This window comes from Pinus tabuliformis, chromosome X (assembly GCF_031772625.1).
Source record: "Pinus tabuliformis cultivar Carrire ecotype Pingquan chromosome X, CPIR1, whole genome shotgun sequence".
Classification (NCBI taxonomy): Eukaryota; Viridiplantae; Streptophyta; class Pinopsida; order Pinales; family Pinaceae; genus Pinus; species Pinus tabuliformis.
Window position 1 is genome coordinate 897,081,342 of NC_142308.1, and position 144,179 is coordinate 897,225,520.

At 38.6% G+C, this 144,179-nt stretch overlaps 1 protein-coding gene and 1 pseudogene across 1 annotated transcript; both read right to left on the reverse strand.

Moving 5' to 3' along the window:
- Positions 1 to 3,079: 3,079 nt before the first annotated feature.
- Positions 3,080 to 80,963, reverse strand: LOC149142575 (thylakoid lumenal 17.9 kDa protein, chloroplastic-like). Its single transcript, XM_089449435.1, has 4 exons — positions 80,251 to 80,963; positions 80,037 to 80,151; positions 79,888 to 79,957; positions 3,080 to 3,837 (listed from the first exon to the last, which is right to left on the reverse strand). Exons 1-4 carry the CDS (start codon positions 80,529 to 80,531, stop codon positions 3,617 to 3,619), a joined length of 687 nt encoding a protein of 228 aa, XP_089305561.1. The 5' UTR covers positions 80,532 to 80,963; the 3' UTR covers positions 3,080 to 3,616.
- Positions 80,964 to 131,752: 50,789 nt separating this feature from the next.
- LOC149142576 (coatomer subunit alpha-1 pseudogene) lies at positions 131,753 to 132,730 on the reverse strand (annotated as a pseudogene).
- Between the last annotated feature and the right edge of the window lie 11,449 nt (positions 132,731 to 144,179).

Here is a 144,179-nt window from a genome sequence, read left to right on the forward strand (position 1 = left end):
ATACTTGTTGCGGTAGATATAATAAGTGAGAGGTATAGTATATATAAAACCTCTCTAGCCTCATCTTAAGATTGTCATGTATTTTTAACCAACACGTCAAAAATGATCACTATGACAAGGCCAATCTATCTCCGATGGAATATAGACTTTCTAAAATAAAAATACTCACTATGACAAGGTCAATCCATCTCCAGTGAAATACAAACTTTCTATAATAAGTTTATTATTCTAGAAAAAATATCTATATAAAAAAACTTTATAATTTTAGAAAAAAATTAAAATTTTCATATCAACACAAATATTAATCATTATTCATTACACTAATAAGAGGGCTACTACCTATGTGCATTTCCTTATTCGCGTTATCTTTAGTTCCAAGGCATGTAATCTAAGATCAACCTTCTCCACAATGTTGTATCATCTATTTACTATATGAACGAAATTTGGGGTGGCTGTTATGGGTTAGGCCAAATTAGAGACTTATAATACTATGATAATACTATTAGAGAAGATATACCATAAGAGTTATGGTCCATAACATTTTTCTTTGAAGCTCATGTGCCACATTTTTGATTGAAACTCATGTGCCACGAATGGGTCCTTAGACCAACACATTCTAAATAGGCAATATTTTTCCCACAAGATGCTTGTTGGACATTTCAAGGATTAACTCGCAATGGCTGGTTCTTATTGATAGGCCCAAGGCGTTAGAAACTTAGACATATGTAGTCATAAGTTTATAGTATGATATTTCAAGTCATAGTGAGAGGATTAAGTCATAGTCATACCATACACCCTCCAAGATGACCTTTCCCTTTAAACACATTAGGGCTATCTACCATTTCGCATTGACACTTATATTCCTTCTAGTTCTAAGGTTCAAGCAATCGCCACTCATTCATAGGGACAATCTATTGTTGGGATGGAACAGGATGAAACAAGTAGATAAGCATCATTCAAAGGAACAATGTGACATTGGTGATTGGGTTTAAATTTTACCTTCACCCTTTGCCTTACAAACAATTGTCCTTCAAGAACAAATGCATTGAAAAATTATCACCAGAGTTCTATCTACCATATAGGATTGCCAACGAAAATGTGGAGACCACAAATGCTTTAGAGTTACCTGCATCTTCATGCATTCTCAATGTCTTCTAAGTTTCTTATCTACAAAAAATTCATTGGGTAGCGCATTCTTGTTCAGATAGTGTTACGCAAGTTAGATGAAGGTGGAAAAACACATTTTGGACCCAGAATCGATGATAAACACACCAAGTAAGAAACTATGCCACAAGACCGTCACTGAATATTTGATCAAATGGAATAATCTTCTCTCTGATGATGCCCCGTGAGATGTAGAGGATTTCATTCATTGATACCCATGATTATCAAAGTTTTGATGACAAAACGTTTTCTAAGAAGGGGCATGTTAGTAGATACATACCTAACCGTACTATTACTTTCTTATTTTTCTTGTGTACATCTATCTCCTTTTATTACCATGATATGTAACAGCCACATTATTTGTCCCACATTTAACGTTCTTCTTTCTTTCCTTTGAATCTTTAATGAGGCATCTTATGTTTGCAAGAGCATGCTGATATATGTGAACTCAGTCGGAGGTTAGCCCCTCAAAGTGGTACTGAGGTAACCATGGTAAAACTACTAAAATTTCCGTCTTCTGCTCTGAAAGTTGGTATACAAGACTATGAAAATAAATAGGGAAAAATAAGACTTCAAATCACAATGACTTTAACCACTGAAGTTGGTATACAAGACTATGAAAATAAATAGGGAGAAATAAGACTTCAAATCACAATGACTTTAACCAGTTAATAAATAGGGAAAAATAAGACTTCAAATCACAATGACTTTAACCAGTTACCCCCTGCTATTAGACTATTGTTCACTAAGATGAGATAAGAAAGGAACATAACATATTTTTGCACCCAACAAAACACCTTATCCAGAAGATCATAATTTAAAATAGGGAGAAATAAGACTTCAAATCACAATGACTTTAACCAGTTAATAAATAGGGAAAAATAAGACTTCAAATCACAATGACTTTAACCAGTTACCCCCTGCTATTAGACTGTTGTTCACTAAGATGAGATAAGAAAGGAACATAACATATTTTTGCACCCAACAAAACACCTTATCCAGGAGATCATAATTTACTGCCCGCAGTTAGATTATTTTGATTGTTCACTACGATGAGATAACAAAGGAACATTACATATTTTGCACCCAACAAAACACCTTATCCAGGAGATCATAATTTACTGCCCGCAGTAAGATTATTTTAATTGTTCACTAAGATGAGATAAGAAAAGGAACATAACATATTTTTGCACCCAACAAAACACCTTATCCAGGAGATCATAATTTACTGCCCGTAGTTAGATTATTTTGATTGTTCACTAAAACGAGATAAGAAAGGAACATAACATATTTTTGCACCCAACAAAACACCTTATCCAGGAGATCATAATTTACTGCCCGCAGTTAGATTATTTTGATCCTTCATGCTTACAAGGTGAATCAATAGCAAGGTTATAACAGAAACTACATCGAGATGGTTTCAAGGGCCCTCTTCTAAATACAACTGTTTTGTACACCAAGAAAATTGCCATAAAACTAAACACAGTGATGTAATATTCAATCTATAGAATAAACTATCCACAAAATCTGGCAGGATATATTGAAAGCTATATACTCCCATCTTTCAGAAGGAAAACAAATTTTGGCTGCATTGTTTGCCACCTGCTAGACAAGCTTCTGCAGAGAGATAAATGTTCGAAAGATGTTTTATAAACAAGTAGTCTCCAGCCCATTCAATTAAACAGCATGAAGACTAGATTACTTTGACTTAAATATTGCATGACCTACTAGTTTATTTGATGTCTGAAAGCACTATGGGTTTCCCCAAATGTTGGTCTTAATTAGACTGCTTAGCTTTTTTCCAAGAGATCATAAATAACAACTTCGATGCCAGCAAGGGATAAAAAATGTCAAGACCAAGCATGAAAGATTCTCAATATTGTCGTTAAGATCAAGCATTTATAATAGAAAAGAATAATCAAATCATGTACTCATTAAGGAACTGACATATCAAGCATGATCTCTTTGTAGTATTGTACAATTTCAAACTGTATGTCCCATAGATTAGCCAGTCCCAAGAAAGTTGGTTAGAGGCAAACAGAAAGAGACCAGTAAGGTAGATAAGTTTTCCAGTCTAGCTTGAAAGTAGCAATTCAGATTTTCTGTCTGATGGCTACCTGTCGACAAACCTTTAGTCATGTTGACAAATTTTAACAAATATTATAAAGGAACTATTGTTGCAGGGCATAACTTGATAAGCTAAGATAGATTCTCTTTTTGTGTAGCCAATATAAATGGCTTTCATACAAGGGAAGTCCCTTCTCTACGCACCTAAACTCTTGAGCACATACAGAGTATTTCAATGAAAAGCAATAACCATGACTTTACCCAAGCATGATGACCAGTTCAATTGGTTTGGTAAAGAACTTGATTTCCTCAATGGCAACATTACCAAAGGAACTAATCCCATGGTCTGTAGAGAAAAAAAAATAGTAAAGAAAGTGAAAAGGAATCAATACATTGAGTCAAAACTGGGGACATACCACCCTAATTCACTGACTATTCTGTCCAATCTCTCTTCCTGACTTTTAGGGTTTCCAAACGCAGTTGTAAATGGATATACATAAATAACTTTCCTGGCCAGAGATCTATATGTCACTGTATCTTTTTTCACCAAGAATTCCATTACATCCCGACCGAATGATCCATCCACTTCTGCTTGCAGATATTGACCTGAAAGATAACAAGCGGCATTTCAAAGTAACCAGTCAGTCTTTATGGCAATAACAGGGCAAGTTTCCATCTATATGATACAAGTGCACGCAAAATGAGGGGAAACTAAGCAACTGGTTTTATCACCTATAGTTAGTAAGTTACATGCTAATCATTCTTTTGGAGAAGGAATGGAATAAATCAAATACAACTAAAATCAATAACCTTCTTGTTTAATCCTAACTAAGAGTGCTCCTAATCTAGGAAACAGAACACGTCCTCCTAGCCCTGTGTCATGTGTCCATGTATCAAAGTTCAAACACATAATTCCAGACTGTCAGACATGCATTAGACAAATGTACTGTGCCAAGAGACATGTCCAACATTCTGTCATAGCGTACCCCAACAAGTCAAACACTCAGTCATCAAATGTTCCAACATGTTGGATACTCTGGAATCAAGGCACTGAAAAAAAAAATATAAATTCACAAAAATTTAAAAAGTGTGCAGAATGCAGATGTGTTCAGATGTGTCAATAAATGTGTTTCAATATGTGATTGATTTAGTTCTATTTTCTATATGTTCGAAAATATCACATCTTTATATCTACATTTCATCTCTGTAATTTTAATATTTTTTATCATAAATATTATGTGTGTATATATGTTCCCCCCTATCACATCTCAGGGGGCTCTATGTGTTCTCTCATGTTGTAATTTGGAAGGTCTGCCTGTCCCATGTCAGACACCCATATCCATGAATCTGAGTGTCCCAGCGTCATATGACTTAGGTTTTGAGGGGTCTACATGTCCTTGTTGGACACCCATATCTACATGTCTTAAGTGTCCCTGTGTCATGTGACTTATTTCCTCATGTTACATGAAAAGATAAACAAAATGAAGAATAAATAAAAATAAAATAAAAACGACACAAAAAAAAGACTCTAAAGACTTAAGTGAAATGAAACTTGAAAAGATGCCCCCATCCAAAATCCTATCCCTTGAAAAAAGGGCTTCGGGCAAGGGGAGGCTAAGGCCCAAGGATCAATGAAGTGGCTAGAAAGAAACATTGAATCCAATGTTTTACAACTCGGACTCCGACTCCGACTCGGCCGAGGATCGACTCCGACTCCGACTCCGACTCGGTAATGACTCGGCCGGCTCGATTTCAATGACTCGGTCGTTGTAAAAAATACATTAAATATTTATTTTTTTTATAAAAAAACATAATTTTAAATATTTTAAACATAATTTTAAAGATTTTCATTCAAGTTTCCAAACACACAACATTATAATATACATGGAAGACAACATACTGGGTCCAACACTGCATCTTGCACTTCTTCCCATCCTCCAGATCTTCCCGCTTGTCGTTCTTTTGGTCATTTTAGAAGACTGCTCCTAGGGCTACCAAAACTGCCCTAACTCTGACAAATCAACTGTTCTTGTCACTTTGCTTTGGGCTTTCAGATTTTCCCATCTTGTCAGTAATCTGGTTGCTCCAGAATGTTGTTCCTAGAGCACATCAACAACCCACTGATCTGCACTTTTTCTGCTCCAAAAGTCAATTCATGAGGTACTGCACAAAGCCCATCTATTGCAGACTTCATTGAACTACGACATCAAACCATTCCTTACGCAGTCCACTGATCTATGGCTTAATGACCAACCTATTCAACTCTGATTTGTCAAGTATTGTACTTCAGGGCGCACATAAGATAGCCCTCACAACACATCAAATCATAGTCCTTAAGGCTTATATAACTAGCCCACTAACTGTCCCTCTGCCACTCCAAATTGACGGTCCTTAGGGCACAATGAATGCAATTGCCAATTTCTTCAATGGTCAGGTCTTCAATAAGACTAGAAAGTCCTCTTGGATATGTAACACGCTTCCTTGTCATCATTTTGCTGCCAAACCCTAGGTAGGCCTTGCAATCCCACTAATATGAAAGAGACAAAGAGCATATAGACAAGAAACTAACCAAGACCATCAATCAAGGAGGAAAGACCACAAACCCTACTTAACTTTACCAAAAAACAGCAAAAAAGTGAATTTAATTCATAAAATACGCTGCCCAGCCGTGCTTTTAATGACTCGGCCGAGTCAATACAGACCCGGCCGGGTTGACCGAGTCAGCTATGACTCGGCCGAGTCATTGGATGACTCGGCCGAGTCATTGGGTGACTCGGCCGAGTCATAGCTGACTCGGTCAGCCGAGCCGGGTTGCTGGCCGGGTCAGTGTTTTGGGGTTTGACTTGGTCCGAAACGGCCGTTTCGGTTTCAACTCGGCCGAGTTGTAAAACAGAGATTGAATCCCAAAGGACCAGCAAACTAATCTCGTTGCAATACTAGAGAAAGATGATCAAAGGAATCATCCTATGAGCAGTCTCAACTCCCACAAGTTAAGGCCAAGGAAGAAGGACAACAGCTAGTGTTAGCTTTTGGGGTTACCCTAAAGTGTTTACACCATGCTTGAGGGTGCTTCATGAGATGTGGGGTTCATGGTGCATCGACTACCCTTGATTGTACCGTGATTGACATCCACAGTAGAGATAACTTACTCATGGATTGTTATACCTTGACTTGATTTTTATGTGGTGTAATTTCTTAAGAGGTTGGCGACCTATGTGGCTTGATAACATTTTTCATGGGACATGCACATGGAGGTTGGTTGCTTTCTTGGGAAGACCACCCATTTGGAGGAGGAGCATTGAGCATCTAGGAGGAGGCTGTTGAGCCCCACATAATATGAGGACACTTGGTTGCTTGCATTGAAGCTTGTGTTTGACTTGAAGACACTTGGGTTGACAAGAGTTCATGTAGGTGTGGTGGACTCGAAGATACACATGGCTTAGAAGGAAGCATTGGAACATTAAAGACCTTTGTGTTGAAAAGTGTAACTAGGTTCGGTCTTCATAATGACATGTAATTGTATTTTTATGTAAAGAGATGAAAAGAAGAAAAATAAAATTATTGTAATGATTGCATCATAGGTTTCATGAGCAAAAGATTTTATTTTTGAGTCATTGTAAAGAGTCATTCTTGAATATGTAAAAGTCATCCTCCAAGACCTTGTCACTATGTCACTAGCCCTCATAATGTCAGCCTACAACAAAGCGATGGATCTAGAAGATGAAGTCGACTTCCCTCCAAGAGATCATGTCGGCCTAGAGGTCATGAACAAGCTTGTATATATACCCATACTCGACCTCATTTGGATACAACGAATTCGGTGAAGCAAGTCGAAAAGGAAGTGCGAAATACACTCTAGAAGAAGCCTCCATATCAACGCAGCAAAGAGGAAAAATAGCGAAGGTCATCAAGTAGTGTTTTTGGGTTAGTTTGTTTTCCTACATGCAAAGATAGCAAAACCGAAGGTATCCAAAAGAAGTCGAAGGAATTGTTGGGACTAGGGCCTCACTAAGAGAAGTCGAGTCAAGAAGTCTCTCTCTTAGAGACTATAAAGGAAGCGAAGACAAGCTAGGGTTTCTGTGGTGGGTTGGCAAGCCTACAAGAAGAGACTGAGGTTCTAAGGAAGCCGAGATCAAGAAGGGAAGAAGTCGAGCACAAGAAGAGAAAGGAAGCTGAGAAGAAGAGCATCGTTGAAGAAGAGGTTAGTGACAAGGATCTTGGGAGGACACTAGAGTCAAGGGTCTTTGTCATAGTCTTGGTATTCGTCAATTGAAGATCTATAAGAAGAATTTCTGATTGGGTTTTCCTCTCAAAGAGTGAGAGGTTTTGGCCATGGCTGAAAAGCCTACACACTATGTCTCTTGTCTTCTATTGTTCATTTGGTAATTGTCTTTATGAAAGGAACACAACAATAACATAATGAAAAGAAGATCATAATTCAAGAAGTAAAAGTATATCACAAGCAATTATCAAGAAGAGAAATCTCCTAACTTATGATGCCCTAGATTTCTCAACATGGTATCAAAGCTTAGGTGCTAAAGTCAAGAAGAGGCATATAATCAAGAAGACACACAAGAATCAAGTTTCAAAGAAGGATCAAAGCGAGTCAAAGGACACCAAGCAAGAGATCAAGACCTTCATCATACTGAAACCCTAGATCGAAGAATATACTCTAGCAAGAAGTCTTGAAATCATATTCAAGAGGGAAACAGGAAGAAAGACCAAAACCCTAGAAGTATTTCTCAGATCATCGTTCTTCAAGGTCGAAGGTAGACTAGAACATTCAAGAAGGATCGTGAAGCAAGCTCTCTCTCATCTTCAAGGAGTAGTCCTCTATCAACATCAAGATTAAGGAAGAAGCAAGCAGCAAATACTCAAGTAAGTTTATGACTTCATCTGATACTATCAAAATGTCTTTTTGCAAGGAAAGCAACAAATTGGTTGGGGCTGCAAACTTCCTTGCATGGAAGAAAAGAACAAACCTAAATCTCATTGAGAATGAAGTCATGGACCACATCAAAGGGTCAATAACTCAACCTCCCAAAGAAGATACTCAAGCACATGCTAGATTCATGAAGGGAGAAGTGAGAGCCCAGAGGATTCTCATAGAATCCATCAAAGACTCTCTCATCCCATATGTATCAAAACTAGACACTGCAAAAGCTATATATGACAAATTGGTAGAGTTATTTTCCGTAAGTACTGTTGGAGAAGTAATCTCTCTAAGGCAAGAACTCTACAAATTGAAGATCTCAAGGGAAGAAGGAATAGCCTCATATTTTATGAGGATTTCTAAAATAAGAGATCAACTTCAAGATCTGGGTGAAATAATGTCTGACAAAGAAATGACCACTGTAGTACTGAATGCACTACCGGAAGAATGGAGCAACTTCACTTCAAGTATCTATGGGAAGAAAGAAGCCATTCCTTTTCAAGATCTATGGTCATTGTGTAAGATTTAAGAAACTAGACTAAAGGCAAAGTCGGATGTATGAACAAATGAGTAGAATCAAGTGTATGTTGTTATGTCAAGAAGAAAAGGAAAGTTTGGAAAATCTCGTCCTCAAAAGAAGAAGAAGAACATGGCTAAAGTACAATGCTATGGATGTCAATAATATGGGCACTATCGAAGAGATTGTCCTAAGCTTAAAAGGGACAATAACAAGAGAAATAAGGAAGAAGCCCATATTACCGAAGAAGTAGAAGAGCCTGAGACAAAGAAGCCTAAGAAGGAGGAAGTGAAAGATCTCTACTATGACTAAGAGAATCTCCTTCACTAAAAGGTACTCTTATGTTGTATTATAGATAGGAATCTTTGAAAATAAGATAGGAGGCACCATATTAGAGAATGGCATCATGGTAGAAGCATTAGAAGTAAGAGCTCGTGACATATGTAATAGGATGTCTGGAACAAAACCTATGGAAGTCAACTATGTAGGATATAGCTCTTGGTAAACCTCATTAGAAGCTCAAGTGATACTTATGAAGAAGGAAGAAGTCATCTAGAAAAAGGGTTATCATACATCTATCAAAAGGTAACATCTGCAGGATAAGATATGCAAGATCCTCAAGATTCTCTGATGGAATCTTCATTGTAAGATTCACCGATCAAGAGGAAAAGTAAGTGGTTCTTCAAGAATTCCAATCTTGTGGAATTCATAGAATGATGGTATGATAACATGACAGTGAAGCAGATCAAGGGAATGAAGTCCCTTCATTCAAAGGAAACTGCTGCAGGAAGTCTGGATGATCCAAGAGAAAGATAAGGTATGTATGCTCACTATTGTCGCACAAAGTGTCTAGGCACCGCGACAACGCTCAAAGTAAGGGCTGTCACTCTAATCCTTACTCACTCCGTTTAGACTCTCTCCTAGACAAGTCAAGGGGGGTAGTCCCTAAGGTGAATGGATGAGGATAACCTGTGGAACACAGGCTCTAGGAGATTTTAAGGATGAACAACTTGATGAATTTAAAGCGAGTCTCGGTCAATTGAGATAGATAGATTGAAATAAGATACAAACACAAGATAAAAATGACTACAAACCAGTGCCTTTATATTTGAATTAACCAAAGACTAAATAAGAACAAGTCACCCAAAGCAATTTGTAATGTAGCAATGCAACGATTATGGACAATTATTTGTAAAATACTCAAAAATTTAACATGCAGGATAATCTAGCAAAATTATCTTTCTCCAACAGTCAATATGATGTTTAAACATTTATCGCACCTTGACAATAGAGAAATCACAAAAATGCATTTAATCACCAAACAACACCAAGGAACTTTAAATTATAATTTTAATTATTCCTTAGGCAGTAACCTTAATGTGATAAACGAAGAAGTAAAACAAATCAAAGGGTTAATAAATTAAAATTTTAATGGGCCATGGGCCACATTAAAATATTTAATGTGAAAGCGCAAGTCTTTTAATTTATTTCATTCTGAATTCCAAAGTTACTAAAAATTCAAAACAAAAAAATCTTAATTTTTAAATTTTTTAAATTTTTATGTTTTAATGTTTTTCCAAATGAAAATAAAAAATAAAAAGTACAAGTAAAAAAAAAATTAAATCAAAATCAAAAATTAAATAAAAAATAAAAAAAAAGATCGAAATTTTTAAAAAAATGAATCTAACGTAAGGCAAAGAATGAAAATTAAAAAGGAAAGTCAAATGTGTTGAAATCTGTCAGGCCAGGAGTAACTCCAGACTTGGCAGAAAAACTGATTCGTTTATTTCATTAGGTAGCTATTGTTATATACATGAATGTGACTAATCAGTTCATCTTCTTGATGACTGTTCACATTCCAAATTCACCCAATCGCAGAGGATTAGGTGTCAACATTCCCCCCCTTAATCTGAAGGGATGTTGGTGAGTCCAAGCATCGTTCTGAATCTTTCAAGCTTTTCTCTTCAAAGCGCTTTGGTGAAGATGTCTGCAATTTGCTCATTTGTGGAACAATGACGGAGATGGATTGTTTTGGCCTCAACATGATGTCGGATCAGATGATATTTAGTATTGATGTGCTTTGTACGATCATGGAACTTTGGGTTCTTGGCCAACTTTATTGCAGAGGTGTTATCAATCATGAGTGGGGTTGATTGTACTTGTTTTACCTGCAAATCTTCAAGAATTTTCCTGAGCCACACAATTTCTTTCGTTGCTTCAACTGCTGCCACGTATTCTGCTTCAGTTGTGGAATCTGCTGGAACTGATTGTTTGCGTGATCTCCAGGAGACAGCTCCTGATCCAAGACTCATAGCATATCCTGAAGTAGATACCCCAGTTTCTTTGTCTCCATTGAAGTCTGAATCAGAGTATCCAATCAAGCTAAAGTCGTCCACCTGTGTATACTTGATTCCAAGGTCTTGAGTTCCCTTCAAGTACCTTAGAACTCTTTTTGCAGCAGACCAATGTCCCTCACAAGGCTTTTGCATGAACCTGGAGAGGATTCCAACAGTAAATGAAATGTCTGGTCTGGTAGTAGTGAGGTAGATGAGACTTCCTACAAGCTGTCTATACTTTGTTGCATCCTCAAATTCCTTTCCTTCAATAGATGTGAGCTTTAAGTTTTGTTCCATTGGAGTAGAAAGAGGATTGCACTCTGTCATGCCAAATCTGTTTAACAAATCTCCAATGTATTTCTTTTGAGAAAGAAATATGGATTTTGGATGTTGGGTTACTTCAATGCCAAGATAGTAATGAACATAGCCCAAATTAGTCATTTCAAAACTTTTCCCTAATTCCTTCTTTATGGATGCAATGTAGCTTTCATTGTTCCCTGTCATTAAAAGATCATCTACATATACCACAAGATACACAATTGTTTTGCCAACTTTCTTGACAAATAAAGTTGCATCATCAAGATCAAAATGATTGAAGTTGAGTTTCAGAAGATGCTCAGTTAGTTTTTCATACCAGGCTCGTGGTGCTTGTTTGAGGCCATACAAGGACTTCACAAGTTTGCATACTTTATGTTCATGTCCTTTCACAGCAAATCCTTCAGGCTGGGACATAAAAACATTTTCTTTTAGATCTCCATTCAAGAAGGCAGTTTTTACATCCATTTGATGGACTTTCCAACCGTTCTGAGCTGCTAGTGCAAAGAGTGTCCGGATGGTGGCCCATTTTGCTGTGGGGGCAAAAGTTTCCTCATAATCGACCCCTTCCTTTTGTGCAAAACCTTTTGCCACAAGCCTAGCTTTGTGCTCGTCAAGTGAGCCATCAGCTTTGTACTTGTTCTTGTAGACCCACTTGCAGCCAATTGGTTTGGTTCCAAATGGAGGATCAACCAGCTTCCAAGTGCCGTTCTTTATGAGGGCATCATACTCCTTTTGCATTGCTTCTTTCCATTCATCATGAGAAGCAGCTTCTTTAAAGGAAGTTGATTCAAAATCTGTAGACAAGTTCAATTCACAATCATAAGAAACATCCATATCAACAAGTGAATTAGAGTCATCTACATCACCTCCATTTTGTCGGTTTGAATTTTTGGTTCCTGTTTTTCCAATTTCATCAGGATGAACACTTTCAAGTGTCTTTGTCAGCCACTTTGGGGGACCTTTCTGAGATGGTCTAGGCTGCTCTGTTGATTGAGTTGGGACTAAATCAAGATTGAGTCTCCCAATTCTATCAATTACATCACTTAAAGCATCATCCGTTGTTGGAGTTTCATGCAGGGGAGATTGTTCTTCAGAAGAAGATTCCACATGTTGATCTAGTATAGGAATCCCCCCTTCAAGATGTGGAATCTGGTTATCAAATTCTTGAAATGATTTTGTTTTTGAGAATCTATCCAAGCGATCAAGTTGCCGCTCAACAACATTGTCAGATTTGGATGATTCCAGAAAAATGACATCTCTAGATACAACAAACTTTTTATTTACTTCATCATAGAGGCGGTATGCTTTAGAGGTGTTTGAATACCCCAGGAAGATACATTTACGACTTCTAGCACCAAGTTTGTTTCTATGTACCTTTGGTATCAAAGCATAATAGGTGGAACCAAAAATCCTGAGATGTTTTACCGAAGGAACATGTCCATACCACAATTCATAAGGAGTCTTGTTTCTTATAGCACTAGATGGACATCTATTCTTTATATATGCAGCACATAGAACAGCATCAGCCCAAAACATTATCTTTACATTTTTGAAGAAATGCAAGGATCGTACCATATTCAAAATTGTTCTATTCATTCTTTCTGCTACACCATTTTGTTGGGGATTATAAGGTAGAGTTGTTTGATGTTTGATCCCATGTTGGCGAAGATAGTTTTCAAATTCATTTGATGTATATTCTTTTCCATTATCAGTGCGAATAGACCCAATATGAGATTGTGCATCATTTTCAATCCATTTATGAAAATTCTTGAATGTTTGAAAAGCATCAAATTTGTTCTTCAATAAATAAACCCAACACATTCTGGTGTAATCATCAATAAATGTCATGATATATTTATTTCCATTTGCAGAAGGAACAGGCATTGGACCACATAAATCTGAATGAATGAGTTCAAGCTTCCTATGTGCTCTTGAATGTGAATCATGAAAAGACTGTTTGCTATGCTTTCCTAGAATGCAAGCATCACATTGCTCATGTTTCCTAGGAATTGTAGGCAAACCAGCAACACCATTTTTCTTCAATAAGCGGAGACTGTCATAGTTTAAATGTCCAAATCTAGCATGCCATAATAAACTTGATGGAAGTGTACCTTCTTCATGATGAGAAACATATGAGAAATGTTGTGCATGAGCAGAGGTTCCTTGCAGTTTGAGACGCCTTTCTTCTTCTATTCCCCTCATGACAAGTGAGTGGTCAGATGCTTTTCTTACCTCAAGCTTGCCATCAAACATATGAATGGAGTGACCTTGCTGGCGGATGTGGACCAAGGACAGCAAGTTTCTCTTGAGCTGTGGGAGATATAGAACATGATCCAGAAGAAAGTCTGGAAGACCAGGCAGTTTAAGCCTGATTGTGCCAAGCCCTGATGGCTTGATTTTTCACTGATCTGCAAAGTATACTGCTCCATCAACATTGTCAGTGAAATCTTCAAAAAAATCTTTCCTATGAGTCATATGACAGGTTGCTCCTGAATCAAGCAACCAATCATTTTTCGAAGAAGCAAGTGAAGCATTAAACAAATCTTCATTTACTCCAATGTTACATTGTGCCTCAATATAGTGAGCGGATTCAGGCGCTTTACCTTTGTCTGTATCATCAGTTTTACCTTTCTGCTGGTTTCTTTTATGCTCAATTTTGTCCCATGGTAGCTTGCATGTAGAAGCATCATGTGATCCATTTCGTTTGCAGCGAATGCAATGCAGATCTGCTTTTTCTCCTTGAGAATGTCTGCCCCCTGCCTCTGAAGTATCTTCCTCTTCCTCTTCGTCCACCTCTTCCTCTTGTAGAATCTTGAGCAGGATGCTTTTCTTTATGAGCAAGGCAAACAGTCTCTTCAGAAGATTCAAGGACTGTCTTCTTTCCAAAGGCTTTCTCTCTTTCAGCAAACATTTTCACAAGAGAGTCAAAGGTTATATCTTTAAGATTTCCATTTGCTTGTAAAGACTCAAGATAATTGGAGTAAGTAGGATAGAGTGCCTTGAGAAAAGCAATAAGAGGGATATCCAACTCAACCTTAGTGGATTTGATATCATGCATTATGGATTTTACTTCAGATGCAAGAGCAAGAGGATCATTATTTTTCAGTTCAAGAGTGAAGAGTTTAATCATGAGCTGAACAACTTCAAGTGCAGAATGTGAGTCATAGAGTTCTTTGAGCTTTTGTAAAGCTTCAAAGGCAGTTGAATATGATGAAATATGGTGACTTACTTCTTCATTTACAGATGCTGCGATTAATGCATATGCTTTGCTGTTCTTGTTATCCCAAATGACGAGCTCTTTGTCTGATGTAGGCTGTACTGGGTCATTGTCTCCTTCTTCGACACACACTCCCTTCCACAACTCATTGAAGATGAGGGTGTGTTTTATCATCCGGGACCATTCAGAATAGTTCTCCTTGCCAGTGAGAACTATTCCTACCATAGAGATGATTGAATGCATTCTGTAAAAAAAAACTTCTGCTGATAGAAAAATACTTCTGCTAGGAAAATGTGCTTCAAAAATAATACAACCTTATTCTTCCTTCTTGAATTAATATACAAAGATCAAACTATATTCTATGCATATAGAATATCACCAAATTTTTTTATTTTTTTTTTTCCACAATCTGGTTGCAATTCAAGAAAAATAGTATCAACTGCTTAAAGCGAATCAGAAATCTGATGCAAATCAGAATTTGCCAAACACTTGGACATAAATATAAATCCCTATGCTCGAATCCTATTCTTTATACTTTGACTGCATACTTTCTCATTGGAAAATACATCTCTTTCTTTTTCTGTCTTTCAGTCTTCAATGATGCCTAATGCTTGGTAAGGGTGGCCTAATAGCACGAGTCTTTTGAGGCACAAATCAAAAAGGCAGGTACTTCCCTTTTTTTTTATACCAGCTAAACTTATGTGAAAACAATGTTATATATACCAGGAACAGCGTATATATTACACATATGAAACAACGTATATATGGAGGGAGCAGCGTATATGAAACAGCGTATATATGATATCCAAAGCAGCGTATATATGAAGCAGCGTTTACCAAGAATTTCATACAAGGATTGAACCTAGAGCATTGTGAATGGAGAGAGGCCGACTAGCGTGGAGAGAGCAACAGCATATGGATAGAATATTCAACAGCGTTTATGGAGAGAGCAGCATGATATACCAGCGTATGGAGGGTGCGTTGTTATACCAGCGTGAAGAGAGTTCTTCAGAGCAGTGTGATATCAAGATAATCGGAGCAGTGTGATATACATTTCTGCACAGGTTAGGCTTAATGCATATACAGTAAACAGAAAAACAAAGAGATCAATGCTAAAGCATTGGGTATTCGATGGGTATGCAAAGCGTTATCACGCAGAGGGCATTAAGGCCGTTGAGGCAGAAGAAATCGGCCTCCTCATGGAGCTCGCGCAGGAGCCAGACGTCCTGCAGCCACACGGTGCCGCTGCGTAGATAATTCAAGACGTGAACGAACCTCTCACCGTCTCTGTCGATTCTGACGACGGAATTCTTGCTATCCTTATCATCTTTGGGCAAATGGCGGAGCACCAGGGCAGCGAGCATGGAATCTTTATCCGCGCAAAGAGTCTGCCGCGAGGTTTCGAACATTCACGCAGCCTCCTTCCATCATTCACGCAGCCTCATCAAACGTTCAGGCGTTAACCAACGGATGCACAATAGCAGGCCGATGCGTTATGGCAGAGTATGGGACAGAGGAGTTACAAGGCACGCCAAAAAAGGAACCTGGGACCTGTGCTCTGATACCATGTCAGGCCAGGAGTAACTCTAGACTTGGCAGAAAGACTGATTCGTTTATTTCATTAGGTAGCTATTGTTATATACATGAATGTGACTGATCAGTTCATCTTCTTAATGACTGTTCACATTCCAAATTCACCCAATCGCAGAGGATTGGGTGTCAACAAAATCGAAACTAACCGTAACCAAAACAATAAAAACCAAATCTAACCTAACTCATATGCATACATAATATACAAGTGAAAATAAAAAGGTCGAAATGTTTGCTTTGTGCGTGTTGTGTGTATGCAGGTCGACGAAGATGAGGGTAGCGACGGCAGAGGAGAGGAGATGCAACGAGAGGAGGCCGAGGAAGCTGTGGGATGGATGCAGGAGGAGAAGAGTTGCAAGTTAAGGGTGCAGGTTCGACGGAGTACGCGGACAGCAGAAGAAAAGGACGCAGAGATGGCTACGGACAGGTTTAGCAGCGGTGGCTTGAAGGAGAAAAACGCAGGTTTGCGTGGAAGGGAGAAGGCAATACGAAGACGGAGAGGAGGACGAGCTGGAGCAGCAGAACGGAGGATTTTCGAAGGGTTTGCAGTGGCGGATGGAGGAGAGGGTTGTGGCTGGTAGAGAAAAAGAGGCAGAGAGCAGCGGAAATGGCAGCAGAGAGGAGGGTTTGGGCAGAGGATAAAGAAATCCGAAATTTCCAGAAAACCCCAAGATGTAGACAATAAAAACAAATTCGAAATTTTCTAGAGGGGAAAAATGCAGCAGACAGAAAGGAAAATGGTGGCCCAATAAAACCCTTAAAAATTTCCCATAAATTTATAATTAAGTTGATATATTCTGCTTCAGATTTATCAGTGAAACCCCTGTAAAATTACTTTTAGATTTAAAAATTTTCAAACCCTTGGACCGCAAAAAGGCTGGATAATATCCCTGCAAAAATGATTTTGAGGCCAGATCTTACCCTCCAAGGCCTAGATCTGGCTTCAAATCAAACTTCACCTTCAGATCTGCAACCTGTACTTGAAAACAAAACACCCAGAACCTAGATATACAAAAAATAAATAAAACCCCAGAAACCCAAGTCAAAAAACCCAAAAAAATTTACAGATCTATGCACAGGAATGGCAAATCTATCAGATTTGAGGAGTGTGAGTCCAACTCTGCTCCCAGATCTGATAATCTAAGGCTCTCAACAGCCAGATTTATCAATTTCGTACATAAAAATTAAATTTTTAAATTTTAAAGGAGGTGCTTAGCTCAAAACCCTTCATATATCACACATAAAAATCTTATGATAAACCCGCGATTAAATTTAGCTGGGCTCTTCAGAAAACACGGATCAAGAGTTGGTTGGTCCAACTAAAAACTTCCCCTAATGCCCAAGGATCTAAAAATCAAGACTTTCCTGCAAAACTCAATTCAGCCATCAAAATAGAGCGAGAAAATAATAATAAAATTCAGATAAATAGAGATACCTGCTATTACATTCAAAATTTAAATTATCACTTAAACCCCAGCAACTGAGCAAGATACATGTACTCAAATCACTCTTCAGAAGCTATCATCAATGGCTAAAAAAAAAAATTACGCATGAAACGACACATCTTACAGTATTTCCATGAAGAGTAACACTGGCGAAAATTAACCCCAAAGTCTTTCTTTATTATTCAGAAAAAGATTACATGAGCTTTTCACTTAGCACACGACTCAAAGATCGGATGGATCAACTGACAAATGACTTCCTATTTAAAGATAAATCCTCCAACGGCTAGTTCGAGTGATCCTCGTCAAAGCAATCTCGACCGTTGATGAGGATTAAAATTTCTTTTAATCTCATCCGTCGAAATATTAAATTCTTGAGGAAATTCGAATTTTTCAATTAAATGCATTTTAATTAACTCAAAAATAAAAAAATTGAGTTAATTTCCTCAAAATTTGACTTTGACTTAACCCCCAGGGACCAAAGGCTTAAAATTTAGCAAAATAATTAATTTACCTTAGTCCTGATACCTTTTAAAATTTGAATTTTAAGGACCAACGAATTTTGCCTTTGCGGAATTTAAATTTACCTAGGACCTAGAATTAATTAAATTTCTAGGTTAGGATTTTAATTACTTTCTGGCCAGAAAATTTTATTAATTAGCCTATGAGGGGATAATTTATTTTTCCAACCCTCAAGACACTTTACATCATAATTTTCATATTTTTTTACATCATAAGGGGAAAAACCCATTTGTAATAGACCCTCACAAACTACCAATTTCTGCAACACAAATATAATCCAACAGACCAAGCAATTTGTAATAAAATAACCTAACCAAATAGTTAGGATTATTCCCAAATCACTTTTACATAGACTCGATCTAGAACACTAGGACTCACCTAAGGTCCCAGTGACAAAATACACTCCGGCTTTGGGGTGAAACTGAAGGAAAACTCTGTCGACCATCCGAGAATGGATCGGTGAGACAAAAAATCTCCCAAGATGTAGATCGTCACCAGAAAAGTAGGTTTACCTAGGCAATTACATACATGACACAGCTCTGCTGAGATTATTTACATCATATACATGCAGAATGGGTTTACATTATAACATGATGATCATAGTTGGACGGCACGGACACATTGATCAGGCGCTATCCCTTTTGCGAAAAAAGGGGGTGTACTGCTATGGGTCGTTGACACATAGTGGTCAACACTCACATTTGATATTATGGAAGTCATGTCATATGGTTCCAGACAACAGGGATCACTGAGCCATGATCAAAGAAAGGGTCTTCTCCTTCAAAGGGATGCAAGAATGCATGGTTCACATATTTGATTAGATGAAATCAACATAATATGTCCTCATATGGAGTATGAGGTAGTTGACCACAACTGAGGAACTTTGAAGCTCCTAGGAATGAAATATGTGAAGAAAGGAAGGAAGAAATCATATAGGAAGTCAACATTCGAAAGACCAAGAAGACTTGACTATGATATCTCCCAAAAAGATATGGAGACTCTAATGGAAGTCTAGAAAAAGATGGAGACCCTTGACAATACATATCTTCAGGAGATGGGTAAACTTATATGCAAGATGTTGATGCCTACAGGAAGATGTCATGATGAAAGACCATCACAAAGGTAATTATGATTTAAATGTTCATTATTGATGAACTAATATCTGGTTGGGCTTATGCAGGACTACCAAAGGAAAGAACTATGAATGTCTTCTATGAAGAACCATGTAGAAGATGCAAGAACCTTCCGAACAGAAAAACATGATGAAGGTAGCATAACATGAAGCAATGCCTGATGGAGATTGATGGATCACTTTCTGATGAAAGAAATTATGACATGGCTAACTCATGGATAAAAGTGATGGATGGCATGTGCCCTGTGAAGAAGTCCCAAAAGATAAAGACTCCGTGACAAAGAAATTCATGGCATCGAAGGAAGGAGTTCTTCAAGCTACTGGTTGTCCCATCATCTCCACCAGAGGAGTTGTTGTAGGTCCCTATTTTTAGAGGGAGCCTAGAAAGTTTATTACTTGGAAGAAAGTTGGAAATTCCCAAGCCAAGAAGGGGCTTAGGTACATTCCTTGTGTAGGAATGAGTAAATTCCTTAATTGGAATAGATATGTCCTCCCTAATTGAGAGGGAGAGATAGACACATGATTCTAGTCTTCACTTGGGAAGACAGAATGAGAGGATTGGGTAATCATTTGGCATCTGATACTCTTTGAGGATGAGATAGGGCATCCAAGATAAGAGTAATCGTGGAGGACCGATATTCTTTGAGGAATGGGAATCCAAAATAAGAATAGTCCTATTGGAACGCACCCTGAGAACCCGGGTAGGGTATGTTCCGAGAGAGACAATGATGAGACTGTCTATAAATCATTGGTCTCACCAGCATTGAGCTCAGATCTTGTGGAGAGATAGAGTTGTTAGTCAAGGCCTTGTTATGTGACAATGTTGGTTGATATGATGCTAAACAAATGGGTTACCAATCCGATTCTTCTTATGAGAAATTTTTCAAATGGAGAATGACCAAGTACTATTATGAATACCTCCCTAGTTAAGAGGGGGTGCTGAAAAGTGTAACTAGGTTCGGTCTTCATAATGACATGTAATTGTATTTTTATGTAAAGAGACGAAAAGAAGAAAAATAAAATTATTGTAATGCTTGCATCTTGAGTTTCATGAGCAAGAGATTTTATTTTCGAGTCAAGGCTCCCATTGAAAGCCTTTAGGAATTTTGTCATCTAGTCATAAAAGCATAAAAGAGTCATTGACATGTAATGAATTCATTGTAAAGAGTCATTCTTGTATATGTAAAAGTCGTCCTCCAAGACCTTGTCACTAGCCCTCATAATGTCGACCTACAACAAAGCGATGGATCTAGAAGATGAAGTCGGCTTCCCTCCAAGAGATCATGTCGGACTAGACGTCATGAACAGGCTTGTATATATACCCATACTAGGCCTCCTTTGGATACAACGAATTCGGTGAAGCAAGTCGGAAAGGAAGTGCGAAATACACTCTAGAAGAAGCCTCCATATCAACGCAGCAAAGAGGAAAGATAGCGAAGGTCATCAAGTAGTGTTTTTGGGTTAGTTTGTTCTCCTACATGCAAAGATAGCAGAACCGAAGGTATCTAGAAGAAGTCGAAGGAACTACTGGGACTAGGACCTCGCTAAGAGAAGCCAAGTCAAGAAGTCTCTCTCTTAGAGACTATAAAGGAAGCGAAGACAAGCTAGGGTTTTTGTGGTGGGTTGGAAAGCCTACAAGAAGAGACTGAGGTTCTAAGGAAGCCGAGATCAAGTAGGGAAGAAGCACAAGAAGAGAAAGGAAGCCGAGAAGAAGAGCATCATTGAAGAAGAGGTTAGTGACAAGGATCTTGGGAGGGTACTGGAGCCAAAGGTCTTTGTCATAGCCTTGGTATTCATCAATTGAAGACCTATGAGAAGAATTTCTGATTGGGTTTTCCTCCCAAAGAGTGAGAGGTTTTGGCCCTCGCTGACAAGCCTACATACTGTCTCTGGTTTTCTATTGTTCATTTGGTAATTGCCTTGATAAAAGAAGCACAACAATAACATAACGAAAAGAAAATCATAATTCAAGAAGTAGAAGTATATCACAAGCAATTATCAAGAAGAGAAATCTCCTAACTTATGATGCCCTAGATTTCTCAACACTTTGGAGGAAGGAGCATTGGACAATCCTTGTGGAGTGCCAACATTGGGAGCTGGGACCCTTGCAAGCTAGATGTACATGCCTTGGAGCTTGACATTTGTCACTTGGAGCGCTTCATTTGTGGACCTATTTAGTGTTTAGTTAGGTTGCTTGTTGTGGAAATAGTCCACTTTATTATTGATGACCTCCCTCACCTTTTATATAAATAAAGGGAGGAGAGCCTTTTCAATCTTCATTCATTCAAGTTGATTGCATACCTATATCAGAGATGTGAGAGCTAAAGCGAACTTGTCTCTTTTCATTATATTTCTTCCCCATTGTAGTTTGCTCTATTTGTCTTAAGTACTAGGGTTCTTGAGGTGATTCAAGAAGAAGACTAGGGTTAAAGTTATCCCTAAGAAAACAAGGAAGGTAGGGTTTGAGAAAAACCCTAGAGGAGAAAAGGGAGCACTAGTTCCTGTCATTCTTCTGAGAAGTCACATTTGGAAATCATAGTGCTACTTGAAGTGCTTGATGTGGCAAAAATAGTGGGAGACTACCTTGTTTTCTCTTGTATACTTATGGAATGGAAGTGTAGGTGCCAATGAGGACTTTCCATATATGCAAAAGCTTGTTGTGGATCTTTGGTTGAGCAACCAGCTTTGGTTGGAAGTGATTCCCAGCTAGAAGGAATTGGTGGCTAGGGCTTTCTTAAAGTTTCCCTAGCTAGAATTTGGAGAGCATGATATGTACAGGTTTATATTGAGCTGTTGATATGTACTTGTAACTTCACCTTTATATATATAGATATAAGAAGTATGCTTCGCTGCCAAAACCCTGAGTACTTGTAGATTTGATTTTCAGCTTATGTTCTCATGATGATTTGAGCAATTTCTAGTGCTGGTTACACATGCTGATTTGGCATAACATTGAACAGATTTTTGTTAAGTGATTTAACAAACATATAGAAGCTAAAGAGCAGATTTTTTGCTGCTATAAATCTCCTGTAATAAATTGTTTTCATATGTGGCTTATGTTGGGAAGTGAGCCCTAAGAACTGGAACTATTGCTCCCTTGAAGTACACTTGTCTGAAATTTATTTTATTGCACTTCCTTGTGCATGTAAAAAAGAAGTGAAATATATGATGCTGTAATTTATATTTCAAAATCATCCCTAAGGCTGAAAATTTATAGGAAATAGATCCAGGGAACCTCAAGTTTGAGGTGAAATTTCTAAACTTGTTTAAACAAAATTTTCTTGAAATTTCAACAGCTAGGCTCCTCAGATGACCTAATAACTATAACCAAAGTTCCTGTCAAAAAGAAGTCCATGGGATTCCCTTTACCCATCTTAGCAGGAATTGTTATTCAGCCAGCCTCTTCATCCACATAACAATCTGATCAGTCTCAAGAGAAAGGAGGAAAAATAATAGATCCAAAAAAAAATGGCTCTGGGCATCTCAAGCTGAGGCAAAGCATTCATCCAGGGACCAAGGAAAACCCTCAGCAGAGGGAAAGCTCAATCCAGACAGAGTTTGGAGATTCAATGTCTGATTTAGTGGATTCAGACAGAGGAAGGAAAAGGAAAACAGAACAAGTGTAATACTTGAGTTGAGCTCATATCATGAAGTACTTTCAAATGGAGGACTTTTATCTGGGGCTAGGTATGGGGCCATCATCCACTAGGCAATGATGGATGAAGCTAGGAATATCAGGGATGATTCCCCTGATACCAGGAGGAGCCCTGTTCCAGGCCTGAAGAGGAGTTGGTTTTAGTTTTGAGTTTTAAACTACGGAAGGGGAACTCTTTGGAAATATCTTATTTATTTCTTAAGCAGGGAGATCCTCGCATGAAACATTAAAGGCATGTACTTTGGATCAGATTTTGTTCTGATCCAGGAGACAAAATGTGACAACCACAAGATTTTGTTCTGATCCAAGTGACAATTCTGACAAGGATAACACTGACAGAAGTAGGAGATCAATTTGGAGCATGGTGGAAGGAGAATCTAAAGAGGCTCGAGGGAAAATAGGAGGCTTAGCTATTTTGTGGAATCTGGGCAAAGTGGAAGCAAAACATCATTGGTATGGCTGATTCTGGGTAAGCATTCTCCTCCAATCAAAACGCTTTGTAGGCTCTTGTTTTGACAAAATGTAAACGGCCTGGTCTTGCCAATCCTCAAGGCTCAAACCATCCTGCTGGAATGGTATTTCGATGGAAAGGAAGCTGTATTCTGATATGCCATAAATAAGTGGAGGGAACCTAAATCCTAGTATGGGTCTCCATGCAAATAGAAGAGGTTGCTGGGAAATCAATAGCCCTTGGGGAACCTTACCAAATTTTGTAGAAAGAAGCAAGCTCATAGAAGACCTACTCAATGATGTATTGTTTACATGGAATAATAGGACGAAGGGCCAGGACTTTGTTGCAGAAAGGCTTGGGCTTCAAGAAACTTTGATTCTTGTTCTTGAATTTTAAAAAGAGCAGATCATTGGCAGAGGACCTTAGATCCTCTGAAGGTTGAAAAGCCAAGGAATTGTCCTGTAAAATTCAAGGCAATGTGTCTTACCCATCCATACTTGAAAAGTAGAATAAGAGCATGGTGGAATGAAGATCCAAGCCCTTTTAGGAAGCAGATGTTCTGCCCCCATAAAAAATTACTGATAATAAAAGACAGTATAAGCTCACTTCAGCCGATAATTGATGGGGAAGGTCTTTTGTAGGACCATTTAGACCAGGAGTGGCAGCTTTTGAAAATGCTGAATGATATTTACCTGAAGAAATATTTTGAAAACAGAAGTTGAGAATTCAATGGCTCAAAGAGGGGGGTGGAATACAACCTCCTTTTACCAGTCATCCAGCCAAAGAAGGATAAATACAATTTTGAGCACTGAAAGAAAACATGGGCAATTGCCAGAAGAGAAATCAGAAATCAGAGAAGAAGCAAAGCTTTTATTTAAGGGTTTTCTTTCAAATCCCAGAAACTGCAAAAGTGAGCCAGAATCTGATACTGGATTTAATTCCTCAAGTCCCTGACGTTTTTAAACAATTGTAGATGGCTCCAGTTTTGGATGAATAACCAGAAGAACTAGTTTTCCCTTGAAGAGGAACAAGTCCCCAGCTCCATATGTGTTTCCAGCAGAGGTCTTCAAGTGCTTCTGGGAAATTGTTATAAGGAATGTGTTGGATGCAGTAGAAAGTCAAGAACCTCAAGGTGAATTCTTAAAACCCTGAAGACTTTTATAGCATTCGTTCCAAATAAGTATGAGGCAGAGGAATTATTATCCTTCAGGCTTATCTCTCTTTGCAGTATAATTCATAAAATAATATCTAGACATAGCTGGAAGGCTTCAGCAATTCTTGCAATACATGTCATAAAATAATATCTAGACAGATAGCTGGAAGGCTTAAGCAATACTTGAGTAAGCTGCATTTAGAGGAACAAGGTCACTTCTTGACAGGAAGACAAATTAAAGAGTCTTATAGTGGCCCAAGAAACTGTTCACTAAGTAAATCTCAACAAAGATAAATGTATGCCCTTGAAATTAGACCTAGCAAAAACTTATGATAAAGTTGGGAATTGTAAATAAGATTTTGTTTAAATTAGACTTTTGGTTAGAAGGTTTAATTGGGTATATGAATTCTTTTAGATAGAACCCTTTGTTGTCCTTATCAATGGATCCCCATCAAAGTTTTTCATAAGCTTGAGTGGGATAAGATATGGGTGCCCTCTTTCTCCCTTTCTTTAGAAGTTCTAGAATTACTCTTGTTGGAGACTGCCTCCTAAAATTGTAGAACTCATTAGCACAAAAAGTGTTCATTTTCTAAGTTCATGATAGCAGACTGCACTAAAAGATTCTACTCTACAGCTGAAATTTAAATGTTAAGAAACACCAATTAAAGACTCTGAAGCACAGGACTGTGGATTAAGAGATTAGATACTGCATATCTGAATCTTAGAACCATTTGGCAAGTGATGAACTGTAGATCTGAAAAATAAAAATTTTGCAATCACAAACCAAAAATTATGAATTATGTAACAAGAAGCTACTTTCTAGGGGTGGCAGGGGGCATTGTACTAGATCCCAATGGAAATCTAGAACTTACCATTAGTTGGGGAAAATGAAGTCGAAGCTCTCACCTTGGAATGAAGTGGAAGTTCCTTATTCCAAGGCCTTGTCATTGTGGAAGGCAAAGAAATTTGACAAGCATCAGTAGTGGGGCACTCAGTGTTAATAATCAAAGCTCTGATATCAAAGGCCCCCCAAGGCATTTCCCCTGAATAGGCTCGTCCAAAACAATTCTCTGAAATTCATGTCATGGAGCATATAGAGTTTTTTCATATTCTCCAAGATCAAAAGAAGTGAGCAATGCTCAAGCTAACTAAGGAACTAGGCTAGTGGAAGGCCTGTGTGAGATAAATGGGGAGTTCATCCCTGTACTACCCCTATAACCATGATTTTATAAATGGAGTGCAACCATCACCATGACACATGGTGCAACATGCAAATCAGGAATTTATGCATTGGCATCTTCATCATTTTTTCCTACCTATAGCTCAGCAGAGAGAGGTAATACACTGTACAATGGTGGTTGCAATGATAAATGTGGGAATTTAATCCCATGATTTGCATTTGGGAAGAATCACCTTCCATCCTATCAATTGGACCTAGAAACTAGTATGTAGGTGTTTCCCCAAAGCTTGGCTCCTAACCGGATAATTTTTATAGTGTCTATGAAAGCATATATGTCCATGAACATCCCTGCATGTAGTTGGATGTTGGAGTTGGGAACAAGGCCAACAGTCCTGCTCTCTCATTTGCTGGTAATTTGGTTTGCGGGTTTAATTGTGTGGTGGGTAGAGATTGGGTGAAGCTTGGGAAAGTTTCTAGGGAAATAGAATATAGTGGAATCATGATGGCCAACTATCACCATAGGTGAGATTGTTGCATACTCAATGAATTGAACACCGTACAATGTGAACTAGGAAGAATGAAAAGGACTTCGTTGAAGCCCAATGTGGTGTTCTAAACTAGACAATGTGCTAGAATTGCTAGAAAGATGAGTTCGCTGACTAGCTTGTTAATTTTGGCAGCTCAAGGACAAACTCCCTTCGTTGGACAATCTTCCTCATCAAGGAAGACCCCTACTAGCCCTTGGAAGAATTTGGTTTGGTTAAGGAAAAAATATATTTTAATATGGAAACCCACATGTATACAAAAAGGACAAGTCGGCCCAAAAGGACACTGGACACCCTTGGATGGCTATAAATACAAGTCAAGTGACCCTCATTTTCTTTCTTTGGTTTGGCTCACACAGGGCTGAAATTGGTTTGTGGGGAATTCATTCGCACAGATCTGAAATTGCAGGGTCTGAGCTTGCATGTACGGATTAGGGTTTTTGGTTCGCAGTCGCAAGGTTGACACAGGATATTTTTGGCTACAGCGGCTAGAATGTTTCAGCCGCATGCATATCTCTCTCTCCATGCAGCTAGAAACTATGGTTTCATTTCGTCAATTGACTGCAGATTTTGTCAAGTAACTGCAGATGTTGACAATTGACCGCAGGGTTTTAAATCAAGATTTTGTCTAGTATTATTGTTGGGTTCATTTTGGGATATGGTTTGGTTATTTTTTGTTGGGTAGTCTTGTGAATGAAGAAATAGATTATTGTACTCTCTTTGTTGAAGATTTTATGACAATCTAATAAGAAGAAGAATTTGAAAGGGTTTCCCCCCTTGTGTGGTTTTTCCCTGGTCTCCAACCAATTTTGGTGTCTCTATGTGTGAATGCTTTTCTTCTATTGTTCCTTTATGTTCCACTGCATTGATGATAATATTGTTCTTTCTGTATAATCGCATAGGTTGTTAATGATTTTATGATGTTGTGGAGTGAATTTAATATGTAAATGATGAAATGCAATTATCTAAAGCAATAAACAATATAACCCTAAGAAAAATTAGCATGGAATCAGAGATAGGCTGAAGAAAAGTCATTGAAATCACCCCTGAGAAGACACCTTTGATGGAAGCAACAGAAGACGGAGGAGACCTAAAATAAGGCTAGCTTTTGAAGGAAACCCTAGATAATTTGGTTATTAGGGTTTGATGGATAACATGAGGTTAAAGGCTTGAGTTTTGCAGTTTTGAAACCCTAGAATGATCAATGAGAAGTTGTTCTAGCACTTATAACAAATTTAAGAGTAATCCTAGTTGGGCTAACCTCAATTAGGCCCGATTGTTGATGAAGTCGATGGAAACATTGAAGGCAACATTGTTAGATGGATAATGGACAGTATTAACTCTTGAAGGTTGGTTCAAGAGGGAGTTTATCTCCTCTCATTAGTACCTTTTAGATTTATGTTACTTCTTTGTGATTCTATTCTTGTTTAGTATTATTGATTTGATTATTGCTTCTTGCATATTTGAGTATGTGAATACTTCTAACCTCTAGATGAGATGTGATAAGCAGATCCTTTTTGAGGATCATCTAAATTTGCAGGACAAGAAAGCTAGTGCAGGAAGAGAAGAACTGGTGCTAGAAAAGGAGAGAAGTACCTGAGGAAAATTTTTTAAAGTTTTCAAAGTAGCATCCGGAAATTACAATATGCAAGTACTACAACTGCAAATGACAAATAAGTGTTATAAGTTGCACAAGTATATGAATACTACAAGGTATGTGTAGTATAATGATTTCGCTGCAAGATTGGATGGCAAGTTAAGCCCTAAGGTATGTCGAGAATATTACCTTCATAAATGACTCATGCATGCATATGAAAGTAAGTTTGATTTCTGGCACATGTGATATATTGGTGCTCTTGATATTTGGCAAGTATTTTACATTTTAGACATAATGGATTTCCTGAAGCAGGCTAGATACATTGTTTTTGATATAGGGAAACTTGATACTATTGATAATGCTTGCGATAAGCATGGTAATCTTGATGATAAAAGTGACAATAAGATTGATACCCAGGATCCTCTTGTTGATTTTGGTTAGGTTTTGATTAGTAAATTTGACAATGTGGTAAAATTGGATGCCCCATCTTGAGGGTTGAGTAATATGATAAGGAATTGATGTTGTGATTATAACATAGTTTTAAAACTCCGACTCCGACTCCGACTCGGCCGAGGATCGACTCCGACTCCGACTCCGAAACGGTAATGACTCGGCCGGCTCGATTTCAATGACTCGGTCATTGTAAAAAATACATTAAATATTTATTTATTTTTTATAAAAAAACATAATTTTAAAGATTTTCATTCATGTTTCCAAACACACAGCATTATAATATAGATGGAAGACAACATATGATCAAAGTAGGCTCATGAACCAATCCATTATATCAAAATGGTAACCAATGGCAATACATAGTCAACTGTCATACATGATCAAAGACTCAAAACAAAAAACACATAACCAAGGAGGCTAGAAATGGCCTCTACAACAAAAGTAAACTGTGACCAGACTCCAGTACTAGTACTACAGCTACTGGCTAGTAGCTACTGCCAGAGGAGCCAAGATCATGTCGATCAATCTCTGGATCATCATCAGAGTCAGATAGGGGGCCCCATGGCTCCTCATCATCATCATCATCTCCAATTGCAGTTGTAGAAGTGGTACCACTAGCAGGCTGTGCAACTGCAACAGATGCAAGCTGAGATAGAGTAGATATGCGGCTGCGCTTCTGTCGTGGCTGAGCAGAGGAAGCACCTACAACTGGAGTCCTTGCTGGCTGTGAGACTGAGGCTGGTGGATTGGGATCTGCATTCAACTGAACAGCATGTTCAAGTTCAACTGATGTCTCAATATCTAAATCTAAATCAAGATCCTCATCAGGATCAAACTCTGCTGGACGACTCTCCACTACCCAATCTGATGTTGGATCAATGTCTTCCAACACAATGGGATCTAAATCAGGTCTTTTGTTCAGCAAATGGTTTCGTCTGAGCCGGAGGTTGTATTGGACATAAACTAGATCATTTAACCATTTTTGATCCAAACGGTTTCTCTTCTTTGTGTTACTTGGGAGCAGGAGCGAAAACGGGAGCGGGAGCGACATTTTCATAAGCTCCTGGTTTGGGAGCGAATCCCAGAGGAGTTCGACAACCAATGTCACTAACATCAAGGTACATAGAGGGATTGGTGCTCTTGATTAAATACGAGTTCCATACCCTAATACATGACAAAATTCAATGGAAACATTGCAATCCTCCAATCCTGAAATCTTGAAAAACTGATAAGTCTGCTGGATTTTGAATGAAATCTAAAATTCTACTTTGTCCATATGAAATCCAATGAGGCCGAAACCACTCTCAAACATCCTGAGTCATTTCATGGTAATGTTAAAAATTTAAGTAAAAGGATGAAAATGAAGATTAAAGAGAATGTCACTTTTACTTTAAGAATTTAACATTACCATGAAATTTGAATAGCATATCAATAGTAGAGAGCATTTGAGTGTGTTAAATAGGGTTTGGGAGGGGGAAATGGACCCCAAATAACATTTAACTAATTCATAAAACACATTGGAGTTCAAACCAATCAACAAACACTTCAAAATGTCATTAAAAAAATGTCAAATCGCTGTTTTGATGGGGTTACAGGCCACTGGTTATGACTCGGCCGAGTCAATACAGAAACGGCCGAGTTGGCCGAGTCAGCCATGACTCGGCCTACTGAACCGTTTCCTCCACCGAGTCACATTTTTGGGCAATGAAACGGATCAACTCGGCCGTTTCCATTTCGAATCGGCCGAATTTTAAAACTATGGATTATAATTCTTGTAGTATGAAGATACACTCATATGACACTAACCCTTGATGAGTATTAGATTACATGTCCATATGTGACAATGAAGCAGTTGATGATGATTTGTTATGACTATGATGAATATATGTTTTAGAACTTGATATAGTTTGACTCCATGATCTAACAATTTTGTTGATGCATAACAGTATTATGATAGACAAGTTGATGCCTTGATTAATGTTGATTGAAGTGGCTTCCCATACAGAGAGAAATTCTCCATAAAATCCTAACACCTATTATTATTTACAGATGACTCTTGATTGTTGAAGCAAGGTTTCTAGACATAAATAACCATCTGATGTTGTTGAAGAAGTTTTTACAAGTTATGATCTGAGCAGAGAAGGTTTCTCCTAGTTCAAGCCCTAACCACTAGGAGAAAGGCTTAAGAGTGCGGTTATAGGCCTCCTAGCCGCACAGAAGAAGGTTTATGAGTGTCGTTGAGCCTGTAGGATACAAAAACTAAAACCTATGCATGAAAATCAGAAGCGCTCCAAGAGGATGACAGATCTACAAACATGAAGCAGATGATAGAGAGTTCTATGAGTAGGGAAGTTTTAAGGAACTATGAAATCTACATAATGTTTGACTTGTTGCAGAGAAAGTGAATGTCTTGACTCATCTTGTGTTTGTAGGAGTTTATAGTATGCATATCAGTATGTTATTTGTCTTGAGTTGATCATTGAAGCTAGTATGTGACAATATTTAGTAAAAGTTGCAAGGGTTTGACAGAGATTTGGCTTAATGGCTTGACTTAATATAGATGTGCAGTATTGGAATTTTGACAAGATGATTGACAGTTCTTAGATATGTTTTGGCTTATGTGTTGATTGAATTCACAGTGATAACAAGTTAAGGCTTTGATCAGATTTTGCAATGGTGATTCCACGACAGTATGGGCATAATAACTCTCAGTGATTAATATTGGTATTCAGTATTGATTCTGTATTGGCACCATTGGAATTGGCACATTGGTTGAAGTATAAACAGTTGTGATTCAGTATGTTGTGATCTCACAATGAATGGATGGAACTTATATGACTTATCCGTGGTGTATGCATTTACATCTAGGGATAGAAATAATTCATAGTATGATCACGATGATGGCTTGATATTGCTTGGTAAATGACAGTTGTTGACATTACAATAAATAAGGTTGTAACCTGGTATTTTGGTGTGAGTTCTACCTGGTACTTGGTCTGAAGAGTTTGACAATGATATTAGCAAAAACTTTTATGGCTTTGATTTGACATTTAAGGCTTGATAAGCAAACTTGGTTACTTTGATTGCACAGTATTGATTTGTTTGTGAGTATATTGGTTTGGTCAGTATTATGCATGCAGAAAGCATTGTAAGGTTTGAAGCAAGCTTCTCGAACCTAGTATGTCCACTTTGATAGTAAAGCCTCGAAGATGTGTCGATCCGAACCTCTACTTCAAAGTGGTGCAAGGTATGCCTTTGATTTTGGTTTTATGTGTTGACGATCTATTCTTGGTAGGTAACAAGCTTCTGATGATCAAAGTAAGAAGGAGTTGGCCTCTGAGATCAAGATGGAAGACCTTGGCATGATGCACTACTTTCTAGGATTAGAAGTTTGGAAAAGGAAAAGATGTCATGAAGTTATTTGGCATGATGGAATGCAAATCCTTGGACACCCCAATGGAATTGAATTTCAAGAAGTTATGCAGAGATATTGTTGAACCTGACTTGGCAACCAGCAGTTAACTGAAGCATGGATGTTCCTTATGAACCCCCATTTAGTTTGCAGCTAAGTTGCACGAAACGGGGAAACGGAAACGAGTTTCCGAAACGGGAAGCGAAACGAAACGCGACCTCCCCAAATTTTGGAAACGGGGAAACGCGAATATATATATATATATATTAGGAATTTAAGAAATATGTGTAATCATAAAGCATATATGATACATTCTAATTTATTACATTATGATAAAATTGTCAATTGTCAATGCATAGACTATAAGTATCTAAATTTACATCACATTTACTCATGAATAATCACATAATGAAAATAGAAATATCCAAAATCAGCCACGAGAAATTTCTAATTTTTTGTCTCGTGGTTGATTGGGAGTCTCCTCCTACATAGTCGAATGACCTTAGTGCTCTTGATTAAATACAAGTTTCATACCCTAGTACCCTACATTCTCTTGATTATTGGGAGTCTCCCCTGCATAGAGGGCTTTGTTCTCTCGATTAAATACAAGTTCCATACCCTAGTACATGATAAAATCCAATGGAAACATTGAAATCCCCCCAATCCTGAAATCCTGAAAAACAGATAAGTCTGCTGGATTTTGAGTAAGATCTAAAATTCTACTTTCTTCATATGAAATCCAATGACGGCGAAACCACTCTCAAACATCCTGAGTCATTTCATGGTAATGTTAAAAATTTAAGTAAAAGGATGAAAATGAAAAATAAAGGAGAATATCACTTTTACTTTAAGAATTTAACATTACCATGAACTGCATATCAACACTAGGGCAAACAAATGTAAGAGATCTACATTAGAAAAAAAAAATTTAAAAAACAAATGTTTTTTTGGGGGAAACGTGGCCCGTACGGCCTGGAAACGCGTTTCCGGCCGTACGGCCACGTTTCCGTTTCGGGAAACGTGGCCGTACGGCCGGAAATGCGTTTCCAGGCCGTACGGTACGGGGAAACGCGTTTCGTTTCGTTTCCCCTGGAGAAACGCCCCCTAGGGCCACGTTTCCTACAACTTAGGTTTGCAGAGAACAACCTGAGTCAATTCATGATTGAGTCGCTTCATACAAATTGTGTTGCCACTAGTGTTGATAATATCGTCGATATTTATAAATATCACGATATTTTTGGCAAAACAAGATATCTCAGAATAAATATTGCGATATTTCTGAAATATCAGCGATATCTCAACAAAATATTGCGCAACAATGGAATTTATCGTTGGGCAAGCTAGGTCGTAGCTACAAAACCAAAATTGACTTTTATTTGTTGATTTTTCTTTGTTAGTCTTGGAGAAGAAAGGGGAAGAGCTTTGTGGTGGTTTTCAAGGAGGGATTGAGGACCAAACAACCATTGTCATCACCAACCAAAATTTTCTTGTGGATCAAAGATTCAAGAACAGTGAAACAAACTCCATTTCTTTCATTAATAGGTGTGTTCTTAAAAAGCCCTATGTTAATGATTTTTTTATAGATTTAGGGTTATACTTGCTTGCCTCTTTGCCTACGAACATTTTGCTTCTTTGTTTTTTTTTCATTTGCTATGATTTTCATGCCCATGAGCCAATACAGGTGTTCTCTCCATATTGGACAGCAAGCTTAATTTTTGTTAACTTTCTTATGCATTGCCATTTTTCATTGCAAATAATGTGGTAAAAAAATTGTTTTTTAAACTGAGGTGACTATTATCTTTTGTGTATGGGAGTTTAATGCCAATTTTTTGTTTTTTTGGTGCCCTAGGTTTGAATTTTGACGTTGTCCATTAATCCAATACAAATATGCCAAATCCCTTGGACCTATTTTGGGAGTATGGGGAACCTGATGGTGGGACAAATCAGGCATATCTATCATGCAAATTGTGTAGGAACAAGATGACAGGAAGGGTTACACAATTGAAATACCATCTGGCTAGACTCGTTGGACATGATGTTGGGCTTTGTATGGTTTCTAATGCGAAGCTTATACAAAAAGTTGTTGAAGCAATTAATGAAAAGGATAGAAAGAAAGAAGAGGCAGAAAGAAACAAGGTTGAACGTTCAGGTAGATCTTTCAAGGTATCTTCTTCCGAGTTTGAGGTTGAGGGTAGTGGGAGGGGTGTTGGAAAATGTAACTAGGTTCGGTCTTCATTTAATGTATTTGAGTCATCTTGTAATCTACTTGTCAAAAGAATAAAGAAAAGAATTTTTATTATTATTATTGTGACCTATTAAAGCATGGGTTTTATGCTTGGTGTTGTCGCTTTTTCTAGCACCTGTAGCACAAGTGCTTCAGGAGATATAGAAAGCTTCCTAGAGACAGCCTCTGGGTTGATTGTAGACCAGTGCCTAAGACATCTTAAATAGAGGAGTGCTTTGGAAGATTATCAATGGGGCTTTCTGCTGCACTCCAATTGTCACATAGTTTGAAAAGATAATAAAGGGGGATTGGTTCAATAGGCCTTCATCAAGGTAAACTCAAGCCAATACATGGATCCAAATGCTCAAGGGGTAAAACGGGCCAATCTCAAAGAGAAATGTCTGGTTTTGGTGGCCAACACACAACAATAGGCAGCTTAATATTGGAGTTGTAGTAAAATGAAGAGGAGGAGAGAAAGGAAGGAATCTGATGCATAGGGTTGGGAATAATACAGAATCCTAAGCAACAATATTCCGGCAGAAGTATGGAAGACTGAAGAGGTGGAATGGAAGAAACAGTGGAGTGCTAATTAAGGTCCCAAGATCTATACATCATGAATACATTTGTTACTAATTAGCATATGTAAATCTGTGCTCATACAGGTACTGTAGGCTATCGAATAACACAAGTAAATCTGTAATTACCACAGGTACTATTACTACTTAGCAGCAAAATATACAACCATGAATAAGAGTGAAACGACAGCTTCATTACATTATTTCAGGGGGAGAAAAACATACATGAAGTGATAAACAAAGGGGAAACATACTGCACATTTCTTTGATTGGAATCACCAAAGAGTTTCATTCATCCTTCAAAATGAGTCCAATTCACCAATCCATTTACATTTAGCAATACATAGCTCAAGTCCCTCCTGAACAGGCAGATAGAACCAAAAGTGGAATCACAAAATTTGGACCCCTCGGGTGTAGAATTTTGGAACCTCTATTAAGTGTTTCTTCCCCCTATTTATAAGGAGAGGAGGAGCTTTGAATCAGTTACAAAATATCTCAGCCAAGGGCCAGTTATCTGATAGACTAGCTGTCTCGACGTGCGATAGCTCTGCTGCCTAAAATGATTACCAAGGATTTGATTCCTTTCTTGAAAATACACAGAAATTACAAAATAAACAGAAATAAGCAAAACTGAAAGATGACTGAGGAAAATATCCCTTTGTCGTTCCTGTGAAGGCCCTTGATCATGTTGATTTGTGTAGCTTGGGAGGTACTCCAAGCCCTAGGGTTCAGGGTTTGTAGGGCAAAGCACCACAAGGGCAACTTGTGGGCTTGGAACCCAAGTGTGGGGTTTTGGCACCCATCGAGATTTGGGACAAAACGATGATGGATTTACGACATGTGATGGATGAGGATGATAGTGCTTGGAAAGACGATTCCAACGCAACGAAAATCGTCCAAATCCGAGTTGTTGTTAAAGAGATATTGATTTTTAAAGTTGACAAATTAATTATTGGTTGTCAAGTACACTGACTTGATGTAAAAGAGAACCAATAGATGTGTCACTTCAAATGAGACATTGTGCTTTAAAAGCCTATAAATTAAGGATGATTTGAGGCTATTTGAGGCATCTAAGTGTGACAATACATCACCAAGAGGAGCTCTGAAATTTCGTGGAGGAAGCCGTAGCAAAAGGAGCCAAGGGACAGCATGGAGGAGCCAAGGACAGCGTGGGTATTTTCTGTGGTAAGACCGAAGTGTTATAGGTGACAACGTGGAGGTCTTAGGGCTGTTTTGAGGCGTAATAAGGGTTGTCTTGGGTGCAGATTGTTGGGAAGATAAGGCCGCAGATATGGAGGGAAAAACAGAGATGTTTGGAGGTTGTTTGGTGGAGTTTTGGAGGGGGCTGAAGGCTACAACAGCTGTTGTGCTAGGCCGCAGGCCATAGCCAGCAGCAAGGCTACTTCTTGGTGTTGCGTTTGGGGTTAAACAAAGCCAAAAGAGCAGCATAGGTGTGGAGGACTTCTTCCTTGGAGAACCATAGTCTTTAGAATGTTGTTTTGTTGACTGCGTGGAGGAGAAGGGTTGAAGGTTGATGCCCTAGCCAGTGATGCAGTTACAGCAGTGCAGCAAGGTGAACAACATTGTTTTAGGAGGTGTATTGGACCAAGGTGTGACTAGTTTGGATCATATTTTGAGCAGCCTGTTGAAGCCAAGTGTATGATCTTCCGAGGTGGCGAAGCATCATACTAGGAGTAGATTCAGCAGTGACGAGATTGGGTGTCATAGAGTTGGTTGGAGGGCAGCGAGTTGGCTACCCAAAGTAGCCCTAAAGTAGCAGACAAGAAGGACGTTGTTGGTGCATGATTGGGTGAAGTATTACCGCCTTATGTGTAGCACTTTGATGGACGAAAGTGACTGCTAGATTGGCAAATTGGAGCTCGGGTATTGGCCAGCCTAGAGAACAGTGTGATGAACCCATGTTCATTGTAGCAGACGTGACTTGCAGCAGTGATAGGAGGCAACCCTCTTGGAGTCTCGATGTGTAGTGGCCTCGATGGACTAAGGCACTACTAATGAGCAGTACGGAAGTGAAGGACCAACAAGACAAGATACGATATAGAAGCTGCAACGGCGTTTGTCATTGTATCTTGTATACCATAGACTGTTGTATTATTCAGATTTGGTTTAATATAACAAAGATTGGGATTATAAAATATTGTACAATTTTGTTTAAAACTGTGTATATTGTGCATATGTGATTTACTGCGTTATATTTCTGTTGTGCAAAGTAGTTTATGGTTGAGATTCTTGGTTTGGTAGCATCAGTGATTTTAAGACTCTAACCTAGACCAAAGGTCGTGGAAATTCAATAGATCAAGCCACGTCAGTAGAAAAGAAGTTGAGCTCCCTAAGTTAAGAGGGAGCTTGGATGAAAGAAATCTCCCTAGTTAAGAGGGAGGGCATATCATAGTTATGATGGACACCTTGAAAGAAGAAGTTGGAGAATAAATTTTGAGGAGTTGTTGAGATAAGGAAAGCAGGATCTGATTGTAGAATATGTTGCTACATGTGAAGTAGGAAAGGAAGATGTATAATTGAGGAATATTCTGTCAAGATTTGTTTGAAAGTCCTACTATGATGAATTGAGAAGCAACATCAGTTGTTTGGAAAACCCCGGAGGTTCTTGTTTACTTATGTACATTTGAAAGATTGTTACTTATTGGGGTTGTGTTTGTACAGGCAAATCTCTCAACAGGTCTGATAGCATGTTGGTTACATAAGAGAAATTTGTTACTGATCTATTTGATTGGGGAGGATTTGCTACCGATAGGAATAATTAGGAGTGTTGAGGCTTTGTGTGTGAGACACATTGCCTGGGAGGACATCTAGTCGGCACTATGTGTTGATGTCTGGATCCCAAAGTAGGGAGGGTGGTGTTGGTCATGTTGCTCTGACCTCGGATACGCACCTGGATCCCTGGGTTGATGGTTAGCAAGTAAGCCTGATGGTACCTAGAGAGGCTGAAAGTTTTAGTCCATCTTAGTTCCACCTGGATAGATTGCCCTGGTCAAGAATCTAGTTTGTGGCATCGTGAGTGCCTAAACTATTGGAGGACCTTGGATAGATTGCCCTAGTCAGGAATCTAATCCATGGCATTGCAGTGCCTAAACTCTTCATAGTTCATATGTTTTGAGATCTTCCATGTACTCGTATATGTAAGTATGAATACCTCTCTAGTTGAGAGGGAGTGTTGAAAAATGTAACTAGGTTCGATCTTCATAAATGTAATTGAGTCACAATGAATCGTATCTATTAAAAGAACGAAGAAAATATTTTTATTATTATTACTGGCTTATTAAAGCATGGGTTTCATGCTTGGGTCATCTTGTTTTAGGTCAAAATCCCCATTGAGGACTTCTAGGATTTATTTTGATTCATTAAAGTCATTGTCCATTTACAGAGACCCCTCTTGGGATTTTTAATCATGTAAAAAGAATTAATATTGAGTCAAATATGCTATTTGTCCCCTCCACACCAAGTTAGCCTCAAGGAGATCAAGTCGGCCTTAAGAGGGCAATTCGACCTCACTAGAAGGCTATATATACAAGGTAGTTCAAATTCATATGGAGCATTCATTCTCTCTCTCATAATTTCAATATCCAGAAGAAAGAAGCTGGGAAGTGCGAAGTAAGAAAGAAAGACAAAAAGGAGTGTGAAGTTGAAGAAAGAAGAAGAAAAAGGGAAAATTGAAATTTTGGGCTATCTCTTTCTTTCTCAGGTGGATTCCTCTAGGAGATTGAAGTCTCTCTTGTCCGGTTGAAGTTGTTGTTGTTGTTGTTTCTGCCAATTGTTGGGTCAAAGCTACTACTACAGGTTGCTGCTGCTAGGTCGAAGTAGTTGTTGAAGGGCTATCATCTACAAGAGGGAAGAGAGCGCTGACTTGGTGTGGAGGAAGTCCTTGTTTAGGTCAAGAGTCTTGGATTATCTTGTGAAACTATTGAAGGAAGAATTGTTGACTGGGTTTTCCCCTAGATAGGGGTTTTGCCCTGGTTTTATGCCTATATCTGATGTTTGTGCTATTGTTTTGGTAATTTCTTGATGAACTAAAAGATAAGACGAACATAAAGATAAAAGAATCACAAGTAATAATCTATATAAGAAAATCTTTCTACCTTTCTGATTTTCTAACACTTTGAATCACTTCCCATACACCATTATGAATGATGGACTCATATTCTTCAGCCACTGCATCTTTCCACACTTGAGCATTCACAACTTCTTCAAAAGTGCATGGTTCAGCTTGAATAATGTTGCTCATGGCTAAAACATATCTTTGGAATCGGCATGTTTTCTTGCTTTCTCTGAAGGTTTCTCTGGGAGCAGCATGTTTATCAGCTTCCTGAAGGGTGTCATGAAGCCATAAAGGTCTTCTTTTAGCAGGAGGATCACATGGAGGAGGATTCAAAGGATCCATGGGCTCCATGGGCTCCATGGGTTCATCAATAGGATCAATTTCAAGCTCAGGATTTTCCTATATCTCAAATGCATCATCTTGACTATCAACATTAGAAAGAGGAAGAGGAGTGACTCTTACCTTTCCAAGCGTTGAATCTTCATCAAATGTTACATCCCTACTAAACTTTATATTTCTTTTTCTAAGTACATATATTTTGTAAGCTTTAGAATTTTCACAATAACCAACAAATGTACCTTTCTTACCTGAAGCTTTCAGCTTGTTCCTCTTTTCTTTTGGCACATGGAAGTAGACAAGGCAGCCAAAGATCCTCAAGTGCCCGGCCTCGGGTTTTTCACTAGAGAAGACTTCTTTCGAAGTCTTTTTGTTTAGGGCATGGTGAGGAGATCTATTTTGAACATAGATGATTGTGTTGAGTCAGATGTGTGTGGACCGTTCTCGACAGCACCCACAGCCAGGCACAGGGATTACGTAATATTTGTTGATGATTTTTCTCGTAAGTGTTGGATTTTCTTCATGCAGAAGAAAGATCAGACATTCGCAAAGTTTTGTGAATTTAAAGCACTTGTCGAGAAAGATACTGGCAGGAAATTTAAAGCTCTTAGAAGTGATAATGGTGGAGAGTATGTGTCGAATGAGTTCAAAAACTTATGTGCATCAGAAGGCATTCGACAGGAGTTGATAACACCTCATAACCCACAGCAGAATGGGGTGGTTGAAAGGAAGAACAAAAGTATTGTGGGAGCGACAAGGGCGATGTTGCATCATCAGGGCCTACCACTACACTTGTGGGCTGAAGCATGCAACACAGTTGTTTATTTGCAAAACAGAAGCCCTCATCGAATTCTTGGGATGAGTACATCAGAAGAGGCTTTTTCAGGGAAGAAACCAGATGTGGCACACTTCAGGATCTTTGGTTCATCAGTTTACTGCCATGTTACCAAATATGCACGGAAAAAGCTAGAGCCAACAGCTGAGTTGGGCATATTTGTGGGGTACACTAATACACCTCACAACTATCGAGTGTACCTGCCAACCAACAGGATGACAGTGGTTCACAGAGATGTGAAGTTCAATGAAGAGAAGGTCATGAGATGTTCCCTTGAGAGGGAGCTTCAGCTACATGCGGTTGAGGAGCTTTTAGCTCCAAAGGAGGAACCTTAGGATGATGTGGAGCAGCCACATGCAGAGGAGAAGGGAGTAGAAATACCCACTCATGCAGAGTCTTCCAGAGATGGAAGAAAGCGTACCATAGAGGTTGACAAGTTATTGCATGATGCTAGAGAGAATGTGGGAGCACCCACATCACAGCGCAGGCAGAGGAGGTCACCAGAGAGGTACACTGGCTACATGGCTCTGATGAGCAGGAGTGTAGAGATTGAGCCATCCTCTTTTGAGGAAGCAGTGCAGCAACCAGTTTGGGTTGATGCCATGGTTGAGGAGTATGACTCCATTATCAGGAACAATGTTTGGGAAGTGGTCCCAAGACTGGTAGACAAGTCAGTGGTGAGTTCCAGATGGCTTTACAAGGTAAAGCAAGCAGCTAATGGTAGTGTGGAGAAACACAAGGACAGGGGATTGACTACGATGAAACTTTTGCTCCTGTAGTAAGGTACTCATCAATCAGATCCATTCTAGCACTGTCAGTGCATATGGGATGGAAGATACATTAGATGGATGTAAAGACAGCATTCCTCAACGGCATGATTGAGGAAGAGGTGTATATTGAGCAGCCTGAAGGATTTGAGACCTTCAACAGAGAGTCACATGTGTGTAGACTCAAGTGAGCATTGTATGGACTGAAACAAGCACCCGTGCTTGGTACACCAAGATCAATAGTTATTTCACTGGGTTGGGCTTCACCAAAAGTGAAGCAGATGTGAACCTTTACCATATTGTGGTTGAAGGTAAATTGTTGATTATTGTTTTATATGTCAACGATTTGATTCTGATAGGTGATGATAAGTTGATCAAGTCTTGCAAAGAGGATCTTGCAAGAGAGTTTGAAATGAAGGACTTGGGGCTCATGCACTACTTTCTGGGGATGGAAGTATGGCAAGGAGATGAGGAACTGTTTCTCTCAGGGCAAGTATGCCAACGAGATACTAAAGAAGTTCCACATGGAGAGCAGTAAACCCATGGAGATTCTTCTAGCTGGTAACTAGAGGAAGGGGGATGCTACTTCAGGTGAAGTAGTGGATGCTACTATTTATAGACAGCTTGTGGGTTCACTCATGTATTTAGTGAACACACGACCAGACATGTGTTATGCAGTTAACCAGCTTAGTGAAGCTATGGTTAAGCCTACCAAACTGTATTGGAAGGCAGGCAAACATGTGTTGAGATACCTCAGAGGCACTGTTAGCCTTGTTGGAATTTTGCCCAAAAATGAATCCAAATATGCTCTTCAAGTCTTCAAAAGATAGCAAAATCTTGCGAAAGATCAAAACCAGCGCAAGAGAAGGACCCTTAGCATGGCGAAAATGCACTATCGGAAGGCAGAAACACATAAAAACAGTGAGAAAACCAAGTATTGGAGGCATACACAGTCCAACGCACAGCAGCCATCAGATCTGGCCAATCAACGGCCCAGATCTATTCCGCAAATCGCAATTGGCCAAACACAGAGGAGGACATAAGGTTGGGCGGAAGACACCCCCGATCAGCGATCTCCAATGATCAGATCGGCAGATCGCAATTGGCGGAAGCAAGCCGGCGGAGTAAGGGAAGACCAAGTGGAACTTGCGATCGCGATCAGTGATGCAATGTGGACCGTCGATGAAGCGCGTAGATCGATGGCTCACATTGCGTCGCAGGATCACAATCAGCGGGGACATACGCCATGTTAGATGGAAAGACCTATGGCTTGGGCGATATGCGATCAGATCAGATCGCATCACTATGTCGCATCGAAGAAACATTAAGGGGCAGGGCCTATGCACATGTATGTGTGCTACCTGATGAACTAGACCCGACGTAATTCTAAATATTATTTCATAATATTTGAGGTTTGCGGAAAAGCCATTTTCAATGCATTATTTGTTGTTTTGACGTATTTATAGAATACAGAGGGAGCCTTGGAGCAGTGCCGATGCGATAAGACCCGGACCCGAAAGGGTTCAGGAATAAAAATTTATAATATTTTCAGGTCCGCCAAAGCCATTTTTCATGTTATTTTCATGATTTTTTGTATTTCTAAAATACAAAGAAAATACACAGGGACAGGCCATCAACGACTAGCGATAGCGACCTAGAGGACGGACCCGATGGGAGAATAGACCATGTTTAAGGACTTTTTAAGTCCGAAATGAACAGAAATGGGCAAGATTTGCACAGTGGCAGTGTTTTCTGTATAAAACAGAAAACAATCATTGATTAATATTTGAAGGGATTTCAAAGGGCCGCAGACCCATTCCATCACCTAGCAGAAGCCGGGAGACAGAAACCGTGAGACAGAAGGCTGAAAGGGGAAAGGCAATAGCACAGCTCATCCAAAACCAACAAATGATCATGGAGCATCGCTTGCACGAGCGAGCTCCCAGACAGCGCAACAAACTAACAGAATGCAGTTACTTTGTTGTCAGAAGAAGAAACCTCCGAGCCCATGCATGCCTAGTCATGGCATCAGGTTGTTGAAAAGACAGGGAGGATAAATTAAGACACTCTGAGCCTTTGAGAGCTCAGGAGCATTGTAAAGGGCCTATAAATGGCTGAGAGTTAAATGTAAGAAGGGTTCAACTTCTAGAGACTGTTAATACTTTGCTACTCAAGCTTCTCATCTTCATTCTAGCAATATAAGCTTCTTTTGTTGTTATATGTTCAATGTCCATTTTCTCTTCTATTCTAAGCTTGCACTTGAACAAGTTGTTCATGTTTCTTCTGTGTCTAATGCCAGATAACTGTCATCTTATCTCTGCGTTGATAAATTAGATTTGCAAGCTTCTTTTACTTCCTGTAGCTGGCCATTCATATGTGTTTATATATGCATCTGCTAGTACAGTTGGTATTCTCCATCTATCCATTGAATCTACAAACTATTGAACATTAGTGGTCTAATCCTTGTAAATTTGAGGGTGTTCATGCATGGCTTGAGTAAAAACAGGGTTGAAACAGTTATCTAGCTTGATCCAAACCATCATCCATTCCAATAGTTCAGAGAACAATATTGAAGATTATATGTTACCAGGCATCTCTGAGCTGCAACCTAGGAGAGTTTCCTGGAGTGATAACATAATTGGCATCGCTGTTGTCGGGGAGAGGAGACTGAAGCTCAGCTTCCCTGGGAGACGACACAGATCCAACTTTGATGATAGACGAAGTCTGGGCACTTTTTTTGGTTGTAATCATCTATCTGGTGACTCTACTGGAGGACGAACCTCTTGGCGACTCCACTTCATAGTTTTGGCTCAGTTTGTGAGGCATACTCGGAGAAATCCTCAGAAGCCACGAGCTGATCCAGTATCTGATCCTGAAAAAATCATCAAAGAAAGAAAGGTATTGTAGAAAGGAGCATCAGGTTTAGGGAAATCTAAACAATATTCTATATCTCTTTAAGAAAATCATGTAATAGAACAAATACATGTTGAGAGTATAGCTTCTAATACTAGCAACGAAGAAAAAATCTCAGAGATTCATAAAGCTCCTTATTCTTTAGGTTCTCCTTTTGTTGTAAGCCCAAAGGAAACCTCACCTCCTATCCATCATACTCCTTTAGTCTTATCAGTCACTCCTCAGCCCTCTATCATTCAGACTGCTAGTACCCTTATAGCCACCACAGCTATGGCAGGACCACAAGCACCTACCAAAATGGAAAGAACCATAGCTACTAGATATGGACCTCTAGTACTGCCCACTCCTTTGAATTCCATGCCTACTGGAGAATATCAGAAGTATAGGCCTAAGTTCACTGGGACTGAAGGTGTTACAGCAGAGGAACATCTTGAATCATTCTATAGCTATGTTGATAACCTGGACATTAGTGAAGATGATGTGTGGATGAGAGTCTTTGTCCAAAGCCTAGATGGAGAGGCTAGAAAATGGTTCAGAGAACTGACCCCAAGATCTATAGCAGATATTGAGGCTTTAGATGATGCATTCCTAAAGCATTGGGGGGATAAGAAGGATCTCCTCTACTACCACACTGAGTTTGGGAACTTAAAGAGGGAAAATGGTGAGTTGTTGTCTGATTTTAATAAGAGGTTTAACCGCATGTACAGCAAGATACCAGCTGAAGTAAAACCCACCACTACCTCTGCTAAACTCACCTATGCCAATGCTTTTGATTCTGACTTCTGTCTACTGTTGAGGGAGAGGCGATGTGCTACTTTGGCTGATATGCAGGATGCAGCCTTGGAAGTAGAATCAAACATCATGGTTGCAGAAAAGCTCAAGGGAAATGTTGATAGAAGAAGACAGAGAGGCGAATCTTCATCATCTTCAGATCCCAAGATCGATAAAATAACCAAGATGATAGAGTCATTAGCCTCTAAGATCTCCAAATTAAAGATTGAGCAGCACCCTGGGAAAGGAAGAGTTCCTGATACCTTTGCTCCTAGAAATCCAAATCCATATAGAAGAGCTAACAAGCAGTTGCAGATTTTGCAAAGAAGCAAAGTTGCCAATGAAGACCAAAGGGTGAAGACACCTTTCCAGAACGTGGTCATGGAGGAAGAGCAATTTGATGAAGATGACGAGATCCATTGTATGGAAAACAAAGGCAGTGCCCCTTTTTTGACCTCAGCTGCCTATGAAAAGTCATTATTCAAGGACCAGATTAACCAAGAATGGGATGGTGAAGCTGCTCTGCAAACTGAAGATCAGCATATAATCTGAGGTCGAAGATGAATAATGCCAAGGAAACTCCTGTTCAAAGGGTTGTTGTCCCTGCATTACAGCAAGCTAATAAGCAGAAGCGACCGGCAGTTGATCCCATCATCCTCAAAGCTCCAGCTCACGAGGTAAGAGGCCTTGACAAGTCTCCTTCTCCTTTCAGTTTTCAATCAAAAATTCAGAAGCTAAGAATACCTATACCTCTGATTGAACTAATGAAGAATGAGTCCTTCAAAAGATCCATCCTCGAGGCACTTGAGCCTAATGCCATTCAAGCCTCCACCGACTATGTAAATCTGCAAGATGACAAACCAGTTGTTATCCTCAGCCTAATGATTGAAAATTGTGAAGACAACTCCCCATCATTCTATGTTTCTCTGACTATTCATGACAAAATCCTTCACAATTGCCTTCTGGACACTGGAGCCAGCCATAATCTAATGCCCAAGGCTATCATGGATAAATTGGGTCTTGACATTACCAAGCCTTATCATGACCTGTTTTCTTTTGACTCTGTGAAATGTTTGGGATTAATCGAGGATCTAGCCATCACCTTGTCTTAGTTGTCCATGAAAAGCATGATGATGGATATTATGGTAGCAGATGTACCCCCCAAGTTTGGCATGTTGCTTTCCAGACGTTGGATCAAGAGATTAGGTGGATCATTACAAAATGATCTGTCCTATGCTACTGTCCCAGTGTTTGGAGGTGAGAGTAGGAGATTATACAGAGAAGCTCAGTTGGCTTATATCATCAGCGATGAAAGGAATCCCACTAATCATCCCATTTATGTTGTCGAAATTGATTTTGGAGCTTGTTTTCTTTAGATTGAAGAATCTCAGTTGGCCTCCACGCAGCTTAAGAGACCAGTTTGCCAGATCACAGAGGAAGAAGGCTTGCAAATTTGAGACATGTTCTTGGATGGAGCTTGCTCTAAGGAAGCTGTAGGGGAAGGTGTAGTCCTTGTGTCCCCCACACAGGAATGCATTCATTTATCTTTCATATTAACTTTTCAAGTCACAAATAACACAGCAGAGTATGAAGCCTTGATATTAGGCTTAAACGCTGCTAAAGAAATGGGCATCAAAGGTCTGAAAGTGTTTGGAGATGCAGACCTTATCATTCAGCAGGTCAACAAAACTTTCCAAGCAAAGCATCCAAGGCTGAAAGCATATAGAGATGAGGTGAAGTATGGACCATCTCTGCCTGACAATGTCAAATACTGGAAAGTTTTTGAAAAGGATGATAAAATCAATAGGCTTTTACAAGTCTTTGATGAATTTGTTGTAATGCACATTGACCAAGAAAAAGAAACCTTTCATAGAAAGGTAAAATGGGACAATTTTCAGTTTGGTGACTGGGTTCTCAAATGGGATGCATTAAAGGAAAAGAAGGGCAACCATGGTAAATTTGATGCCTTATGGACAGGACCGCTTGTCATTGCTCAAGTTTAGATGAGCAACATTTTCATTCTGCACAGTCTGGAAGGAGGAGATGTTTTTGGTAGCCCAGTCAATGGGCAGTCCTTGAAACTTTATTTCATTTAAGGCTCTAAAGCCTTGGTATTGTAAATATGTTTTTTTCAGTTTTTATTTTATTGCAAAATAGACTCCATGCCCAATGGAACACTAGGAGGAAGATTTGATTTTGGTTTTACAGAAAAAGCATTGTTCTACAGTTCTTGAAACCTCATAGGGAGGCTTTCATCCCCAGAAGGAGCCAGTGTTAGCCTTGTTGGCATTTTGCCTAAAAATGAATCCAAATATGCTCTTCAAGTCTTCAAAAAACAGCAAAATCCTGCCAAAGATCAAAACCAACATAGGATAAGGACCCTTAGCATGGCAGAAATGCACTATCAGAAGGCAGAAACACATAAAAACAGTGACAAAACCAAGTATCGGAGGCATACACAGTCCAACGCACAGCAGTCATCAGATCTGGCTGATCAACGGCCCAGATCTATTCGGCAAATCGCAATTGGCCAAACACAAAGGAGGACTTAAGGTTGGGTAGAAGACACCCCCAATCAGCGATCTCCGATGATTGGATCGGCGGAAGCAAGCCGACAAAGTAAGGGAAGACCAAGTGGAACTTGCGATCGCGATCAGCGATGCAATGTGGACCGTCGATCAAGCGCGCAGATCGATGGCTCATATCACGTCGCAGGATCACAATCGGCAAGGACATACGCCATGTTATATGGAAAAACCTCTAGCTTGGGCGATATGCAACTGCAATCAGATCGCAATGCTATGTCGCATCAGAGAAACATTAAGGGGCGGGGCCTATGCACATGTATGTGTGCGACCCGATGAACCGGACCCAACGTAATTCTAAATATTATTTCATAATATTTGAGGTCCGTGGGAAAGCCATTTTCAATGTGTTATTCGTCGTTTTGACGTATTTATGAAATACAAAGGAAGCCTTGGAGCAACGCTGATGTGATAAGACCCGAACCCAAAAGGGTTCAGGAATGAAAATTTATAATATTTTCAGGTCCGCCAAAGCTATTTTTCATGTAATTTTCACGATTTTTTGTATTTCTAGAATACAAAGAAAATACACAGGGACAGGCCATCAACGACTTGTGATAGCGACTCAGAGGACGGACCCGATGGGAGAATAGGCCATGTTTAAGGACTTTTTAAGTCTAAAATGAACAAATATGGACGGGATTTGCACAGTTGCAGCGTTTTCTATATAAAACATAAAACAGTCATTGATTAATATTTGAAGGGATTTCAAAGGGCCGCAGACCCATTCCATCACCTAGCAGAAGTCGGGAGACAGAAGCCATGAGACAGAAGGCTGAAAGGGGAAAGGCGACAGCGCAGCTCATCCAAAACCAACAAACGATCATGGAGCATCACTTACACGAGCGAGCTCCCAGACAGCGCAGCAAACTAACAGAATGCGGTTACTCTGTTGTCAGAAGAAGAAACCTTCGAGCCCATGCATGCCTAGTCATGGCATCAGGTTGTTGAAAAGACAGGGAGGATAGATTAAGACACTTCGAGCCTTTGAGAGCTCAGGAGCATTGTAAAGGGCCTATAAATGGCTGAGAGTTAAATGTAACAAGGGTTCAACTTCTGGAGACTGTTAATACTTTTCTACTCAAGCTTCTCATCTTCATTCTAACAATATAAGCTTCTTTTGTTGTTATATGTTCAATGTCCATTTTCTCTTCTGTTCTAAGCTTGCACTTGAACAAGTTGTTCATGTTTCTTCTGTGTCTAATGCCAAATAATTGTCATCTTATCTCTGCGTTGATAAATTAGATTTGCAAGCTTCTTTTACTTCCTGTAGCTGGCCATTCATATGTGTTTATATATGCATCTGCTGGTACAGTCGGTATTCTCCATCTATCCATTGAATCTACAAACTATTGAGCATTAGTGGTCTAAAGCCTTGTAAAGCTGAGGGTGTTCATGCATGTCTTGAGTAAAAACAGAGTTGAAATGGTTATCTGGCTTGATCCAAACCATCATCCATTCCAATAGTTCAGAGAACAATATTGAAGATTATATGTTACCAAGCATCTCCGAGCAGCAATTTAGGAGAGTTTCCTGGAGTGATAACAGGCACCACTCAGTTTGGGCTTTGGTACAGACGGACAGAGGGAGTGAAGCTTCAAGGCATCATCGACGCAAATTGGGCAGGGAGTCCATCTGATAGGAAGAGCGCATCAGGTGGGATCTTTAATATTGAGTCAGCAGTGGTTTCTTGGTACAACAGGAAACAGAGATCAGTTGCACTCAGTTCAGCAGAAGCAAAGTACATAGTTGCTAGTCAAGCATCTTGTGAAGCTATCTGGATGAGGAAGATTCTTGTTGGTTTGTTTGGTCAGCTGATGGATCCAACAGTGATTTACTATGACAATCAGTGTTGTATCAAACTCTCTGAGAATCCAGTTTTTCATGATTGGTCCAAGCACATTGACATCTGGTATCACCATATTCGAGATTGTGTGCAGAGGAGAATCATGTTGCTGGAGTACATTCCTACAGAGGAGCAGGATGCAGATATTTTGACAAAGGCCTTGTCAAGATGCAAATTCGAGTTTCACAGAGGCAGAATCGGGGTAGCAAATAATCCCTTTCTTATTGAGAGGGAGTGTTCAAAATAGCAACAAGAAATCCTAATTTAATCTGTCCTTGAATTAAATTGGGAATTAAATTGTAATTCTATTCTCATAGCAACTTGTAACAGTTAACTAAGTTAAGTTGACTTAGTTGGCTCAGTAAATTCGAGTTAGAAGTCTATCTAGAGTCATGCAGAGTTAAACTAGTTCAAACAGTTGGAGGAACCAGTGAGAGGTCTAGTAGTGGGGATCAGCTTCAGTGTAACTTCACTGCTCCACCAGTTAACTAAAGATTCACTCATAAATAACTCATGTATGTCAGTTCAGAGGAAGACCTAGTTGAGATAAGAGTTCAGGGACAGTGTACTATTAGTTGTATAATTTTCCGAGTTGTACAAATGGTGCATGCAATCAGTGGAAGGTCTACGGATGGATTGCGCAATTATGAGTGGAGAATTTCCCAATTAAATATGGGCTAATTCTCTCAGGAATTGCGCAAGGAAGTAGGGGCTTGGCAGGCAGCAAATTTGGCTAAGTGTTGGCTTGTGCTGGTTTGTGAAGCAGAGAGAGAGATTGTACTTGTGCAAGAATTGTTCGAATTGAACAAGCATCGTATTTTCTTCTCAGATCTTCTGGTTAATGCAATAAAGATAGTCTGGGTTTTGAGCAATTGCTTTCCCTAGAAAAATAGTGTTGTGCGCGATTGAAATTCTTCCTTTTCTGCTTAGTGTTTTCATCGATCAATTTTGGTTTTCGCTGATGAGTAGAGCAGATTCTTGTCTTTTGTTTTAGCATATCACATAAGTTGTTAAATCTACAAGTAAAAATCTACAGCAGCATCCTACAATCACACATTTTGCCACCAACTTTATTACTCGTCAATCTTTGCTTTGATGTCAGTTTGAGTTGAAGCAAATGTTTGTTTCTCATGACTGGCGTGATTAAGCAGTGTTGAAATTTGATGACTAAAAAAAAGTTTCCTGCAATCCCAACCCGGTTTTAATTTCACCTTATCACTCCCATTCAGTTAAATGCCCTTTCCCATCAACATACATTCAACATATAGAATTCTGGAAATGAAATTTTAAAATTAAAACACATGGAAGTGTCAACACATGCTGAAAATAAATATAGACATAACCAGACCAACAACACACATAAAAATACACAGATTTTTGGTCAACTTAGACCCAGGCAAAACCCCTTCAATCTTCTCCGGGGAAAACCTGTTAGAGAGCTCTTCAAATTTATTTATCTTACAAGTTCAGGCAAAAATACAATTGCAAACAAAACAAAACAGCAAAATACAACTTATCTCTTCAGCCCAAAACTCCTTGAAAACCGTGCCCACTTTGCCTCAATTTTTGTGCCCACTTGAAGCTGAAAATATGTACTGTACAGATTTTTTCAAACAAAAAATTCAAAACTTCTCTCAAACGGCATGCAGCTCATAGCATTCAATGTTGTTTGTGTTGTACCTTCTGTTGTCTTCTATGCCTTGATTTCCATGCCCAGCTTTGCCCAGAAATCACTCCTTCAGCTTGCTGCAACAAATTTCTCCTTCAGAACTTTTCTCCAGCTCTCAGCCTCCTTTCTCCAATTTTCTCATTTTCTCATGAAGAATGAATGCAGTCTCTCTTTTCTTTCCCCCTTTTGTTTCCCTAAATGACTTTTGGGCAACCCTAAGATCTAATGGCTCAAATTCATTTAGATCAAGGGATGAGAATAAATGTGCATTTAATTCTCACTTTCTATTTTTTAACTCACCCATTAAATAAAGTACCCACATTGTACTTTATGTCTAAAGTCATTTTTCACTTTATAATTTAACATTGACTTTACCACTTATAAAGTCACTTTCACTTTATAAAGTCACACTTAGGAAAAGAATTATTTTGGACACTTTTCCCTAGGGAGAGACTAACCCATGGGAAACCACTTGTCTAAGGTACATTAAAAATCAACAAGCGGGAGACAGGATGGGAGAGTCATTGCAAAAATGGTGTACACTGACACATTTTGGTAAGGAGTAGAAGAAGTGTGCTCAGTTAGTGAACCTATAGTAAAGGTTCTGAGATTGGTAAATAGGGAGAAGCCTGCAATGGCTTATTTGTATGAGGCCATAGATAGGACCAAGGAGGCCATTTGTGCTTATTATGCAGACAAGAGTTCTGCTAGGATTAATAGATAGATGATGTTATGGAAATTGGAATGTGATTGATAGTCGTTGGACAGGGATGCTTCATCGACCTATTCATGCAACATCACTCTTCCTTAACCCCACATTTTCATACAAATGCAGCTTTGATTTTGATGGTGAGGTTATGGAAGGGCTCCATTCTTGTATTCATAGGATGGTACCTGATCCTTGTTGAGAAATCAATGCTAGTAGAATTAGGGTTAGATTTCTCTTTCTTGATAACTACTTGTGAATTATGTTGGCTTCTTTTACTTAATTGTTGTATTATCTTTCATCAAGCAATTACCAAATTATGTGTTTATGAAGATCACAAAAACACAAGACATAAGATGTGGGCACTCTACCAGGGGAAAACCCCTATCTAGGGGAAAAGTGAAAACCCAGTCAAAATATCTTCCTTCAATAGTTTTTCATGTGATTCTTCAACCTAGACATAGACCTCCTCCACACCAAGTCAGCCCTTCTTTCTTCGATCCAAACCTTCGACCTAGCAGCAACAGCGCTTCGACCCTGGCAACTTCGAATTGGCAGCAACAGGTAGTAAATGGCAGCAGCAGCAGCTTCGACTTTGACAAAGAGACTTTGATCTCCTAAAGTAGCCCACACGAGAGAGAGATAGACAGCCCAAAACTTCGATTTTGTCCTTCCCTTCCTTCTTGACCAACTTCGCACTCCTTTTAGCCTCCTTCTTCAACTTCTTTCCCAACTCTTTCTTGGATATCGAACTTGTGAGAGAGAATGTGACCAAATGAATTCGATCTGCTCCAATATATAGGCTTCTGGTGAAGTTGAATTGCCTGGTTGAGGCCGACTTGGTGTAGAGGTGACATAGTACATTTTTTACTCAAAAATAATTATTTTTACATAGTTCAAAAGCCCAAGAAGGGTCTCACAAAATATACAATGACTCAATATTAATCCTAGGAGTCCATAATGGGCACTTTGACTAATAAAATGATGACCCAAGCATGAAACCCATGCTTTAATAAGTCATTGTAACAATAATTAAAATTTCTTTTTCATTCTTTTGACAAGTACATTACATAAATACATTTATGAAGACCGAACCTAGTTACACTCTTCAACACTCTCTCTTAACTAGGGAGGTATTCATAACAAGTACAAGGAAGATCTCAAACTATATGAACTACGAAGAGTTTAGGCACCGCAATGCCATGGACTAAATTCCTGACCAGGGCAATCTATCCAAGGTATCTCAACAGTTTAGGCACCGCAATGCCACGAACTAGATTCCTGACCAGGACAATCTATCCAAGTGGGACTAAGATGGACTAAAGCTTTCTGCCCTCTAGGTACCATCAGGATTACTTGCTAACCATCAACCCAGGGATCTAGGTGTGCATCTAAGGTCAGAGCTCCATGACCAATGCCACCCTCCCTACTTCGAGAACTAGACATCAACACATAGTGTAGGCCAGATGTCCTCCTAGGCAATGTGTCTCACAAACAAAGCCTCAACAAATCTCTTCCAAACTTTTATCATCAACAAGACTAGCAATATCAACTAAACCAAGCATGCTTCTAAGATATTCAAACTTTCTTATTAGGAAGAGACTTTGTTAGTATATCAGATACCTAATCGTCTGTCAGGACATACTGTAGCTTCACGATCTCATCCTGCACCAAGTTCCTAATGTAGTGGAACTTATTGTTGATACGCTTTGTCCTAGCATGAAACACGGAATCTCCAAACATCTTGATGCAACTTTGATTATCACAGTGTATCACAGTAGGATCCAGAGGCTTCCCGAACAAATCTGTTAGAAGCTTCCTCAACCATACAACCTCTTTTCCTACTTCACATGCAGCCACGTACTCTGGTTCAAAACTACTCAAAGCAACGGGATCTTGCTTTATACTCATCCATTAGATCATGGCAGATCCCAAACTAAAGCATCCACCTGTAGTGCTTCTTCCATCGATCTGATTGCCACCCCAATCAGAATCTGTGAAGCCAATCACCTTGACTTCCTTGCTATTGTACTTTAGGCAGTGATGTATAGTGCCACGAAGATATCTCAATATATGCTTGGCAGCTATCCAGTGAGCATGACAAGGCTCCAACTAAAATTGACTAAGAATGTTCATAGCAAAGCATATATCCGGCCTATTATTTACCAAATACATCAGAGAACCCACCAACTAATGATAGGAGGTAAGATCCACGAGACTTGAGTCAGAGCTCCTCAACTTCTTGAGATTGGTGATCATAGTAGTAGTCATGGGCTTGGAATCCATCATCCCAAATTTTTGCAACAACCTGATGATATGCTTTCCTTGCCCCAAATAAATCTCCCCAGGATTTTGCCATAATTCAAGACCTAGGTAATAGTGCATCAATCAAATTCGGCTACTAGCATCTTCTTGCATTCTTGTATTCTTCTCTCCACACCTATAATGAATATATCATCCACATATAATAGAATAATGACTGGCTCATTATTCACAACCTTGATGTAGAGATTTGGATTAGTGGAACTCTTCATGAACCCAATTCTTAGAAGGTATGCATCCATTCTTGCATACCATGCCCTAGGAGCTTGCTTCAAACCATATAGGGCCTTCTTGAGTCTACAGACATGAGTATCTTTTCCATTTACTTCAAAGCCTTTGGGTTGCTCAATGTATACTTCCTCATTGATGGTCCCATTCAGAAATGTTGTCTTCATGTCCATTTGATGGATATTCCATCCCATTGTAGCAGCCAATGAAACCAAAGATCTAATGGTAGTATACCTTGCAGTGGGTGCAAAGGTTTCTTCATAATCTATGCCTTCCTTTTGAGAGAAACCCCTTGCAACAAATCTGGCTTTGTATTTGTCTATACTTCCATCAACAACATGTTTGATCTTGTAGATCCATTTTGAGGTGACAACCAATTTGTCACTAGGTCTAGGAATGATTTCCCAAACCCCATTCTTCATGATGGATTGATATTCTTCCTGCATAGCTTTCTTCCATACTTCTTGATGAGCAGCTTCTTCAAATGTAGATGGTTCGGCTTCAATTAATTTTGTCATATATGCAGCATATCCATAATATCTCTTTGGCCTTTTTCTTTCTCTAAAGGTTTCTTTCGCAGCTCCATGTCCTTCAGCATCTTCAAGAGTAGCTTTTAACCAATTTGGCCTCTTCCTTATGTTTGGTATGATCACAGGTTGAATAGGCTCACTCGGTCTTTCTTCTTCTTCTTGAATTGTAGATGGATTGTCAAGTTGTACTTCTTCTTCCTCAAATGTAGGTAGATCTTCGTCATCAGAATCAATAGGAATGTTCTTGGATCTTTTGTAGGCATGATTTTCATCAATTATAATGTCCCAATAGGCTAGGCACTGGTCTAGTCTAAGGTGATCACCAAACGAATATCTTTTACACCTCCTTTTCCTCTTTCCTAAGCCCTAACCTAGAAGGCCATCTAGGGCATCACACGAATTTCATTGTAGCCATCAAAAATTGATGAAAATTGGTCTAGAGCTGCGTTGGTGAGTCCTCTAGAGGTCCTCCAAATTTGAGGCTATTCCAACAGTGGAATCTCGAGATATCCCAAGCCCTAGCTCAGAAACCATTTCCCTAGTTTGCTTTTGGTTAGAGGCTTCATTAAGGATAATTGCATTCACATTTCAAGAGAAATCTAATTCCTTTGATCCTCTTCTCCTCCCTAACTTGGTCAAGTCCATTAGTGTGTTAATCAACCCCAAACCCTTGACCTTGTTTGGGCCCACTAGGGCTTCTTTGTGGTCCCACAACCTTGCAACTCCAATTCCACAGGGACCGCTTAGAAACCTTATCTTCCTAGGATTCTTAGGTTTAGAGCACCTCATATCAAGAAGAAACATCTCAAACCTAGGTCTAGGCATCCTCTTAGCCCTTCTAAGAGAGCCAATCACTTGCTTTCAAAGCAAGTAAACCAATTATCTAAGCCTCTCTTGTGAATAGGCTTTAGTGATCACTCCACAACCTATCATTGATCTATCTATCCTCATAATTCCTCTCATATCGTGACTCCTATCGGTGAAAGTTCGTAAAGAGTACAGAGCTTTAGCTGAGGTGACGATGGACTATTTTTCCATTGTTGCCACTTGACCTAGTAGTTTCTCTATAGGATCCCCTCCTAGGACCCCTACTAGTTTGAGCGTAACATTTTTGCGTCGTTGCCGGGGACACGAGACACGTGTCTTGTTTCCTTTACGATATCATTAATATATTATTATTGGCGACTCCACTAGAAGAACGAAGCCCTAGTTCTTCATTGAACTTTAAGGTCAATGCTTGCAGGGTGAAGCAAGCATTTCTCTAGGCATCTTTAAATTCACCCTGGCGACTCCTACATAATTCACATGTATATCACGACAGTATGTCTTTCTTTGATGATTTTCCTGCTTTGGACATCGCTAGCATCCCTAGGCACCCTAATCATGTCACAAGAAGGATGGTACATGGGGTTCCTATATTTGATGATGATCCACTCTCTGCAATTGATCATGTAGAAAGATTTATTGCACATGCTTCAAAGGAGAAAGTGGTCCACTAGGATGTCCTTATACTATTGTTCATGAGCTCTCTCCATGGTCATAACTCATGGTTGCATAATCACGAACCTAGGAGCATCTCATCTATTGAGGAGTTCTTTGAAGGCTTTCTTAGACATTTTCAAGTATGCCTCGCATTAAACATTCAAGAGGAAGCCTTCATTGAGCATCATCATGACCTTGGGAATCTAGATGATGGGTAGGAAAGAGGGTCCTCCCTGGGTCCACATGACGAAAATAGGCATGATGATAATTCTGAAAGCACATGTGATAGGGAGGGTGAGTCTATAGAGAGTGAAGTTAAGGTTAATCCTACCTTTTCCAAGGATGCTATCTCTAATGATCCACCCTTTGAAGACCTTGGAGAAGGTAATCCCATAGTCCCTTCAAACGTTGATATCAATGATTACTTACATATTAAAGAAGGAAAATGGGAGGTCTGTGGAAAACGTTTTGACAAGGACCTTATCTATGACATCAATGACGATGATATCGATAGGACCCTTATCTTTCCTCACAATTTTCGGGTTGTAATTGAGTCCCATGTGGACCCTTTCCTCAACCCTTCTTACATTATCACTAATAATGAGGAATCCTCCATCTCTCCTAAGTGTGATCATCGTGGGAAATCTGCTTGGTGTGTCTCTCCATCTCATCAGTCTCCCTTTCCCACTAATCATAACCCTATGGTAGCCATGAAGCACGACATATATGATAAGGACCATGATGGAGGTGCCATGCCTTAAGTTGCCATCCATCAAAAGTTTGAGTCTGATTGTTGACATCTCTATCTTTTGGTTAGAAGAGAGGATCTCGTGGAGTAGATTACATCCCTTTGTCCCCTCTTCTCCCGTGATCCTCCATGTGTGGGCATTCTATTTTCCCACCTCTCGCCCTAGTGACCCTCCATATGATTGTTCCTATCCTTGCTTTTGGATTTGTTGCATAAGTAATCAATGGGCAAAGTATTTTTATATTGATCTGGTGATGTCCTGGTTGCATTGGCTCTATGATTACACTTAGTACTTGTACGATGTAATATGCATGTTAGAATAGGATGCATTGCATGTTGATTTTTCGCATTAGAACTAACATCATATGATATTATCATGCTAGATTAGTTACATTGAGATTAAATTGCATTTAGAATAAATTTTATTTCTTATTGGTTTTATGGCCTAACGTTAAGCATGGGTGATCATAAGACACCACAAAAACATGTTGCCTCGAGTGCTTAGTCTTTGATGTGCAGGGAACAAGTCTCGGTCCCAAGAGATTGTTGGTGTTCTCGTGACCTCTCCATTTGAATACGTTCGTGCACTCTACTAAGAGCTCATGTCCCAGTTAGAGCCAAATCTTACCCACCCCCTGTGGGTGACACCCATACGAGAATTTTTTTCTCTTAGATGGTCCTCAGTCGACAGCCAGTAGCCTCTTGCAGCCACCAGATAGCTCGATGGGCCATTATCTCCGCCACTTGATCCAGCCATGTGGTCCCTCGCTGATCCAACTGGATCCTAGAACACTCTCTAAGTTTTCATGAACTCTTTAAAAATTATTCCAAAGATTAAAAGTCTTATAAAGATCAAGCTATCGGAGAGAATCCTCAGACATTTGCAATGGCGATCAGCGCGGATCAATGAGGGCCGTCGATCAAGCGCGAAGAGCAGTGAACCATAGTAACGCGCGCTGACACCAACCAGCAAGTCGCTAATCGCATATCGCAGGGCAAACCTCTCAATGAAGAGAAGCCCCGAGCACCCGGACCCGAAATAACTATAAAACGCGGAAAATAATGTTTCGGTTCTGCCGGAGCGGGATTCCACAAAACCGGCAGAATATCGGAGGGGCTTTGAGCAGTAAGCAGTTTCAACCAAGTTCCGCCCGATGCCATACAGCAAGTGCCACACGTCTCGGGGAAGAGAGAGAGAACCGCTCACATCAGACGGGTAAACATCATGTTACTTAGCCACCCGATATGAACAATGACCGTCGGATCTGGGGCCCCCAGATCAACGGTGGAGACGCGTTCCGATGGATGACCAGATTTGACAAGATTATGAAGCGAGGTCACACAGGATTTGAAGTCTGATATGGACGATGTGTTGGCAAAAGGTCGTGTTTCGCGGGCATTCTTGGAGTTAACGGAAAAAACGGTCATTTCAAATATGTCCAAGAGAACTGACACTCATTCATTATGAACTAGGTGGCCACCTCCCTGTGAGGCGTTATGCAATGACTGATTACGCAAGACAGAGGGATTCAAATGGACAAAGGCAGGGGAACCAGAAAGCCGGGAAGCAAAAACGAACAGTCGAGAAGCAGATTGGCTTAAAAGCCACAAACTGACAGAGAGAGAAGCAAGCAGTGAGAGAGCAGTAGGCAGTAAGCTGAAAGCAGAGAGAAGAAGTCGAGCTGACCTGCAGAAGTAAAGGCAGCATCAAGCCAGAGTTAAGACAGAGACAGAGAGAGTCAGAGAGTCTGTGTACTCCAAAGAAGGCTTGAGAGGTTCAAGCGCACTCCTCTGTAATGTTTGTCATGTATGAGTCTCAAATTGGGCTCATACTACTATGACCAATAGAGGTCGAGAGTCAATAAGGAGAGTCTATGTACTCCAGAGACTTGGGGAATCCAAGTACAGTCTTGCTGATTTATATCTATTGTGTGAGACTCAAATTGAGCTCACTGTTGTAAAAACTTTGCTTGAAAACATAATAGAGAGGCCACCACTGAAGGCTGGACCAGCAAACGTAGCCCAGGAGTATTGGGTGAACTCGTTATTAAACTTGTTGTGTTTATATGTGTTGCCTGTTATGTTTTCTTTAACTGCTTCATTGGTTGTGTATTTCGCAATCTTATCGATCCGTTGCATAAAATAACATAGGCACATCCATGCACATGAGTCTGAAATATCTTATTGTTTGTCTTAGATCAAGTGATATCAAAGCTCTAGGTTGCTAAGGTTAGACAAGCTCGTGCTAGATTCTTTTTTTTGTTGAATAATAACTAGATCAAAGGTTAAATTAGGAGAAGGAGAGTTGGTTGAAGCTAATCCAGAAATTGGAAGAGTCTATCCAAAGAGGAAAATGTCAGAAGAAAGTCCCTTGGAATCAGACTCCCAGTTCATGGACAGTTTCATGACCATGAGAGTCATGGTAGAAAAAATGTATTGAGAATTTAAGAAAGGTAGAGGTGAAGAGTCATCAACCTCCAAACAAGATAAAAGAGTAGAAGAACCTCTTCTAGTTGCCCACCCAGAAGGCAAAGGAAAAGAAGAGAAGCCCTCTCCACCATCTCCCCCATCATCACCTTCATCATCATCTTCTTCACATAAAGAAAACCCTGAAAAGAAAAAGAAGAAACCTTCTTTGATTAAATTAGATGTGAAGTTTGATTTGCCAATTTATGATGGAGAATTGAATGCAGAAAAGCTAGATAACTGGATTAGACAGATTGATGTATATTGCAGAGTGCAGAACATTGATTCAAAAAGGAGAAAGATTCAGCTGGCTAGCCTACGCCTTGGAGGCATCGCCCTGGTATGGTGGGAAGGCAGGACACAAGCTGATTTGAAGAAGCATGGTAAAATTCTTTCTACCTGGAATGAATTTGTTTCTACAATTAAAAAACAATTCTATCCACTAGCTTATATGCAGCAAGCTATGATGAGTTGGCAAACTCTTCGCCAATTGAAAGGGCAAAGTGTACAAAGTTACACCCAAGAATTTAGAAAAAGCTTTGATTTTAGGCATTTCTTTAGACTCACCTGAAACTTTGTTGAAGTATATAGGTGGTCTACATAGTTATTTGAGACATACCATTCTCATGTTTAATCCCACTAGCATAGATGAGGTGTCTGTTCAACCTACACATCTAGAGGCTAGAGGCAAGAATGTGAACCCAGAAGTTGGGGGATCATCAAAACCCACTGCAAGCAAGAGCAAGGAAAAGAGAAAGCAAAAATGGAAAGAGAGGAAGACAAATGCTATACAAAAGACCAAACCTTTGTGCACTCACTGCAAGAAGGATGGGCATGATGATGAACACTACTGGATTCTGCATCCAGAGCTGAAACCCAAGAAGTACGATGGCAAAAAAAAGAAGACTGTTGTAGCTATTCAGAAGGATTTGGGGTTAGACTCAGGGATGAAACAACAATCGCAGCCACAGGTATAAAAGGTAAAAGTTTTGAAACATCTACTAGTAATTCTGCACAATCTACTGATAATGAAGAAAATGAGAGGAAAAGACATGAGCTTTTTCATATTAGAGTTATTTCCAAGCATCAAAAGATTGATACTTTGTTTGATAGCGGCTCACAAGTAAACTTAATTTCTGAGGCAATTGTAAAGAAACTAGGATTACTAACCACACCTCACAAGAAGCCATATCCATTGGGTTGGTTATGTGATAAAGCAAAGCTACAAGTGACTAGACAATGTAAACTTAGGTTTTCTTTTGGGTCAACATTTGTAGATGAAGTTGAGTTAGATATTGTTCCCTTCAATATATGTGGAATTGTTTTAGGAAGTCCTTAATTGTATGATAGAAAAGCCATTTTCTATAGAGCTGAAAACAAGTACCAACTCATTAAAGATGGAATCAAATATATTGTAAGAGCTCATAAACTCAAGAATAATTATACTCTCATAAACTCAAGGCAGATGAAAAGAATTGTAAATTCATGCAAACAATTTTTACTGATGGTTGTAAAGGAAAAGAAACCTGATAAAACCAATGTATTTGAACGTTGTAATGCTAAACAGCAAGCTGATTTAGAAAAAGTTGTTTCAGAATATGATATGCTATTTCAAGAACCTAAAGGTCTGCCACCCAAAAAGGAAATAGCACACGATATTAATTTGCAACAAGATGCTCCATTGTCTAACATCGGAGTGTACAGGTTGTCCGCTTTAGAGAATGCAGAAATCAAGAAGCAGATATAGGAGTTGCTCGAGAAAGGGTTCATAAGACCTAGCACATCGCCATGTGGGTCTCCAATTGTCTTGGTGAGAAAGAAAGATGGCTCATGGAGAATGTGCATTGATTACCGAGCACTGAATAAGATAACGATCAAAAATCGTTATCCCCTTCCTCGCATAGATGATCTATTAGATCAGTTGAAAGAAGCTGTTTACTTTTCCAAGTTGGACTTGCATAGTGGCTACCATCAGGTCAGAGTTGCAAAGCAAGATGCATGGAAGACTGCTTTCAAAACAAAGCAGGGATTGTATGAGTGGTTGGTTATGCCTTTTGGCTTAACTAATGCTCCTGCTACTTTCATGAGAGTAATGAATGATGTACTTAGGCCTTTTATTGATGATTTTGTCATTGTATATCTAGATGACATTCTTGTATTTAGTAAAACATGGGAAGAACATTTGAAGCATGTAAAGCAGACTCTAGATGTTTTGAAAAGAGAAAATCTTTATGTTAAGCTATCAAAATGTGAATTTGGCAAAACATCTTTGAATTATTTGGGTCATATTGTAGGGGGTGGTGAATTGAAGATAGATCCCTCTAAGGTTGCAGTCATTGTAAACTGGCCTAAACCCAAATCTGCTACAAAAGTTAGAAGATTTCTAGGAGCAGCACAGTATTGGAGAAAGTTTATTGCTAACTTTTCCTTGATTGCAGCTCCCTTACATGCTTTAACAGGATTGAACAAGGTGTTTCAGTGGGGAGGCAAACAGCAGAAAGCCTTCAACACCTTAAAAGAAAAGATTAGTACAGCACCAGTACTAGCACTGCCCGATCTTCAAAGACCCTTTGAGATTGAAACGGATGACAATGATTATGCCATGGGAGCAGTGTTGATGCAGCACGGTAAACCCATATGTTATCATTCTAAGACATTTAATTCTGCAATAGTTAATTATCCCACATATTATAAAGAATTGTATGCATTAGTACAAAGTGTGAAAAAGTGGAAACATTATCTAATGGGCAAAGAGATAGTTATACATATTGATCATCAACCACTTCAATATTTACACTCACAAACTAAGTTGCAGCAATCAAGACACTATAGGTGGATAGGTTTTCTACAACAGCTTCATCTTGTCATCAGATATAAAAAGGGCATACACAATAAAGTTGCAGATATGTTGTCCAGACCAATCATAAATGCATCTACTATACTTAAGCATAATTCAGTATTGCATGAAAGCTACATTGAACAATATGCTCAAGATATAGATCATGTTAAGAACCAACTCTTGTTTCATTTGGGAAAGTTATGCATTCCTCAAACCGAAAGAGTAAAGATAATTCGAGAAGCACACATTTCTCTAATATCAGGTCATTTTGGTGTAAGTAAAACAGTTGCAAAGATATTGTTATTGGCCAAAAATGAATGAGACAGTGTCTAGATATATAAGAGGGTGTACCATGTGTACTAAAAGCAAGCCCAGCAATAGAAAACTAGGCTTGTACACTCCACTACCAGTTCCTTCTCATCCTTGGGAAAGTATTTCCATGGACTTTGTTGGGGGATTGCCTAAATCTAGAAAAGGTCATGACTATTTATATGTTGTTGTGGATAGGTTCAGCAAAATGTGTATTTTAATACCTTGTAACAAACAGATTACAGCTGAACAAACAGCAAAGTTGTTCTTTCAGCATGTATGGGTTCATTTTGGATTACCCACTTCCATTGTATCTGATCGAGATTCCCGATTTGTTGGGAAGTTTTGGTCAAGTCTGTGGGAATTAATGGACACCAGACTGAAGAAAAGCACAGCCTTTCATCCACAAACAGATGGCCAAACAAAGGTGGTCAACAGGACAGTGATCCAGTTGCTCAGAGGCTATTGCAGCAAGCATCCCAAGCTTTGGGATGAACATTTGTGTTATGTGCAACATGCTTACAACCGGGCTAAACATTCTTCTACACAGAGATCTCCTTTTGAGACCTGTTTTGGTTTCATACCAAGGTCTCCCTTGGATTTTGTCTTTGGTAAAGACATAGCGGTTGATGGACACAGTGATGTGGACAAGGCAACCAAGTTCATTGAACAAATCCAAGAGATTCACCAGGCAGTACAGGAACAGCTGGAAAAGAGCCAAGCCAAGTACAAGGCAAGGCATGATAAGCATCGGATTGAGCATAGTTTCCAAGTTGGTGATCAAGTCTGGTTGTATATCAGCAAAGACAGAATGCAAGGTGAAGGTAAGAAGCTGAAACCGATAAGGTATGGACCTTTCAAGATACTTGAGAAAATCGGTGAGAATGCTTTTCGCCTTGATTTGCCAGCTTACATGCACATCTATTCAATAGTTAATGCAGAAAGCTTGAGACTGTTTGAACCTTCATTGATTGAAGATCCCGAAGAGCAGAGTCAATTGCCTTCTATTGATGATCTGTTGCCTAAATATCTCAATGAATTGCAGGAAGATACAGTTATGGACAGGAAGGTGAGAACTACGCGCAAAAGGGATGTTAAGTACCTCAGGATTGGGCTCAAAGGTTCAAACCAAGCAGTGCAAGATGGATAGAATTTGGGCAAGCGAGGAATCTATATCCTCACTTGATTGATGCTTAAAAACCAACTTTTGGTGGTCCAAAAGCTTTTTCAATGGGAAGGCGTGATCCAAATGGATCCTACAACACTCTAAGTTTTCATGAACTCTTTAAAAATTATGCCAAAGATTAAAAGTCTTATAAAGATCAAGCTATCGGAGGGAATCCTTAGACAGTTGCAATGGCGATCAGTGTGGATCAACGAGAGCCGTCGATCTAGCGCACAGAGCGACGGACCATGGTAACGCGCGCTGACACCAACCAGCAAATGCAGGGACAAATTCAAGCAACGGAGGTAGTTCCGATATGCGATTAGCGAAGAGAAGAGAAGTCGCTAATCGCATATCGCAGGGCAAACCTCTCAGTGAAGAGAAGCCTCGAGCGCCCCAACCCGAAATAACTATAAAACGCGAAAAATAATGTTTCGGTTCCACCGGAGCTGGATTCCACAAAACCGGCAGAATATCGGAGGGGCTTCGAGCAGTAAGCGGTTTCAACCGAGTTCCGCCCGATGCCATACAGCGAGTGCCACGCGTCCCGGGGAAGAGAGAGAGAACCGCTCACATCGGACGGGTAAACATCATGTTACTTAGCCACCCGATATGAACAATGACTGTCGGATCTGGGGCCCCCAGATCAACGGCGGAGACGCGTTCCGATGGATGACCGGATTTGACAAGATTATGAAGCGAGGTCACACAGGATTTGAAGTCTGATATGGACGATACGTTGGTAGAAGGTCATGTTTCGTGGGCATTCTTAGAGTTAACGGAAAAAACGGTCGTTTCAAATATGTCCAAGAGAACTGACACTCATCCGTTATGAACTAGGTGGCCACCTCCCTGTGAGGCGTTATGCAGTGACTGATTATGCAGGACAGAGGGATTCAAACGGACAGAGGCAGGGGAACCAGAAAGCCAGGAAGCGAAAACGAACAGTCGGGAAGCAGATTGGCTTAAAAGCCACAAACTGACAGAGAGAGAAGCAAGCAGTAAGAGAGCAATAGGCAGTAAGCTGAAAGCAGAGAGAAGAAGCCGAGCTGACCTATAGAAGCAAAGGCAGCATCGAGCCAGAGTTAAGACAGAGTCAGAGAGAATGTGTACTCCAGAGAAGGCTTGAGAGGTTCAAGCGCACTCCTCTGTAATGTTTGTCATGTATGAGTCTCAGATTGGGCTCATACTATTGTGACCAATAGAGGTCGAGAGTCAGTAAGGAGAGTCTATGTACTCCAGAGACTTGTGGGATCCAAGTACAGTGTTGCTGATTTATATTTGTTGTGTGAGATTCAAATTGAACTCACTGTTGTAAAAACTCTGCTTGAAAACATAATAGAGAGGCCACCATTGAAGGCTGGACCAGGAGACGTAGCCCAGGAGTATTGGGTGAACTCCTTATTAAACTTGTTGTGTTTATATGTGTTGCCTGTTATGTTTTCTTTAACTGCTTCATTGCTTGTGTATTTCGCAATCTTATCGATCCGTTGCATAAGATAACATAGGCACATCCATGCACATGAGTCTGTATTACCTTATTGTTTGTCTTAGATCAATTTCAGATCACTTGCCCATCTGTTATGATTGTATGTTTGAAGGTTGGCCCTCCAAACCCAAAGCTATGGCCTTTCACTATGTAGTTGGGTATTTTTGTTTACTCATCATGGGCACTTTTGGGTATCGATTAGTGGGGGAATTCGTCAAAAAGAGTGGGCTAGGTCTATACTCTTGTCTCCATTGCCCGATTTGATGGTAAGCCTTGTATCCTAGTCTCGTGGGATCTCCTTTACTAGCTACTAACTTTAGGGCTAGAACTACATGGGAAATCAAGATTTTGGTTGCGTGGTCCCGCTTCCCGACACCATATACATCACTCCTCTCCACTCATTTTAACCCTATTTACCACTTTTCCCATCCAGGTCCACATTTGTCCACTGGGTCCACAAGAGGTTAGCCTCCCCCTCCCTTTGTCCACACCTTGGGTCGGGCCTAGAACGATGCCCCGGAGGTTGATGCAGCTAAAAAGAAAAGAAAAAGCATAATTTGGCCACTCTCAACAGGAAATGTACCACAAAATGCAAAAGATGGTCGAGACATACAAATTTAGCCCGTGGGCAAAAGCCAAACATAAGCTCTACCCCTTATATATGCCCATCACCCTGGTTCCTATGGGCCCTAGATGAGCCCCCTCCATCATTAAGGAACCCATGATTTTCCCAACCCCTAGTGGGCGATGAACTGCCCCACCTTAAGGGGGTAATCACTGTTATATACTACACATCATGCTCTCATCCCCTGGAGCCCCGAGTAGTTATGAAGAAAAATCAATCAAAGGCAAAAGGCATATGAAGAAGGGTGAAAAAACAAAGGTCAAGGTAACTTATGTACCATGATTGCTCCCTCCTACATTCATATACTCAAGTGTGGGCTTCCCTTATTTTAGCTACCTTTGTACCATGGCATGTGGCCCAGAGCTTCCCCTTCTTGCCCCACTCTGTTCCACCATCATATCACATGCCACCTACCACTTGATGGATGTACCATGGACATGTCATCCCTTTTAGAGGTTGAAACCACCTAATAGAATCCTTGGTTAACCCTTTTATTGAGCTTGGAGACACCTGTACATGCCAAAGCCCACTATGGAAGAGCATACCACTATGAAGTACCCACTCATTTTCCATGGTTTGTAAGCTCATTTACTCAATTACTCTAATGATTTGTTGTACTAGAGGACAAGGGGACACATTAGATCTTATGTAGTATTGCAGGTGGGTTTCCATTTAGGGTTTGGACTCCCTATACGGGGTCCAAGCCCTCTAGAGGGTCACATTGGCACTTGTAGGGTGAGCGTTGAGAGCCATGGGCCTCCACCATAATAGAGAGTGCTTCATTGATACCCAACACCATTCATTGATTTCTCGTGTTCCACCTTTTTGGATGAGGATGATGCACCTGGATCACTACGCGCAGTTGGCTTCACAGTTGTACCATACACTTAGCAGACGTTCTAGGGCCGAGATGAGGATGTGTCTCACCACAGGAGACAAAGGGAGGGCTTATGTCATCATTCTAGCCCTTACAGATGGTTTACAGACATTATCAATCCACTTGGAGACCCATGAGGATGTCATTGTGCCCCCACACCCACTTGGGGACACCACATGTGACTTGCTTGGATATCAAGGGGCCAACCCCTTGATCACTGTGTTTGGAGCCTATTCTCTCAACTTGGCACACTTTGGACTCCACTAGGCCTTCTCAATGGCCCAACGACTCATCATGTTTATTATTTTGCCCTCTTGAGAGACTTTATTGTTGTGTTATTGAGCTATCTTAGTGGGCTTGTCATCAAGTCATGTCATTATTGAACATTATTTTATTATTTGGGGCATTATTAAGCTAACTAGCTTATTCAAACCCCCTTATGGACTATATAAATAGATGAGAGGCTCATTCATTTCACTCATCACATTTTTGGATTGGACTATCTCTTCTTGAGAATTTCAACTAGCCTCTTTGATGGATGAATTGGAAGTATAATGCATTTTGATGTTTGGAAAAGCTTATCTTTTGTCTTGGAGCTTCAATATTTTTGCACATTGATGATTGGAGGATTTTCGCTATACTTGTAAGTGTCATTTTCATGTTTTACTTTACATGTATTGTCACTTGTGTAATGTATGAATGATTTCGCTCATGAAGCTAGTGTAGCTACCTTTAAGAAATGTGAATTTGTCAAAACTGGTCTTTGTGAGAGATTTTCATATGTTTCACGTTCAAGTATGATGAATAAATGTCCTAGAGGTATATGATTCTCATTATTACCTTGATAAGTCATCAATTGCAGCACCAACGAAGTATAAACTTTCCTAGAAATTTAGTTGTTGCTTCTAGGCCATGCGAAGTTGCTAGGAAACTCCTTGATTAGGTATAACTTTATAAGTTATCTCTAAACATTGGATTACATTGACTCCATTCTCCCAATAGGCTAGGCATTGGTCTAGTCTGAGGTGATCACCAAACAAATATGTTTTACACCTCATTTTCCTCTTTCCTAAGCCCTAACCTAGAAGGCCATCTAGGACATCACACGAATTTCATTGTAGCCATCAAAAATTGATGAAAATTGGTCTAGAGATGTGTTGGTGAGTCCTCTAGAGGTCCTCCAAATTTGAGGTTATTCCGACGGTGGAATCTCGAGATATCCTAAGCCCTAGCTCAGAAACCATTTCCCTAATTTGATTTTGGTTAGAGGCTTCATTAAGGATCATTGCATTCACATTTCAAGAGAAATTTCCATTAGTGTATTGATCAATCCCAAACCCTCGACCTTGTTTGGGCCCACTAGAGCTTCTTTGTGGTCTTGCAACCTTGCAACTCCAATTCCACAAGGACCGCTTAGAAACCTTATCTTCCTAGGATTCTTGGGTTTAGGGCACCTCATATCAAGAAGAAACATCTCAACCCTAGGTCTAGGCATCCTCTTAGCCCTTCTAAGAGAGCCAATCACCTTGCTTTCAAAGCAAGTAAACCAATTATCTGAGCCTCTCCTGTGAATGGGCTTTAGGGATCACTCCACATCCTATCATTGATCTATCTATCCTCGTGATTCCTCTCATATTGTGACTCCTCCCATCGATGAAAGTCTGTAAAGAGCAGGGAGCTTTAGCTGAGGTGACAATGGGCTATTGTTCCATTGTTTCCATTTGACCTAGTAGTTGCTCTATAGGATCCCCTCCTAGGACCCCTGCTAGTTTCAGCAGTAACAAACATCAAAGCTTCATGAAAATATTACATTATGCCATAATGATCTCAACAATTCACAGTAATTTGGGAGAAGAGTGAGCTCTTTATTTACAAAAGAGGCTCCCAACATCTCTCCCCCTTTTGCTCCTTAGAAAATGCCTAAGAAAGCTCAAAAAAGATTGACTTATCATCCACAACAAACTTGGAGACTAAGTCATTAAAAAAAGTAAACTTTGCATTACTTGAAACCCTTAAAGAAGGTTGACATCCCACTTGGAGAGGCTCCATTTGCTTGAATGGAGCATCGATTGCAATACAAGTCCAATGTTCTATTGAGAAATGACTTTAATCTATGTTGCAGGAAACTTGGCCCCCCTTATGTTTCCATCACATTTCCCTATTCGAAACCATAAAACACAACTGAAACACATTTCAACTTGTATGAAATGCACTTCACATGTCGGAAATTTGTTCCATACAAACTGAAACACATTTCAACATTTGTATTGTTGCCACAAAATCTATCAGGCCTTGAAGAGGGGATCCTACAAGGCTAAAACTAGACCAAGAGACAACAATGGGGTAGTGGCCCTGTTAAAATTGGCAACTAGGGCCAAACTCCATGTGGGTCATCTTATTGATGGAATCTGATATTTTTCTTGGATCCCTCTCATCGAGAGGTGTAGGATTGATCTAAAGATCATCCAATTCCGATAAGTATTCGTGGAGATATGAATTTATTTGTGTTATGGGATAATTCATCAAAGTCGGCCAGCAACCAAATAAACCCCACTTGTGCTCAACGTTTTAGTATAAATAGAGGTGGCCTTCAAGTCATTTCAACACACTCGGGATCTCTTCCTCTCTACTTGTCTTTGGGTTTTAGTAGGAGAGATCCTAAGTGATAATGTTGCCCTAATCCAGAGGGCAGAAGCCGGAACTGCCAGAACAGCCGAAAAAAGCTGGGAACTGCCGGAACAGCAGGAACTGCCGAGAACTGTCGGAACTGCCGGGAACTGCCGGGGAAAAAGCTGGGAACTGCCGGAACAGCAGGAACTGCCGAGAACTGTCGGAACTGCCGGGAACTGTCGGGAACAGCCGGGAACTGCCGAAACTGCTGGAACTACCGGGAACTATCAGAACTATTGGGAACTGTCGGGAACTGCCGAGAACTGCCGGAACTGCCGGGAACTACTGGAATTGCTGGAACTGCCAGGAACTATTGGAACTGTCGGAACTGCCGAGAACTATTGAAACTGTAGGAACTGCTGGAACTGCCAGGAACTGTCGGGAACTGCCAAAACTGCCAGAACTGTCGAGAACTGCCGGAACTACTGGGAACTGCCATCCAAAACTGCTAGGAACTGCCGTCTGAAACTGCCGAGAACAGTCGGAACTACCAGAACTGCTGGGAACTGTCGGAGCATCTGTCTCCAAAGGAGAGCAGCATGCAAGGGACAGCTAACTAACATTGGGGCAGTTGTACGGTACTTAGTAGCATATACACCAAGCATGCAATGTCACATCTAGCATGTAAGGGACAACGAGCATGCTAAGGACAACAAGCATTAGATGTTGTTTTTGATAAGATAAAGAAGCGTTATCTTGTATTGGCCCTCTCCTTCAGATTCTTTGGGAATCTGGCTTATTGATTGTAGTGCTTCAAGGCACTTCATCGGATAGTAGGGTGCACTCTCTAATTTGGTAGAGATGGAAACAATCGTGGGATTATACTTGGAGCCGATGCCACCTATCCCGGAAAGGGTGTAGGGAATATTACCCCTCAATTGAATGAGGGTAACTCGATTCATTTACAGAATCTCTTTTATGTACCTGATCGCAAGAAGAACCTGGTGTCCATTCAGCAATGGAAGTCAAAGGTTACAGGGTGGCACTCATCGATGGAAAGGTAGTAAGGTACGTGTTTGAAAATAGAATTTTCAAAGATATTTTTGAGTTCAGGGTTGTATCAAGTTGCAGGAAGTCCACTGGGGACCATGTCCATTGGCACATAGCACCGGAGGTCTGTAAGTCAGATGGTGACAGGGATGCCTGAATTCAAAAAGAGCATGAAAGTACATGTCTGAGATGTACTGAAGGAAAATCTTATAAGGGGACCATTCCCCTCATGTAGCAGGTCCACAGGTTTGGAACAACCTGAGGGGTTTGATATTCATGATCAAGAATCTCACATATGCAGGTGAAAGAAAGCCCTCTATGGCTTGAAGCAAAATTCCCCGGGCGTAGTATGAGAGGATTGATACCTGTCAGATGAAGCTAAGATTCACTAAGAGTGAAGCCGATCCAAACTATTGTTTGAAGGTTGTGGATGATAGACCTCTCATACCAGCACCTTCTGAGGACGACCTATTTCAAACAGGTGCAAACCCTCTCACTTGCAGAAGTAAGAGGGAGTTGGATTCCGGATGTGGAATGGTAAATTGCAAGCCCGTGACTACCTCGAGGATCTTAACTTTCAGAAGTTATATGGTGATGATGCTAGACCAGATTTGGGAAATGCCTCTAAGTTTCATAAACTCATTTGCATTGATGTTCTTGGTGAACTTCCATCCGGACATATGTTTTGCAGTTAGCAAGGTGAGCTCATATTTGGTTGAGCCTCACTGGATTGGTGCTAAGAATCTTCTGAGATATCTTCGGGGCACAATCTCTCATGGATTGAGATACACTGCCGAAAATATGAAGTTGCATGATTATTCGAATGCTAACTGGGCACGCAGTGTGGAGGATCACTAAAGCACTTCTCAGTGCTGGTTCTCTTTGGATTCTGCTTCGATATCATGGATGAGCAAGAAGAAGAAGTCGGTTGCTATAAGCACTGCCGAGACCGAATACATAGCTACAAGTATGATCTCATGTGAAGCTGCATGATTGCAGAAGCTCTTAAGTGAGTTGTTTGTATACATGATGAATACCACTGATTCTCTGTGACAACCAGAGGGGGGATTCGATTATTGAGGAATCCCGTATTTGATGATTGCTCCAGCAGATAGACATCAGATACTGCCTTATATGGGATATGGTAAGTCGATGAGCAAGGAGGCTCCATCGCATTGAGACTGATGTACAGGCCGCAGACATTTTGTCAAAGCCTCGGGAAAGGTCAAAGCTATGACTTTCCCGAACGACTTGGAGTCGTTGAGAGACCTTCTTATAAGGGTCCTGCATGTTGCATGCATTGAGCTATGGGAGCTCTGTGGGGCTTGGGGTACTTACTAGAGCAACATACGACCACAGAGCGACTCACCCTCCCCTGGTGGTGCACTATGTACAGGATGATAGGTTCAACCTTCCCCTGTGATACCCTATGGCAACTGTGGAACAGAATGATTAGTTCTCTTATGCGCCGGGATGATTAGTTCTCCCGTGGCCACTGTGAAACAGGATGATTAGTTCTCCTGTGGGCCAGGATCATTAGTTCTCCCGTGGCAACTGTGAAACAGGATGATTAGTTCTCCTGTGGGCCGGGATGATTAGTTCTCCCGTGGCAACTGTGAAATAGGATGATTAGTTCTCCTGTGGGCCGGGATGATTAGTTCTCTCGTGGCAACTATGGGGCAGGATGATTCGTTCTCCTGTGGACATGATGATTAGTTCTCCTGTCGAGGCATCCTACCCATGCAGTCTGGGACTCGTCGGAAGTACCTCTCATCTGATCAATGAGCAGGGAAATGGGGTTAGGGACCATAGTAATACTATCGATGGACGCATCGTTGTATCTACCGTACTCCCTATGCTAGGATGACCTGCATTGATCTGGGATCAATGAAACTGACTTAGGGTCAATAAGAGTGATGTGACACACTCTCTTCAAATGAAACTGACTTTGGGTCAATAGAGAATGGTATGAGACATTCTCGATCAATTCTTCTTCTTCATTGTTCAGCAAAGTAGAGCAGAGCAGAGCAATGCAGGGCACTGATGGCAGAGATAGTACAGTGAGACATATGGATCAGCGAATGGAGTTCTCCCTAGTTGAGAGGGAGTGTTAAAATTGGCAACTAGGGCCAAACTCCATGTGGGTCATCTTATTAATGGAATCTAATATTTTTCTTGGATCCCTCTCATTGAGAGGTGTAGGATTGATCTAAAGATCATCCGATTCCGATAAGTATTCATGGAGATATGAATTTATTTGTGTTATGAGACACTTCATCAAGGTCGGCCAGCAACCAAATAAACCCCACTTGTGCTCAACGTTTTAGTATAAATAGAGGTGGCCTTTAAGTCATTTCAACACACTTGGGGTCTCTTCCTCTCTACTTGTCTTTGGGTTTTAGTAGGAGGAAAGATCCTAAGCGATAACGCTGCCCTAATCTAGAGGGAAGAAGCCGGAACCACCGGAACTACCGAAACTGCCGGGAACTGCCGGAACAGCCGGAACTACTGGAACTGCCGAGAACTGCCGGAACTGTCGGAACAACCGGAACTGTCGAGAACAGCCGGAACTGTCGGGAACAGCCGAAACTACTGAGAACTATCAGAACTGCCGGAATTGTCGGGAACTATCAAAACCGCTGGAACTGCCGGGAACTGCCGAGAACTGTCAAAACTACTAGAACTGCTGGAACTACCAGGAACTGCCGGAAATGCCGGAACTGCCAGGAACTGCCGAAATTGCCAAGAACTGCCAGGAACTGCCGGGAACTGCCAGAACTGTTGGGAACTGCTGGAACTGCCGAGAACTACCAGAACTGTCAGGAACTGCCGGAACAACCGAAACTGCCGGAACAGCCGAGAACTGCTGGAACTACCGGGAACAGCCGGAACTGCCGAAACTGCCGGGAACTGTCGGAGCATCTGTCTCCGAAGGAGAGCAGCATGCAAGGGATAGCTAACTAACATTGGGACAGTTGTATGGTACTTAGCAACATATACACCAAGCATGCAATGTCACATCTAGCATGCAACAGCAAGCATGCTAAGGACAACAAGCATGCTAGGGACAGCAAGCAAGCAAGGGACAACAAGCATGCTAGGGACAACAAGCAAGCAAGGTGCAGCCAGAGCATAGGTCAGTACGGCAACATGGTGTAGCAATGACACATAATGTAGTACTGTGATGGGTACAGTCATGATTAATGAAGCGTGATGAGATGCAACATAGTGATGATGGGTGCAGCACAGTGAGGTGCAGCATGATGACGAAATGCAGCACAATGATAGGTGAAGGAGTCACCTTGGAGAATCAGTTGAAGCAGCATGTCTTCAATTGATCTCATGTATCATCTTCTTAGAGATGATCTATGCTCTTATCTAGATAAGTCAAAGTGTTGACTTCTGTTGTAAACGTACTCTCTCTCTCTGTTGAACTATTGAAGAACATATAAGAAGAATTGATCAAGGGTTCCCCACATTGGGGTTTGTCCCTGGCTAGCGCCACATCTTGTGTCCTCTTGTCTTGGCTTGTCTTCTGCAATTTATGTTTATGTTCTATCTACAGTTTACTTTAATGCTGATGTGATTGCTAATCTGGAAGAGATATTGAACTCACTGTGAAAATTGAAATAAATTGCTCTAAGCATAGAACATACCTAAAATTAACAGGCCCACTATCACCTCAACCAAAACGTCGTACTCTTTACAGATTTTCATCGATGGGAGGAGTCCTGATATGTGAGAAGGTCACCTAAGATAGATATTCTAAGGTTTGGGTACAAGGTGACACAATAAGGCTTTCTACAAGAAAGTCACAATTTAGGTCCAAGGCTCCAATAGAAAGCAATTCGTTTTCTTGATAGAGCCCTAATTGATGAGACGCAAGACCAAGGGTTTGATTGATGGGTTGGGTGTAGGTGTAACCAAAGGTCAAGGCTTGGAGAAAATATTTCCAACAATGTATATTAGCAAGTCCAAGGCTCACGAATCCTTCAAAGAAGCCCCTAAGTTGAAGCAAAAACTAGACTAGGATTCCCCCTTAGGAAAAACAACTAGGGCAAGAGAATTTTTGGATAAGATTGAAGTGGATTCCCACCAAAAAGATAGGTTTTGTGGAAAATGCAAACCCCTTGATTTTTAGGCTCTCCAATCCCACAAACTCACCTTGCCTAGGGCCTAGGGATTCGCACCAAGCCCTAGTTAGCTCACTTGGCCTTGAAGGGGTCAAATTTAGAGAAAGAGAAATTATGGATTAAAAGAGAATTTGATCACTAAACAAATGGACCAGTCCCTTATTCCTTGGGAGTATGGAGTTTATGATGTGTTAAATTTGCCAAATAGTTACTAAGGAGGCAGAAATTTTTATGCCCTAGCACCAACACTTCAAGGACTTATCTATGCAATGAAAAAATGGAATTTTCGTGGAAGAGTTAACGAAAGACCACCACTAAGACATTCATTCACATGTTATATATGAATAATGCATGTAATGGATCATCTAGAATAGCATTCAATATATCTTCAACAAATTAGGGCATAATTGCAAATCCTATTATTAACAATATTCCATACATTAGACATGTAAAAGATAGATCAACAATTAGGTACACTTAGAGGATAACATGCAAAATATCCATCCATTCATCCAAAGAATAGCTCCAAAGATAACAATTTATCTCCAAATATCAAAATGCATCAATAGATCCAAATTCTCCACAAGTACAAGAGGCCAAAAATGCACAAGAAGGTCGAAAATCCAAGTGTGATGTAATGATTCAATACCAAATGAACTCTCCTCTATTTATATGAGGAGGTCGAATGTCTAATTTAGCCTACTAGCCCCATGAAATGATAAAATAATGTGCCATAACATGTCTAGGTCACAAATCGAGCTAGTAGCTAATGAACTAAGCTCATTATAATCCACACGTGTGAGCCAAAATAGAGAATGTGCTGACATCATGCATGCGTGAGCCCTTCTACGGCTAGCGTTGAGGGCTAAGGGTGCCATATGATGTGTAGAGGCCCTCTAAAATCATCTCCTAGGAGTTGGCCCATAGGTCTCTGTCAATCTTCCTCTGTGGACACCAATTTTGGTTTTGGGGCACAAAAGTGATCTCATGGATCTCCAAGTGGTTAAAATGCCTATCCTTGCTCCAACGCTGAGGGCTCTCAAGGAGTTGCTAGCCATCCCATGTCTCTAGGTATGAGACCATCCTCCTCTCGGCCCTAGATCAACTGTTAATCCCTGATGAAGTGCTAAGCTAGCTGGGGGCATTATGGGTCCAAGTACAACATCCCAAAAAAGTCATCAATGTAGGGCAAAGTGTTGGAACGTTGTGGGTGTTGGAGGTGCCCATGGCCATATGTGATGCTCTACTACTGCTCGGAGACCCATGCCTCTCAACACCTCATCTGTGGGTGTCAACATGCTCCTTTGAAGGACTTGAGCCCCAGTTAAGTTGCCCAAGCCATGATGAAACCACCTGAAAATTACACACAATATCCAGTGCTAGCATCTACATCATCAAGTACATTTAATCATTTTTGCATCTAAGTGAACCAAGCTTGCAAGTAATGGGCAATTTGACACTTCAAACGAGGCTTCCCTTCCAAAATTAAGGCTTTGAACTCGCTATAGTGTTACCTCTCTAGGTAGGTGTGGCTAATAGACCACCCTATTAGGTGTTTCTAGCCCTTAAGGGGAAACGACATGTCTCTGGTCCACCCTTCAATTGATAGGTGTCATGTGAAAAATGATGGAACAAAGGGGAGAAGACTTCATGGCCAAGTGTTATGGTCAAAGGGACCAACTATGATGGGCTCCTCATCCTGAGTGTATAGATGTGGGGAGGGAGAAATTGTGGATGCATGAGATACCAACTCGGCCTTTGTTTTTCCACCCCTCTTGTGTGCCTTTTACTTTTTCTTGATTTTTCTTTGTATTACTGCTCATAGCTCAAGGGTTAGAGTTTGCTTTGTATGATGTATAGCAGTGATTACCCCCTTAAAGGTGAGGCAGCTCATTTCCCACCAGGGGTTGGGACATACAAGGGTTCCTTCACATAATATGAAGAGCAACATGTGCTCAAGAACTAGGTGATGGCCATAATGAGTGAGGTAGAGCTCATGCTAGGCTTTTTCCCACATGCTAATGTGTATGTCTCAACCATCTTTTGCATTTTGATCTTCTTTTGTTTTTGCTTGTGGCCATCATATGATTTTCCTTGTTCTTTTAGTTGCATCAACCTCCCAGGGCCAAGTTCCAGGCCCTAAGAACAAGGATGTATGGTGCCAATCTCAAAGAACCAATGGTTAGTTGAACCCGAAGAAGGGAGGTGGAATATGGAGCTCGTAATGTAAGATGGAAAGTGGTAAGTATGAATAGGGAGAGATGGGACTACACTATCTCAATTGGGGTTTTCCAGGTAGTGCCCCTCCTATACCGATTGGGCCATTAAGGGAGGTCTGGCTAGACTAGGATGAAAGATTAACCCTCCATTTGAGGTGAGGGAACAAAATGACGGTCAAAACCCCTCTTCCTTCCAAGTTACCCCATGATCCATGCCAAATTCCCAAAATACAAACAAGCATAAGCACTCGACTACAAAATGAATAAATTACCTCTTGATCAGAAGCCCACCTTCCAACATGCGCTCTTGCCAAATGGGTGAGGAAACATATGACTAATGTAGGTGGTGGAGATATGAATGACACATCATCACCAGCTACTAGTGGCTATCAAGGGGGTTGCTGACTGCCGACTAGAAGAAATGATAGGAGAAAAATTTCTCCTATGGGGTCACCCACATTTGGTGAGTAACATGTACAACATGTTTTGAAATGAAATTTATCTTATTTTGCCTTGATTTAATTGTTGGGACCCACAGTTTTGGTTTTATTGCCTAATCAAAGGTTACTTATGAATTAATGGGACTTCTAGAAACCTCTAATATCGGAATTTTTTCTTTAAAACAGGTTTCACTCTTAGTTTGCACCAAAATGATGTTAATTAATGGTATTGTTAAATTCTTAAAGCAATAGAACTTTCACTTAAATTTTTAACATTACATTAATTGTTTCAGGATGTTTGAGAGTGTTTCCAATCTCATCATTCTTCATATGGAGAAAATAGAATTTCATATCCTATTCAAAATTCAGAAGACTAACAATTTTCAAAATTTTAGGATTATTTTCATTAGATTCTATCATGTATGAAGGTGTGGTATTGGTAGTTAATCAAGAGCACCCAGCTCTTTATGTACATCCATGTTAGTGATATTGCTTGACAAACTCCTTTGTCATGGCCTTAGCAAAAATGTGCCCTTCACTCGAACCAAAATCATTGATCAAGCATGCTAGGCTTTTCGTAGCATATTTTAAAGCTTGGATTAGATAGTTTCATCAAAATTAAGTGGTGCTGACTGATGTCCCTTGAGGATTGAGATAGAAGAAAAGGGTGATACTAATGATGAACATCCCAATATAAGTGGTGGTGGAATATTACTTGTCATTTATGTTTGTCATTTAAATGTTCTTGCTCCTTTATTCATAATGATTTCTTTCCAAATTTCAATCAAATGTGTTATATATATATATAAAATGTTTCCTCATTTCCAAATCTTTGGGGGTTCACATTTGTAGTGTGTTTCCGTTTTAGAAAAGTGTACCTGCTTCCCCATATCATGCAACTTAGGCTTGAATTCGCTTGGAGGAAAATTAGGAGACCAAAAGAGGCCCAATGTCTCCCTTAAGTAGCTCAATGTTCACTTGGAGTTGACCATTGACCCCTAACGGCTACATGAAAGGTGGACGGCTCCTTTATTTGGTCTAATCTTTGTTTGCTTTCATGCTTTAAGGCTTGATTTGTTTGCTTATACCTTTCATCTTGGTCCATAAGGCTTTGATATATCTCTTTCTTTGTTTTTTACACTTCCACATCACTTTAGTGCTTGCCCCATCACCTAAAAATACCCCCACAGCCATCGTAAAAGAAGTTGGCCCCTTTTGATGATGAAATAATGCTTGAAAAGGCACTTTGAAGAAGGCATTTTGGGTGCTTTGATTTGAAGATGTCTTGGCTTGCCCAAGAGAGTGCAATGGACCTCTTTCCTTGCCTTGGAGAAAGTGAAATGTTGCCTCGTGAAGCGCAAAATCTTCATGAATCGTGAAACTGCAATGAAGAATGATGGCCTTAACCAAATAGGTGCGCATACATAAGAGAAATGGTCCATGCAGGGAATAAAATATAGGTGCACTAAGACAATGATGAGATGGGTGTTTCCACCCTTATGCAGTGTGATCACCTTTACATGGCTAATAAAACAACAGTTTCTGTATGCCATGTATCCTAACAGATCCACCTCCATGATACCCGAATACCAACCCAAGACATAGGAATATCCATCAAGGCAGGGAGTTACCACTCACCAGGGGCAGTTAGCAAAGCCATAAAACCAAGCACCATGAAGATAAGATTAAGTAAACTAGTTAAGACCATCCACCCAGGGAGAACTAAGATACACTTCTACACTTCATCCCACATGACCTACAAGGCCATAAGATTGTACACATTTCAGCTTACAAATGGTGTTGTCCTCTGTCAAAAATTTTGGGGTACCCCTGCTGAAAGATGGGTAACGAGACACAAGGAAAGTTGGCATAAATGATATTTGACCAAGTAAAAATTGCAGTGCAACATTGCCCCTTAATTCACTTCAGGGAAACATGGTACAAAAGAATTTGGCCAGATAAACATTGAAATCCCTCCCCCCAAAGGTTTTGTTGGGTAGTGATACAAAAGTGACCAAAACTGACAGCAATAACCTAACCATGGCAATTAAAAACAAGATCGTAATGGAGAGTCCTTCAGAATTATTGCTGATAAGAAACCAAAATAAAATTTACACAAACCTCTTCAGAACAGTTATATCAAAAAAGGGTTTCCAGATATGAGCATAGGCACAAGCAATCAAGAATGAGGAATCAAATCCCACAATGTTCTCTAAGAAATTTCCTGAATGATATAGAAGATAGCAAAGTGCATGTTGAAGCTAAAAGCAATCTGATGAAGTTATGTGCAAGTGTCAAAGATCAACAAGAATACTCCAATCATGCAAATGAAGGGAAAGAGCGCTAACCACGCACCTGGTCAGCAAGAGGGTCCAAAAATTCAATATGTGCTCCAAATACACATGTAACAAGATGGTCTTTCCAGATAAAATGCAGATGTGCCAAAGAGAAGAAACAAAGAAAACTGTTGTCAAAAAAACTGTCCAACAGATACCAGTGCCATGGTCAATCAATCAATGAGAGCAATGAGGACTGTACAAGACTGTATCATTGATGACTCAAGTAGAGAGGAGCTTCTCTAATACCATGTTAAATATTAGAACATAAAGGCAACAATGAAAGGAGTCTCCACACATTGGGCATAATATAACAGTAAGATCGACATCAGAATTACAGTGGAGAAACCCTGATGTGGTAGGAAGTTTCACTCTAAACAAAGATTGATTTCATTACAGGATTGCATGGGGTATCATGATGTTTACAATGGGATAGTAAACCCCTTTAAATAGTGATCAGCTCTAGCTTCACTACTGCATTAATTACAAACCATTAGGCCACCTTCTCACCACTATAATAATAAAGGATGATTAAGGTCACCTTCTAACTTCCATATTAATGACAAACCTTTAAAGCCTTACATCAAAGACAATCTCTACTCTGTCAAGATTAGCCAACATATCTTTAATTTCTACTCTGTCAAGATTAGCCAACATATCTTTAATCCTTACTCTGTGAAGATTAGCCAACATAACTCCAATAGCTTGTACTAGAACCTTTTGTGCATAATCTAAACTACTAGGAGGGATGGATGAAAAAGCATTCAAAGCTCCGTTCCACTTAACTTTGAGCAAGAGCTATGAGAAGGAATTTCTGAGTTGATCGTTGGCTGTTAATGGCCTGTACCTCGTGAGCATGAATGCTTGGAATCTGAAGGAGGGACACTTAAGGGAAAAGTTACCATTACGCAACCAATTATGTAAGGTGTGTGTGTGCGCGAGAGCGCGTGGGGGAGTTAGCATTTCGCCACCAATTATGTGGGGCGTGTGTGCTTGCGGGCGTGTGCAGGGGGGTTGTCTAGAGAGTTCTTACCACTTGGAGTGTCTTCCACCGTAACAATCTTTGCGTTTTTCTGGGTTTTCAAGATGGCGTCCTCAATTTTCTGCAGACAAATGGACTGTAATAAGAACCATTGCATTCATTACGCATTCAACACTTATCCAAATCACTAGTTATCGTACTTTAATAACATTGTCAGAATAATCCTGAGGAATTCTCCATGGTAGTGCGAATGAAGCAGATCTCGATGTGGTCGAAATGCATGTTGGATTAGTTGACGGGCATGGTCGTATTATCCTGTATTACAGTATCACAAACCAAATTTTGAATCTGGATATAAATCATAAATGTTTGAAATTAATGCAAGAGGCAGATTATAGCAACAGAAATTCTGACCCATTTTCTAGTCCGAGCTGGAGGCCGTCCTGTGATTCGGAAAATGGTGTGGGTGAGATGGAAGGCACTGACAATGCAGACAGAGGTGTGGCTAAAGTAATGCCAATTGCCACAGAAACCAATGTTCCACCGTTTTTTATGCCTTCTGTTAGGCTCCAACGGCAACATACATAACTTACCTGCTTTGTTACTGGTCGAGCTTTGTTTAGGCCGAACCTGCAGAATCTTATAGGGGTAAAATTGTCGGATAGAAATTGGGTAGTCGTTAATATGGCAGACATGATCCTAGTGTGGAGACTCGGACTCTGATAGCAGGAACAATTTCGATGATTTCTTATCCCGTCATTCAAAGTTCGCCCGATAATATCTCCTTTATTTGGTCACAATGTGTTGTAATGCGCTTCAGTACGAGACAAGCACACAAGAGAATGAATAACTCTAGCTAGTAGGCCACACTGCAAAGTCCGCAGAAAACCAGATACAAATATCAACCGAAAGTTGGCGCAAGTCTAACCCTGGGCGAGGCGTTGTTACACCCCCTGGGTTTAGCCCTCATTTATCTTCAAAAGCTTGGGATTAAGAACAAATGGCTCACAACGACCATTACCAGTCCTTTGCAACCTATGAGATGACAGCGCCCATGGAGCTTCCTAAGAGCATATTCTATGCTGAGATCTTTCACATTGTTTTCTTTGGGATAAGATGGTTGGTAGAGTCGTTTTAAGTTTAACATTGATGGTAATATTCAGAAAGTTTGGTGTATGAAATTTTGACGAATAAAGTATATGGTTCACTCAAATAAATTTTTTCAAACAATTAAAGTATTTATATGCTTTTTTTCTCTGTATATATTTTTTTTATTTTAAATATTATAATAAAAAAATTGAGTTAATTGTCTACAAGTAAAATATCATGAGAAGATAAAATGACTCATCTTCACCTTTAGCCTTCCGAGCCATCCTATTGAAAAATAATCATGTTGGAACCAAAGGACATTGAAGAAGAGAGGAAAAGAGTCAGATAGGAAACTAAAAAGAAAGGCAATTGCAAAAGTCAGAATAATGGTTTTTTCATTTGACTTTTTTCGGGTAAAATATGTGTGTTTAGTGTGAGTTTCACAAAAGTTAGAATGTTGGTTTTCCCATTTGATTTTTTTTAGTAAAATATGTGTGTTTAGTGTGAGTTTCATTATTATGTGATTGCTTCAATTTTGTGGCTATATATGTATGCTTAATTTTGTTGTGAGAATCGCAATCTACAACAATATTTCAATTACGGGTTAATGTATTGTTAGGTTGTATTTATCACTAACATTTATTTTGTAATTGTTTGGACTTCATGCATATAACACCCTTATGCAAAGTATATTGCCTTCTATAGTCAAACAACTCTTTAATTTTACCACTCACATACTTTCCTTGAGCTAGCATAATATTTTAACGTATTAATGGTGAATGGTTGAGTGCGATTTTTTTCAAATGTATTGATGACAACAATTTCACTCTTCCTTTTTGTTTTGACTACCTTGTTATATAAACAATAAACTACAACAATATAGGCTAGGACATCCACACATTTATGTGTTCATTAAGTGAGGGAAGTCTGCAAACTCATCACATTCATAAATTTGGCCTCATCGCTCATCACATTTATATATTTGACCTCATACTTAACCATTTGCAACATCCAAATATTTGAACATTGGAGTGGAATTTAAGGATAATTTGTTTGGATTGTTGGGTTAAAGTAACTGTTTGTGCATTGTAGAAACTGCACACTAGAACATTATTTGCTTGCACAAAATAAGTTGATGTTTTTGTATGTGAACAGGATTTTGAAAGTTTGCACCATACATATACATTGTTAATGTATCATGGATATCGATAAGGAGTAGCATTCACCATTGCAACATTGCTTTAGCATATAAACAAATATTCGGTGAATGGGTAGAGGATTACCTCATTAAAGTGTCATATTTGCATATTAATGAAGGATGTAGATTTAACTAGTCTGGAATTTGTGTAAATATAGTGTCATTTACCATATTTTATTGTTTATTTTATGGTTGGGTACATATTTTCACAACTATTTGAATTTAGCAAACCAAGCCTTATAACTAGATTGGTATGAAGTCATTCATTCTAGTTAATAAACAAGAATGAACACAACTTATTGGTCAAAGGAAAAAACAAATCTTATTTCCACGGAGGATTCACGTTGATGAAATGAATGGGTCATAGGCCTAGAATTTATGGATTATATAGGTATCAAAGCAATTGAATCCATGACCTGGAAGTAGTTATTAGCACTTTCAGGAGAAGGCAAACCCATCATGGTAAGGCACTGCAAAGAGACATATTCAAAGAAATAAGGAGCTTTAATGTTCAGATCCAAGAATAGAATCAACGCTTGGAGGAGAGGATAATAGAGTTGGAAAAGGAGGTTGAGACATTGGCTAAGCTAACAAGAGTTGTTCAAGAGCTAAAGGAAGCACAAACACTTCCTATTCTTACTATAGAAACCAACCCCATGACTAAGACAAGCATGGTAAACTCATCCTCCATAAAAAATTCTCGAGAGGACTTTGTTGATTTTGGAAAGCATACCAAAGCCATGTATTCCAAGTTAAAGAGACAAATGGGTTACAAAGGCCAAGAGATTAGCAACAAAAGCCAAGGGATTGTAAACCCAGACGTAGTTGAACATAGGCCTAATCATGAAGGCCTAGGTCGAGAAGAGAGATTGAGTCAATCAAATACCAACAAGCAAAGCTTGTCAAGACAAGAGGGATTAAAGAAGAGGCCATTTTGATTGAAATATAGATAGTTGAAAATAGAGTGGATAGCAAACTTTTCCAACCTATTTGTAGAAGCTTGAAATAGGTCAACCAAGAGACGTTTCCACCATCCAAAAATGAACCAACACTTGTTGGGAGGGGGAAATGTCAAAGCATATATGGTTTGTTTCTACTTTAAGAAGAAAATTCACAAGGATAATGAGTGTTGGCACTCTAATGTATGTGCCTTCGGTGGGAAGAATGGTAAGAAATCTTCCAAAAGACAAGTGCATGCTCAAAAGAACATGAACGACATAAGAATTCCAAGCAACCCATGTGTAGGAATTTACAGGGTAAGTTCCTCAGAAAGAATACCAAAAGGACACCGCTCACAACCAGATCACAGATCAATACACCAGTATTTTTGACGTGGTTAAAACCCTCAAAGAGGGAAACAGTCCACGGCCTATCCCAACGTGGGTACTACAGGCAATTTATTAATCAAAGAATGAAAATTTACATAAGCTTCTCTCATGCACGGATTACCCGAACAATGACCCTCCATGCGCTTTAAATAGAACTCATGGACCAATCGGGTGTCAAGCCACGGATCAAGTGTCGGTAATACCGAGGAGAGAATGAACCGTCGGATCACTACATATCGTGACCGTCGGATTGTAAGTTACAAAATGTACAACGGTAAAGAAACACACTTTACCTAACTCTATACCTAACTCTACACTAGACCAAGTTGAACTTAACTATATCCTATGTGTCGGAATATCCTAACATCCCCCCTTAAGAACAACTTGGGATAGGATTGAAGGATTTACAAATATGACATAATAGGAGAAGGAAGGAGGCACTAGAGCCTATCCCCCCTTAGTGACAACTTCCTGAACTCCAAGCATATATCGAAGTTTAGTGAACTTCGCCTCTGTGAGAGCCTTTGTGAAGATGTTTGCAACTTGATCATCTGTTGAACAATATTGCACTTCAAGAACATGGTCATGAATGAGCTTTCTGATGAAGTGCATGTGTAGTTCAATGTGTTTGCTGCGCTGATGTTGGACTGGATCTTTGCATAGCTGAATGGCACTTTGATTATCACACCAAAGTGTGGTTGGATGCTGCTGCTCAAAGCCAAACTCTGATAGGATCTGACGAAGCCACAAGGCTTCCTTACTAGCTTCCACGGTACCACGATACTCTGCTTCTGCTGACGAAAGAGAAATGGCAGCCTGTTTCTTACAAGCCCATGTAATAGGTCCTGAACCAAGAGTGAAGACATAACCGGCAGTAGACTTCTGATCATCAGGGTCACCAGCCCAATCAGAATCAGTGAAACCAACTAACAGAGGAGCTGCTTTGGCACTGTAATGAATCCCAAACTGTACTGTACCTCGAACATAACGAAGTATTCTTTTAGCTGCTTTCCAATGACTTTCACGGGGGTTTTGCATAAAACGAGCAACAAGGCCAACAGCAAAGGAAAGATCAGGACGAGTATGGGTTAAATACAAGAGTTTTCCTACAAGTTGACGGTATAAGGTAGCATCAACTTCAGGAGAAGTACAAGAGACTGAAAGTTTGACTCCAGACTGAAAGGGAGAAGGGGCTGGCTTACAGTCTTCCATGTGGAAATGACGAAGAATATCACAAGCATACTTGGACTGGGAAAGGAAAATACCCTCCTTGGATTGCAAGACTTGAAGACCGAGAAAATAGTGTAAGTGTCCTAAGTTTGTCATTTCAAATTTCTTTTTAAGGCTGGACTTCACATGGTTTATAAGGTTGGGATCACTACCAGTAAGAATAAGATCATCAACATAAAGAACAAGGATGATAAGAGAGTTGCCCACTTTCTTGGTGTAGACAGTATTGTCATAATGACAAGAAAAGCCAGATTCTAAAAGAAAGCAATCCATTTTGGCATACCAAGCCCGAGGAGCTTGCTTGAGGCCATAAAGGGATTTCTTAAGTCGACAAACAAGGCTGGAGTCTGTTTGTATGAAGCCAATGGGTTGTTCCATATAGATTTCTTCCTGCAAGTCCCCATGCAAGAAGGCAGATTTAACATCCATCTGATGGACTTCCCATTTTAAAGAGGCAGCAAGGGAAAGAACAAGGCGGATAGAGTTCATTTTGGCAACAGGGGAGAAGGTTTCAGTGTAGTCAATGCCTTCAACCTGTGAAAAGCCCTTAGCAACGAGACGAGCTTTATGTTTATCAACTTTCCCATCGGGTCCATACTTGGTTCTGTAAACCCATTTACATCTAACAAGTTTGCGTCCCTTTGGTAGAGGAACAAGATCCCATGTATCATTTGTCATCAATGAATGATATTCTTCATTCATAGCTGCTTCCCAATGTGGATGGCCTGAAGCTTCTGCAAAAGTGTCAGGATCATGATTTACTGGAGCTTGAGCCAGTAAAGAAGAGGCTCTTTCAAACTGAGAACGTGTACGTCGCTGATCTGTAGGATCACCGGTAAGATCACCTGCTGCATCCCGAGTAGCACGGACCCATCTTGGAAGTTGAGGATCCTGAGAAGGTGGGGGAGGATTATCATCCTCGCTTTCATCATCTGAAGAAGAAATGTTTTCAAAAGTAGAAGAGATAGGAAGAGGTGGCACATCCGCCGGACTAGGCTCGCAGGCCGATTGATTTTCATCAAATTTTACATCTCTTCTAATGATAACATTTTTGGACTTAAATGGAATAAGTCTATAACCTTTTACATCTTCAGAATATCCAACAAAAGTACATTTCTCACTCTTAGGTTCTAAAGCTTTATGCTTTTCATCTGGAATATGGGCTGTTGTAGGGAAAAGTATCCAATACGGAATGACCCTATCCCACTCTAAGGGTGATAGTACCTCAGCAACAATCGAAGCAAAGCTATCTAAGATTTCTTCTTTATGAAAGTAAAATAGGGGAGAAAGAGATCCACTAACCGATGTCTTTCGCTAATGGTTGATCCAATCTTCTCTCCTTGCTGCTTGCTCCCAACTCCTTGCTCTTTCACTGGCCCAGCTACACCAAGATCCTGCAAAATGGCAAGAGAGGGAAACTACAAGAAGCATACATTCATAACTGATTCAAGGATTAGAATAAATCAAATACACAAGTATGACAATACATCATTGAGACACATGCATATAGAAGAACCTCAAATGCTTTATTAATGGAAGAAGTAAAGTTCAGGAAGTGATACAACCATAAGAGGCCCAATCCAGCATCACCTTCCCAGCAGAAAGAAATCTCCTCTTCACCTCCTTCAAAGCAAATCACCCAATAGCTCTAAACTCAAACCAACAGCACTTCCTTACATTCACAAGATTCCAGCCTCCTTAGACCTCATGAGAGAGCTCTATATATAGGAGTTTTGGAGAAAGGATGAGTCAGCTTGAGGCTGGCATGAAGCTGACTAGTGTCCTCTCCCACTTCAGTTATTCTTCAGTTCTTGAGTCCACTTGGAGATCCTTGCTTCCACTTGGAGTTTAAGAACCTCTTACTCATCACTAGGCGAATTCCCTGATCCAAGTGTCATTTTGGAAGCTTCCTGGGCATTGACACCTTGAGGAATGACTGTGCCACTTGTCCAAGTACGCTCAGCGCAGGTGGCCTTCTTTGCAGTTGACATTCAGCGCAGGTACAGAGAGGAGCAGTTGACATTCAGCGCAGATGCTCAGTGGAGCAGTTGACATGATCCAGAATTTGCTTGTTTCTGAGTGTTTTCAGGTGGAGAACTGTTATTCAGTGCTGTGGTTTGCTGACCTTGTTCCTCTAGGGGTAGGAACAACATGTTTAGGGACTTTGGATCCCTTAGATTATGGACATTTAATGCTTCATGCTGTAAGGCACAAAAATGTCTATAACAGTTGCCCCCTAAAGTATGAGGTCGTTTATCGGGTGAAATGCTTTATCAGGAGGATCCGAAGTTCATTCAATCGCTGGGAGGTGACCTGTAATAAGATACAATACAATACATTATTTTTCATACTGCTTTCATGATCTATCTGAGGCGGGCATTCCCATGCTCAGCTTTATAAATACATTTTTCTGTACATAGAACAGACAATCGTCTAATGGTAGATTGATAATTCTCTGCTGAAATTATCATCCTTCGAGTAGGATGATCATCTGTTGTACATGTCAATGTCTTTATTTCCTGAATATATATCGCAGCCCGGATGGATGAAACTAGATCCGGGGTCTTCAAACTCGTCCGATCTTCACTCTAAGCACAAGTCGATCCATGTGAGAATTTCTTGGAGTCAAACATGGAAAGACATCGCTTGATTACCAGTCAATAATGTAAACTGTTAACAAGCGCGAGAGGAATCACCGATAATGATGATGACCCTCAAGGTACTGCAGTACAATTCACGTGGTGTGAATAGAGGACTTGGCGTCGAACACCACGCAAAATCTTTCGGTCGAAGGTCATTGATGTATACTTGTCACCGGAAGTGAGAAACTTGCCATTGAGGCATGCAAGCTTCAAAGTACTGAGGGGTTGTTCCTAGATCAACTTCTTGGTTAATGAGCTGATGTCGACAAGAAGCGATCCGTCACAGGAGGGCCTTAATGAATCCCACATCAGTGACACGGAACGGAGCTAATGATTGTGATGAAGGTGAAAACGATCTGTGAAATATGATTCAGGGTGGCGGTCATGAAAGGATGAAAGATGATGTATGGCAGTGGATGGGACACGGTTGACTCTTTCTGAACGACATCTCTTGAACATATAACGACACTGATGCGATGGATCGGTAGCATTACCCCAAATGTGGATGGTTTGGCGAGACCATGGTGATGAGACCGGTGAATGAAACAACCCAACCCGATGTGGTACGGAGGAAAAGCGTCATGTTCAAGAGCGACTTGCTACCATTAAAGCTTTGAGGTTCTCCCAATTTTTCCCCAGTCATTTCTGACCAGTACCTCTTTATTTTTGTCAAGCTTGAGGAGGATAACATATGCTTGTTCTATAACCTGCCCTTCGGGCAAGCCCATCGCTATGTTTTAACGAGCCTAGCGATAGGGAAACTCGTTCTCGTCTAAAGACAAGTTTGTCGCTATTTAATGCTTTTAACGAGTCTAGCGACAAAGACAACTCGGTCCTTTTCATTTTTAGAGAGTCTGAAAAGGTACGTAAAGTTAACTCCAAAGGTCCTTTTTCGTCATCTAATCCCTTAAGTCCGAAAAAGTATAAAACAATACAGAAGGGATGAATGTTCGATAGTTTTATCGAGCCGAACTAGACAAGCGCTCGATCTTTTTGTGCAATAATCCCTCAGGTCCAAAAAGATTAAAATCTAGAGGAGGGATAGCTCTTCCGGTCACTTTAACGAGCTGGAAGGCCAAAACTCGGCAAACTTTTCACATTTTACGAGTCAAATGAAAAGAGCTCAAAGAAGACTCGTATTTTGAGGAACGAGTGATAAACAGGGATAGCAGCAGATTCCAGGTACAGGTTGGAATTTTCCAATCACGGCAATGTCACAAGGATGGCTAGGTGAAATCACTCTTCGCAGCTGTTCCTCAAAATAGGTAAACAATCATGTGGAAGTGAATGATCGGCCAAATGAAAAGTGGAGGTGACGGTGCAAACACGACCAAGGCTTTTTTGGCTGATGAATTTACGATCTCAAATGCTTATTTACCGGTTCATTTTTTCTGGATGAGCTTGAACTCTGGAGGAAGCTTGCTCACATGCTTATGTTTATTTTTTTAAACGAGCATGAATTCCGCATTAAAACTGCTTGATTTTGCATTTATTTTTTAACGAGCATGAACTTTGCCAAAACTGCTCGTTCTTTGCATGCCCCCAGCATAATAACGCAAATCGAGGTGCATGCCCCCCAAGCTTCATTGCATTCAACTCGGTGGTTGGAATGAAGGTTTACCTTTGAGCTTTGAAAAGGGGATTTGTTTCATTTTTTAATGAGGTTGACATAGTAAAAGAACTATCCTCATGACTCCTTGTTTCATTTTTTAACGAGGTTGACACGAGATAAGAACCGTCCTCGGAGCCCACTGTATTTACAGTATTTCTATTAGGGCGATGATCCATGCCGACAAAATATTTAGGAATCTTCCGAATCTATTAGATACAGAAGATTTCATTTTGTAGGTTTCCACCGTGGCCACTCCCGTCAGATTACTTGGAGGCGGTAGGGCGAAAGTACCCATTAAGGCAGGGTCTTTTAGGAGGCCTACCCCAATATTTTGAAGCGAATGATCACTTCCATGGATCATTGGAATGCTTCCCGTAACTTGTGAACTGTCGGGGAGGAAAGTTTGTTGGTCGACGACTGTAATTCTTCCTTGAAAGGGAAATGCAATCTTCCTGAAGTAGGTCGACACAACTGCGGCCATGGCATATATCCAGGGCCTTCCCAGTAGGATGTTGTAATCGAGGTTTCCATCAATTACTTCAACATCAATTCCTACTGTTTTGCCCCCCAGTTCAACTTGCAAGTTATTTAAAATCCCGTATGGAGTGTATGATCGTCCATCAAATGCTTTTAACGTAGTTGATGATTTCGACAAGGGTGGTGAGCCTAAATTTTTCCAGCAACTCATCGACATAAGACATGTAGATGCCCCCTCATCAATAATTGTTCGATGAACAGTTTTGTTGAGGGCTTTCACTTGAATAAGGAAAGCTAGTTGAGCTGGTAACTGAGGGTCATATCCTTTATGATCAAAGGCCACAAGATTGGAATCCATTGGGCCAATCCCACCTATTGCTGATAATAAAGCTTGCTCTTGGGAGGGGCAATTTTGCGGTACCTCAAGTGTCGACATAGCGGACGACGATTGAGCCAGGTCCTCTATTATATTATAATTCTGTGCTATTTTGGCACGAGGATTAAATGTCGATTTGTGTACCACTCCCTTTGGCGACTTTATCATTGGTTCAGGAATGTTGGGTGGCACAACTTTGGTTAAAGTTGTCGTCGAACTACCAGGTTGTTCATTAGCCTTGTTATTCGACAGCCGTGGATTTCCGTAATCTTTATTCCTTGTCAAAGCATCATTTTGCTGCTTCGAGACAGACAACATAAGCACTTGGGATCGGGAAGCATTTTGATTAGCAACCAGATTTTGACCTGGGTTGGGAAACGGATCAGTCAATACTGCTGGGGTTTTTGAACTCTTAAAGAGTTTCTTAACTTCAGCTATATGTGGACAATCTTTCATCCAATGATCCTCATCGCATATATGACACCCTGCCGGGGGTTTCCTTTTTCTCCCTTTCTTTTTCTTCTTGCCCTCTGGTTGCTTCAGTTGTCTGCCCTTGTCGGTCGACATGGCATTTACTTCTGAGGCAAGAAGTTCCTCATTTGCATTTTGACTAGAAATTTTGTGCTTGCCAATCACGCCATCGCCGGCGTGAGAGTCATTGTTTGATTTAGGAGGAGGAGGAATTGAGAATTCCGGTCTAGGGGCGTCAGGTATTTTGTCGTAGAGCGTGCCGGACTGAGTATAGACCAAGTCCAGATATTGCGCACGAGCGATAACCTGCTCTTCCGTTACGACTCCTCCCTTTGCCACATCTTCCGTGATGGCAGGAAGTAATGACTTGATAAACCATTCAGCTAATAGCTGATCGGGAACGTACGTTTTTACCATCCTACGACGACGTCGCCACTCATGTATATGATCAGATATGTGGGTGGTGGTCGTCTGTTTGAAGTTGGTAAGGAGTTCTGTTCCCGTTTCATACCTTATCGGTAATTGAAAATGGGTTAAAAAGGTTGTGGCTAAGGTGCCGAAGTTGTCGAACGAAGCTCTAGGCAATTCAATGTACCATTTTGCCGCTGGACCCGTTAACGTCCTCTGAAATAGGCGAAGTCTTATCGAATCATCATTCAGGGTGTTTGATGAACACCATAGATGGAATGTCATCACATGATTCGAGGGATCTTCACCCGGATTTCCATTAAATTTAGGAATATCTGACGGAAGTTTATGCGGAATCGCTGGCCACCAAGGGGCATAAGCAATTGGATCATTCGTCAGCCGGTTTAGATCTGGTAATTCTAGAGTTGCTACAAAGGGCAACTGCTGATTCAGGTTCGGCGAAGCATACCCAGGATAAGATGGGATCGCCTGAGCAATGGGTCTTTGCAAACCAGCATAATGCTGGCAAGGTTGATGGGCATAACCATTATAGCATGGTTGCCCATTACTTACAAAGACTTGTTGCTCAGGTCCTTGATATGATTGCTGGAATGGCGGTTGTTGAGATTGAACCAGCTCTGGTTGTTGGACCATTTGCTGTTGACCAATACTGGATGATTGACCAAGATGAGGGGTCATAGTACTTGTTTGAGCCTGAGTCGCTCCAAATAAGGAGGCACTACCCTGAGATTGTGATTGAGTCGTTGAGACAAGAGGCTGTTGTATTGCAACCTGAGAAACTTGGGGTCGACATACAACAGGTTGCGCTTGTACTTGCGACGCATTCACCATAGCAGGTGTGGTGGGAATATTCGACACAGGGTGTACTGGCTGCATTGAATATACAACCCCTGGTTGTTGAGGCAGTATTGGTACCCAACCGCTGGATGTAATTCCAGTTTGACCTGAACTTTGTTGTAAACTCCCATATGGTTGTTCTCTGGGAGGGAACAATGAAAGAGCATACTGCCCTCCATATGGTGGAAATCCAGTACTTAAAGGGTAAATTGGCCTTTGAAGACACATTGGATCAATTTGTTGAGTTTCAACATAAGAAATACCAGATGATAATCCGGATGAAGAAATAGGAACTAACCATGTCGTCGTCCCTGATTGGACTCCGGCTTGTTGTTGACAATTGGCCGGGACAGATGGTATACTAGCGAACATCGTTGGAGTAGTAGCAGAAGGCTCTGCTGCTGCTGTGTCGGACGACACAGTCCTAGATGTCGACGGTTGTTCAGACATATCTAGTCTATCCAAAAGATTTCTTAGCGACTCTACAAGAACTTACGATGCCAAACGACTAACTTCGAAGATCAACGAGGGAATGGTGATGATTATCCCGTTTAAAATAAATTTTAACGACGCTTAGACACAACTTGCTTTTTCACTTTTAAAGAGTCGAGAAAAAGCTAAAGATGACTCTAGTCTCCTTCGATGTTTTAACGAGCCCGAAGTGACAAATGCTCGGATGGACTTTTTCAGTTATAGAGTTTGAAAAAGGCCAAAATAAACTGCTCTGGAGATCTAGGCAGAGGGTGTGCCAATCTTTTCGCAAAACCACAGAATACGTTTTACGGTACGGGTGGTCGATCTTCGTGAATGCTGTGTTCACTGCATTGCGATCAGTAGGGCGGCCGACACGGCTTCCTAAGGATAAAAGATAAATGCCTATAGGGGTCTCCCAATATATACACGACGGTACGTGGGAGCACAAGTCCGTATTAGTGCTATCGTCTCTCAAGAGGAATCACCCACCTTCGTAGAGATCGACAGTCACTACGTTTAACGACGCCGGAACACGTCTCTACCTAGACCTCTACTGTGAGCGTTATGTTGCAAAGCGTTGTTAGGTTCATTCAATTCATTTTAAGTTGATCTTGTTTAGCAGTTTGCCTTTATGGATCACCACGAGATGTATAATACAACTTCCTAAATGCGGTCTAAGATGATAAGCAAGCTTTTCAATCTTTCAACTTTGAAAATCTTAACTACTGAGGGAAAAGAAAGACATCATCTTTTCACACAGATCATAGAGCACACACTAATGCACTTTTCCCTAAATCAACATACAAATTGTCAAAAATGCACATGCACAATGCAGGTATTTCTTTTCTCTTTCTTAATGTTGATGTATTACAAAAAGAAAGCTGTTGTATAATTTTGAATTCAATTTCAAGTGAAAGCAAACAAGCTTTGTCCAAAATCAAAAGACACCTTAAGATTTACTTGTTTCAACACTAGAAATACATAAATTCAAACCACATGACGAAAGCAAAAGCTCAATCAGCTATGAACAGCAAACAAACTAACTCTTAAGATCAATACGACACTTATCACAGGTCTAGATCTAAGAGGCCACAACAAGACTAGTTCACTTTTTCGTTATGGGAAACTGTAAATGATGTAAGAAATACACAAAGAACAAATACAGTTTCTTTATACAACCGAGGCGGAATAGTGGTAAGGAAAGATGGTTTCAGATAGGTACATTGACTGACAACAGGCTGCAAAAACAAGGATGAAAACAGGGCAATGAACAGCAGGGAACCCCAGTAGCACAAGGCAAAACTGGTTCAGCGCAGGTAGTACACTGTCAGTTTGACATTCAGTGCAGGTAGTCCCTTCGGGACCTGCGATGAAATGCAGACTGCCTTCACAGTGCCTGCAATGAAGAGAGAAACTCTCGTTTCTCTTGGTTTCCGGGTCACAGATTGCTAAAAAATTCACAGTTTTTGGTCAAATCAAAAGCTATCAATCAAGTACACACTAAAGGGTAATTAGGAGGATGAAAAGTTATCACTAAGAGCTGTTCAGAGTCCTTGTGGATCAGCTCTTCAAATCATAAACATGCCCAGAAACTGAGCTAGAGTAGCTGCCCTCTACTTTGCATTTCAAAGATCCAAATGCAGTTCGATTCGGTACTCCCTGTGCTTAGGAAATGAATAGCAAAAAACACAAACAACCAACAAGATACGATCCCCAGCGGAGTCGCCAATTTGTTGTAGGGAAAAGTATCCAATACGGAATGACCCTATCCCACTCTAAGGGTGATAGTACCTCAGCAACAATCGAAGCAAAGCTATCTAAGATTTCTTCTTTATGAAAGTAAAATAGGGGAGAAAGAGATCCACTAACCGATGTCTTTCGCTAATGGTTGATCCAATCTTCTCTCCTTGCTGCTTGCTCCCAGCTCCTTGCTCTTTCACTGGCCCAGCTACACCAAGATCCTGCAAAATGGCAAGAGAGGGAAACTACAAGAAGCATACATTCATAACTGATTCAAGGATTAGAATAAATCAAATACACAAGTATGACAATACATCATTGAGACACATGCATATAGAAGAACCTCAAATGCTTTATTAATGGAAGAAGTAAAGTTCAGGAAGTGATACAACCATAAGAGGCCCAATCCAGCATCACCTTCCCAGCAGAAAGAAATCTCCTCTTCACCTCCTTCAAAGCAAATCACCCAATAGCTCTAAACTCAAACCAACAGCACTTCCTTACATTCACAAGATTCCAGCCTCCTTAGACCTCATGAGAGAGCTCTATATATAGGAGTTTTGGAGAAATGATGAGTCAACTTGAGGCTGGCATGAAGCTGACTAGTGTCCTCTCCCACTTCAGTTATTCTTCAGTTCTTGAGTCCACTTGGAGATCCTTGCTTCCACTTGGAGTTTAAGAACCTCTTACTCATCACTAGGCGAATTCCCTGATCCAAGTGTCATTTTGGAAGCTTCCTGGGCATTGACACCTTGAGGAATGACTGTGCCACTTGTCCAAGTACGCTCAGCGCAGGTGGCCTTCTTTGCAGTTGACATTCAGCGCAGGTACAGAGAGGAGCAGTTGACATGATCCAGAATTTGCTTGTTTCTGAGTGTTTTCAGGTGGAGAACTGTTATTCAGTGCTGTGGTTTGCTGACCTTGTTCCTCTAGGGGTAGGAACAACATGTTTAGGGACTTTGGATCCCTTAGATTATGGACATTTCATGCTTCATGCTGTAAGGCACAAAAATGTCTATAACATGGGCCCATGCTTCACTTCCAAACACACGAAAGTGACTTACATATGGTTTAATGGAACTCCAAGCTTCTTCGGGAGTGATATTCTCTAGAACCTTAGTAGGAGTGCGATTGATTATATAATTTGCACAATTAATTGCTTCGGCCCAAAAACTAAGACTAAGTCCTTTAGATTGCAGCATACAATTAGCCATTTCCTTTAAGGTGCGATTTTTCCTTTCAGCTACACCATTTTGTTGTGGAGTGTATGGAACAGTATGTTGCATTTGAATTCCATTTTCGGTGCAAAAGTTGATGAATGTGTTTTTAACATATTCTCCACCATTATCAGTTCTTAGCTTAAGAATTTGATGTCCAGATTGTTTTTCAACAAAGGCTTTGAAGGCCAAAAATGTGTTAAATACTTCGCTCTTGAGTTTTAAGAAGTATACCCAAGTGCGTCTGGAGAAATCATCAATGAAAGTTAAGAAGTACTTGCAGCCAGAGAATGAAGCAACAGGAAGAGGACCACATAAATCACTGTGCACAAGTTGTAAAGGGGCTGAGGCGTGCCAAGAGGCACGTTTGTCAAAACTGTCCCGATGATGTTTTCCGAGTACACATCCGGAACAAACACCATCTCTGCAAGATACCATAGGAAGACCTGTCACCATATTTTCTTTACATAGATGCTGAAGGGAGCGATAGTTTAAGTGACCAAATCGCTCATGCCAAAGTTTGCTCACTTCATCATTATGAGCAACAAATACTGAGGGAAGATTTGATGACCCAAAGTTGTGAAACTTATACAACCTTGTGGAATCATCAGCAAGACCAGTAGCTAGAATCTGTTTAGGATCTTTTAGATCCTTGATTACAACATCATGAGGTGAAAATTCAACAATTTTACCTTCACCTGAATGAGTTATCTGATAGACAGATAGAAGGTTGCAGGATAAGGTTGGAACACATAATACATCATTAAACTGACCATTGTCTAGATGAACAGTTCCAGTCCCTACAACATTAAGAGATCTATCATCACCAACATATATATTTTTGGTGTTACAATCATTTAAAGAAGAAAACATGGCTTGGTTTTTGGCCATGTGATAAGAGGCTCCAGAATCAATGAGCCACTCATGAGAATGAGAAGAAGAAGAAGATACATTTAAAGCATAACCAGACTGAGATGATTGACAACAACATGCAGAAAGTGCCATTCTGGAAGTTGAAGATGAAGTAGGCTCCACATGGATGTTATGTTTCTTCATTGCGGCTTCCAAAGCTTCCATCTTCTTAAAGCATTTAGATTCTAAGTGGCCATCTCGATTACAAAAGTTACAATGTCTATCAGTCTTCTTCCATTTGTTTTTATTGGTCTTATCATTTTGCTGAAATGATCTTTCATTTTGAGGCTGAGTTGGTTTAGGACCATTCTTTTGAGGATATGACTTCTTATGATTCTTTGAATTTGGTTGCTGCTGGGCGGCTAACGCTTTCGTGGAAGAGTTTCCAAGATTAAGAAGACCAAGGTGTAAGAGTTTTTCTTGTTCTCTTATTAAGGAATCACAAAAGGAGTCAAAGGAAGGGGCCTTGTAGTCTTTTCCTTGACAAATGAAAGCTTCCCTTGTAGAATGGAAAGTGGAAACAAATACAGAGTAGGCTGGTCCCAACTTGGTAAGGATGGAATAAATAAGGTTACCATCTTCTTTCTTAACTTTAACACCTTCCAAGAGATATCTAAGGGTCTTGAATTTGGACAAGAAATCTTCAATGCAAGAAAAATTATTAGGATCCAAAGTAAGCAACTCATTTTCAAGTTGATGGGCTCTAATTTCATTTTTAATCCCAAAAACTTTAGCGAGTTTTTCTAATGCTTCATGAGGAGTCTCAAGTTCTGCAATGTGGAATCTAAGATCAGGAGAAATAGACATCCCTATCAAACCACGTGCTTGATCTTGTCTATTTTCCCATTTTGCAGCCTTGTCTTCATCTTTTGGTTTCTTCTCTTGGTCTGTGGCTATTCTGAAGAGACCTTTACTTCTAAGTAAATCTTCCATGTAGGCTACCCATTGGAAGTAGTTAGTGCTGTCAAGAATGACTTGGCATGGACTTTCCATTTTTTTAAAAAACTGAAGCTGAAGATGCTGAAAGTAAGTGTTCCAATGGATAGATCTCGAAAAAATAGGCGGTTTTAAAAAAAACAGCTCTGAAAAAGGCTTCCGGATGAAGAAGTTATGGCTTTTTGAAAAAAATTTGTTGACGTTGCCGGCAAAGTGCGCGAATGTGCGGGAATGAAAAAATCCGCCCCCACAAAATGGAGACTTGAACCCAAGACCTCTACTCTCTTAAAATAGCTTTGAACCAATTGATCTATACAAAAAAATTGAGAGAGAGAGAGAGAGAGAGGGGGGGGGGGGGGGGCCTTGGTTTGCGTGCTTGCCTTGAGAAAGCTCTTTTTCCCTACAAAACACAAAACACAAAACCCAACACGAATATGCAAAGAAAAACGAACCTTGCGGCTCGAAGTTAGCTTTAGCCAAAAAACTAGAAATTTAAAAAAAAATCTCAAAGTTAGCTTTAGCCGAAAAACTAAATATTTTTCTCAATGTTTCTGATTTTCCGAGATCACACTAAGGTGCAGGGAAAAGAGCATACGCATGAGAAAAATCTTTCCTTTCTGTTTTTGATTTGCCCAGATCGCACAGAGTCGCAGGGCAAAGAGCATACGCAGAAATGAAAGGTATAGATCCGGTTAAAAAAAAGGCTAAATAAACCGAAACCGAAATAAGCAGAGAGAAAATAACAGTAAACTGCAAAAAAACACTGTATACCTCCCGATCTGAAAAATGACGCAGCTAGGGCTACCGGAAACCTTTTCGCGTGAAACGAAAGGGGTTCCTCACTGGAACAGATGCTCCGAACGCAACAGAGCAGTCCTCTCGGCCCGAAAGCAGTCAGAAACAACAGATCTAGGAAACGACAGCCGCATGCAGTTCTACCGGCTTCAGATTTGGATCACCAACGGACGCGGCCCTCAAATAGCTCTGATACCATGTAGGAATTTACAGGGTAAGTTCCTCAGAAAGAATACCAAAAGGACACCGCTCACAACCATATCACAGATCAATACACCAGTATTTTTGACGTGGTTAAAACCCTCAAAGAGGGAAACAGTCCACGGCCTGTCCCAACGTGGGTACTACAGGCAATTTATTAATCAAAGAATGAAAATTTACATAAGCTTCTCTCATGCACGGATTACCCGAACAATGACCCTCCATGCGCTTTAAATAGAACTCATGGACCAATCGGGTGTCAAGCCATGGATCAAGTGTCGGTAATACCGAGGAGAGAATGAACCGTCGGATTGTAAGTTACAAAATGTACAACGGTAAAGAAACACACTTTACATAACTCTATACCTAACTCTACACTAGACCAAGTTGAACTTAACTATATCCTATGTGTCGGAATATCCTAACACCATGTAGTAGCAAATTCTTTTCTGGGCACTACCAATTGAGTGGACAATGGGAAACCAAGTGTTAGAGGCTTCACCTAAAAGTTCATCCTTGGAACCATATAACCAAAAGAAAAGTTTAGAGAGTGAAGGGTACGGAGAAGGAAGTAGGAGTAGTCATTTTCTACGAACTATGGTGATGAAGATGGCATCTCGACTAATGAAGTGCACAGTAGGCTTATGCCAAATGTAGTCCCAATTTATCTCTTTTCTTCCATCATGCAATGGAAGCATCACTTTTTGAATATTTTTGAGAGATTGATATGCAAAGATGACTTGGTGGGGTTCTTTAAAAGTCCATAACTACTAAGAGGCAACTCTGATCTATAGTAGGAAAGGAGGTAAGCATACAACTACAAAGAATATGAAGAAGATAAAGAACTGAACTAAAGCTTTTGGGGACCAAAAGCCTTCAAATTGAGAGGTATGATCCCCCTCAATAAATCTTAAATATTTTTGTAATTCTAAATTTTAAATTAGTTTTTGGAAAAGTTTGAATTAATTATCCATATCTAAAACCATTAGAAGATTAGATAAATCCTCTTAGTGTGGCCTTCCAAGCAATCTTGTTGAAAGAGAATGTTGTTGGAACCTAAGAATAATGAAGAGGAGAGGAAGAGCACTAGAGAGGAAATGAGGAGAAAAGGCAATCACAAAAGTTGAGGAGCCTGGGTGATCCTGGTGGATGTTGGTGGCCACCCGCCTATTCCACTTGGACCCCCGCCACTGTCTCTTTCAGTTTTTCAGTTTCCTTAATTGTAGCGTAGTTTACTATTTTTGGCAGTTTTCCGGGTCCTGGACTTCCGAAACCATTTTGAGGCCCTAAACAACGTTTTTTGGGAAAACCAGGGCAAACAAGAGTCTTCAATTGATGTTTTCTATGAAAAAATTGTAGTCCCAAGATAGATATTTCTAATGAGGTATTGTGCGCGTCAAACAAGGATTGTATGCCAAAGTTACAACCCCAAGTAGTTGATGTACCAATTCACCCAAATGGGCCAATAATTTTGGCACTTCATCTCCTAGGGTTAGGTTTTTGGATGTTTAGGGTTTTCCATTGTTTCTCAATAATAAATAGGCCTTTGAATCTCATTGTAACACAGTTCAGAGGCATGTATTCGCCACATCTCTTCTCATAGATAAGCTACCATCGCCCAAGCTAATTTATTTCCATTCTGTTTGTAAGCTAATTTTGGTATTTGATATTAATGAAATGAAATGTTATTTATGTTGCATCTCTATATTTATGCTTGTATCTGTATTTTGTTTCATTCACGTTTCAGTTCGGATCAATGGTATCATAGCAGTCTACTCTTTCTTTGTTTTTCTTTGCATGTCCCCTGCGAGGTAGAGATATAAGGAGTTAGGGCTTGAATTGGTTGAACCTTTGCAAGACCAGCCTCACAAATCCCAACGACCTCCCATAGTGGAAAAGAAGAAAGACGAGGGGCATGAGATCCTTTCAAAATCTTGCTCGAAGAAGCCCTCGAGCGACAGAGGAATGCAATGATGGACAACTTTGCCCAGATCCTTCAACGGCTACCCAAAGTCGACACATGTTCTTCTAGCAACCACTCTGGAAGCACCACACCCTTTAAGGTACAAGTTAACTTTGACATCCCCATATTTGAAGGTCAAATAGATGTGGACGTCGTAGATAAATGGTTAAATCTACTAGAAGGATAGTTTTCTGTTCAGTATTTTTCCATTCGAGAAAAGATTACTTTTGCACTTCTCAAAGTTGCCCCTCACGTCAAGGACTGGTGGGAAACCCACTATGAGAAGAATGACGAAATTAGATCCTCACTATTTTTAGTTGTACCCACTTAGAATTTGTTCCGGGATGCCATCAAGGAGAAGTACAGCCCTATCGAGAGCTATGAGGATAAATACATAAAGAGGACCACGCTAGGGCAGGGAAAGGACCAAGACGTGCCAGATTTTACCAATGTTTTTGATACCCTTCGCACGAAGTTAGGTATCAAGGATTCTGAGCAACATTTGGTACTCAAGTACCGTGGTTGTCTACACAGATACATCCAGGACGAGATGGAGTTCCTAGACATCTCCTCGCTCGGCACGGTGCACCGATACACTATCAAGATTGAGTAGAATTTTAAACAAAAGAAGCGAGACTTTAGATCTGCAAATCCAAAGCAAGGGAAAGGCGCCCCCAAACCACAGAGCAAAGGACAAAAGCAAGGCAGGGTGACCCAGGATAACTCATCGAAGTCGCAAGCAAAGAAAAACACCACGAATACAAAGAAGGACATGAGAAAGTGGTGTGCGTTTCATAAGAGCTCCACTCACAACACAAATGAGTGTCGGGCCAAGAAGTCATTGGTGGACTGAGATGGAGGCTTCCGAATCAGATGCATGTTTCGACTCTGAGTCAGAAACCGACAAGGGGAAAGACAAAGGGAAGTAGATCATTGATGCAGAGCCCAATGCCACTATGGCCACCACCAAGATCTAGAAGATTGAGCCTGAAGATCTAGAGGAGGGGTAACGCCTCTTCCACTCACAAATGTAGGTGAAGGGTTCTCCATTGTAGTTCATTGTTGACAACAAGAGCCAAAAGAAGCTCATTTCAGTAGAGGTCGTGAAGCGGTTGGGCCTACTGACTACAACACATATGTAGTCGTACACCATCAGGTGGCTTCACCAAGGATGAGATCTCCAAGTCAGCCAGCAGTGTCGCCTTCCCTACAACATCAAGCCCTTCACAGATGAGGTACTATGTGATGTTGCTCCTCTTGAAGTTTGTGATGTATTATTAGGACAACTATGCTTGTGGAAGCGACATGTTTTATATGAGTCTATACCTCACTTTGTTATTATTTCTTTGGGTAAGAAGTTATATAGGATACTGAAGGTAGCCCCGCCTACCACCATCTCTTTGATCTCTGCTAAGTAATGCAGTAAGATCATCTTCCAGACTAGGAAATTGTTTTCTTTATGATTCGCTCTCAAAGTAAGGGGAAGATCATAGCCACATCCATGGCCCCCAAGAAGGGTTCCTCCACACAGCAGAAGTAGGTGGATACGGTCGTGGAAGAATATAGGGACATCTTCTCCTCACCCACAGGGGTACCTTTACATTGTCAGGTCAAGCATTTGATTGATCTGACTCCTGGAGTACCTCTACCCAACGGGCTGATATATCATCGCTCCATTGTGGAAAATGAAGAGATCAAGCAGAAAATCCAGGAGTTACTATAAAAGGGGCACATCCAACCGAGTTCCTCGCCTTGTGGGAGCCCGATTGTACTTGTACAAAAGAAGGATGGGACCTGGAGGCTCTATATTGATTATCGAACACTGAACAAAATCACTGTCAGGAACAGGTATCCAATCCCATGGATTGATGACCTTCTGGACCAACTCAAGGGGGTCAAGTATTTCAGCAAGATCGATCTGAAGTCTGGCTATCACTAGGTTCCAATACAACCCACAGATGTATGGAAGTCCGCCTTCAAATCTAAGGAAGGCCTCTTTGAATGGTTGGTTATGCCCTTCGGGTTGACAAATGCCCTTGCTACTTTTATGAGGTTAATGGATGACATCTTGCAGCCCTTCACCAACTCATTCACAGTTGTTTATCTGGATGACATCCTCATCTTCAACAAGAGTTGGGAAGAACACTTGCAACACATTCGGAGAGTCCTTAAAACCCTTCGACAACACAAATTGTGTGCCAACTTGGAGAAATGCACCTTTGGCACGAGCCAGGTCTAATCTCTGGGTTACATCATAGATGAGCGTGGCATGCCTGTGGATCTGACTAAGATCCAAGACATTCGGGATTGGCTAGCACCGACCACTCTAACAAAGCTTCGCAGCTTTTTGGGCCTTGCAATTTTTTATTAGAGGTTCGTGTTAGGATTCTCCCATATCACTTGGCCTTTGAGTAAGATTACTAAGGGCGGGGCGAAAGTAAAGTTTTCCTGGTCTAAGTCCCAACAAAAGGCGTCCGTTGAGTTGAAGCACCTCCTCTGCTCTGCACTGATACTCACACTGCCAGACCTGCAATAACCATTTGAAATTGAGATAGATGCCTCCGACTATGCTATTGGTGCAGTCCTCACCCAGCACGGGCATCCAGTGGCCTATCATAGTGAGACACTTTCTGATAAAATTCGGAAGTACCCCACCTATGATAAAGAGATGTATTCCATCATGCAGGCTTGCCGATAATGGAAGCATTACATTCTAGGGAAGGAGACGGTCATCCACACTGATCACCGACCTCTTCAGTTTATACAGACACAAGGGAAGTTGTAGAATGATTTCCATCAGAAGTGGTCTACATATCTGCAACAATTCCACTTGAACATTAAATACAAAAAGGGCAACACCAATCATGTTGCAAACTACCTCAGTCAGCCCCCAGTTGTAGCACTGACTACTGTTCTCAACTCTTGTGGCCATGAGATCTCTGGGTGGTTGCAACTATACAAAAATGATCCAGAGTTTACCTCCACATACTAGATGCTAGTAGATGGAAAGAAAGTTCCTGATTTTCACCTCCAGGACACATTATTATTCTACCTAGGCCACCTTTGTGTTCCTTCAAGCAAGCGTACCATGCTGATTTGGGAGGCACACTACAGTCGGGTCGCAGGACACTTTGGTGTGGATAAAATTGTGGCTATACTACAAAAGTACTTTTATTTACCAAAACTTTGACTCGATGCTGAGAAATATATCAGATCCTGCATTGCCTGTGCCATTGCCAAGCCAACTAGCAAGAAGCAAGGCTTGTACACACCTTTGACTACTCCCAGCCAACCATGGGAATCCATCTCCATGGACTATATGTCTAGCCTCCCTTCTACCAAGCATGGTAATGACTATGTATTTTTGGTCGTGGAAAGATTTTATAAGATGGCTATATTGGTGGGCTGCAAGAAGAGTATCATAGTAGAGGACACTTCTAAACTCTTCTTTGAACGAGTGTGGGTACATTTTGGGATCCCGCGGCCATTATATCAGATCGGGATAGCAGGTTCCTAAGCACATTTTGGTCAAGCCTCTAGACACTATTGGACACCAAGCTCACCAAGTCGACTTCCTTCCATCGCAAAACTAATGGCCAGATGGAGGTCGTCAATAGGATGATAGTGCACATACTCCGCATGTACAAATCCAAGCATCCACGAACCTATGATGAGAGTCTTCCTTATGTGCAGAACAATTATAATAGAGCTCTCCATAGCTAGATTGGTCAAAGTCCCTTTCAAGTGGGTCTAGGATTCCAACCATTATGTCTGATTAATGTTGCCATGCCTTATGTGACTACACATACAAAATCCACAAATCTATTGCCTGAAGCTAATAAAGCAACCATATTTATTGAACATATCCAACACATTCACCAAAAAGTTCACGACATCTTGGAGAAGTCAAATGCCAAGTACAAGCAGCGACATGATCGACATCGGGTGGCACACAAGTTTTAGGTGGTCGACAAAGTTTGGTTGCATTTGCAGAAAGAACGCCTTACCAAAGCCCATCGGAAGCTCAAACCACTATGATGTGGTCCTTACACCATTACCAAGGTTGTGGGAGACAATGCTTTTGAGCTCAATATTCCCCCATTCCTTGGCCTCCACTCAGTGTTCAATATGTAATGCCTTCGACCATACTTCCCACCATTACTGGACACATCAGACATTGAAAAACAACTCACACTAATAGAGTTAAACCCAAACTGCATGGAACATGCCACAACTAATCGAATTATGGACACACAGATCAAGAGCACTCACCAGCAGAAGATCCAACTATATCAGGTTGTCAAAGCTAGCCAACTCCTACACCAAGGCAAGTGGTTCACCAGGGACCAAGTTCAGCAGAAGTTTCCCCATCTAATGGAGGCACTCAACGCAATGGGGACCATTGCTTCCTAAGGGGGGAGAACTAATCCAGGTGGATGTTGGTGGCCACCTGCCTATTCCACTTGGACCCCCACCACTGTCTCTTTCAGTTTTTCAGTTTCCTTAATTGTAGCACAATTTACTATTTTTGGCAGTTTTTCGGGTCGTGAACTTTTGGAGCCGTAGTCCCCAGATAGATCTTTCTAACAAGGTATTTTGCACGTCAAACATAAATCATATGCTAAAGTAATGACCCCAGGTAGTTGATGCACCAATTCACCCAAATAGGCCCATAATTTTGGCGCTTCATCTCCTAGGGTTAGGTTTCTGGATGTTTAGGGTTTTCCATTGTTTCTCAATAATAAATAAGCCTTCGAGCCTCATTGTACATAGTTCAGAGGCATGTAGCTGCCACATCTCTTCTTAGAGATAAGATACGATCGCCCGAGCTAGTTCATTTCCATTCTTTTTGTAAGCTCATTTTAGTATTTGATATTAATTAAATGAAATGTTATTTATGTTGCATCTCTGTATTTATGCTTATATATGTATTTTTTTGTGTTCTTGTTTAAGTTCGGATCACTGGGAGAGGATACCTAATCAAAGATTGAAGGTTCTCGCTAAGCCAGAGACGCATGCAAATTTTTTAGTGAATAAAAATGCATTAAATCCTTGATTGGGTATGCATATCTCACCTTATCTAAGAAAAGCAAAATCCCCATCATATGTGGGTTTCCCCATTTGGGTTTTTAAGGTAAAATATATTTCTCTATATGAGTTTCACTACTATGTAATTTCTTCAATCTAGTGGCTTTGTATATATGCCTAGTTCTTGTGTGGAACTATTCCAATTGTGGGTTTATTACCAAGTTGTATTTATCACCAGCCATTTTTTGTTATTATTATTGTTTGAGCTTGATGCAATAACATCCTTATTCAAAAAAATTCCTCGTATAGCCAAACAATCCTCTAATTGGATCATTGGCATAATTTCCTTGAGCTAGCACAATATTTTAATGTATTAGTAGTGAATTGTTGAATGTTCTCTCTTTGAAATACATTAATGATAGTAATTTCAATCTTCCATTTCATTTTGGTTGCCTTGATGTATATAGACGACAACATTCTCAGTTGGGGCATCCTCTCATCCATGTATTCACTAAGTGAAAAGGTTTTAGAAACTCATCACATTCATAGAATTGATCTTGTCCTTAATCATCTATGTTGAGAAATCATAATGGATGTAGATTAGGGTAGATATCTCTTCCTTGATAATTACTTGTGAATGTTTGTTGGCTTCTTATCAAAATTAATTTTCTTCTTCATCAAGCAATTATCAAAATACAAAACACGAAGATCGCAAGAAACAAAGAACGCAAGAAATTAAGCTTCAAGCCAAGGCAAAACCCCACAAGGGGGAAAACCCAAGAAAATCCTCTTCTTATAGAATAAAATCAAAGTGAGATATCCAAGACCCAAGACCAAGACTAAAAATGCAGCGAAAATCCAATTTAGTCGTCCTTCAATCCATTTTCAACAAATCAAGTCAACAAAAGTCAATGTTGTTCAACTTTCTCATTTTTAGTCAATCCCTCAAATACCGGCCCCCTAAAATTTCGGCCCTGTGACAACTTTGAAAAACCATAAAATATACTCGCATGTGTGAACAAATTAGGGCAGAAAACAAGGCTTTTTCTCTCCTTTGACTTCGTTGAATTTTTTCTTCTTGCTTGCACATAAATCAAATTGGTTGTCAAAATGTGAAGCGCAGTTGCCAATATATAGTTGTTCAACCATGTGAAGAGACACAACTTATGGGTTGGCCGACTTGTCCATATGGAGGGCCAACTTGGTCTTGTGGTGACAAAATTGACTCTTTTGACTCAAAATGATTTTTCTTTTCTTACAAATAGTCCAAATGGGACTTTGAATCATGACAAATTTTCTTATTGACTCAATAAACCCTAGAAGCATGAAGAACATGCTTTGACTAGAAAATAATAATAATAATAATAATAATAATTTCTTTTTCTTCTTTTTGTTTTTACATGAAATACATATTGATATAAGTATAATGATAATTATGAAGACTGAACCTAGTTATATTTCCAACACTCCCTCTTAACTAGGGAGGTATTCATAATTGACTCAACAGGATACCAAGATACTCTAAAATTGAAATATTTTCATAAGAAGACTTTGGATTGATAAGCATCACCATTATCGTAACCAACATTGTCAAATATAGCAAGGCCTTGATTGACAAGCTCTATCTCTCCACTAGATCAAAGCACAATGTTGGGAGGCATAAATTTGGACACCACAACCGCCTCTCTCTAGGCACATACCCCATCCGAGTGTTCACCAAGTATGCCCTCACAAGACTATTCTTACCTTGGATATCACCCATCCTTAAAGAATATCGATCCTCATGACTACTCTTACCTTGGATATCCTATCCTCAAAGAGTATTAGTCCTTGGGACTACTCCTATCTCGGATACAATTCCTCAAGAAGTATCAATCCCATATGCTTATATAATCCTCCATTCCCCCTATTGGTGCCTTCACTCAGCTTACAACTGTTAGTCCTGGCCATAGTGCATGACACATGGAGAATGCAATGTCCTCTCTCACTCCCTCTCAACTAGGGAGGAAATCCTCACTCCCTCTCAAATAGGGAGGAACAACCACAAGCCTAAGCCTGTCCCATAAATACTCATCAAAGCATTAATTACATGTTCTTTCATGGAGATTTGTTGTAGTTGTTGGGCTCCTATTTGCATCACATCACAATAAGCTTCAACCTTTCTAGATTTTTATCAATCTTCACATAGCTTCAACATGTCATCAAGCAATTCCTCAAACACCTTATGGAGCCAAACTTCTCCATAGTTGATTTGCACAAGAATTTTGCTTCAAACTCTTCCAAGAAATCATGTCATCTCATCAATAGTATCCTTATCTGTGTTCGTATTTTCATCCCAATCAAAGTGTTCCTAAATCAAACCAATCAGCTACCAATACAACGATATCAAAACTTTTCAACTTTTTGTCAAAGGAGTTTGTCATTGACCTGTCATATCCTCTTTATGATCATAAACTTCAAATTTTCTGCCAACCTTCAAGTAGTATTGCATCCATCCAAGATCTGACATCTTCCTCTTTCTAGCTAAGATAGGTAAACTTCTTTCCTTGACTTCCTTTAATGCATACTTTAAGCTACTTTCTTCTTGTTTTCGTGCTTTGTTACGTTGTTCCAAATCTTCCTTCTGTTGGTCAAGCATATATAGATATTGCCTTGACCTGCAACCTTTGTTAGAAGACTATAAAAGAACAAAAGGCAAAGTGCATAACAATAGTAACAAGGCTGCATAGCTAGCGTTTCCCTGCCACTTAGTTCAATTATTGAATTTTGAAATGTATGAACTAACTATTGTATTTGAACAAGGGCTACTTTGTAGATATTCTTGCTTATTTTAAGTATCCTTAAATTAGAGTAAGAAACAAATAAGACATACTATGTCTCGTACAAAAACCCTTTTTTAATGTGTGATTTTGTGATGTTATGTCTTGTCTTTCACACCATTCTTTAAAGTGTGATTTATGACTTGTTTTTTATAAAGGTTTTTTCTTTAATACATGAAGAAGGTAGAATTGAAGAGAATTTTATGATGGTATCGAGTATCTGCCACTTAGTTTAAATCTAGTTAAATGGAAGCCTCTATAAGTGCATGTGGAAAACCAAAACCAGAAGAGAAAAAAATGGAAAGCAAGAGATTAAAAAAAAATCAAGGCTATAATTAACTATACAGAATCAAAATCTATAGTAATGTCTTATATTTTTTTAAGATTAAAAATAACTATTCAAGAATATTATTTTATAATTTTAAAAAACACAAAAAATGTTGCTATATTATGGTAGAGAATTCAACTTTTATGAAATATGTATAGAATATTTTTAATAATAATTATGAAATAAGGTTGAAATTTAAACTTTACTTATAATGTTAAATTCTTTTTGTTTATATATATATAATCAAATTATAATGTATTTAATATATATATATATATATATATATATATATATATATATATATATATATATATATATATTCAAATAAAAAATATATTTTAAAATAAATATTTTGATATTTATTTTAAATTATTGCATCAATCATTTAATTTTTTTGTAACACTTTACTCTATATTAAAAATTTATTGAATTAAAAGTTTCCTAGAATTAAAATCTTTATAATTTTTTTTATATTTACAATATTTTTCTATTAATTTAAATAAATTTTATTAAACAAATTTATGATAAAATCACTGAACTTTATTTCATTATTTATGAAATAAAATCTAATATAAAATTCAAAATTTAATTCTCACTAAAAGACTTCAATTAATATTTTAAAATTTTAAATATCTTACGGGAAAGGTTGTCATACCACTTACTGTAAACGCATATTGGGCATCGGCATAAGAGTTGGCAACTTCTTGAAGTGACAGATTGCTAATCCTACCTAGCAGCAACGTCAGCAAGTGAAAGCACAACGTGGAGTCACAGGTCGTTATGCGAAAGTGTCATAATGGCTGCCATGAAGCATTAAATGTCAGGGTATGGTGCAGTGCAGAGGTTACTAGTTCGAGTCCCGTGGAGCATGGGCACAATTCACATTCCAAAATAGTGGCGAAAATTTGCAAATTTGTGTTCCAATATTCCTCCCGTCATGTTTGGAAGTCTGCAGAGTGAAACGGATTGACCCAGCAGCCCAATCAATATGGAAAAATTAATGTTATAATTAGTGATTTAATGTGAGTATGTACAACAAAAGATTTTATGGTACAACAAATTACAGATTTTGTGGTACAATGTAATCATTGTAAAATAAGAGGTGAACCAATCAAAATTGAAATAAATATATTTAAAAAAAATAGAAAAATAAATTAAATTTTTTTCAAAAGTAAACATTAGATAAGATTATTTAATTTTTGGTAAATTTCAAATTAATGTCAACATCAATATTTTTTGAATACGTTATTACCTTGCTGTGGCAAGGAATAATAATTAGAAAATCACTTTACTACTTTCCATACAAATAAAAAGTGTATTATTATGGCAACTCAAATTCATTTTTTAATAATTAGAAAATAAATTTAACACTGTATAGGTTAAATAATTAGAAAAAATTCAGTCTCTATAGGTTAAAAATATATTTATGAACACTTTAATTAATATATTAATTAATATTATTGTAATTTATTTGTGATGTGTTCTAGAGTTTTTTTTGGTATATTTTAGAGTTAAATTTGTTTGAAATTGAGTAGAAATTTGTTGAAATCATAAGTTTGAGTTGTGAATTAGAAGTGAAACCTGCCTCTTACATACCACTAATAGGTAATTAGTCCTTGATTAATAGTGATGAGTCACACTGTATTTGCTCACAATTGAGTTTCTTCGTCCTTATTATTGATTTAACAATTAAGTTATGATATGTTTTCTCACTATTTAAAAAATTTGAATTGTAAATTCTACACATTCAAGTACCCGTAAGTTTTACAAATGGCTAAAACTATTTATGCATTCAACAACATTTTAAACAAAAAAAATTACAATTTAATTAAAAAACAAAAAACGATGAAAATAATTAGATAACGCCATTAACATTAACATTGGGTTTCAGTATATGAAATCCACGTTGTAAAACTTCACGATGGTGGTGATTCATATACCCATTTTTTTAGTGGCAGTTGGTTATGCATTTGTACTTGTTTTCTTTACTGAATTAATGCTATAAAAAACCAAAAACTGTGAAAAATAGTTAGAAAACGCCATTAACATTAACATTGGGTTTAAGTATATGAAATCCATGTTGTAAAAACTTCATGATGGTGGTGTATCATATACCCATGTTTTTTTTATTGGCAGTTGGTTGCACATGTGTACTTGTTTTCTTTACTGAATTAATGCTACAGGCTGAGCATTTGTACCAGTCTTTTTCTGGCTGAATTAATAGGAGTTGTCTATAATGCGACTTTTTGGAGATTCCGGTGACGGAATCCGGCGGAAGAAATTGAGGTTAAATCTTGATTTGTTGCAGTTAAAATGGTTTTTTAACTGCATATTTGGATTCAGCACCCTGAAAAACCCCTGTGACCCTTTCATTGTGCAGAAACTAGCTATCAAACTTGCGATTCCAATAAATTCCTGCTGGATTTCGACCGGAAAAACCCGCCGGAAAGGCTTTCAAAAAGTCGCGTTATAGACAACTGCAAATTAATAAGCTGGACAACCAATCCTCGTAAATCCTCATGTAAAATCAGGTGATGTGAAAGGACTCTGTCAATGGCATCAATAGCAAGAACTTTTGACAGAGAAATGGACCACTCCCTTTATAACAGGTGTTCCCCGTAGAATCGATACTTTTTCTCGATCGAATCTAACTGAATCAACCCATTCACGGAGGATGACCGTGAAGCATTCGTTCCCTGCAACGCTCCTCCCATTTAGTGGCGAAAATTGCAAATTTGTGTTCCAATATTTTTCCCAAAGTTTGTAGAGTGAAATGGATTGACCTAGCAGCCCAATCAAAATATGGAAAAATTAATGCTATATATAGTAATTTAATGTCAATATGTACAAAAAAAGATTTTATGGTACAATAAATTACAGATTTTGTGGTATAATGTAATCATTGTAAAATAAGAAGTGAACCAATCAAAATTGAAATAAATATATTTAAAAAAAAATAAAAAATAAATAGATTAAAACTTTTTCAAAGGTAAACATTAGATAAGATTATTTAATTTTTGATAAATTTCAAATTAGTGTCAACATCAATATTTTTTGAATACGTTATTACCCTGTTGTGGCAGGGAATAATAATTAAAGAGAGTAGGTATAGAATACCAATCCTTTTGAAGAAAGTTAGCTCCATCTTAATCTCCGATCTTTTCATAAACCTTGTCCTGACATCAACATAATGTCATTCTTGTCAATCTCAAGAGGTAAGTTTTCTTTTTACAACATAAGTGGTTAGCTAGGGTTTCTATTCTAGGGTTTCCCATCTCAATTTTTTACTAAGGTTTATAAACCCTAAATGCCAAAAATCTACAAGAACTCACAAACTGCAAGTTCTAAAAACCCTAGATTTTTCAAGGTCTTCAAAATTTGTCAAGTTAAAAATAGCAAATTATGTAAACCCTAGAAATGCAAGCTTTCTATGCGAGGATGTATTTCATTTCATTCCTAGTCTTGAATGCACGAAAAGATTTTAAATACTAACAAGTCAATGATCTTTGAAATATATCTACAACACATATTTCATTAAATTTGGAAGTATTTTATTACAAGGCCTTCAACAACATTCATTCTTTTGTAAATCTCCATATTAACTTAATTCAACATAAAAATAATTTTAGTAATTTCAAACCAAGTAGAGATCATGAATAGGTCAAACACGGAGTTGTTATTTACAATAGTATCAATACACAATAGGAGTGTGAAATCAAACTCTTAGAAGCAATTGATTTAAGCTAAATCATATTAGTATGTCTAACATTCAATAAAGATATTATAGTTATGGATAACAGCTAGATTCCTTGATGTTTGAATTTTATGTCTGATGACTCTAACCCCCTTTCCCACAAACTACGACAGATTTATTGATTGAATGATGAAGATGTGAGGATCTTAGTGTAAATGGCAAGGATGTGTGTCCCTTGCATTGCATTGAAACTATTCTACAAAAAAATTAGTAAAATGTTTTTGTGCTCAATTTCCTACAGTCCCTTCATGCCTTTATGAAGCACTAATGAGGGGGTGATCATTCATCTTCATAGCATCCAAGCATCCATTATAAAAGTTAGGCATTGTTGATCTAGGTATTTTAAGAAGGTTAGGCACCTTTGATCTATCTCCACTAAAAATCCAAGTACATCAAATGAGAGTTCTTAAATGGGTATTCAAGTCATTCCATTGTGATGGACAATGTTACAAATTGAAGTAAACAAGAATTAGTGGTCTTCTTGTAAGTAGTGGAGGCAAGGGTTTTCAAAGATTAGTAAAGTTGATGGTAGTGTGGATATTGATATCTCCTTGTAAACATTGTCAAAACCAATAATAGTCTCAATGTATGTAAATAATAGTCTCAATTGTATGGAAAACCATGATTGACCATTACTTTCACTAAGAGGAGAAAATGATAAGAATTTTTAATGGGGAAGAAATAATTGTGAAACATAACTCATGAATTTTAACTGAAATTTATAGAAGTCCTCATGTTCTTTAATTATTAAATACTTAATGTAAATACAAATAAAATATCGTTAAGATATTGATTTTGAAGATTAAATATGTATTAAAAGGCATTCATTTATGACACTTGATTTTTGATATAGTCTGAATAAACCACTTAAAGTTCATTATCAATTAATCCTAATTAGTTTTGTAAAAGATATATCTTTACTTACGTTAAGAGCTTTATTTCAAAAATAAATTACATTTATAAACTTATATCAATACATATAAGTAAATGGAATTGAATAAATAGCTTCTAAGTCTTGTTGGATTCTATGAGATTATTTTAAGTACAAATAGTTTCTTTAAGAATTGAAATTTACAAAATGTTTATCTTGATGGGAAAATCATGTCATATGGTGCAAAAAGTTTAAAGACATTCATTTATGGCTCATCTGTTGAATGAGCTTAAATAGTCTACTTAATGCTCATTGTGAATTCATTAATCCATGTTTTATTAGAAAATGCATTTTTTACATGGATTTTTATTCTAGAAATAACAATGTCACATTTATACATTCATATTAAACCACATGATAAATAAAAATCAATTAATGGTTTCTTGACTTATTGACTTATATGACATGATTACATATAGAGATAATTGATTTAAGAATGCATGGTTAGAAAAAGTTGTCAATTCAAAATAGAATAAATTAGTTAGAACTCATCAAAGATTGATTTTAAATTATTAATTTTCTAAAAAATATATTTTTACTTACATTAAGAACTTTATTTCAAAAACAAATTGCATGTATACATACATATATACTAAATAGAATTTAATACATACTTGTCTTATTGTCTTCTATCAGATTATTCAATTACAAATAATTTATTTAAGAATTGAAATTTACCAAATGTTAGGGGTGGGAAAATCAAATGTCATATGTTGCAGAAAGTTTAATTACATTTATTTATGACATGTATCTTGAATGAACTTGAACAATCTACTTAACATTCATTACTAATTAATTATTCCATGTGTTGTTAGGAAAAACATTTAATTTTACATGGAGTTTTATTTAAAAAAAAAAACGTCACATTTATACATTTATATTAAACCTCATGATAGGAAAATAAAAGTCGATAAATGCTTTTGTATAGATCACTTAGAACTCATTATCAATTACTTATATATATATTAAGTGCTACATTTCAAAAATACATCACATTTATAAACTTCTATCAATGCATATAACCAAATAGAATTCTTCAAGTTCTATTGGATTCTATGAAATTATTTAAACCACAAATAAACTATTTAAGAATTGAAAATGACAAAATGTTAATATGGATGGGAAAATCAATGTCTTATGGTGCAAAAAGTTTAGATACAACCATTTTTGACCCATCTCTTTAATGAGTCTAGATGGTCCACTTAACACATTGTTAATTAATTATTCCATATTTTATTAAGAAGATAATGTTGTTTTACATAGGTTTTTGTTTCAAAACAATACAATATGAAATTAATACTCTTAATAAATTAAGTGATAGGATTATGGATTAAAATTTTCTGTTTATTTAAAACACAAATTTACAAAAAATTAACTTTAAGTAATGAAATTAAATGCCTTAAAGTTCAAAGATATAATTCATCTATTTACAATATATTTTTATCTCAAAAATTACAAATCATATTTATGCACTCATATTAGTGCATTTTATATGTAAACAATGAATAACTAACTTTGTGTCTTGTTGATTTTCATTGTTATATGATTGCAACTACAACCATTAATTGATTTAAGCATATAAATTTAGGAAAATTATGAATTGAGAAATCACATATCTTATGCTTCAAAAGGTTCAAATCATTCATCTATGACACATTTCCCATTAGCCTTAATAGTGAATAATGCATTGTGAATAGTGAATAGTGCACATAGCATTTATCAAGTAAATTATTATAATTTCTTTAGTAAGAATTACACCTTTGTTTGCAAGGAGTTCTATTTCAAAACTTATATTTCACATTTATATATGATTATTGATGCATATAAGTAAACAGAAATCATTAAAAATAACATGTCTCGATGGTTCATGTAAGATAATTTAAAAGGCAAGCAACAAAGTCATTGCAAAAGAAATTATAAATAATAAGAAATATACATATTAATATAATTGGCAATTCCCATATATTTCAAAAAATATAAAATCATACAAATTGATACAACAAAAACTATGTCCAAAATGTATTGAAAATTTGGAATGTACTTTTCAACAAATTTATAAAGGAAATTATCTCTATCCACTACAATGAAGTACATGTTCTATTGAACATTCGAATGTACTCATGTTTTTCTTTGATACAATGAAGTGTCTTAAGAAAGGGGAATAAAACTTGCATAAGTCAAGTATCTTGCTCTTTTCCTGTATAGGCTTTTATCAAGATGTGGTTTGATCGATATCCAATGAATTGAAAAGTATGCTTTGTTGTATCTATTAGCAATACATTTGATTCTTTATAATTATCTCCATATTGGGACCACACATCAGTCAACTTTTTCTCATAAAATTGTCTTGTTCTCCCTGCTTCCAATTTTGTTTGCAAATAACAATGAGACTTGTCCCATGCAAATTTAAAGTCCTCTATATCAATATTTGACTTTTCAAGTACTTTTAGAATGTACTTGTCAATGACATTTAATGTCCATATTGTGACATCATAATTTTTTAAGCAACATTTTAATACTTTTGACTGAAAAAACCTTAAAAATAAGACATACCACCAAACTATCAATCTAGTTCTCTTTGAATATGAAAATTGTGTTCATCTTTGGTGTATGATTTGAAGAATACTCCTCCATTTCAAATATCAACGTCTTTTGACTTGTAGTAATGTCCATCTGCATCTGCACTGCAACCACATGTATGATATTAAAATATCTACACTTCATTGCTTAAAGAAATAAACACCTACCAAATTAAAAATGATGTTAGTATTTATTATGAATTATTTCCATTTATTTGCAAAGGGAATTTTACGATTTAATGGTAATAAAAAATACAAATACAGTGGCCCCATTAAAATGAACAAACTAATGATATGTTTAATTTATATATACAACCTAGTACCTTTATTTAATTTGTATGGAATACAATTCTTCTAAGAACGTGTTGACCCACCATTAAAATCATTGATTTTAATACTTATGATGATTTCTTTAATTGCAATTGAAAAATATAATTACAATGGTCTAGTGCAAGTAAACAAACTAATTATATATTAACTTCCACATACAATATAATACAATTTTTAAATTTCAAACCTAATTAATTATATGCTAATTTCTAGAGTCTCTACCTTAGTTGCTTTTGGTGCTTCTTTTAGTACAAATTGTATGTTTATTGTTGGTGCTACGTAGAACCTAATATAGTTTTTCAACTTATATGGAATAAAAAAAGTTATAAGAATGCAATGGGTCATCCTTCACATTACTAATTTCTAAGAGGTATAATGATAACTTAAACCACGATTGAAACAAATAATTGTAATGATCTAATTCAAACAAATAGACCAGTTATCTATTAATTTTTACATATAATGTAATCCATTGTAAAAATTTCTATAGCATGGGAAATTTTGATATGAAAACATTAAATGACCATTCAAATCAATAATTGTTATCAACACAATATCTCACCAAAAATAAATAAAATAAAAATATTTTATTTTTAGTAATGACAAACCAAATCAACAATTATTTTATTAGTGTTGTGAAATAAAAGCAATAATTCATGATGTCATACATATAATAGCATGAAATAGACATCGCTCATCTTAAGGTACTTCTAAATGCAATTGAACATCCTTCAAAGTAGCTTGCACATCTATAGCCTTCTTGAGTTTATGCAACATTCTCCATAGTTCATTAATCAACCAATTATCCTCTTGATTTGTTCCAATGAATGGAGGGGCAAAAATCACATTTTCTTTGGGATTCTCTTTCACTCTCTCAAGTGAAAAATCCACTATAATAGTATTGGTTGCATCATATTGGGTATGCATTTCCCACAATTTTTTCAATGATTTAGTGTGTATAACTTTGGTTGGATTGTTAATGACCATATGTCCCTTTTGTGGTTTACAATCTTAAGCAGTTTGGATAAACATGGGTTTATCTTGTAATGTTTCTGCAACCAACTTTTTTAAAACTCTTGTTGTGCTTTGTTTCAAAATTGTTGTCCAAATTGCAATGTCAAGGGATTCATTTTTGAAACACATTTCAAAAAACGTTTTTGCATGTGAATGAATCCAAAATAACTTTTTCTCTATTGTGTAATTAGCATCAGATCCCATTTTCTCAATATTCCCTTTGTTTGTTTCCTCATCATCAATGCTATGATAAAAAATGTCCTTTAGTTCAAAAATAACTAATTTTTTTTCAATTATTTTGGCTTCAACACAGCGACAAATAATCTAGTTGTTGAGCCCCAAACTTGCATCTTCCCTATACACCTTTCTAGCCTTTTTTCATTTACCTGGACCTCCTAAGCTGTCAAATCATTGCATATTAGTTTAAAAAGAGCATATAAAGTGGTTTCCTAACTATGTTTTGTGCCTACTGTTTGAATTAGATTTTTTCTCATTCAGCTATGGAATCTTGTCACTTTTCGCAGCCAGTTCAACTTTCCGCAGCCTTTTTGTTAAACACTATGTTACAGGTGTCTTCAGGCAAATCCAGCCACATCGGCAAGTTGCAAATGACGTGGACATGGATCGTGTCCTATTGGTTCAGTTGAATCCATCAAAGAAGGCCGTGGTCAAAGATAGTCAAGCGGTGGTCAAACAAAGAGTCCTACGGTGACAGAACTCTGTTTTTCACCACGTGAATACTTGCGTGGCCGTTCCTAAATCTCAGGAGACGTGTTAACACCTGTGGAATGCTCCATGAACCGAATCCAATAGCCACCCTCCTTAGATTTAATCTTCACGGCTGCCATAATGCTAGATTCCTGGACGTGGTTGTTCACGTGTCTTTTATCAACGCAGATTTTAGGAAAGTAGTTATGTCATCCTCTGTTATAAATAAAGCGTTCTCATACGCATAGTAGCTAGCTTTTGTAATGTAATTTTGACTGTTAACGAGCCCACTGTGCCGTGACTTTATTTCTGTGTTATGACTGCATTTTAATACATGAGAAGACTCTGTTTATAAGCTCAATTCGTGGTTGATTGCTGATTGCCCGAGGTTGTGTAGAGGGCCCCTGTACACACCGAGGTTTTGTTAATTGCTATATAGTTTCATGCTTTATTTCTTTACGTTCCTTATGCCATAATCATTTACTTGTATATATTGCACTGCTTATGGTATTCATGTTGATTGCTGTCCATAGTTTTTATGCTTTCTAATGCTGTTAACTGATCAGTGTCTTTGTTTCAGATTACAATAGGCAGCCCGGGCATTTGCACATAAGTTTTATAATGACTAATGACATGGAATTATTCTTGTCCTTCTGCTGATTTATTTTTCTTAGTTCTAGTTCCAACACTGTTTTATTTATTTCAGTTTTGCTCATTTACTTTTCTGCAAGATAGATATTAAATTACTCATGTCATTTTCAGTTACCTCCGAAAGCCATAGCGAGACTAATGGTGAGGGATTGAAGTATGAGTGTGTAGTTTGATATTAGTTTATTTTTCTGCAAGATAGATATTAAATTACTCATGTCATTTTCAGTTACCTCCGAAAGCCATAGTGAGACTAATGGTGAGGGATTGAAGTATGAGTGTGTAGTTTGATATTAGTTTATTTTTCTGCAAGTTAGTTATTGAATTGCTCATGTCATTTTCAGTTACCTCCGAAAGCCAGAGCGAGACGAATGGTGAGGGATTGAAGTATGAGTGTGTAGTTTAATATTAGTTTTATTTTCTGCAAATTAGATATTAGATTGCTCAAGTTGTTTATGATTACCTCCGAAAGCCAGAGCGAGACGAATGGTGAGGGGTCAGAATATGAGTTGATGTAATTTGATTTTAGTTTACTTTGCTTGCAATTTTTGGATTTCTTTGAGTTCAGTTTCTTTTATATTTACACAGCAGCAAGGATACTGGGTTTCATGGTCAATAGCTCACTGTTTGTTCAAGTAGAATAGTGGCACATTTTCATTCTCTTTTAGGAATTAATTTCATCATTGCATGTTTTAAAACCTTTTTGAAAATTTTGAAGTTTGGAAATCATTTTAAAGGACACCATTGCCTTGAACACTTATATCCATACTTGTCTTTTAGGATTGCCATCTCACATTAGGGAATCAACAAAGATAAACCCAAAAACAAACAAAAAATCAAAAACGACAAAAACTAAGAAATCGGTTATCTTGCATATATAGTGCGCCTCACTTCAGCAGTTTACGACTCCCGGATTGACAATTAATATAGCAATTTAGGACACTCTAAATTGACCAAACACTAGTCAAACCATTTTATTCATATTACAAAAATTACTAAGAAAATGTTGAAACGATACACTTACCTTGAGTGGTTTTTTCACTATTTATAGATGAAATAATAATTTATTTTATCATCCTGATAAAACCTAGAGTAAACATATTAAACCTTCAATCAAATACCAATAGTACTTCTTATTAAACCTTCAATCAAATACCGATACCAAAAAAAACATTAGTAATGCAACCTTTAAAAAGAAACACACACACACCTTTAACATTATTTTGATTGTTAATTTTATCTTTTTTATTTGTTCCTATAATAAAAATGTACAACATTATGGTAGTTACAAACATTAGAGTTCAAAGAATAATAAGATAAACAATAAGACAAGTTATAAGTATTCGATATGATATTATCTTCATATTTGTAACTTCGCACCTCATCATCATCTTTGTTACCTTTATTTGTCTCTAAATTAAACATATAAAATATTTTGAATTTTGAAAATGAATAAAATCATTAAATAATAAAGAAAACAAGTGGACAAATTATAAGTACCTGATATTATATTTTGTCCTTGATTAAAGCTTTGTTTCACATTCATTTGATCAATGTTTTTGTTCTCCTTGCTTGTCTCTATAATAAACATAAAAAATGTTATAAATTGTGACAATGAACAAAATTCATTAAACTATATAAAAAATGAATCATCTTTACTCGTCCATATAATATTTTGGTCTTGATTGTAGTTTTGTGGGACATTCTCTTGGTCACTATATTCATTCTCTTTATTTCCAACAATAATCAACATATGAAATGTTATGAAGCACGATAATAATAATAAAAAATAGAATTAAAAAAAAGAGTTACAATGATTAATACCCATTTCTATCTCCATCATTCCATGGTCATTGTCTTGATTAATTTCATTCTTCTCATAATTCCCTATAATAGACATCCAAAAATGTTATGAATATGGAAATTAAATCAATTCAAAAGGTAACAAGAGCAACAACCAAACAAATTATGTACCTAGTATGATAACTTCTCCTCCTCCTCCTGTTTCCATCTCTAAACTTTTTTCAACATCATAAGCATTATATTGATTATTTGTTTGCTTCCCACTTTCATCATTATTTGTTTTAGAATATTCATAATTAGTCATTTTAGTAAACACTTTGACAATTAAGAAATATGAACAAAATAGTATCCAAAGTATTATAAGAGAAACAACAAAGGAACTATAGTACCTGAATTTTCCAAAAAGTTAATGGATCCTGGATTTGATAGTTGAAAAGATTTGTAATTATTCAACATGATTGTCCTTTGTGACTTTGTTTGCATAACACATGCAATTATTCTTCCATATGTACAAGCCTTGATTAAATTTTTCCCCGCATAAAGAGAAATAACCACTTTTGCATCACTACATTGTTGGTGTTTTTCCAATAAATCCATCCAGAAATCATAATCTCTCTCATTTTCATCAAATGTGTCTTCAAATGTGTGAGAGTATTTTGAAGCCTCCTAATTTTTTAATTCTAAAGTATAGAAATGTATAGTAAAAACTATATCATAACTATAATTGTTTTGAGACTTATATTCATAAATGCCACTAGTCATTTTATAGTTGAACTTGGAGTTCTTTATGGAAATTTCCAAAGACTCACGTACATTATTACAAAACCAAAGTTCTACTAAGAGAATTGTAGTAAAGTCATTCAACTCATTTTTTTTGATAAGAAATCGAAAATATTCAATATAATATCCCTTGTGGAATGGTTCTTTTTTCAAAGTCAGTGTATCCAAAACAATAAGGTCAGTATGTAAAATTGGTTGCAACTGACATTGGAAAAGAGTGCAAAAGTGTTGACAAAAGATTAGGGCCCCCAAAATGACAACCAAATTCAAAATTGTTGTCAACCTGTTGAACACTTGTTGATCCATTTATCATTCTGTCAAATACTCCACATGTTCGCTGAGAAAGGGACTCTGTCTTTGTATTATGTGTTCCTTTTACATAAGTAGACTCCTTCACCGTGTTGCAAAAATTGGAAAATATGATATCGTTAATTTCATAATGCTCAAGAATGTTGAATGTGGTGAGAGTTTTCTCATTCAATTTCTCATCATGACTTTGACAATATGTAACAGAGTTTTCTCATTCAATTTCTCATCATGACTTTGACAATATGTAACCATTGCATCAAGTATTGTTCTATAGGTTTTCAATTTAGAACAATAATCTTTTAATTTTATGGCATCTGTTGGATGATTAAGTGGAATAGAAAACCAAATGGTTCGATCCAATAGCTTATCTACTACTAAAGCAATTTCTTCCATGGTCAATCCCTGAAGGGGCCGAAGAGTAGCTTTTGTCAAACTGCATAGACTATTTCTCTCGTAGTTCTCAAAATCAAGTTGGTTTGGGTAACACTTTAATGTGCCTACTTGGTAACAGTTAAAAACACTGTCCCATTTATCCCAAATAGGTTGATCAATATATAAGAGAATTTTTTATCAGAAAAAATTATAATTGGATAGTGGAAGAAGGAGCACAACATTTTATCATCAACCTGATAAAATAATAAATATAAACTAATCAACAACCATTTATTAGCATAATGTCTAACCATTGTAACAAAGTATAAACTAATTTTAAAATAGTCATACCATTTAAAGATATTGGTGTCATGTTTCTTGAAGGAATAACAACTCGATCAACTTGATAACAACTTGGTCGACTCGGTAATGACTCGACCAGCTTGGTAACAACTCGGTCGGCTAGGCTCTTTGACAAAAATCCTCAAGCACATTTGTCAAAAGTTGTTCCACCTCCTACATATCAATGGTTGGGTTGTTGTTTATTGCATATTTATAGCCCTAAAGTAATCTATCGCTGTGAGAAAGTTTTGAAAATTACAAGGCCGAAGTATGGTTATCCTAGTGGCATGAATTAGAAAACTGAAACAATGCATTGAGCCATACAATGTTTTTAAAAAGGAAAACGTTTTGGAAATGGACTAATAAATACATATTTACCTCTGATTGTTCTGGAGCTTGACGAGAATTAAATCAAGGGTTTTGAGATTTCATTAGCGGCAGAGAATTGGTATTATTTTTGTTGTAGTCTAGTGATTGTCCTTAGGCTGAGGTAGAAAAGAATCCTGGCAGTGGTGGCTAAGTATGAACTTTGTATTGGACAATGCACTAGGTGCAATTTTGATATAATGGATATATTCATGAGCCTACTTTGATCATATGTTGTCTTCTCTCTATATTCTAAAGCTTTGTGTTTGGAAACATGAATGAAAATCTTTAAAATTATGTTTTTTATTAAAAAAAAATTAATGTATTTTTTACAACTACCGAGTCATTGAAATCAAATAGGTCGAGTCGATACTGAGTCGGAGTCAAAATCAGAGCCAAACCTCGGTCGTTTCTGAACTGGGGTCGAAGTTTTAAAATATTGCTTCTAGCACAAGCAACCATATTTCCAAAAACATTGCATTGTGAAATAAATCCAGTGCATGCAAAATTTCCTTCTAGCCCAAAGATAAGCACATCTCCAATAACAACATTGCAAGGTGAAAAAAATCTATGTGTTTTAGATTTTCTTCTAGTATAAACACACACAGGCACAAACATTGTAAGGTGAAATAATTCTAGCTCGTGCTAGATTTACTTCTAGCACGAACACAACCATGTTGACAACAACAACATTACACGGCAAGGAAACCTAGTGCATGCTAGATTTCTTTCTAACATAAACACAAGCACATTACAGGATGAAAGAAATATAACCCGTGCTATATTTCCTTCTAGCACAAACACAAGAACATAACAACATTGTAGGGTTAAAGAAATATAACACACACTAAATTTACTTCTAGCACAAACTGAAACATATTTCCAATAACAATACTGCAATAAAATAAATCTAGTGTGTGCTAAATTTCCTTCTAACACAATCACATGCAAAATTCCAATAACAACATTGCACGGTCAAAGAATTCTAGCATATTTCCTTCTAGCACAAACAACAAAATTTCCAACCACAACATTGCATTGTGAAGGAAATCTAGTGCATGCTAAATTTCCTTATAGCTCAAACACAAGCACATAAAAACAATGTAAGGTGAAAAAAATCTAACATGTGTTATATTTACATTTAGCAAAAACACAAGCCTATTGCCAACCACAACATTATCAAGCAAAAGAAAGCTAACATATGCTAGATTTCATTCTATCATACACAAGTGTATTGCTAATAACAACATTGTAAGATGAAATAAATCTAACGAATATTAGATTTTCTTTAGCACAAATAAGCACATAACAACTTTAACCCTCTCACACACATACTTTTATTTGCATGTTTGTTTTTTGACACCTAACACCCCTCAAGTCATTTCATGGAGTTTTTTGAGAAGCCAATGCACTTTTATCATAATTATTAAGTTATATGAAACCTACTTTGTATGCACATGGGGTCTTATCCCCCATACTCTTTTCATCTTATTTGGTCTGCAGTGCTAATGCATTTATTAGTGTGCATGAAATATCATATTTGCAACACTAGACTTTTTAGCCTCAAAACATATAAAAGCATATGCACATCGATACTCTGGTCCCAAAACATATACACATACATACACATGGGCATGATACCCCCCTAGCCTAATCTTTGAATGTACATGTTATTTACAATCGAGGGGTTGGAGCTGGGGTGTTAGAAAAATCATCCAACATAGACAAAATTTTAGAACCTAAAATCCACTAGAGGATGTGTTCCACGGTTGGAACAAGGTAGTTATATTTATCTAATGCTTTATTGATATTTTTGAAATCAATGAAAATCTTTATTTCTCCATTCTTATTCCTAACACGGACCATATTGGATACCCATAGGGAATGATGAATGATAAAAAATATTTTTCCTCTTGTATTCATTTTCATTTGTTATTATATTTTTGAATACATATCTAAGAATGTTTGTTGAATAGGATTATATATTTCTTGAATGATATCACATCTTGAATGATTTTAGGGTCATGCATCTTTGAACCAGTGTAATTCTACGAGAAAAAAGTCTTTTTAATTCCTTAAGGAAATGAAAAAATGTAGTCCTCTCAATAGGCACGTATCCAATACCTAGATTAATATTTTGTAGGTATTATTTGTTACAGAGATTTGAACCACATATTTAAGAAATAAGTTCTCACTCTTTGGTTTTGCATCTAGAGGTAATGTATTAATTTATTGATCATAATGTCAATTTCATCAATGGTTGATCCCCTAAAAGTATCTCCCTATGTGAGGAATTCTAAAATAGGGCATCAACATCAAAAAATATCTAGTTTGTAATATTGTTTGGTATAGAAGGTCTGGAAAATTGTTCATTAGAAAACATGTCCATAGAAAAGTTTCCCAATGGTATAAATATAGGAGTTGTGTTTGAAAGTAAATTTGCATTTGAATTTTGACTGCAATGTACATTATTAATATTGAATGTTTCAAAATTAGAAATAATAAACCATGCCTCATCTCTATAATTCTTAAGGTGATTAACATACAATGAATTGAATTTCATAAATGTTTGATAACTATTTGTAAATCCTTATTAGTTGGAGCTATTTAACATCCAAATCTATCACTTTTTTAAGGCATTGTATCAAAGCCTCATACTTAGTGACATTATTTGTGCATGGGAAATACAAGCAACAAGACATCAAATATTTGTATCCTTTAAGATCTCTAAGAGTGCATCTAGACCTTGCTCATGAACTCAACTTAGAGCCATCAAAAAATAAAAACCATAAATTTTAATTTACATCTAAATTTAGTAATTTTGAAAATAACTTTGTACATGTTCTTACATAATTACGTTGATAAGTGTTCTCTTTGTTGGCTTGGGGTGGGCAAACATTGTTCACCCCTGGCCAATGGGAAAGCTTAAATTTCGCCCTTCTAACCAATAAAATATTCCCATGTGTTTGTCCCTCTAACCAATGGAAATTTTCCATTTGTCCAAATTGCTTTCGGCATGTTTTCTCCTACCTGCGTGTTTCTACAACTCTTTATGGCATCCTCCGCCCTGTTTTGAAACCTTCTACTCCTCTTTGGCAAGTTGTACCTATTAATTTTAGGTATGTTCTATGGTGAGAGAAAATTTACTTCATTTTTCCATATTAGCTCAATATCAATTCCAAATTAGCAATCACATTTAGCATGATAGTAAAATGCAAATATAACATAAAAATAAATCGCAGAAAACAAGCCAAGACAAGAGGACACAAGATGTGGCACCAGCCAGGGACAAACCCCAATGTGGGGATACCCTTGATCAATTCTTCTTATGTTCTTCAATAGTTCAACAGAGAGAGAGATAATACATATACATCAGAAGTCAACATTTTGACTTGACAAAATAAGACAAGGGATCTTCACTAAGAAGATAACACATGAGGTAGTTGATTTGAACTCAGGTGAAGGCATACTACTTCAACTGATTCTCCAAGGTGATTCCATCACCATGCTGCACCCATCACAGTGTTGCACCCATCACTGTGCTGCACCCATCACTGAGTTGTTCTCATCACTGTGTTGCTCCCATCACTGAGTTGCACCCATCACTGTGCTACACTTCATTACACTATGTTGCACTCATCATACTGGATACAATCATCATTGCACTGCACCCATCATGCTGCACTTCATCATCACTATGTTGCACCATGATGCACTATGCTGCACTATGTTGCACCATTCATCATCATTATGTTGCACCATTGTCATGATGCACTATGCTGCACCATTCATCATCATTATGCTGCACCATTCATCATCACTATGTTGCACCCATCATGTTGCACTTCATCATCACTACACTATACCATTCATGTTGCACTTTCATCAATACTATCATGGAACAACCTTACATGCTTGCTATGGCTTGCAACCTAGCAAAGCAGCAAGCTACCAAGTTCTTAAACCGCAGTGATACCCTCAGACTTCTAATATAGAGACAGTTGCCCCTAACTTACCTATGCCTTAGAACAGTTGTAATTAACATTGTTGCTACTAGGCTTCCTTTGCAATGTTAGCTGTATTTATGACAATGAATTAAGTCTTCTTCAGGCCTGAGATTAGGGCCTCTTCTAGGCCTCCTTCCTGTGGCTTAGGGCAGCGTATGAGTAGCATATAGAAGGCTAAGTATATGCATCCTCCTTGACTGTGGCCACAGTGTTTAGGGCACTCAAGGACAATGTTAGGGTGACAGTGTATTCCCTATCATTAGGTCAGCTTATAGATCTCAATTCAGTGGATAGAGTCTCCATTATGACAGCGGACATTAGGATTTGCTCAAACATCAGATTAAGTCTCTCTTTTACTACATTTTGAGGGTCTTTTGTAACAACAAATTGTGACTAGCGACTAGGGCATTTAGGCTTATTCTTCAGTTGAGTATAAGGTTCTTTTATGAGGGCTTACACTTCACTGCCCTCCTTGACATCGTTGTGTGTGCAGCTAGGGCTCAGGACTTTAGGGCAGCGTTAGAAGCATATCTTCATAACTGTGTTAGGCCTTCATCTCCATGCCAGTGTTAGGAACTCTTCCTTCCACTAAAACCCAAACAAGTGGGGAGGAAGAGATCACAAGAGATGTGAGTGTGTGTCTCAAATGACTTGTAAACCTCTTCTATTTATAGTAAAACATTGAAGATAGATGGGGTAATTTGGTTGTTCGCCGACCTTGACGAATTGTCACATAACACAATTAAATTCATATCTCCATGAATACATGTTGGAATTGGATGATTTTTAGATCAACCCTACACCTCTCGACGAGAGGAATCTAGGAAAAATATCAGCTGCCATGAATAAGTAGACCCACATGGAGTTTGGCCCTAGTTTCCAATTTTAACATTACCCTTCTCCTTCCCACTGGTCAGTTTATCACCGTCTGCCATACCATACCTTCGGCATTGAATTATTGCATTGGGCATAGGGTATTAGTTGCAGATGCCACAGAAAACAACAGAAAACAGATTGTAACCTAACTCTTATCCAAAGGATTCAATATCAGGGTTGGTGTCTGTAATGTGGACAGTGCCAAGAACAGGGTGATGCTTAACTAAATGAAGCAATGGGAAATGTTGAAGATGCCATCTATGCAACGAGGTTCTGCTCTTTTTTGGATTTTCTAGCTACTTTTTAATGCATGCCAAAGTTTACAGCTCTATCGTGTTTTCAACTTTTACCTAATGAAGCGTGGATGTGTAAGAATTGTACAACATTGAAAGACCTAAGTTCCTCTTCTCCCCATTGATTACCTCTGTCTTCACTATTCCATAGCTCTGACGCAGGTGCCAAGCATAAGGTTAATATTTTTTTCATCATAAGCCTTCGATTCCCAATTTCCCATTACTCTTTTTCAGAATTGTGATTGATAGGTTTAGAAATCTCAACTTTTGGGTATTTGGGTCCTCAACTAACTATTGATTCACTGTGTGAAAAGGAAGTGGATCTAATCAAGTATGTCTTCTGCAAGATAGAATTTGGGAGGGTTTTCATCAGATTTGGGCACCTGCGGTTGTTTGGCATGCTGGGGAAAATTGCCCCGTTCTTTTCCTTGAGGGCCCAAATACCTCTTTTGTGATACATTTTTGATTGTTTGGCATGTTGGGAAAAATTGCCCCCGTTCTTTTCCTTGAGGGCCCAAATACCCCTTTTGTGATACGTTTTCGATCTGGAAAAATGACCTACTCCCCTTATCAATTCTTTTTTTCTTGAAACCCTCTGCTTCCCATTGTAATATCTCCTTCTGTTGCTGCAACAATCTCTTCCTCTGATATCAGCTACAAAAGACGACTTACTATGAAATGCTACAATTTTACTACTAGTGTGCAGGATTTAAAGAAGGTTTGGTGCACCTAGTTTGGTAATAAAAACATGTGTAGAAAGTAGTGCTTTTTCTTTATACACCAAGTTTGGTCCCTTGGATCCTAATATAACATGCGTTGAGTTTCAAACGACCTTGCCTCCAAAGAAAAAAGAAGACCAAAGAGTCCTAGATGTTCAAGCCCTAAAGGCCTTAAATTTTTTCCTAAGATGAAGCAGTATTTGGCTACGAGGTTTAGTTTGAGATTAGGTGGTGTGCCCTAGTATTGCAACAATAATGCTGCAACTCCTGGAACTCCCTTCTTTAATTTTATCAACCCGGTAGTTCGTAACAAACTTGGAAGCGACGGTGCTGTATGCACAAGTACTAGCTCTTGCCACAGCTGTCGCTTGGTCAGCTGGCACAAGTCTGCTGGGAGCTTAAGCCAACTTCTATGAGCTTTGAGAAGAAGCTTTTTAACTGATGGATGAAAGCTAACTCAAGCGAGGCTAATCTACTTGCAGAAAGAAACTGAAAAGCTGAAAGGAAACGTAAACCCTAGCAAACCCTAATTTTACCATCTAGTCCTACTGATGCGAAAAAGAGGATGCAAGCTACTGAAAGAGATTACATTGACTTCTAGGAAGGTAAAATGCATGTGTCTAAGCTAATCCTACAGTAACATCTGAAAAGAAACATCTTTTTGGTATTTTTGAATAAGTTGTCAGTTTCATCATGCATATGCTTTCATTGTTCTTTGACTGTGCAGGGGTGGATCAAGGAGGAGAAATGCTTGGAAGAGTTTGGGAAGGTTCAGAGAGGGTCTAAGGAGTCCCTAACACCCTTCTAGAGAGTTTCACAAAGTTTGGCTATCAAGAAACCTCATTTGTGAGCTTCTACAGGAAGTCTGCAGGGGTTCTACAGGATGTTCAGGAATTTCTACAAGATGTTCAGAAATTTCTACAGGATGTTTAAAAATTGGATTTTGGAGGATGGGTGAGTGAGGGAAGATGCATGAATGGATATGGAGGTAGGATAGGGGTCTGAAGTGGCCCAGGGACTGGTGGATGGAGTGGTGAGAAGGTGTAGATGGCTAAATTGGCTCAAAGAAGGCTGAAACAATGATTGCACAAAAAGGTAGGGTTACGTGGGAAAGAGGACAGATGTGAGACGAGGAACCTAGCTAGGAGATGGAGCAGATGGCTCTGATGAAGCTTAGGTGGATGAAAGAGTGGTAGAGATGCTCTGCACCATATACATTCAACTGAATCAACAAAGTCTTGCAAGTAATCAAAGTCCTAGCTAATCTAATCTAACTAACAATAAAGTGAATGAACAACAGCTTTATTTGGAAGAGAACCATGTATATCAACTATGCAATGAAACATTTCAGAGATCTGAACACATAACCAACTTTTGCAAATGAAAACATTACACTAAGGATTGCATGGTAAAGCAAACTAGTGTTTTTGTTTGGGACAACACGGTTACTTCAATTCCAGCCCCTGATCCAATAAGGAAGAGGTGAAACCAAAAGTGTTTGTTGACCCTTTTTTGGAGCCTTTTTCCTGTTATTATCCTACCAATCTATTCTAAACATAAGAAGCTACTTTAACCATCAAAAGCAATCTAAATAACAAAGCAAGATTTAAATCTAAATAGCAGATTTTATTCTAAGAATGTAGCAAAGACACATGAGAGTAAACAAAGGAGGTACTGGGCACTTGAGATGGGCCCAACCCCAAGAGCTACAGCCTCCTAAGAGAGATTTAGAGCTGGTGCAAAGCTGGATTCATCTTTATTGAGCAAGAAAAGAAGAGTTACATCAAAAATTGTCCACAAGGGAAAGCTTGAAAATGTGCTGAAATGCAAAGCTAATCTACTGACTAAAATCGAACTACAAGCTAGCTAACTTCTGCCTACAAAGTGACTAACTACTGGCTAACCAAAATGAGGCCCTAAGCCTTCTTATTTATACAAATTGAGGACCCCAATAGTCCTCCTAAACTTTAGGGACTCGGCTGCCCAAAACTTGTAGTTAACAGCAGTCCTACTTGACTTGCTTGGCTGCCCTTGTGATAATCGATTTGGTGGCCCTTGAACTCTGAGCTGATGGTGGAGAATTCGAGGTAAGGGCCCATAAATGAAGGGGACACCTTCCTAAAAATCCTCTCCACGAATTTGGCTGCCAAGTGCTCATTTAAACCTTTGATTTTGTCTCCAAATTGACCAAAAAGACTACACAAAGCACACATTAGACTTGTTGGCATAATGACTAACCCAATTCACTCTATTAGCATAAATATAATCAAAACCATGCAATAAACTAATGATAATGGTAGATTAAGTTGAATTAGGAGGTTGAATGAGCCCATATAATTATCCATTTTTGGGGCTCATCATTAGGAATGAATCCACATGGTGTAAGTTTCCTAGGCAGCGTGAATACAATATACCCCACTACTAAATTTTCAGCATATAGACAAGTAAATATACAAATAATGAAAATCTAAATTATGTTACTAAATTTTCAACATATAGACAAGTAAATATACAAATAATGAAAATCTAAATTATGTCATAGCTTTCCTTCCTGCTGTGAGTCAGTTGCATTAAAAGATGCCTTGGTTTCAACAAATAAATGACACATTTTCAAGTGCATGTAGCACAAACAACTGGCTATAGAATTTCCAAGCCTTTCTAGTGTAAAAGTGATGGTTATGTTCTGAACTTAGAATACCCGTGTAAACAAAGATAGAAACCCAAATCTAAATCCCTATGGCCAACATACAAGTATAGACATGAATACTGTTATGTAGATGCAAACCAATTCTTTTAAGCATTTTGTAAAATAGTTTTCATTCAAACACATAACAACTTCATAGTTATAAATTTTGAGTCATAATTAAGAGAGGATTGTGATTTCCAGGCATTAAGAAAAATTCACAAATGTTAAGAAAAATTCACAAATGTTTACTTTGCATCTATAGTCATCATCAAAAGAATAAACCTAACTTTGTTGTGCATGTACAAGAAAATTCATTTAGAAATTTCATAAAAATTTAAGTCTCTTGTCCAGCCAATTAGGGCCAGTTTGTACTAGTTAGGTACGAGTCTAGTCAGCAGGTTGGTTCAATACCATGGCCAGTCCAATGGGGCGATTTTACCAGTTTTGATTCTGACAGGACCTACATATGAAAAAGCATTCAAAAAATTGCATTGCTTTCTGATGTTGAATAATAAGATCCTAGTGCTTGTTTCTACTCAGACAAACCACTAGAACACTTGCATGATAAAGATAATATGAACACCCAGGGGGTCTATAAAAAATTCTCTATACCTAAAGCTAAATTATTGGCACTTTTCATTATTTAAGACTGAGAAAGGGAAGCAAAAACACAGACTGAAATTTCAAATTGTAAACAATGAAAAAACATGGAAAGTTTTACTTCTACTATCACTTCAGTGATCAATAAACAACCTCCTCCAGTCTCTTAAGAATACCCTCAAGTCTATCCAAGACTTGTTAGTGATTGTCCTGCCATATCTCTCAACGTGGCTCTCAAAGGTAGAGAGTGCAATATTGATATGGAAATATGCATGGGTAATGAAATTTCTTGAAAGAAATAGTCAACACCCAGAAGCATCGGATCCCACAATGGAAAGCTCACATATAGGGCAGATATTTTGTTGTATGACTGGAACAAAGCATGTTGTACAATATAGACATGACACATTCTTTTTATTGACCATGGTATATAGGTGTAAAAGTTGTTGCACCACCAACAAAAGGCTTTCTGAAGTCAAAATCATAATTCAATTTTTTGGCATCCTGCAGCTGCCTTTCACATGCCTATGGAACTTGTTGTACCTTTGTTGAATGGTTTGCAGGGGTTCAGTTTCCAATAGTCATCAAGAAAAGTTAGCTATTGTACTAAAGCTCCATCCCTTATAATAAACACTCGTGGTATTCAGTGAAACCAACCTCAAATGGAATTTTTGAAGGTTGCTATGACTAAAATAAACTACAAGCTCTTTCTGTTGAACAGTATCATCCTTAACTTCCTTTCTCTTGAACTACATCTAAAGATCCATAACACAATTGCAAGCTCACATATAGCACATAGATTTCCCTTTATGATTGGAATAAAGTGTGGTGTACAATGTGGACAGGACACATACTTCTGACCACGGTATAGAGGTGTAAAAGTTGCTCCAAAAACAACAAAAGGATTTCTGAAGTCATAATTCAGTGTTTTTAGCAACCTGCAACTGCCTCCCACATGCCTGTAGAACTTGTTGGGCATTTGTTGCATGGTTTGCGGCGAGCTCATTTGCCAGCAGTTATCAAGCCAAGTTAGCAGTTGTGCTAAATTTCCCTAGCAAACACCTATGGTTTTCAACAAAGCCAACCTCAAATGGAATTTTTGACTATTGTAATGAGTAAAATAGGCTGCAAGCTCTTGTTGTTCGACTGTATGATCCTTAACTTCCTCTTGACCCCCATTTGAAGACCCATAACACATTCTTTAGCAATTCCAATCAATTTCTTCACCTTCTCAACCTCCTAAATGGAATCTACATCAATAACTGGAATTGCGTGCAAGATTGTAAGAAATAACCTTAATGCTTCACTAAACTTCCCATCTGTTGTGGCTTTGTAAGCTAGTCTAAGTTTCTCATCTAATAGAAAAATCTTAAATACCAAAGCTCATGGACCTCTGACATTTGAGCTAGCAGTCTCACTCCGACCTCCCTCTATTGCTAAGAAGACCACAGTGCAGAAACAAATGCAGGGAGGTACGTATGGCTGCCCATGTAAAGATCCAAAAACAAAGGTTTTAACTTTTAATGGAGTGAAATTCTTAATACCAAGTTTTTGACTTGAGAGCTACATCGCCATATTAATGTTACTAGTAGCTGCATTCTCACCTGCAAGAAAAGATTTTCTGTATCCATATTTGAATTATTGGCATATGTGGTGATGGCGTAACTAATGACATTATGAGTTGTACCTGCAACATTTGCAACTTAGACATCTGTAGGGAGCTTTAAATCTTCTACATCCCATCCTAGCTCATCGTCATTATCTCCTCTCACTTCTCTATCATCGACCACTACAACCTCGCCATTTTGTTTTTCAACTCCAGAAGTGTCAAGGCCTTAACCCCTATTGGCCTTAACCCTAGAAGTGTCATCCTCTTCTTCATGGACTACACCCCCTGCATTATCCAACTCACCAGAAGTGTCAAGGTCTTAACCCCTATTGGTTGCAACTCATTCATCCTCTTCTTCATGGACTACAACCCCTGCATTATCCAACCCACCCTCAAAAAGGCCTTTGGTAACCCTCAATAGCAACCATTCACGATTGTGACAAATTGATGGAGGAGGCACAATAAGTGATGATTTATTTCCAGATGGCAGAGTGGGCAGATTGCCACCTAACTATTAAGTACAAGCATATCAACAATCTCTGTAAGCCCATGAACTGCTGCACTCACATATGGGCATTGTGAAACTGACCCATAACATCATTTTATATTTATGCAATCCCCAACATCTTCAAAAACTTATCAATATTGTCCATGTCAAGATACAAAAAGAAATCCTTTCAAAATTCTTTAATCTTTGGTAAGCATATTCAACAATGGCAACATTTCCTTACCAAAGGGCCTCAGTTCCAAGTGTATACCAGTGACCTTAACATCTCTCTATTTTGTAGAAGCAACATCAATTTGAATAGTTTCACCCTACATTTCTAAGTTAAATCATGCCTTCTCGTCTTTGAAAAAGTGAAGAGTCGCTTCTGGGAAGCCCTTCAGATGCAGCTAAGCAATCACTACCTATCCACAAATCAATTCCTAATCATGCTCATAACATTGTCATACTTCCTTTTTATCAGTGCCAGCTTGAATATTTACTCATGCATCAATCTATATGACACAGTTATTTCCAACTCATTTAGGCAATTGACAGAATTCCCAGACACCTTCATTATACATACTTGAACATCAAGTGTTCCAATAAGGCCACCATTTCTGTTTGGAAGACAACAAAGCACAATTGTCACCCCGACCACCACTCTTAAGTTTTAACACAAATAATCTTATGCAGAGAACAATGTACAAGCTCCTTGCTTCCAATGATGATTGCATTCTTGCTCAGCAAGGCTACATTGTCCATGTCATTTGACTAAATGTATTTAACAAATGGAATATGGAGGTCCCTAGGTACAATCCTCTGTTGCAAACCAAGGTCGCTGTCTTTTCTTCCTACATTGTGTCACTCTTCCGTCCCAACACTATCTTCTGGCCCAAGAAGAAGGTTTTATGTTCCTGCACAGAAAATTGTATCCACAGTTACTGGACAACTAGACTTCTTGATCACCTTATTTATGCAATTTTTATCACTTGGTTATGACTCATGTCAGTGACTGCCAATTGATTGCAAGCAAAAAAGGCAGCAGGTCCTCCAAGTCGCTGTCTTTTCTCCTTGCATTGTGTCACTCCTCCCAAGTCCCAACACTATCCTCTGGCACAAGATTAAGTTCATATCACCCACCATCAACATCCAAACGTATTAGGACAACATTCTCCATGGGGCTAAACAACAATGATCATCATCCTTGATCCAATTCATGCATCCAACCCTTCTTATCTGTCTAAGTTGAGAGTATTTTTGAGTTGCAAATTTACGAGAAAACAAAAAATTGTCATTGTTGCAATATAGAGTGCCCTCATAACAACAAAAGTAGATATTTCTCTTTCTAACTTGAAAACAATCATCCCACGGTCATGTCCAACAGCAAGAAGATTCATATCAAGATGTGCTACAAGGATCCAGAAGCAATCATGGTCTCTACGAAATGTTTGGACACCTCTACAATACTTGGATACATCTCAAACTAAGATACTTTTATCTTCTAAATTTTAACAATAATGTCGTGGCGTGGATGGACCATCACATGAGACATATAGTTCACATGCCCTCTTAAAAGTTAAAATATCCAACTTCCCAAGCTTGGTACCCGAGAACAAAAAACATACTAACTTTTCACAAATGAATTATCTACAAATTTTTCACGTGCCCTCCTAAAGTATTCAACTTCCCAAGCCTTGATCTCTGAGAACAAAACTAACTTTTCACAAATGAATTATCTGCAAACTTTTCACATGCCCTCTTAAATTATCCAACTTGCCAGGCCTTGGTCTCTGAGAACAAAACAAACAAACTTTTCACAAATGAACTACATGCAGACAGAGATGCTACTCAAGGAAGAGGAATAACAGAAAGAAGAAGAAGAAGTTAATATATCTCTAATGAAATAAACATAACTTCACCAAGCAATTGAATCTGCATGCCATTCAATCTGCTTGGTGACTATCTGCTCCTGACACAATCAATGGCAAGTTGGGATGAAAAGCAGCAACCTAGTTCACTCCACAGTCATGACATTCCAAAACATATTTGACAACAACATCACCCTCTCCAAAAATATCTGTGTTCATTTGTGTTAACCTTAATATCATCAGTAGACAGTTTTCCTCCTCGGAGCACAAATATCCCATACACAATCAGTCTGATCCAAGGGGCTTCAAATGACCAAATCTTCCTTAGGATGAAAAGAAACACACATTACACAAAAAAATGTCGCCAGTAAGGTCAGATACAAGTTCAAGATTGCCAGTTCCATATCGTTATTGTTTGTTCGTCATTGGCACTGACAATCTAAGGATACTCATTGTGGAACTTAACTCTCCGGATATAGGAAACGGTGCATATTGTAGTTCCATATATTGATCTTAAAGTCATTCCCTGTAACATTAACAAGTAAATTGGAGTTATAACAACTTTTCATAATTGTATTTTTGACTGTTATGTCAGATGACTTGTAGTTAATATCATTTACAATCGAAGACACTACTCTTTAGATGTCCTAAATATACACACACAATGTCTACATAAGAAGCTACATGGTTGGGAAGCTTCGCTAAACCTACCAATTCTAAAATAACTTTGTTCCTTGGATGGGAGAAGGTGGGATTTTTTCTTGCAGCTCTCCTTTGGCTAACTGGTTGCACTATGAGATGCATTTCTAAGCCTACCAAAATCACCAAGGACTTGTCATCTGGCCCAATCTCTGCCCATTCAGAAGGTTTTAAACTAGGTATACCAGTTTGATTACCTTGCGACCTTTTTCCTTGCGTGTAAGTTCTCACCCCACCCTCCATTCGGTAGTGAGACTGAGATATTCCTCATAGCTCCAAACAACAATTGACTCTATTCCTCATAGCTCATGAAGAAGAGCTCCAAACAACAATTGACTCACAAATAGGGAAAGATAACATTTTCTTCCCAACCACCCAAGCTAGACCCAATTGACACCACTACAAAACTTGCCACTAGACGTGTGTAATTTCCATACATTTTACAATACAGAGCAAGAAAAGGTAATATCCTAGTTGATCCATGAATTTTTTTTCAAAATACATGAGGGACTCACACAACACCAATGTGTTCAAGACCCTCTCCATGTCACCAAGGTGTTAGACACCCACCATTCCAGGATATAAAAATGTATCCATTGAAACCCATATCAATCGTCCAATTGATGGAACTACTGAAAAATGAACCTTGGTGATCAGTTTCAAAGTGCTGCTCAATCTCTGAAATACATAAAAAAAGAGGTTCACATGGACCACAAAACATGCAATAAATATCCAAGCCAGTTGGCTTACCTACAGACACAAACACGGCTGAGCCTTGTGAAAATGTACTCCTCTAACCGACCCATCATGCTCATCAAATCTATCAATGTTCCCATCTGATAATGCCATAACTGAATAACCCCACCATGAAGACTGGCCAGGATCCATGGCCTTTTCATATAAAAGCTCAACCCCTTTACCTAGTTACTCTGGGACTCGAATTTGGTCGACATTGCAAATGATCTTCCAGCCTATATACCATAAAAGGGGTTGAATCAGCATACAGAACCAGTACAAACCCTAGACCAAACCCCACATGCAATGTCATGAATGATCCAAACCATTTGCCCCATATTTATGTGGTATTGTAGTGATGCGTTATTATTTCTCCTTTAAGATTCTTATTTATAACAAATGTTTTGAGGCATTCCCCTCCTTTATGGGGAGAAATTGCTTAATGTGAATTTTATAGATGGCCTTGCTCTCACTACAAAGCTCATTCAGTCGTTTAGTGGAGGGAATGACACAATGTCTTGATATCGTCACTACATCAACATGCATCATGGTTAATCAAGAAAAGATAGAGGCCTTTATTATTTGGGTAGGAAGACTTTCTATATTGGCTTGTCAATTAGGGGATTATTGTTTCTTAAGAGAACTTAAGGTTGGGTTCCCTCACTTGCCTTGATAGTTCCTCTTCGTAGAAACTTGAGGTAAGCGAATTCAAAGAAACTCTTCAAGTTATGATCATTTATGTGTTATTTATGTTGATGATGCATATACTGGTAATGCAATCGACGTTGATAAGGAAAATCCTGTAGCTCTCTCAATAAAGGAAATCATTTTCCTTTTCTATAGGGAAATCCCTTTACTAGTGAGGGAAGGATATTCCTTTCCTCTAACTCAAGGAATCACCTTGCCAGTATAAAATGAAAGTCCTTTTCTTACAGAAGATTAGAGAAGTATAAATCTCAAAAATAATTAAAAAGTAACTTGAAGAACAAACTTGAGAATTGGTTGAAACATGTTCTTGACAGGAGGTCCTAGAAAGAAGCAAAGCATAGTTAATCATCAAAAAAGAATGACTTTTGGAGACAAAAATGATAACTACCAGTACTACCAAAAGGACTTTTGGGGGGGCCATACACTGCCTCCAAAAGTGGGAATTAGAAGCGGTTTTAGCATTAGTTGAGTTTTTTAAACCCTCACTCACCCCCTCGCGGTCCCTAAAAGCATCACCTATAAAAGTCAAGCCTTTTAGGGGCGATTTTTTAAGAGAGATGAATTGCCCCCAAATGTGTCACTTTTCAAAGGGGGTTCCAAACTTGAAAAGTGACTTTTGGGTGCAATTTTTTAGACCCCCCACCATTCAAAGCATCACCTCTAAATGTCAAGCCTTTTATGGAAGGTATTTGAAGAGATAGCATTGATGGGTAGCCCAAATGGTTGGTTGAAGCCCCCCTGCCAAGTCATTGGCCCTCTGTTATGAGGCATTGGTTCAATTCTCCTTGGCTTCGTCAAGGTCAAGCCCCAAAAGTTGGGTCAATTAGGTGTGAGGGTCCTTCAGGTGGGCTAGCCTAAGGGCATTGTGAGGAAAAACAAAAAGGTCTTTTAAGAGATATGAACCAGCCCCAAAAAGTGACTTTTAGGGGTGATTGCAATAGCCCTCAAAAGCCATCTTTCAAGGTTGGTTGTAAATTACCTCCAAAAATTCACTTTTGGGGGAAATTTGAAAGCCCCTTGAAAATTGACCTATGGGGGAAATTTAAAACCCCCTCGTAGCAACCTACAAGGGCGACTTACAACCCCCCTTGTAGCAACTTATTAGGGTGGTCTAAAACTGCCTTGTAACAATGTTTGGGGACGTTAGGAGACCCCTCGTACTAACTTTTGGGGGTGTTAAGAGCCCCCACTGTGGCAACTAGTGGGGGCATTAGAAGCCCCCCTTATAGTAGACTATACATAATTTCAAATTTTTAGATTGTGATACTTTCACACTGTTATGTTGGGCACGAGTGAAGAGGATCAAAAAGTTGGGTAGTTGTATCCAATTGAGGTTGGCTTACACGACGCGTCACTGAATTCATCAAATCAAGGAGAGTTTGCAAATGGCATTGAATCAGCTTTGTGCAAACCTTCATTCGAGCATACGATCATCTCTTCGCATTCACTCCATAATGAAAGCATTGAAGAAAATTGCTGATGTCATTGAATATAGTGTTGATCCCGATGTATTCTATGGGAATCTCAGGAGGTGTTTGGGAATGTTCTTTCTGTTGTTGTTGATTTGCACTTAAGGGCATGGCATTATCAAATCATGAAGGGGAAAAATCTTTGCATATTGCCCAATAACAACCAAGCAAGTTGAAGGACCAATCCCTCCTAGCCTAGTCCCTTTACCTATTTGCGTTATGTTTCCTTGCTAACAAACTCATGCACTTTATTTCAATAGCCTTTGGCAGGGCATCACTGGTAGTAGAGTTTGTTTAATTCTCAAGGATCTTTCTCCCCTTAACATAAAGACATTTAGGTACATTGCCATATAATGAATTTTCATTTAGTATCTCGCGGTTGGTTTGGTCTCTAACTCTTTGAGAATATAGTCTATTGGGTTGTTAGTGCATTTATCATATTTACTTTCCCTCCAAAGTGCATCCCTCAAGTCTAATATTTTCCCTAATGTTCTTTCTCCTCACTCTTTCGTCCCAAGGGATAAATGCAAGGGTGGTCAAGGTCATAGCCAAGGCTAGGGTTGTGGTTGTGGAAGAACTCGAGCTCAACCTCAACCCACCCGAAATCGGGGTCATAGAAATAACAATGCTTTAATCTTGGATGCTACTCGATCTTATCGGACTAATGCACACCCACAGGCTCATTAGATTATTTCAGGTTGGGACAATGAATTGAAGCAGCGAGCAATAGATAATGAACTGGGGCTAAATGAATGGTAGAATCTCATCCCTGACCCCGATACCAAAGGTCGATACACCCAGTTCCAGCAGACCCTTTACCTTTTCTGGATGATGAAAAATCTCTTGGCAAAAGCTTTAACGTCAACCTTTGCAAGAATTTTGGAGTTGGCAACAAAAATAATGGAAATCCACAAGGAATTCTAGCTCATTTAGCACCATATTCAATAGCAAAACGCTCATTTAAGTCTTATTGAGAATCATATTCCCTGCCTTCCACAAACTGAATAAGGACACAATATCCCTTTTATAAAGTAACAAGGAAAAAGATGGAATTTATTTTTTATTATTAAATTGATAATTAATTGAGTTTGTCTTGAATAATTGGAAATTTTTTTGTCATAATGACTTGGAACCTTGTTATTAAATCTAAACATAAACATTCTCAATATATGTGATAAAATTTCTACGGTTTTGAATTATAAATTATTTTTTCTGCACAACCAAAAAGGTGCATCTTTCCTACATTAATGTTCATAATGATAAACATTGTGACCTATTTAGCTGAAAGTCTAAAATATTGCTCAAGCAACCTACTCCCAACAACTAATTTTACTTTGTTGATCATAACGTGATTATTTCTCATTAATTATCACTTCCCAGTTTTCTTTGGAGATTGAACAAATACAAATGAAATATAAGACCATAGCAATCTCAATTTTGGATTTGAACATTTAGAACTCACTCTTGTTGTTTGTTTCTCACCAATTATTCCAAAGCAATTAGATTTCTATGCTGAAGTTTTAAATATCCCATAGCTTCCATGAGAGAAAATAGATTTATGTATTGAATTTGCCTATGTATTTTGAAAATTGAAGTTGCCTCCTCTTATTAGGCAAACTAGTCATATGTTGTTGACCTCCAAGACGGTAATACCATTAACTACTAATCACATAGATTTTGTTTCTCACCCCCATCATCTATCGCATTCTCGACAATTTTGAAAAAGTGATTCTCAAAAGAATCATCGAGAGGCCCTCAAAATAGAATCAAAAGATCCTCCATGCACAAAGATCAAGTCGACCTACATGAAGGGGAAAATCAGCCTAAAGAGAGCAATTTGTACCCCTCACAAGCCTATAAATGAGAAGGAACTCAACCTCATTGTGACTCACCAAAAGAAAGTTTGATCTTCTCAAGATAGAAGCTGGTAAAAGGACGAAAAGGAAGGAGAAGAACTAGATCTAAGTTTTTGGGCCTTTCTTTCTCGTGTTAGGGTTTCTACATTTGATGGGCAGAAGAATTTATTGGGGAATTCGAAGTTGCAGAAGAATTTGTTGGGCAAGTCAAAGTTGCTGAAGAGTTTGCTGGGCATATTGAAATTGCAGAAGAATTTGTTGGGCAAGTCGAAGTTCCAGAAAAATATGGCGAGCAAGTCGAAATTGTAGAAGTTGCTGGAATCAACTTCTTGTCATTTTCCCTGTTTCATGCAGTTTCATAAAATTTCTACCCCAAGTTTCTGGCACTTTCTGGACTGTTACCCTACCCATTTATAGAAATTCATTGCTTAACATTTCCTAATTTTGATTTCCTTCAGTTCCTTCAGTTATTCAATCTAATTAAACTACCACTACAAAATGACAGTTAAGCGACCCTATCTACTCAACGTGGAAACTTATTCTTCGTCATGGGGTTGCATACAGAATGACATTGTCATTGTCGAAGCTTAAAATAAACCAAAAAACTGCAAACCCTAAATTTATCAGACCCTGATGATTTTAATGAGACCCCTGGAAAAAACACATGGAAAACCACAGTCTATTCCAGAATAGTCTTTTTACTTAAAAAATAAGATTGAAGACCCAATACATTATTCGATGACTAAAATGTATATCCAGGAATGGCTGACTTAAGACAACTTCACTAAAAATATTGAGTATGAAACCTCAAACTAAGAAGAAAACATGAAGATGCGAAACTCGCGTCTAGAGAAATATTTTGGACTAGAAGGATAGTGGGCAGAGTGGAGCGCATGTCTCTGAACCTATCTTGCTCCCTGTATTGATCGCTCTCCCTGCAATCCTAGTAACGTCTTCTATGAGGAGGGCTTCGGCTCCTCCTGGGGATGTCGCTTCTGCTGCGTCTCCGGTTTCCTCCCATTTCGCCTCCTGCAGAACTGTTTGATACGAATCAAATGTGAGAGAATCTATGAACAAGTATTTACACAGATAGCTTTGCTCTGTCACTTGTTGTGGCTATCTAGCTGATGTGTCAAATGCTTTCTTGCAAGTATTGTGACAGTCCTCGGCTTCGCAAATGGAGAGAGGGCAAAGGAATGAACGTGTGTGGGATAATAATGGCTTATCTCAATTCTTTAACTCACATTAAATTGATATAAATTAAGATTATACATAAATCATTTATAAATTAGGTAATTATTTATTATTAAATTGGGATTTTATATAAATTATTTATTAATGTTAATTTATAGTGATTTTTAATATATTTTTGTTAAATAGAATTATTTGAATTATTATTGTATCAAGATTTTTGTTGATTTTTCTATTATTATATTTTAATTTGCTTTAAACATGTTTAAAATATGCTTTCATCTTCATGTGTGGAGGTTATCTACTTGCATATTCAAAGAGCTGTTTTTACCTTTATATGTGGAGGTTATCTATTTGCATATTCAAAAAGTTTTGATGTAGCTTTTGCCTTAAAAAATGACTATTGTGACTCTGATGGTGAGAAAGTAATCTATAAATAGAGTTAAGAGTTATTTAGAATAAATAGGAGATTCTTTCCCATTATCTATGACTAATCTTTGAGAGATTGGGTATACATTCCCTAATTATCACATAAACAAGAGTTTAATCTTGCATTTAGTGTTTTATCTCCATGGAGGTTTGCTAAACAAAGGGAATACCTCCTCCTATGTGACTTTGATTATCTCTCCCTCTCAAAGGATTGCTAAACATTAAGAATTGAATCTTCATTACTTTAAATATGCAGTCTTGTCGAATATACCAAAAACATAGTAGGATTCTTTCATTGTGGACAAACTCAAGTACATGTTAGAGGGAAGTATTCCTCTATCGATGGTTAACAAGTTGATCAATAACTACAATCAAATACTTCAACCTATATATTTAATGATCTCTAGTCATCATCTAAAGAGTTCAAGAATCAAATAAAGTCCAACCTAACTTCTAAGTATATATTAAGCTTGTACTTTAGAGGTTCTATTATTGTAAAATTTGACAATTATGGAAGTTGTGGCAAGGTCTTGGAGGAGGGACTGTCATTTTGGAGCAAAGCTAGCCTCTTTTTAAAGGATGGTTTCTAAAATTGAATCCATATTCAATGTTTGTCTCTTCAACCCCACTCTAGATTTGAATTTTGAATATCCCCCTACTTATTTTGGGATGAGACAATCTTTCAAAAGCCAACATAAATATATTGGGGATGTATAACAAGATACAAACCAATCAAGGAAGGTTATACACACGTGCTAAAATTTGTATTGAAGTTGACTTGAGGAAGGGTATATCAATACATATTTAATTAAATATTCGTGATTTTAACAACCCATCCATTTGATTACAATAATGATACTTTATGTGTATCTGTGTGCAAAGAGAATATACTCGAAAAACACCTTCCCAACAACAAAATGATTATAAGAAAAATTGAAAAATAACAGCTAATGGGTGGTAGGATTGAATGAAGAATCAAAGATCATGAAAGAAGAGGTGTCCAAGTTTAGTCCCAATAAAATATTCTATGACACCCTCCAAGGAGTGTGTTATTAAGAGTGACACAAACATGATCATGGATTACATGCCAAAATCTTATGGGAAAAACAGGAAGCAACATGAATGAGATATTATGGATTTCAAAGAGAGTTCATTTTATTCAATCCAATGGAAGCAAGGTAGTTGGTGCTACTTGAGCCTCCCTAAGCTCTAAATAAATTGGTTGAAAGCAAGAAATCTAAAAGAGAAATGCAAAGAAAGGAATATTGAGTGGTTAATATGTTGAGAAGTATTTTTAATCATTGGAATTTAGTCTTCAAATCAAAGGGGCCATATAAGAGTTCTACCATTTTCTATTGCACATGTTTAGAGATATTGAATTCTACATGAATTGAAATATTTTGAGATTTGTGTCCAAGAGACCTTCAAATAAAATAAAATGATCTAGTTGCTTTGTAATATGAGCATTTCTTCGTATATCATTAGGCAAGTTGGCATAGGCTTTGTAGGGAGGATATCACAAAGGCCAATGTCATCAAAAAGGTCTATAAAGAACTTCGAGAGAGGGTCTTCCTGACCATATGGATCCCAAACTTAAAACCCCCCAAAGAGAAATTTAAATCTCCCTTGACAGTAATGTGACCTGTTACCGCTCAAACTAGCAGGGGTCCTAAAAGGGGATCCTTGAAGGGTTACTACTAGCCTAAGGGCAACAATGGACCGATAGCCCATTGTCACCTTGGCTAAGGCTCCCTTCTCTTTACAAATTTTCACTGATGGGAGGAGACCCATTATGATAAGGATCACGAAATGGATGGACCAATGATAGGGTGAGGGGTGATCCTAGAAACCTATTCACAAGAGAGGCTCAAATATGTGGTTTGCTTCTCTTGGAAGACAAGATGTAAGGCTCTTTGTGAAGGGCTTGGGGAAAATTTATAGGGTTAGGTTTTAAGTATGTGCCTTATAAAGGAGATCCCTAACCCATATAATTCTTGTCGAAACTTGGGTTCTGTGTGATCTTTGAAGAATTAACCTTGATAGTGGTTGGGACCAAGTGAACTCGAGGTTCAG

Bases quoted from the DNA above. Each gene is read 5' to 3' on its own strand.
- LOC149142575 (XM_089449435.1), bottom strand. From the start codon at position 80,531: ATGTCTGCCATATTAACGACTACCCAATTTCTATCCGACAATTTTACC. The intron at 80,152-80,250 runs GTCAGAATTTCT...ACTGTAATACAG, and splicing joins CAGCTCGGACTAGAAAATGG to GATAATACGACCATGCCCGT. The intron at 79,958-80,036 runs GTACGATAACTA...ATTTGTCTGCAG, and splicing joins ATTCTGACAATGTTATTAAA to AAAATTGAGGACGCCATCTT.